The sequence below is a fragment of the Amborella trichopoda genome, chromosome 9, assembly GCF_054954075.1.
Source record: "Amborella trichopoda isolate Santa Cruz 75 chromosome 9, AtrichopodaSantaCruz75HAP2 v2.0, whole genome shotgun sequence".
NCBI classification, from domain to species: Eukaryota; Viridiplantae; Streptophyta; class Magnoliopsida; order Amborellales; family Amborellaceae; genus Amborella; species Amborella trichopoda.
Window position 1 is genome coordinate 46,818,317 of NC_142344.1, and position 144,179 is coordinate 46,962,495.

The following is a 144,179-nucleotide window of genomic DNA, read 5'->3' on the forward strand; positions in this document are numbered from 1 at the left end:
CTCCTCCTGGAAAGCTCACTCTAAGCTAAGAAGAGATATAAAATATCCAAATATCTTTTTCTGTGTTTAATAGCATGAATGGAGTAATAAGGAGCAGTACAGATATCAGAAGCAATGTTAAGAGGGCTCAAATCAACAGTGGTGTCTAGTTCAACAGGTCCACTTGGATAAACAGATAACAAGGAAGACCAGAAACAAGGGACAAGACCATGTCCCCATGTCAGATTACTCTTTGCCTAATAAGACTACATTCTGTGCATTACTACACGGACTATAGATCTTTGCGGCCATTAAGAGAAGGGCAAGGGTGGAAGGCTTTGGAAATTTGAATTTTGGATAGCTAAACAACACAACTAGTCTTGTTAAGTCCCTATAACCAATTTCTAGAGAGATTAGATTATCTATATTGCTTTCATTTAAAAACAAACAAAATTGATGAAGTGCAGTTGATATTAAAACAATGTCATATTCTTTTGTTCTTTTCCTTTTTATGCATGGGATGGTTCAGATCAAACAAACTCATACTAATCAAGGGGTCAGAACATAGTTTAGCCTTTCTCAGGTTAGAATATCACCAGGGCCAAAAGGATTTGGTTTCGGATCGAAATGGTCGGTCCGGTCAACTTGAGTTTGATGCAAAGTCTTCGTAGGGAAAACAACCATTACACATGGAAACCAAGAAGTTATCAATGCTTTTAGATATTGCTGGTGCAATACTGAAGATCCACTCTAAACCCACGCAACCCAATAAAATTTGGTCCTATAGCCACTGATGCATTTAAAAGAAAAAACATTATTAACAAACTTCTTTTTGATCCAAAACCATGCTTTTCTCTGAAAAAATTGACAAGTATGTGGCATTTTTAATAAGGGAAGGCCCTATTAATTTTCCCATTTTGTGACAAAAAGGAAATTTCAAAATTTCACAATTTGAAACATGGGAAGAAACTTACCTGTCTTTCACTGATTCTTTTTGCTTTCTCATCTTGCCACTCACGATAGAGGCAGAAGAGCTCAAGTAATACTTTAGGATCTAGAGTACCTGCAAAGTACATCATCACATTTAAAAAACAATAGATTCTAAGAACTACTAGGTATCAATTGAAAATAATAAATAAATAAAATATAAGAAAAATGTTGGAAAAAAAAGGAGTCTCTAAAAGATAAATTGACTTGGTGAGAGATATGTACGAGGGAGTGCTAACTAGTATAAGTACAACTAATGGAGAGACAAGTGAGTTGTTAGTGACAAACGGCTTACATCAGGAGTTAGCATTAAGCCCGTAGGTCCTTATTTTGGTCATGGACGAGTTAACTGGGCATCTATAGGACGAGATACCGTGATGCATGTTGTTCGCAGATGGCATCGTTTTGATTGACGAGACTCATGATAGTGTCAATGCAAAGTTAGAACATTGGAGGGATGCTCTAGAAACTAAAAGATTTTAAAATTGACCGGACTAAGATAGAATACATGAAATGCAAGTTTAGTAATAATGAGAATAGAAACGAGAAAGCAATTAAGATTGATGACTAAGAGATACCTAAAAAAGATTATTTTCAATATTTTAGGTTGATAACCCAAGGGAATTGAGAGATTGAGGAAGATGTTGTGCCTATAACTAGAGCTGGGTAGGTAAAATGGAGATGTGTAACTGAAGTTTTATGTGATCATAGTATACGAATGAAATTAAAGGGGAATTTGAATAGGACGGTTGTACGACTAACCATGCTTAATGGGACAGAATATTGGGGGGTCAAGAAACAACATGTCCATATGAGTGTAGTTGAGATGATGATGTTGACATGGATGAGTGGCAAGACAAAAAAGGATAGAATTTGGAATGAATACATATATGGGAACTTAAGGGTATCTCCAATAGGCGGCAATAAGATGAGGGAAAGTAGACTTAGGTGCCCTGGCCATGTGCAACGTAGGCCTAATAAAACACTGTTTAGGAGGGGTGATTTAGTTCAAGTGGATGACTCTGAAAGGGCAAAGGGATGGCCCAAAAGGGCAAGGATGGAAGTAGTGAGATGAGTTATAGTGACTTATGGTCTGATTGAGGGCAAGGGGATGGCCCAAAAGGGCAAGGATGGAAGTAGTGAGATGAGTTATAGTGACTTATGGTCTGATTGAGGGTATGGTCTGATTGAGGGTATGGCCATTGATTGAGGGCAAGGGGATGGCCCAAATAGTTGGGATAAGGCTTGGATGATGATGATGGTGATGATAAGAAAAATAAAATATTAATCACACTTGTCATAGCAATAAAAGTATTGTAGGCAAATGTTAGATATCAAATGAAAACAATAAATAAATAATAATAAATATATAAAAAAAATGAAATATCAATCATATTTGTCATGGTAGTGAAGTACTAGATCTTTCCTTCAATAAACATCTTTAATAACATAATATCAAGTGATCTTTTTTTCAGATAGAGGTAGAAGAGCTCAAGCATTACATTAGCATTTAGAGTACATGCAAAATACATCACCTTATTTTAAAACGACGTATTGAAGGCATTGCTAGTTATCAAATGAAAATAATAAATAAATAAAAATATATAAGAAAAATGAAATATTGACCGGATATCTCATGGCAGGAAAATTATAGCAGGCACTGTTTTAGGTATCAAATGAAAATAATAAATAAAGAAATAATAAAATGAAACTATAAGAAAAATGGAATTTTAATGATGTTTGTCATGGAGGTAAAGTATTAGGGCTTCTCTTTATTAACATAAAATTTTTAAAACATTAAATGACCTTTTATGTGACAGCAATTAAATGATTGTCATATTGAATTATAACTTTGGCTAAATAAAACGAGAACAAAACAAAACATATTTAACAGTTTGACTCTACTTACTTCCCATGTCTCCAAGGAGTGGCTAAATAAAACGAGAACAAAACAAAACATATTTAACAGTTTGACTCTACTTACTTCCCATGTCTCCAAGGAGCTATTCTGACGTTCTGTCCTAGAAAAACCAGGAGTGTGGGTTTTTCCTAGTTCATAGGTGTTTTGCAGAATTAGATAAGGAGGAATAATTTCATTTCTTGAAATTTTCACAAAGTTGTTTAGAAAGGCAATGGAAACCGTTAAAGTAACCTTAGAACTGAAGATGAGGGTCACAGACCCCCAATTTGGGGTTGATAGGGCTTGGGAAGACGCAAATACAGTTCTATACTTCTATTTTGCACTTTTATAGAATTCAATAAAGTCAACTGTTGATCAAATTTTCGTAAGGTCCAGTGTCATATAGGATTCAACATGATAATTCATAAATCAAGTTGATTAGACCAATTTCAACGGTCAATCAAGTCAATGACTATGCCCCAGTATGCTGCACATCATTAGGATGATTTGTTGCGTATCAGATAATCTCTAATCCAAAAATGGCCGAGGTTTCCACCATTCAAGAACATGATGTGTTGGTAAAAGTTCGCTTGCATCATGTAGAGGAATCATTAAGGTTCAGAATTAGTAGCGGTAACATAGAAAGCAATTGAATTTCAAGTCTTATGGATAATAAATTAGTAAGTCAATGCTTAAGATTGCAAGTAGCACCACGCAAAAGAGCATATTGGTCCTTTTTATTTCCACCATAAAGTGTAAACATCAAATTAGAGGCCTGGCAGAGTTCAGTCGGAAATGGATCACTCTATCGTCTCCTAGGAGACATGAATTTGCAATAGGAGCCCAGTAAAGCACCAAGGATTTAGACATAACCCCTTTAGTTTTGAACTTCAAAGCAAAGAAATTCCATGTAGCCATGTTACTTTATACCAGCAACTTGACAAGCCCCATATTAATAAGCAAATCTCAAAGTCAAGTACGAAAACACAAGAAAAAATTTGTTTTTCCGCAACCTGAGACTTTTTTCGCTACCAACCCACACAAGATAGCACATACGTCTACCATACTTTGGATACTCATCTTCCATCTGGTTGGAAGGGTTTTGTGGGACCAAGGAGTGAAACCATTCTTGACATGCTCCAGAATAAACCTGGTGGTTACTTCTTGATACAACCTTGCTACCTAGATCTATTCCAAGTTTGGGGAAAGGCTTCCACTTTTTTGTTTTTTTTTTGTGAGAATGCTAGTAAAGAGTGTTACAAGACATTGCACAACCCATGGATGGGGCGCTTCACAACCAAAACCCCTTACAGGGCCCAAAAACTGCTATACATCCAAAAAATCGACAGCTAAAAACGGTGAACCAAAAGGGGGGCCTTTAGTGCTCGAAAAAGTGCCCAAGAGTACCCTGAGGATTCTGTAGTGTGGCGCCCTCCTTAGCAAGGGAGTCTATTGTGCCATTTGTTCTTTTCAAGTGTGTCGCCAACGCACTTGCAAATCCCTAGTGACACCGAAGATCTCATCAAAAATGTGGTCCAGACACCAGACATTCTTGGAGTCCCTTCTACAATCACAGTGGGGCCCCAATCAGGGTTGAAATTGCATAACCCTTCAAGAAGGGCAACTGCCTCTGCAGTGTTGGAGTTGGTGTGACCTATGAAACAGGCGAAGGAGAAGAGGGTATCGCCATCCTTGTCTCTGAAAATGCCCCCAATACTTGATGCTACAAGATTGCCAAGGGAGCAACCATCAAAATTGGGCTTTGATTGCCCCGCTTCAAGTGGCCTCCATAGAGATGCCCGAGAAATGCAGTGAGTCCTGACATGTAAGAGGTTCTTTTGCCAACTGGTATGAAAGTTAGATATGGAGAAGCGTTGGAACGCAGTATTGCTTTTGGCCCAAAAAATGACATGGGATGTGACCTTCTCTTTAAAGGTTTCGATGGTAGCTCTCTTGCCGCAAAAGATCCTGCTATTTCTTTCCAACCATATGACCCAAAGGGTGGCTGCTACTGAGGCAAGAAGGATGCCCACTTCGACCAAGGTGGCGAGAGGCAAGTCCTAAAGAGGTGTGGGATTGAGTGTGAAGTCACCCACGACCAGCCAAATTGTCAGAGGAGTTCCCCCCAAAGGGTTCTTGCTGTCTTGCATTGGATGAAGAGGTGGGCAAACATGCCCTTGTTGCTCTTGCTGTTGTCCTATGGTTCTTTACTGACACCCCTTAATCTAAACTTTAGTTTTAAGAAGCATATTTTGCAGAAAACCAGTATGTAGAATAAGAAGAAACACAAATCGACCGTGTATTTAAGATGAGGTACTGTGGTGCATGTTGTTCGCAGATGACATAGTTTTCATTGATGAAACCCGAAACGGCATCAACACAAAGTTAGAACTTTGGAGAGAAGAATCCAAACATTTTAAAATTAGCCGGACTAAAGCAGAGTATATGGAGTGCAAGTTTAGTAATAATAAGAGCAGAGACGAGGAAGTAGTTAAGATTGACGGCCAAGAAGTACAAAAAAGACCGCACTTTCGATATCCTGGGTCGATAATCCAGAAAAATGGAGAGATCGATGAAGATGTTGCACACAGAATTAGAGCTGGGTGGGCGAAGTGGAGATGTGCAACTGAAATTTTATGTGAACGCCGCCTACCAATGAGTTCTATAGAACAACGGTGAGACCAGCTTTGCTCTATTGGGGCGGAATATTGAGCGGATAAAAAACAATATACCCATAGAATGAGTGTAGCAGAGATTGAGGATGTTGAAATGGATGAGTGGCAAGATAAGAATGGATAGCATTCGAAATGAATCTATCAAAGAGAATTTAGACGTCGCATCAATAGGCGATAAAATGAGAGAGATCAGACTTAAGTGGGCTGGCTATGTGTGGCTCCGACCAAGTACAACACCTGTTAGGAGGTGCAAGTTAGTTCAAGTGGAAAGATTGAAAAGGGCAAGAGGTAGGCTCAAAAGGAATAGTTGGATGTAGTCTCAAAAAATATGGGGACTTATGGCCTCACTGAAGGTATGGCCTTTAATAGAGCAGAATGGAGAACCAGGATTCATGTTGTCGATCCCAATTAATTAGGAAAGACTAAAATGATGATGATGATGAATTTACTATGCATGAAGGTCATCCAATGGTAGGCAGTTGTACGGGCATGTTGGTCTCCCATGGGCAACTATGGTCTCATCTCCTCTCAGAACTTGTATCCACATTTTGTTTTCTGGTTCACTAGCCAAAACCTCTGGTTGAGAGCCGTTGGTCTGTATATTCTTGACAAGTGACCCAGATAGGACGTGCCTTGTGATGATTCCACTAACAAAAAAATTTTTGACACAACAAGATTGAACCCAAGAAGAGCTTAATGCTTACAATATTAAAGAAGAAGCAGTGACTTAGTAACAAACTCCAGATGCTCTTGACTTCATGCCCTTCACTTCTGGTCATTGCTTTATGGATCAGGCTAGGTTGAAGAAATGAGTATAACCAACTAAAGAGAAATATTCTCTCAATTCAGGAATGCAGTCAACCCAAAATGGGATAAAAAGGTACTTCATCTCACTAAAGAAATTGCAAAAATAGAGGCATGTATGATCTCCTACTTCTGGTCAAGGCAGAGAATGGAACAGACAGATAAACAAAACCATCTATCCTATCATCAGATAATAAATATACTGAATATACCAACAAATCATTCACTTGATCCAAAATGTTAATCCTTTAGCTACGAAAAAAAGGTGCAGAACTAAAAACAAAGGGAATTAAAATACAAGTATTCAACCAATACAAGAAAAAAAATCTCACCGTATCTCGAAGCCGATTTTCGAACCAGAATGTCAGTCAAACTGCTCTCAGTTGGTGGGGCTTTCAGTATTGGAGTTGCCTTAACAAACCCATATGCAGTGAAAAATCAAAGTCAAGAAAGAACCCCACATCAACAAAAACAATCAATAGATAGATCAACAGATTAAATCCTAGAAACAAAAAAAAACCAAAATTAGAGCGAAAAAGAAAAAAAGAAGAAGAAGAAAAAACTCACTATTTTAAGTGATTTGAGCTTTAGAAGGAGGGGGTCCACGTCGTCCTTTCTTTCTGTGACTGTGGTGATACCATCTACAGGCTTGTGGTTGGGGAGGAGAAAAAACAAAGCAATAATAAGACACACAGGCATTTCTGCACAATGAATTGAGGAGAAAGAAAAAAAGTAAAAGGAAAATTGGGGTACCTGAGAGTCTAAATGTTTAGATTCACCGGAACCCATGTCTCTTTACTTCTGGACTCTATATCATCATCCTGTGCAACATGATCATCAAATCCATGCTTTAGGGGACCTGTAAATTCATACTTCAGATGAACAATCCGAGCGAGAGAGAGGGGAGCAGATTTATGAAAATCTTGGAAATTGACGGTCCAAACGCATTACAAGATGCATTATTTTCAAAACTTTGAAATCCAGTTTTTTCCTTGTCCATGCATCTTCGGGTCGAGATGATCAATTTGAGAATATTTGGCCATCAAAACGACCTGAATGTTTCTGAGGTACGCCCTAATTTAATTATTTAGAACCTCACACTTGTACGAGCTTTTTCTATATTTATTTGAGATTGTGTGTTATAAAATTATTTATCTTTGTTGAAAGGAGGTGTCATTTACACTTTGATATTAGATGTCAAATTGGGTAATTTGAGATTATTATTTTTTAAGATTGAGTTTACTCAAAGAGAAAATTTGTACAAGCGTGAACCTCTAAACAACTCAAAAATTTACTAGAAAAAGTTGTTTCAATGCTCAAAAATCTTCAACTTGATTACCTCGAATTTAATATTTATGGACATGAAAAAAAAAGATTTTCAATCTTAGAAATAGTACACTTTATAATGCATTTTCTAGGTCATTAATTTTCAAGAATTTTAAGTATTCATAAATTTACTCAATTTACACTATTTTTTAATTTTATAATTAGATATAAAAAAAATTCAAACTAGTACAAATATTTTCAATATTAAAACAACATCTTTCAACTCTATTTGAAAGTGTCTTACTTTGATTGTTCAGACCTTTAGGGCATCGGCCTTGTACAAACTACATCTTTACATTGTTTTTATAAATTTTTAAAATTATTTGAAAATTTAGTTATAAATGAAATCATAAAAATATAAACTGTAATTATTTTTAAATTTTATTTTTTAATTTTTATTAAAAAATTTAATTGAGAGAGATAGAGAGAGGTTTAGGAAGTTGTGCATTTTGAATAGACGGATGACTTGTTTAAGATTAACTTGGTTGATATTTAAGAGAGAGAGAGAGATCGAGTATACCGCTCCTGATGAGGTAAGAGAGTGAGAGGGAGAGGGAGAACGTACTCCATACATGTGGTAGAATCAAATTTTAGGAGATGGGATTTCCCCGGTAAACAATAAATTTGAGGAAGGAGTACTCCTAAAAGTCCAGGGGATCTAACTGCTGATTGTTTGGTTAGATCGGTACCGGCTACCAGTTTTGATTAGTTTTGTTTTGTTATCAATCAGTATTTTAAAAAAAATTTAAAAAAGATGCATATAAATTATCAAAAAGAATATAATTTGATTTGTAATGTATTTTTCAATATTTTTTAAATTATAGTAAAGATTAAATTTTGTTTTGGTCATTAATACTCACTTTTATATTTTCCTATCTTTTTAAAAAATTTAAAAAAATTACCTTTAGACACAAATCAATTCGTTAAAATCTATTTTTTTCATTAATTTTCAATGAATGTGTTTAGTTTTAATTTATATGCATTCATTTTTTAGTAGATTTTTTTTTATTTTTTTAAAATTTTTTCAACACTTTTTTTATTATGCAAGATTTGTCCAGTTAAACCGATTTAACTGTTCCAGTTCGATTTTACGAACACTGACTCCGACACATAGTTATGAGAATCGGACTGGACCGGCGGTCAGATAGTAAAATCCCCAACTGAATTATTCGCTAGTATGAAGAAGAAAGTCAAACTACGTATGAGAAATAACCTGTTAAAATCGCCATTGACCGATTAAACCGGTTTGATCAACCAAATTTTAGCATTTTTCTTGATCAACCTGTTCTAATCATTTGAAGTTTTCTTGTTGTTTTTGCTTAGATTTTTTGCTTTATTTGCATGTTTTTTTTTTTATTGCGTTGGAGTTTTTATTTCCAAATATTATACCCAAAAAATCTCAAGATTTTGCCCATGATTAAAGGGCAAGCTTTCTATGCTTCCTCTATAGCATAGAAGTTCTCTCATCCCCTTTATCCAACCGTCCATTCTGAATGGAGGGCTAAGATTATCCCTATCACAATGTCACGTCTCTACACAATGGTATTTTTAAATTTTTTTTCTATAAACTATTTTGATACAATATTTTGGACGTCCATTTTGCTATTAAACTCGCACTAGCAAAAAATATAAAAAATATATTTTCAATAAAATAAAATGATCAAAATACTCCTGAAAATTTCAATGGGTATTTTAGTCATTATACTTTATCGAAAAAATATTTTTGATATTTTTTATAAGCGCCTATCAATGAGAAGATATCATGTACCAAATTTCATATTCATACAATTTATATAAAAAAAAAACTAAAAATAAAATACTTTGAGACGTCAAATTTAAGATCAAACGGTGAGTGGCTCTCTTCATCAAAATTGGACAGTTGGATGGTAAAGGGAGGATAGAACTTCTATGTTGTAGGGGGAGCATAGAAACCTTTCCCATGATTAAAAGGGAAATTTCTCCCTTTTATTTTGTTTGTAATATTTCTATTTTATGAACACGTATAATTTGCTACCTTGGGAACATATTATACATTTACTCCCTGGGGGCAAAACGATTAGGATTTTTTTTTTCTATGCATTTAATTTGAAGTTTTGGGATCCATTTCATTATAACTAAGAGTATTATTTTAAAAAAAAACAAAAATTAAACTAAATTTGAGTTTATAAACATCTAGATTATTTCCTCCAAAAATTGAAGGTTTCAGGTGCAATCTTGGGATGTATCTTTTTAGGCACATGGAGAGCCAGAGTTCAATTTATTTATTTTTAGTTGTTTACCGGATTCTAGAAATTACATCCTAAATTTTAAAATTAAAAAGATATCTTGTGCAGGGAGAAATAATTAAAATAAAAAAAAGTAATAAAGGGTGAGAGAATATACCCTCTCTGATTCTGAAAGAGAATCCCCCAAAACATCTTTTCTAGGTCAACAAGCAAATCCACCCAAAAGATGATCAACTCTTTACTCAATTCCTCAATTCCTATTTGTTAGCTTTTACAATGAGAGACGTCTTCTCTTTAAATATATTTTAAAAAAAATAAATAAAACAACCCTTATCATTTTCTCTCTAACTCCCACATAAGTCTCTATTTCCATCTATATCTCTAAATCTCATGTTATCTTTTTTTTCGAAAAAAATAATAAAAGATAATTTCTACTTATCTTAAAAGATAAGCTATTTTCTAAACCATAAGATAGGCATTTGTGTCGGCACATGCCCCTACTAAAACTCACATACAAAAATCCTTCCACTTCATTTATACCAACGTAATTCTTATTAAAAAATAAACAAAAAATAATAACATTAAAAATTTTGACAAATCTCTTTCTGCATCAATATCTCTAGAATAAATTTTGCCCGAGAGTAAATAGATAGTATACTTCCGTAGCACCACGTGTCACACTCTCCCAATGTGGACATCCGTTTGTCTTCCCTCTATCTTTTATGTAAGTTCATATGAGTTCTGATATTACTATTGACAAATGATTTTTTAAAAATGGGCTGGGGCCTTATGAACAAAGGATAGGGGCTCAAATCCCCACTAACTTACCCTTTCACTTACCAAAAAAGAAAAGAGTTACTGGTCAATTATCTTTTACTTTATTATATGTTATTGAGCATTGATATAATAATTTGATGAATAATGGTGCCATAGGTTGGATAAATTTTGGCATAATAATAAATAATTTCTAGTTTTAATTAGCTTTTTATGATTTATTTTTAAAAAATTAGTCGGAAAGTCTAACCCCAGGTGGGAGCTATTTACATTCCACCAAGCCTTTTGTCGGTTTGAACACCGATTCGATCATGATGACATTGCTCCCACATAGGGTTAGCAAGTTTATGGTTGAAACAAGATTTTTTTTTATACAATATCCAGTTTATTGAAATCTGTTGAGAACTCCTAGTTTTTCAAAAGATATTAAAAAAATTGTATTTTTTATGGAGCCAATCAAAATATGTATTTTTAATTTTTCAAAAAAATTAAGTTTTAAAGAAAACTTCTTCCAAATTTAGTTAAAACTTCAATTCTCTTCTTGATTGATTATCTTTGACTTTCAAGTAAAAGATAAGTACATTAAAAGTGAGAGTAAAACAAAAAAATCCAGCAAAACTTCTCTTAAAAAAAGGGTATTAAAAAGAATACGAGTAATATATTCCAGAAAATAATCTATTAAAGAAATAATATATTTTAAAATAGGTAAAATTATAGGAAGGGTAACCAACAAAAGTTCTTCTTTTTCTTTAAATTCAAAGCGTCATTGTAAAGGGCATGGAAGAGATCCAGGGACAACCAAAGGTTCAGGCGGTTAGGAGTTCATATTGAGTTTCAAATATTTGAATTTGTTGAAGCATTTTATTGCTTTTTTTCTGCATACAAAAGTATGATTAATTTCACAATTTAAAATTTTTTGTAATTCCATTGGTGTATACAACACAACATTTTGGATAGATAATTATTTTTTTGCTTTTTTTTGTGTTTTTGTGCTTTTAATTAACTGCAATCTTGTATTAACGGTCTTTTATTGTTATTTTCTTCTAACAATAATCTTATACTTTGGGTTATTGTTCTTGTTATTTTTTAAAGTAGTTCTAGTATTTCATAATGTGTTGGGTTTATAAGGCCTTTAAAGGCCTTAAGAGAGATTGTATAAATATTTACATAAATGAATCATAAACTCAGTGGCAATGTGTTCTTTTTGTGGACCATACTAGACAAATGTAATTTGCCGATACTCGAACTTGGGTTGATGTGTTAGACCAGCCGAGTTGGAAAACTCAAGATACCTGGGCATAGAGATGAAACTAATGAGGGTTTAGTGGGTTAGCTCTTGATGAAGTCGGAGTATGCACGGATGAGAGCCGAGAGACTGTGTGACTTGTGTGTGATAAATAGTCTATAGAAACAGGACTAAAACATCATCGTTGTATCATCATACGCCATGTACATAGATAGTCGTACTGAGATAGTAATCCACCATTGAGGGTGAAGCGTTTACATGTGCGATAGATTACCCCTATACACCATAGAGTCATTATTGCATCATGGTCTGGTGGATCATGATTTGTTTCTAGGGGAGAACCTGAAATCCACATATTGGGATTACGTCCCCTAGCCCATTGATTGACTTTGCCAGTCCAATCATAAGCCCTTATAGTGGACTGTGGGTCATGGGAACCGCTAAGTCAGTTTGAGAAAGCTAGTGTGCATCGTGGTCCACAGTTAAATGTAGAATGCTCCTATGCGTTGATTAAATCCTAAACTTATTCATATCCGATTCCCATCAAAATTAATTTAATTTAATTAATTTTATGTTATTTGATTTTTAAGATATTTATTTTAATTTTTATGAATCTTCTGATATTTTAATTTTGTCATTTGGAATGATAAATAAAGAGAAATTCATTTCTACAGTTTAAAATAAACTAAGAGGTTTGAAAATTTCTAAAATCAATTTTTATTATATCTAAAATATGTGGAATCTTCCATAATTATTGGAGGCCCATTTAAATCACATGGGACAATTGGGTAGGGCCCATGAGTGATCACCAAAGGGTAGCATGCCCACCCATAGGGGATTGCCCTTTCTTGCCAAATATGGTGAGAGGCATCCCATGCTAGTTGGCTTTCCATTTTGTAGATAAGCCTACTTGCATTAAATAATGATAATATTGAGTTTTAGAATATCTTGTTAATGAAGATTATTTGATTTGAAAAATAAAAAATGAATATTTACTAATAGAGAAAGTAAATAGATAATTTCATTGTTTAAATTATTTGATGGGAATAGGTTTAGAAATGGGAGGATAAAGTTCTAACACCTCCATTAGCATATTCATGGTGGATCTAAGGTATTGATGACTAACATCTCTCACCCTATAAGTCGCTTTAGATCGACGGTTAAGATTTGTTCCTATGATTTTATGGCAAACCCTAATGCATGAAAAATCTATAAAATGGATTATTCTCCTCCCTTGTCTCTACACTTCTTACTTTCTCTCTTCTCTCTCTAAGATAGAATCTCTCTCTAGCCTCTCTAAGGGGCACGCCCCACATAAGTTACTCTTTCTCTCCAAGAAACTCAAGGGGCCACATCCCACCTTAGCCTACCTCTCTCTCTCACACACACACACAAACTATCCTAAAGGGGGCACACCCAAGCTAGGCTAGGTTAATCTTGAATCTCTGTCATGGGTTCTAAATCAAGCATGGTTTTGGTTATGTGATTTTGTAGGCAGCAAAGGGACCATCCCTAGCTACTAGTTTTCTCCCTCCTTTCTTGGTTTTTATCTCTCATAAAGATCAAGCTAAAGAGCTCGAATTAGGCCTAAGCATTGAGGCTTTAGGTGGGTGGTTCTAGATTGGGATCTATATGCATTGTTTTGGTTTTGTCATAAGTAGGAGAACTCAAGATACCGATCAAAGATCCCAAATACCACCGGAAGGAGGAGACTCGACATGGGGTGTACTAAGCCCAGTTGAGATAATCTCAAATACCATCTTTTGTTTCTTCCATATTTATTTATTATATCTTTTATTTCCAAGTAAATGTTGTGTCTTTTCTTTGCTATTCAAAGAAAGGTTTTGAATGGCTTCGCATTTTTTAAATCATATTATATATTTTTTATTTTATTTATTTGAGGTTATTATATTGTAAAAAGACTATTTGTAAGTGATCTAGACTGTGAAGAAAAGAAAATGAATTGAAAAAAAAAGCAAAAAAGTTATTATATACTATGGCTCGATCACACGTGTCCTTTCAATATGCTCACAGTAAATCGATCATATGTTTTATGTTGTGACAAAAAACAATAGCATTTCTGTTGAATTTATTGAAAATTTAGACACAATTGGTCGAGTGTTACCCCAATCATACTAAGTAACGATAAAAAATTATTGTTCTATAGTTGTAATGTATCCCTTAAACAACAGCATACCAAAATCTTATATTTTATCATCTTTGCATATCTAATTTATTTTCATCATTGTTTGTATAGCCAAATCCAAATATTCACGGTTTTTTTCAACATACCTAATTTTTTAGAATCCGCAGTTTTTACCTTCTTTTTTTTTCTTTTTTTTTTTCTTTTTTTTGAAAAAATTGCATAAAACTCTAAAAAATGGACTTTCTAATCTACCCCTAACTTTTCCTAGCAACTTCCCATATTTTTTAGCAAATATCTCCAATACTCTTTTTTTTTTAACAAAAATACCCTTCCCATACATAACAAATCATTTTCGGATCCCAATAAAAGGAAACGTGAGACCGCCCTTCAAAACGCCGAACCGCCCTTCAAAATGCTGGACCGCCCCTTCAAAACGCCATACCACTACTTCAAAACACCCTACTGCAACTTCAAAATGACGGATTGCTATTTCAAAACGCCGAACCGCCCCCTTCAAAACTCCGGACCGCCCCTTCAAGACGCTGGACCGCCCCTTGAAGACGCCGGACAGCCCTTTCAAAACGCCGGATTGCCCCCTTCAAAACGACGGACGGCCCCCTTCAAAACGACGGACGGCCCCCTTCAAAACGACAAACCACCACTGCAAAACTCCAGACTGCCCCTTCAAAACACCGTACCACCACTTCAAAAAGTCGGACTGCCACTTCAAAATGATGGATCGCTATTTTAAAAGGTCAGACTACCGGTCAGACTGCCCCTTTAAAATGACGGATCGCACGTCATACTGCTCATTTCTCCAATAGCATAATCCCCAGACTGCCACAATGAAATGCTGCACCGCCCATTCCAGCAAAATAATTTCTGGACCACCTCTTCCAACGCCGTACCGCCCTCTCGAGCAAAAGAGATTCCTTATGTAAATGAAGGGTATTTTCATTAAAAAAAAATGAACTTTTTGTATTAGGGGTATTTGCTAGGAAACATTGGTTTTTGGGGAAAGTTGTTCTAAAAAGTTCAATTGGGGGTAAATTGTTTAAAAAGTATTTTTTGAGTTTTTAGAACAAAACCGATTATTAGCGTTGTTTTAGTTTGCTCCCCGAGTTGCTAACTATGCTCACGTGGGTGTAAAAGAGAGTAACCAATATAATTTTTGGAAGCCTAAAAAAAAGGCAAATTTTCATACATTTGTGTAGGTTTGAACCCAAAAGGTAGGAAAGACATTTTAGGGGAGGACTTACAAGTGTACTGATTTTAGGAGATGATTTACAATAGAAATAAGAAACATTAGGAGCCCCCGTGGATGTGGATGTAGATGTGTGTGTATGTCTAAAAGAGAGACCCGCATATTCATTTTAGAAAAAAAATAGGCAAGATAAAATTTGGTAAAATTTAGAAAATAGAGAAATTCTAAGATATATTGTTTCTTCTTTAGAGAAGGAAATCTATTTACCTTAAGACACATCCTATATCATCATCATAGGGTATCCTGGTACAACATACCCTATGGACCCGGTTTCTATGCGGCCAAGCTAGCATATGTAGAAATACGGGCTCATTAATAAATCTAATTTTGAGATGGATTTTTTGACTTAATTTTTAAGGACATGTAATATCTAACATAGAGATCATGAATATGACTAAATAAATAAATTTTAAAAAATCAAAATAATAATTTTAATAAAAAAACATTTGGATTGTTAGTTTCCATTGTTTTTAGATGTAACACATACTTGCATCAATCTTTAAGATGGATGCTTTACACTTTTTTGACCTCATATATAGTTATGCGGTCCAGCCCGCATGAGACAATTTTCCATATATTTTCTAAATGTCTGCACTATCCTTTCTAAGAGTAGGGTTACTTTTTATTCTTGCAACATGTGTCCAGTATTTGAGTGCAACTAATAATTTAATATATAGACAATTTTTCATATATTTTCTAAATGTCTGCACTATCCTCTCTAAGAGTAGGGTTACTTTTTATTCTTGCAACATGTGTCCAGCATTTGAGTGTAACTAATAATGTAATATATAGATAAATGTAAAGGGTACAGTTTGTGTGGGGCAAGCTCTAAACAAACAAATTAGAGGCCACCTTCAAATAGTGTCGAGAAATGTGGTTTCAATACTGAAAATCGTTGACTAGCCTTAAAATATATTTTCATCTTTAATTATAGAATTTAAGCTTCAAAAATAGTGTAGATCAAGAAAATCTGTAAAAACTTGAATAATTTAAAAATTGATGGTCCAAAAATGCATTATAAGATGCACTATTTTCAAAACTTGAAATCCATTTTTTTCTCAAGTCCATGCATCTTGATATCGAGATGATCAATTGAAAGATATTTTGGCATCAAAACAACCCTTTCTAATGAAATTTTTGAGGTAGGCATTAATTTGATTGTTTAGAGCCTAGGCCCTATATATAAACTTTCTCCAAATGTAAATAGGGAAAAGTTTATAGAAGTGTGAAGCTCTAAACAATCAAATTAAAAGGCACACTTCAAAAATTTCGCTAAAAGAGGTTTTGATGCTCAAATATCCTCAAATTGATCATCTCGACTTGAAGATACATAGACAAGTGAAAAAAATGAATTTCAAGCTTTGAAAATAATGCATCTTATAATATATTTTTCGATTGTCAATTTTCAAGTTTTCATAGGTCTACTCGATCTACACTATTTTTGAAGCTTTAAATTTTATATTAAAGATAAAATCATATTTTAAAGTTATCACAAAAGATTTATAAAATCATATTTTAAAGTTATCACAAAAGATTTTTCATATTGAAACCACATTTCTAGACACTATTTGAAAGTGATTGTTTAGAGCCTCGGCCTTATACAAACCGCACCCAATAGAGAAATTCTAAGATATATCTTTTGTTCCTAAGATAAAGATATATGTTTACGTGCCCTAAATCCGCTCTACGAGGAGGTCTCTTTTTATTCTCGCAACATGTATCCACCCCCATAATTATAGATTAATAATGTAGGACATGGATAAATATAAATACTACGTACAGCACATACTTCTCGTTTTAATCCAGTCAACATTTAATAAAAAAAAAAAGGAAAATCAGTCAAATTTGAACTGTTTTGAGCGCCTTCCGTGCTATTACACCATGTTAAAGAACGGTGCCACAAAAGCTAAATTGCTGATTATACGATATTCAGAGCAGTATATAAGTCATGAAATCACATATATTTCAGAAACATTATAGGGAAGTGGATGGGCAAAGAAGTTCAATTTTATTCTAAATGGCACTCAAAAATTCCTCAACATCAGAAGCTAATAAGAAGAGAAATCAAAGTCCACACCTGAATATCAGGAAAAAGAACATAAATAAAGCCCTCAGAAAAGCCTAGCAGAGATCAGAACATATATTAATTAAACCACATAACTGACTAGACAAGACCCGGAAACAGTAACGTCCTTTCATATAATGTTCTGTACATCAAATCTTTTTGCCTCATGGAGTATTTAACCTGATCGGGTAAGTGTAAATGAGAGATGCCCAATATTCTGAACTTGTTGAGTTCAGCACTGCATTTCTACAGTTGTTGAGTTCAGCACTGCATTTCTACAGGTTCATAATATGGATCATCTTCGCCATTCAGCCTTCTCTGCAACATTCGCAAATAATTGGATGCGCATTAACTGTGTGCTCATGATAATTTGTACTCTATAGGAAAATCCAGTAGTTTTGTGAAATGTAATTTATTGCTATCTAAGTGAATTAGTGTTTTGGGTATTTGAGAGCAGCATAAGTTATCAACTGAAGCTCATTACAACTCCACAGATGCATCCAAGGAAATATTCTCAGGATTAAAGTTAGACAATGAGTTTTGTTTTTTTATTAGTATTTTTTCCATTTTTTATAGGCAAGCGCATCTCACCAGCTCGATTTCAAAAGAACGGCCTCACAGGATTGAAAGACCATCTTTTAATAAAATGAAAACCAGAAGGTTAGTGAGAAAATCAGATTGGACTGGGTTAGCACAAGCACTTCAATCATTTAGAAAGAGTAACCAGACACTTTATCCACAAGGAAAGAAAATGAAAGGTATAATTTCAGACAGATAACTAATGGTATGAAAAGCAGATTTCCATGGCTTCCAGTTGAGATAAAGCAAACAAAAGGAAGCTATTAAAAGACAGGAACAAATAGATTTGGAGAACTTGGTCTTAGGTTCAGGGTTTACGATTGGTTCACTTTATAACACTAAGGGATTTTACGGGTATAAATGAGGAAAATGTATTTTAGACTAAGAGTCAATTGTTTCAGGTCTAGGATTTATGGACCATGAGGAGAGATAAAGTTTAGGGTGCAGGTTTTTACCAGCAGTACCCTGTGACTTTCCCTTGGAGCCCGGTTGGGCCTGAGAGAGAGAACGCTGAATTCGAGGGGACCCTGAACTATTTGTCCTCCCACCTGAACCTGGCAAGGAGTGCCTTTTCACAGTATGGTAATTAGCTTTGTCTTGCACATCAGGGCTTGATTTCGGTGAACTTGTGAGTGCCTTTGCCCTGGCAGACTCAGTCGCCTGCATGTACCCAGGTACTGTAGGGCTACTCCTCAATTCATGCTCCACATTATCATGCTCAAGCTTTGTCGAACCAAAAGAGCTCCGCCTCCTCCCACTCTTTGTATCAGTCGGCTGATGGTCCACACTGTTTCTTGCATTTGAACCATTTGCGGCTTGGTTTACCGGTGACTTTTTGCCAACAAGTGACCTGCCCTTGTAAGTCCCTCTCCCACTGCTCTCCTTGCCACTATTCTGGCCCCTAGATGAGATTTGGCTCAATGGGGTGCCTAGGGATTCAGGTGCAGTGGCTGTGCTAATTGGAGATCCTTCAGGGGACGAATTGTATGAATTTTGAAGATCTGAAACTTGGGTGTTTATATTTGGTGTGAACTGATTCGTTTCTGAACCATCAAATTTGTCATCAATACCATCAATCTTCACTGGCTCAACCAACACGGTGGGGGCTGGCGAATTGGAGATTGAAGGTGGGTTGCTCGCTTCATTGTCCAAATTTTCGGATTTTGAAACAACCTCGGCATACCCATCATTGACACTCTTGGCATCTTCTAAAGCTTCCCAACCTTCTGTTTCATTCCTTGGAAGAGCCGGAGAAAGGGTAATTTGAGAACTGGATTCAAATGTTTCATTAGGAAGTATTGAAATATATGATGTGGAATCATCAGTTAGGGCAATATCAGTAGTGCTTTTGGTGTCAGAGCATGCCTGAGATGGTGGAGACTCAGGTCTCGAAGTGGATATGGTAGGGACTGGCTTCACAGAAGTTGGGGTTGAGCTGAGCTCTTCGAACTTCGACTGAACAGCTGCAAAGCTAGGGCTAGTGCTTCGCGTTCTCCTGGACATTGATACAAGTCTCTTGTTTTCGGTATCTAATGGTTCAGGAGCAGCCCTTTTCATGGTGCGCTTGGGGTTCTCAGGTTCTTCAGCCCTAGGCTTATCGGGAACAGAATCGAGCACAGAGGTCGAGGTTTCATCTGATTGAATTCCCATTTTGCATGCTAAGGAATCTCTGAGGGCCTTGCAAACCTGAACAGAATTCTCACTCTCTTCAATGAAACCCATGTTATTGAGCAGAGGAGCATCTTCTACCGGGAGGTCTGAGGTTTTATTCGAGACAACCACTGGATCCCTTGCTTGGTTCTCAGAAAATGTACTGGAATCAGCTGACTTGGCCTCAAGCTGCACTATGGAATTAACTGTTGGTTTTACCAAGGTCTCATGATTAGGCTTTGGAGCTTCAACCCCTGAACAGATTAGTCTTGGAGCTTCTGGTCCAGTATAATCTTGCTTAGAAGCTTTTTCATTAAGTTCTTGATTATGGCACGGCTTCTTTGACTGACCCAATTCTTGGGTGGATGCTGCCATCCATCTCTCCAACCAGTTCCAAGCAGAACTGGATCTTGAAGGATCACAATCAATGTGTATGGGTTTAGTTTTTGGTGCTGATTCCAGAAGCTGTTTTCACAAGAATAAGAGACTAATCAGAACATGTTAAGAGTTTCTCTAGTAAAATGAAAATAAAGAGAAGAACCAAAGAAGAGGATCATTGCTGAACCTGACGAGTAAATCCATTGCCAAACACCCCGTCAGCCGAACCAATTGCACCATTTCCTCCCAAGCCCCCCAGTCCCTCCTCCTGAATTACAAATGTCTTGGATCAGATGATGCAATCAATCAGTGTAACCAAGGAGTTCACTTCTCCTTTGCATGTTTGCTCATAGTGCACTAATGCATTTTGAAAACTTTTATGAGTGGCTAAAAGATGCTGCTTACCAGAATGCTACTGTGTTCAGATAAATTTTACACATTTGGGAAAATTTTCGTAGTAATTTAAGGTTTTAACTCATGCAAAAAAAAAAAAACATCTCCTAAACTGTCCAAGTAGGGTGGCAAGCCATGACTCTACGTGCGCACGGACATGCGTGTGTGTGAGAGAGAGTGACAGGGAGAAAGGGGGGGGGGGGGGGGGGGGCGGGGCGGTGGGTGGTTTAATCTTTCACAAGGGCATTGAAGGGCTACTCTGCTATACTTCGGACATAAGAAGAAAGGTACATCTTCATGACATGCTTTCATATATGTCCATAATCACTTCTACTCTTGATATTCTAGAAAACCAACTAGGCATTAGGTTTTTGAAATCCAAGGTAGGTATCCACCAAAACAGTTGGCTATGACAGTTGGAAACCAGTTGCAATTTTGTAGTTCATATACCAGACGCGGAAAACAGTATACATAATACTAACATATTTATAAAAATGTAAGTGCTTTGCATAAGCATTCTGCTGTAAATTTGTGAAGAAAGAAATATAAAAGGGACTTTATCCCATCAAAATAATTTCAAAGTAATTAGCATAAATGACAGTAAGAATAATTCTGTCTCAATGATTATAATAATAATCATAATAACAACAGCAGCAGCGGCAACAACAACTAAAAACATCAATATTTCTAATCATCATTTATTTATTTATTTATTTAACTTATTATTATTGTTTTTATTAAGGAAATTTATCAAAATACACCTAAAAGTTTAACTATTTAACATTTTACCCTAGGTTTAATCAAATTTCAAAACCCATTTTGACATGATATTTGATTGTTATTTGAAATTTGATCAAAATAATAACGGGCTATTTTGACATTAGATAAAAGAACTAGTATAAGATGTTAAATTGTACAAATTTCAAGTGTATTTTGATAAATTTCCATTATTTTATTATTATCATTATTGATACTATTATTTAATAGATTTACAAAAAGTCCCATTTTATTTTAAATAATCATCCTCAAAGCCTTTTTCCAACTAAAAATAAGCCCATATATTTCATAATTTACACTTAAGTCCCACCTTTTGCAAGAATATAACGTATTTTAACTTTATTTTTTCTATACATTGGTCAAGCTCAAATTTGGTATGTCAGTACTTCTCACCATCACGCATCTGTAAAAAACATTCAATAATAAAAAGACCAAAATACCCCCACAAGATGCAGAAATATTTTGGCCATTTAATTTCTGTCAAATGAAATTTTCGCAGTTATTACAAATAAATCATGGTGAGAAATATGCAGGCCCAAAATTTTGAGCTTAATCCAATATACAGAAAATAATATAGAAATTATAAAATAAAAATACACTACATGCTCTCAAAAAGTGGGACTTGAGTGTAAAAATATATGGAACTATCTATAAATTTGAAAATAAAATGGTATTCTTTTGTAAATATCGCTTTTATTATTGTTGTTGTTCCACCCTAATAAGTTTCAGGGTATCTACTTTCTTTTTCCCCCTAAACAGTACCGAGGAGTTCACTCTCACTACGTCATTCTTCCGCTTCTCCTCAAGCTTCATTTGAATAGCCACTCCTTCTTTTGACATGCGGACACGACGGGCCCGTACAAGTGCCTGCAATTTGATGATCGCCTGCACGCAACGGAGAGTTCCAGCAGCCTGTCTCCTTACCAAATGCCCACGAATGGCAGCTTGCAGCTTAACTACATTCTTTTGCTTCAAGAGCTCTCTTTGAGCCTGGAAAAAGAAGGTTTAAGAGATGAAAACTCAACCTAAAAGGGGCTAGAATAATAGATAGAAAACATCAATACCTGCATAATTCATGGACGCCCTACCAAAAACAAAATTTAAAAACAATCACGGACATGTCACGTTTTAAAAAGTGAATCCTTTAACCCAAATTACATATCTCAAAAAAAAAAAAAAAAAACAGACATTTACTCTTAAATTATAAATTGAGGGTAGAATAGCGACTTAAAATTAATGACCAGCTCAGACACTGTTACAAAATTTCAAGTTTCGGGAGCATCCACATGATTTATTCAGATGTAACCCACATCCTAAATTCATATTTTCCTAGAATAGAAAAAAGGCTAAAATGGTAGCATAAGAACATACCAAGTATCCTCTAATAGCTGCCTGGATGACTATGACTACAGATTCCAATGGGCTGCTGCTCTCAATAGTACCAATTTTCCCGTTACCATCAAAGCCATCTGCTGATTTCGGGATCACACTGGTTGGATTTTTCTCATCCACAATAGAAGGCTTAGGATTTGTCTCAATAGGAGGCTTTGGATTTGTCTCGGTGACAATAGGAGGCACATAGATCTTTTCAGAAACAGAGACTGTAACCTGCTCTGCAAATTCATGAGATGTGGATTCAAGGCTCTCCTTATTCCCAGCAGGTGGGGGAAGCTCTGAGATCACGGTATTACTGAGTACTCGATGCCTAGCAGACCTCTTCCTGAAACTCCAACCACTCTTGTCTGCCGAAGATTTTCCCTACATAGAGAAGAAAGTTAGAGGTTAGGAAAACAATCCCTAGACATATCACAAGAAGACCTTTTCTTCATTTGACATATGACACAAAAGCATAGCTCTAGAATAAAATCATGAAAAACGAAAAAATAATGTTTAAAACAAAAAAAAAAGAATCTCCACTACTTCCATATATTAGAAACAACAAAAATGCAATCTTATCGGAAAATAAGAAAAACGGAAATTTCCTCTAGGCAACTAATCCTTAAAGATAAATATGAGGCCCATAAGAGCTCTATTATGGCATCAGAGCTTGTCACTGAAGGTTTTATCTCTTTCTCAGTGCAATGCCACTATAGGTGCTTCTTATAGGATCATCTAAAGGAAAATTGTTTCATGCGGGCTGGACCGCATTTCTACATATGTGGTCAAGAAAGTGTAAAGCATCCATCTTAAAGATGGATGCCAGTAGGTGTTCCATCTAAAAACAATGGAAACTAACGGTCCAAATATTTTCTTACTAGAATTATTATTTCTAGTTTTAAAATTTATTTATTTATTCATATTCATGATCTCCATGTTAGAGATTACATGTCCTTAAAAATAAAGTCTTAAAATCCATCTCAAAAATAGATTTATTAAGAGGCCTGCATTTCTAGATATGCGGGCTTGGCCTCATAGAAACTGGGTCCATATCTAAAACTGGATTGTAAATTTTTTGGCTTTTGAGTTTCTTCCTCCCTCTTTTGTGATACAAAAGAAATGTACATATGTTTCATCAAGTGCAAACAGAAGCCAACATGGGCTCTGAACTAAAACCAAGCACAGAAAAAACAGAGGAGCAGAGAACAGGCCAAATAGCATCATGAAAGAGTTAAGGTGGAACTTATAATTAAAATAAACTATGCTTTGATCATGGTTATTTTGCTACAGCCAAATTCCCTAGAAAATGCATACTGGGCACATCCTCGAAAGACAACAAGAATCAAGAATAGGATGAGCCGGGAGATTCCAAACGACGAGAAGAAGAACTCCTAAATATCTCTGAAGAAAGCACAATATAAAATTTTGTTTTTGATGGAATGCACAAAAATAAATAGATGATCAACAGTTTCCTCTTCATTCTCATACACTAAGCAAAAAATGGAGAACTGGAAATTGTGTTTCCGCAAAGGCACCAAAGAGAACCATAATATCGATATGAACTGAAAGCCTCTGAAGACGAGCTTCGAATTTTTGGCCAAATAAGTGCCGGCGTCACAAAACATCACGGCGTCACTGGCTGGAGCGAAGTGGGTAAACCATAACATGTAAAGGACTAAACATTAAACTGCCAAATAGGCCCAACATATCAACTTTATTGCCATTCTAACAAAAGCATCTGCCTTCAAGGTGAAAAGGATGGAGATAGAGGCCCACCTTGACATAAAACTCACCAGCTTCTCCAAATATCTCCCAGAGATCCATTACAGAATAAACATTTAAGGTCGATAGAATATAAACTCCACCTCTGATAGTTGATGCAATCATGTGCAGTATAGAAACATCTAAAATTTGCCTCCCTCAAACAAAGACATTTTCACATGGAGAGATGATGAAATTGATAACATTTTTAGTCTAAAAGCAAGAACATTGGCAATAGCTTGATAAGCACTCAATTAGCATAAGAAAAAGAATCTCAAAAGCATTTCACGCCAGGTTAATAGATCTAAAACTTTTAATATCACCACTCCTTCCTCCTTGAGAATTTAAGAAAGATCAGTTAAGCCCCAAATTTGATCTACCCCATCAAACTCATAGAAGATGCATATCACGATTTGTTCAATGATACACCAAGAGTCTTCAAATGTACATGGAATCCATCACCCATCAGGTGCAAAAACAACTGACCACTTCCACCTCCTCGAATGACCCTCTCAACAGAGGCTGAAACCATGGTCGTAGTGGACATCCCCAGAATGGGTTATCCAGAGAGTGTGAAAGAAACCAACTATAGCATCAATTGCCACAACTTCAGGGTCATGTATTTTAACACTTTTGATGATATTGCTTGTACTCCTTCGCTATGAAAATACTATGGAGAAATCTATCCAATCTTGTCATAACATTGTCATCTTCTTCCGTTTTTTCTTTTCTTTTCTTTTTTCTAGTGGTAATCATCTGGATTGTTTTGCCAAGTGAAGTTTAGCTATAGGAAGGTCTAACACCAGATTGAGACTTTGACAATTTCACCATGTTGGTAGTAATAATGTTACCCCTTCGTTCTTCCATAAGAAAATATGATCACAATAAAATCCCCACCAATACATTGCAGTTCCAAGCTAAGTTCTGAGTGCCATCTACTTCTTACCAAACAATTTCCACTTCAGCCCATAAAATACAGACATAAACTAATGAAATTTGCCATTATAGGACTTAGACTAATCAAGACAGAATCACATCAAACATCAACTCATCCTACTTCATTGTACTTTGTCCATCCCATATCACAACAATACCCATGCCAAACACTGGAAGGATAGCCCAGCTACATCTCCTATCACATAAATTGTCCATAACAGCACTAGACAAAACAATATAAACCAAACACTTTTTCCATCTTATTTGGACTTTTAATGTTGTTCATAGCACAATTATCAAGACCAGAAGGGACTGGCAGGTCCAACTGGTTGAACTGCCAACGAGTGCCTTGGCCGGTCCGGACCAAATAAAAAACCAAGTTTAGTCAAATATAAGCAAAGGCAATTTTGACCGGTTTTGGCGAGTCGGACAGGCTGTTTTTTACTAATTGGGTAATATATTTCATGTTTTAAAACTATTATCTTACTTTTCTTTATTTTTTGAAAATTTTATTGAACCGACCTACTGTCAAAGAGGTTTTGACTTGACGAGACCCCTCAGACGGTCTAAACCTAATAACATTGGTTTATAGTATACTTCACTTTGTACTTTATTTTTAACAATCTTTTTATAATTTTTCAAATTTTTAGTCCTTTTTGGGCTTGTATGCTACTTGGGCGAGTTCATTCGGACTCCGCCAATTTACTTAACTCGGGCAGGACAAGAGTCCTGAGCCTGATCCTAGTAAATGAACCCTTATATAGCAACATATTTATACATTATTTGTTATTGATTTGGTAGCGAAATATAGAATTTTTACTGAGTTCCTTATGTACCCCGATTCTATACAATGAACTCGCTTCAGCAGGGTGCCAAAAGCAAGTAACTCTGCCAAGTCCGAAATGACTTAAGAAAGTCTTCAAACACTATACAAAAAGAACCAAAAAATATCTATGTTGATATGAGTTTCAAAAAAAAATTATCTATGTTGATATAGACACAATGTAAGTCAGAACAAACTCCAAAACCAACAAGTGACCAATATTTTGAATATTAATAAGATTATTGCATCCCACTCATAATCCTACAATTTAGCAGGATCACAGTTTATGGCAATTAGACAGATGAATACAAAGTTCAACCACCACGTATTTGTCAAATTCACATTATGAGATCAGTATTTGTCTGGGAAATTTGGCCAGAATTAAAATGTTAAATGACCCTTATTCTGCCCTAAAATGAATAAGACCAAACCCACCTTTACATTCCTCACAATTCCAAACAGTAATATAATACCTAAGAATGACTAATATAAAATACTACAAAACTTCAAAAAAAACAACATAAAAACCAGCACTTTCCTAAAAACATCACAAGCAATCAACAACCAAACAGCATTAATCCTTGAAAGCCAGAATTATCAGTTAGCAAATGAATTCAACAAAATTCAAATAAAACCCCCTTCCCTCAATCCCATGAATAATCCAAGAGAGAAAACCCCACATTTCTTCCCTCAATCCCATGAAGAATCAGGGTTTCTAATTCACACCATCCCAGAAATCAGACCAACGACACCAACGACATTCACTTCCATGCCTTAGCATCAAATTTTAGAAATTCACTCATAGCCCAAAAACAAGCAAAAACCCAACCTAAAAAACAAGGAAAAAACAAAAAAAGATACAGAAAATCAAACTGACCAAGCTCAGGCGAGTGCCCAATCCTAACATCCAAAAGTGCAGAACGAAAAAAAAGAAAAAAAAAACAAGATTATACTAAAAAGCAGGCAAAAATGGAACCTGGGTTCCTTTGATTTCTTCCTCTTCTGTTGAATAGTTGCCACAGCTGATGATCTTGAAGCAGGAGCTCCCCGGCTTCCCCATTTCTCTCTACTTTCTCTTCCCTGTAACCACAAAAACCAGAAACACCCCGACCCCCCTCTTTCACTCTAAGACAAATAAATCTCAATCTCTCACTCTGTCACTCTAGAGAAAAATCTCAAGCACCGTATCCGTCGCTCTAGACTGAATCAGCTCCCAAGCTCTCTCTAGACTAGAATCAATCCCTCTCTCTCTCTAGGCCAACACACGAAGCTCTTGCTCTCTCTCTAGGATGGCAGTGAATGAAGATCAAATCCACGGACCTCAAACCCCTCATTTCACTCAATTTAACCCCCAATCTCGGCGTCCGCCAGTCCTTCAGCGCCTTCCTCCTTTATAAAAGCCTCTCAGGTTTTGGTTCTAGTCAACAGTTTCTCTCTACACTCCTCTCTCTCTCTCTACACTCTCTCTCTATTTATTTTTTTTGTTTTTTTCACACTTTTTAAAAAATTTACTGCTTCGTTTTCCAACTTAGGTCACACTTATTCCCACACATACCTGTCCCACATGGCTTTCACTGTTGAATAATGAGGAATGGATAATTGCTATACCACAAAATGAAAAAAGGCAATTTCTTTATTAATTTAGAAAATTTATGTATGGACACTAAAATTTTAAAAAATACAGAAAAATCCTTATTTTAAAAAAAATTACACGGAAGGCCATTCTTCTTATGGGTCAGAAGTTGGTAACATGGACCTATTTTTAATATTTTTCAAACATAGAGGTTGGTATCATGGGACCTATTTTTAATATTTTTCAAACATAGGATCGGTCTTGTGTTTTAGGGCACTTGGAGACTGGTTCGATGTCCTATCTATCAAACCGCACATCCAACAGCTTTAAAATAGGCAACCCGATGTTGAAGAAATCGGATAGAGATGGAAATTCTTTTTAGTATGTGGTCCAAACTTCATACCAGTATAATTATGGCATAAGTTCCATACCGGTCTGATAATTAGGACATCGAACTCTTCTTTAAATGTTTAAAACACAAAACAAAACCCTACATTTGAGAAAAAAAAAAAAAAAAAAATCTAATGATGACAACATTGGGGCAAAATGAAAAAAAAAAAAAAAAAAACCATAGATAACCGACCCTTTATATAATTTTTGAAAAATTGTGGATCTTTATGTATTTTACGAATTATTTTTATATCCACACATAATTTTTTCAAATTAATTTGATAAAAAAAATGATATTTTAATTTAATAAATATCTCAAAATTTGGGGGTGTCCTGTTCAGGCAACAACGAGGGCTGTCTAGGATTCATGGAACAACACGCGTTGCCCTATAATGGCGCATCGTATATGACCATTTTGCCCTCTCTTTAGCATATGTGGAAGACAACTATTGGCTACAATGACTGGCGGAACCATTTTCATGAGTAGCCCTCTCCAAATTCGTATTTTTGTTGGGGTAGTTGCACCTTGCGATTTTGTTAATATCACAATAAGCAAAAATGCTTGCTGATAATGGTTTATTTAACCTTTATCTCACCTGTTGATGTATGACTTTAGGGCATCTACATCAGAGTTTGGGGGCCCACATCACATGGAATGTATTGCTCTCTCTGTCTACATGGTTGGTGAGGTGATGACAATGGCTTGACCATTATTCACCCATTCTAAGGTCATGCTTATGGGGCTGGCATCGGGCCGGGTCCAGCTGGACTTAGCCCAGACCTGAGTCGTATTAAGGTCTAGGATTTGGACTCGGATCCGATCTATTGAGTCAAAAAATTGGACCCATATTTATATTTGTCAAGTCTCGGGTCTACCCGTCGCATTTTAGGTCTAGTCGGAGCCACCTTATGACTATGAGGTTTTTTTTTTTTTTTTCCTTTTGTTTGTTACCATCTTATATCCATATTATTGGCAACAAGATCACAATCACCCGCTATTAGATTTCAAGCGATCTGATTTATCGTTTAATAGTTAAAAGATAACCACGAGTTTTTATTGTATATGATTATTAATACACCCCAATGAAAGCATAAAGTAAAGTATTTTATCTCCAACTGTTTACAGTATAGGTCGACCTGTCAGATTCAAAAATTAAACCCATACCTAGACCCGAAAGCAGATCTGCCCGTTAGGTCCTAGGTCTCGTTGGATCCATTCCCACTCCTACCTTCTTACTTTCCAAAAATAACTATCACCCCCCCTCGCCCTTTTCATTCCATCACCTCTCTCTTTCTCTATCGTATGCTTATTTCCTAAAATTGACCATCATGCCCACTCTTTTTCTTTTATGGTTATTTCCTAAAAATGACTGTCATGCCCACTCAATTTTACAATGTATCGTGGCTATGGGGTGGGCGGCCGGCCTTAAAAAAGTAAGGCCTAGGCCACAAACTGTAACCCATGGGCGGGCTAGGCTGGTGTCAGCCCGGTTCAGCATGGCCCGGCCCGCTTATCTTTTTATTTCTAATTTTTATTTTTCTTCATTTGTTTTTGGCCTAACCCAATGCGGCCATGACCTTGTAGGGTAGGTCCTGGCTGGGCCGGGCGTTGCCAATCTTATTACATAGTCAGCCCCATTTCAAAAACAATACTCATGCATCCTCACCTTTTGTTATCCATTAATTCATCATCAAATCTCTCTCTCGCACAGATGGTTCTTCTAAGCCGGCATGTCTTACATGACTTGGGTTATATACTAGCCTTGAAAAGATGTGTTATTTACAGCTGAGGCTAGGGTTTTTGGAAGTGGGTCCCGTAATCCCTCCTTTGTCTTGGAGTTGCTTATAGCCATTAAGAATCGTTTTGAACTTTTGATACTCAAGAGGCCCACACAGAGGGAGATGGGCCCAAAATTTTGTCTTGTTATCGGATGGCTCAGATTTACGTTAAACAAAGATAGCAAGCTCTAGAAGATCTCAACCATCCATTTTGAGAAATTTTTTAGCTAGACAAATCCCTCATCATTGAGCAGACGTGGCTTTTTAACTTTGAACGACAAACATATATATACAAAAATGTATGCAATGGATAACACACCAACGAGTTTGCATCTTCAAGAGAGTTCCTTTTCATCATGTTATCAAGTATAGTTCAGCTTTTAAGAGTGATAAAGAATTTTTCCTTGTTCAATGGATTGTGCCTCCTTTTACCATCACATCATTTACCTTACACATCTAAACACTCGAGTAAATGCAATCCCCAAGTGACATCTTATCCACTAATCCCCTTATTTTAGTCAGTACTCTCTCTCTCTCTCAATCCCCAAGTGACATCTCATCTATGGGTGGCAATGGGCGGGGCCAGCACTGGCCCTGGCCGGTCCCTATCCTTAGGTGTTGTCCCTCCCTATAAGGCGAGCTCAGGCCTAGTTTTGGCTCTACTAGGGCAAAAAATAAATGAAGCAAAAGTCTAAAAAAAATAAAAAAAAAGATCGGGCTAGGCCGAACCAGGCCAGCACTACTCTTGAGCCATAGTTTGTGACTGTAAGCCCTACTTTTATAGGGCTGGGCCAACCAAGCCGGACCAGGCTGCCCAGCCCATTGCCAGCCCTAATCTTATCCACTAACCCCCCTTGTTTTAGTTGGCGCACGCACACACTCTTTCTCTCTTGTGGGGCAACCGTTTTGGCTCATTGATGAGTTAGAATCATGCCCCTTGATGCCATCCCATCATACATAGACCGAATTAGACTTGAGAAGCAAGCATGGAGCCATCACCTTCAAAACCCCTTAACAACTTTACAGTGGAAAGGCCTTTCTTGCATTCTAAGGCGTGGATTCCAGAGAGAAATCCACCTTGTAAGAAATTTGTACACATACTTGGAAATGCCTGTTTTTCATGATTCAAGAGAGATGCCTTAGTTCTCATTGTCATTCCTTTCACAAAGCTGTAGGTATTTAAGCATTTCTAATATAGTAAATGTTAGAATATTTTCTGTGCTTAAGCAACTCTCTTATCAAGCATTTATTTAAGCATTTCTAAGATAATAATGCTACCAGTATCGAATAGAGCATGCAGAAAAAAAATTCATGAAAAATCTGCTCAGAATGATCGTACAAATTTTATGAAACCATGTGCTATGACTCGAATCCATAGTCAATCCCGAGGACTAATTAACTAGAAAGGGCATGAAAGAGAATGGTAGGACATGTGATTAATGTGTTTGGTGCAGGCGGTATTCAACCAATATCCTTCCTATTCCGAGTGCAAGATGCGATTGCAGTAGTCGGTCAAGTTAGCGAAGGCTTCGAAGGAAAAACATGAAAGCAATATAGAAGGAACAAATAGGAAAACCAAAAACATGAATCTTATCTTAGATCTTAAAACCTTGACCAATTCTCGTGTTAAGCAGCTATGTCATCGTCGGTGTGCATTTTACTAGACCGTGTTATAAAACTAAGTGCAAATTTAACAAATCTCTCTTCGTATATAATTTAGAAAGAATTATGTTGAAGTAGTGAACTAATCAAGGGGACACTTGATTAGCTCCTCATTTGTAAAATAAAAAGCTCGCTCCCTTGTGATAGTCTTTTACTTTATATGATGGAGTGTTGGGTGATCAAGAAACAACATAAACATAAAATGAATGTGGCAAAGATTAGAATGTTGAGATAGATAAGTGGTAAGATAAAAAAAATAGAATTTAAAATGAATTATTTGAGAAAACTTCAAAGCGGCTCCAATAGGCAACAAGATGAAAAAAAATAATCTTTAGTGGGTTGGCCATGTGCAATTCAAATTTAAAACTGCATCAATTAATAAATACAAATTGGTTCAAATAAAAGGCCCTGAAAGAGCAAAAAGCCCAAAAAAATATGGATATTAGTAAAAACAAATATTGAGACATATGGTCCTATTAAAGGTATAGCCCTTTGATAGAAGATAATGCGGGAATGGAATTCTTACAGCAAATCCAAATAGTTAGGATAAAGATCTGATCATGATGATAGTGAATTAACCAGTGGTTTAAAAAACGGATCGGTGGTTCGGATCGGTGGATCGACTATCCGGATCAAGAATCGGCCTATTCGGTCGGATTAAGCTGTAAAAAAATTATAAAAAAATTATTAAAATTTATTATAAATGTTGTTTTTTAAAAATCCAATAAGAAATCGAAGTACTATATCATTAATTTTTATTTTTTTCATCAATATGTGAATATTGAGATGTATGAACTTATTTTAACCATTAAATTACATCACACAAAATAAAAATCATAGAACTATCATGGATGAAGTATATAATCATACATGGACTACAATAAAGAATGATTTTTTATAAGAACATTTTAGTTTTTTTAACAGAAACCTTGGATTTTTTTACATGACATGTTTGTCGTATTAAATTTTTTTTTGTTTTTAACAAGAACCTTTTTTTGACAAAAAATACTCATTGTATTATTATTTTTTTGTAAGAACTTTTTTTTTTGACAATAGCTTTTTATTACTTTTGAATTTTTTGACAAAAGCCTTTTATTTTTTTGACAAAAAAAAAAAATTTGACAAAAAAAAATAATTGATAAGAACCTTTCATTTTTTTTTTATAAGAAACTTTTTATTTTATTGATAAGAAGAAAATTTGACAAAAAGCAAAATTGATAAAAAAAAAACCTTCCATTTTTTTTATAAGAAAAAAATTTGACAAAAAGTGAAACTGATAAAAAAACCTTTCATTTTTTTCTTAATGACAAAAATACTTGTTGTATTATTATTTTTTTTATAAGAACTTTTTTTTTTTAAAATAACTTTTTACTTTTTTTTATTTTTTGACAAAAAAAAAAATTGACAAGAAAAATAATTGATAAGAACCTTTCATTTTTTTTATAAGAAAATCTTTATTTTATTGATAAGAAAAAAATTTGACAAAATGCGAAATTGATAAAACCTTTCATTTTTTTGATAATAAAAAAATTAACAAAAAGCAAAATTGATAAAAAAAATCTTTCATTTTTTTTATAAGAAAAAAATTTGACTTCAAAAAAATAAAATTGACAAAAAAAATATTTATAAAACAAAAATTTGACCTCAAAAAAATAAAATTGAGAAGAAAAATAGTTGATAAGAGGAACCCCCTTTCATCCTAAGGAAAATCGAACCCACGCCCTCCACATGCAAAAAAAAAAGTTTTAACCAACAAACCACATGCTACTTAATAGTATTAAAAGCGTAAACAAAATATATAATATATTAATGTTTCAAGTTAATATCTTCACATTATCCCACATTGAAAAGGTAAAAAAAAGTTGTAGTTAACGAGGATAACGCGTGCGATGTGAAGAGAGTCACGTAACGAAATGTGTGGACCTTAAAGTTCATGTACTTTTTAAAATTTAAAAAAATGACCATTGAAAAATCGACAAGCCATGACATCATGAATCGAGAGAGTTATGACATCCCATGACGATTTACAACATAAAATTGCCGGTTCTTCTCTAGAACCAAGTGATTTCCAGTATTTCACTGAAACCGACATGGGGTCTGCCGATTCCCAAGTCGAATAGGACGAATCCGGTTCGACTCACCGACTTTTGAATCATTGGAATTAACAATAGACATATCAAATGAAAAGAATTCTAATTTCTAAGGATTTGTTATTTATGGAGAAAGATGTTTGTTAAACTTCTATTTATCATCAAAATTTATGTACAAATTGTCATAAATTTATGTACAAATTGTCATTGTCTCTCTAGTTCAAATTAAAATCTACAAAATCATTACAACAATATTCACACATCATTGATCACTTTAGGTTTAGGTGAAGTTCAAAATTAATAATCATGACAGCTTTATTTACATACCAAATGGAGAAAGTATTTTTAGCTTAGTGGCTAAAAAAGGATGGAATGTGAATGGCATCTGAATCCCACGTCAGATTGCATGCTTGGTGGAAAACCTCATTCTTTAGCCATTGCTTAGCAAGTAAACAAACTGTCACATTCCATAAACAATCCAGATTAATTGATATAAGCTGAAAAACATAAATGCATAGATTTTACGCCATTTAGCGCAAACAATGAGAATTTTTTGAACTAAAACATGAAGAACTCTGAGCCCTCCTAAGTTCAAATCCACCCAGTCCCAATTCCAATTAACTCTCATGGAACACAACCTGAGAAGCCAAATCAAACAAGACATAAATAACATCCAGGAAACAAAGAAAATTGCAACTAAATGACGATCATTTCCCAAAGTGCAAAATTGGGCCAACAAAGAACAAAGTTTGTGAGATTGGCCATCATTTTCTAGGCCTTCCTATTTTCCCTGTTTTTACCCGACCTTGGCCTCGCCCTGAGCTTCCCTTTGACTCCGTTGGGCTCTTACCGGCAGCCTTGCCCCTGCCTCGGCCTGATGCAGCTTTCACTTTTCGTCCCCTTTGTTTTTTCTTATCTGAGCCGTTTGCATCACCCTCTTCATTCTCTTCATTCTCTTCATTTTCTGATTTAGAGTCATCCATGAATTTCTTCCTCTTGGAATTTACAGCTTTCTTTTTAGCAGGTTTCTTAACATCTGGACCTTTGCTTTCCAGTTTATCTGCCCCCTCTGCAATCAACAATCATATTTCATCTTGAGGTTTCAGTTAAAGAAGTAAAAAATGAAGAGGGTCTCAAAGTTACCAGAAAACCATCATAGACAATTAAGATGGTTCCAATCCACATTTACATTTATAAGAACTTTCTTGAGATTTGAGTATGGTCTAATTTAGAAAAATAGAAGGATTCAGCAGGATGATCCATTTTAGCGACTCTCCAGAATGTCAAATTTGCTTAGGTAACATTTGTTCCATAAAACAGTTATCAGGTTTTAATTATTGAAAAGATTAGAAAGTTCAAGTTTTCAAAATCTAATCATTATTGCACTATTTTTTAACCAAAGAACAAATGGATATCATACAGAACAAAGATGCTTCTGTAAGTTCACTTACCCTCACTGAGGCACTCACCATCATAAACTGCAATCTGCAAGAAATAGATAATCAGAAACCGTTATGTTTAAATATTATAAGTTTAAATAGATTAAGAGGATAAACAATGATCTGAAGAATCTAGCACTGCCTGACACACATCGAGCCCTCTTTAAGCAGTTTAAGAACACTGACTTAGATCGGGATTCTGTATCATCCTGATCCAAGTTGAGTTGTTTAGACAAGGCCAATTCTCAAAAGACTCAGACCACATCCACCTGAGGCTCAGCCAACTGAGCATCAACCTGACACAGTCAACTCAGGCGAGTCCTTAGTCATGTTTGCAACAATATTATCCAGATTAAATAGGTCATCAATACGTTGAATCCACCGATTCAGTAGAGTGCCACAAGGCAAGCCAAGCATGGGCATGCTCAAGCTTGGCTTGCATGGGTCGAGGACTACCTTGTGCTTGGTTTGACTTGACTTGTCTACTCGAACAAGCCCATAAACATTCCAGGTCAAGACATAAGCAAGGCAAGCACAAGCACATGAACAGGGCAATACTCACCCATGAAAAAAATGAATAGCGCAGTACATAATGTGACTTTTTGAGTTTCCTATTTTAGAGGGTGTGTGCACATGCATACATACATATATATATAGGAAAAATATACTCAGTTCAAAAAAATTTCTCGAACTTTGTGAAATACCTCAAACCATCCAATTTGATACCTAATGAGTAGTAGCAATTGTGACCTCCTTGTAGTAAAGATAAATGGTCTCAAAGTATGCAATTATATATATATATATATATATATATATATATATATGAGTAAATCTTACAATAGCTGGATAGCTATAATGAATGGTAATATAGGTGGAATGAGAGCCGTCAGATCTTCATCATGTGGTTCAGAATGGGATTTGAAAAATAAAATAAAATTCAAGTACATGTGATTGTGGCCATCCAATATGTCATTGAATCTGGGCTGTTGGATACACTACTTCGTACATTAGCTGGCATATAAAAGTGAGATCCCACTCACACACACACACACATATTAAAGAAGCACAACTTGAGCTCAAGACAAGCCTGTCTAGCTTGACCGTGGCTTCTTTAGTAAAGAAGCTAGTGGGCTCAATTTGGCATGCCTTGTTGAGCCAAAAAATATTGTTCGAGCCTAGGTCATTACAGCCAAAACCTAGCTAGCTTGGCTTGTTGGCTCCCTAGTCCAGCCCAAATCGATCAAAGATGCCAGAAAAAATGAAGAAAGTAAAAGTAACACAAAAAAAAAAAAAAACCCAGTCAAAATCGATCTGAACTGGCCAGTTCGAACAATTGGGTTTAGACCAATTTTGACTAGTTGACCCGTTCAGCAATAAAACCAGACAATTTCAAGCCTGGTTCTTGACCTGACCAACCGGTCTAGTCTGGTTTTAATAACATTGATTTACAATTAAATAAGAAAAATCGAACCACCTTGTACATGGCAAGCAATTCCATTATTCCTAGAAAGTTCATATCACCATTTGTCTGCCCCCCAAATGACTATTCTACTATGCCTCCAATGGATGCATTTAATTTTTTATCCACGAGGAAAAATGAAACAAACAATATCTTTTTTCCATCACTACACATTGTTAATGTTAGTAGATAATATGGAAAATATCTCTATAGACCCCATTTTCAACTTTCATTTCTCCATTAACCTAAGGTTGCAAAACCTATCTTACTACATAGAAATTCACTCTATAATATCTCCTAACCCCCTCACCATATTTTATTCATTTTTTACTATTTTTTTTAACCCAAACAAATTTAAAAAAGACTGTTTTTTAAACCCCTCTCTCTCCTCACAGGATTCCTTTCTCTCTCCTCCGATCAACCTCCCAAACCCCTCTCTCTCTCTATCTCCCCCCTCACCAACTCGCCGGGAAACTACACTAACCCGGTCACCTGCTTGCCGGAAAACTACAAGAGGCGATGATGGGCAGGAAATGCCACCGGTTTCGATCTCTTGAGCCATTGTCTTGACCAACTTAGTGAGGGAAAGAACTGCCTCTAATTCGTTCCAAAAACCCATGTCTCCAATTATATCTGCAACTTCTCTAGCAAGAGGATCCTATGCGCAAAGAAGCTTAAAGGAGTCGTCCATTACAGCAAGTTGCAGAGCTCAAGCAATGGCTATGATGTCCTCTAAAGTGGGGCAAATCAGAGGGAAGTTTTCACCAGAAAACCCACTGGAAAAATGGTTTTCTGGCAAGACTCTGTTCAGCCCCACCTGATTAAGCTCCTGCAACTGCAACTTCTCGAAACAAAGGTAGTTGTTTGCCGAAATCCTTGATCAAGCTATTGGACCCTTGGAATTGGCAAGAAAGGTTCACTATCCAATGGTTTTCAAACTCCAAATTCCTCAAAGCCTTGGCTTTGAACCTATCGGCGACTATACCAACACATCTCTAAACAACTCCACCATTGCAAATTGCATTTACACTGTCCCAAAGTGTTTCCTCTGCAAAATTTGAAGGAACAGAGCCAGTAGTGAAAATTGCCTTTCTAAAAAGACTGGTTCCATAAGGGAGGTTAACTGGTGAACAGGGTTTCTCTTTCTATAGTGGTGAGAAGAGGTAGCAGTTGGGGCAGAGAGAGAAGATGGTGAGATGGGGTGAATGGTGGGAAGCTAGAGAGAGGTTTTGGGAGATTTGCAGTGACATTGGGGCAAGTTCCTCGCTTTAGGTGCTCGGAAGTTGTTCTCGAAGGGTTGGAAGCAGAGAAGAGAGTTGCAGAGAGAGCATCGAAGCTTTATAGCCTTGGGCGCACCAGTGTCCGGGTTTTGAACCAGGATGGGCTCGAGATGAACCCAATACCAAGCTTCCTTGCCTTTAATGGCCTTCAAGCGCACAGTCGTCAAGCCTTCATAGCGCTTGAGCACTTCTTTCGCAGAGACATCGTCTTCGAAACCAAGCGTGCTCGCCACAAGAGAGCATGTTTCTCACTCCTCCATGGCACTCTCTCTCACATAAGAGGACACAGCTCAAGCCCCAAGGTCGCCAGGAGCATTGTTCAACGTGAGGAGAGAGAGAGAGTTAGAAAAAAAGCGTCTTTTTTAATTTGTTTGGGTTAAAATATAAAGTAGATAAAATTATTTAGGGGGTTAGAAGATAGGTTTTGAAATTTTGGGTTTAAGAAGAAATGAAAGTTGAAAATAGGGTCAATGGAGATATTTTCCCTAGATAATATTCTTTCCAATAAGCTTTTGAAGATATCAGTGTGATTGCATTGAATAAGGGATTGAGCCTGAAATATTCCTTCGAAAAAGATATGGAGGCAAGAGGACGACCAAAAAGGCTTGTCAGCATGTGGAGGGTCTTTCAGCAGACAATCAATGATAATGGCTAGGAAAGTTTCCTAGAATTAACTGCTCATGCATGTAGATGGAACCCACTAAGCGCTACAGAGTTTGATCAAAAATGAGAGTAAGGGGTGGTCAGCAAACTTTGGAAGATTTCAACTAGGTATACATGGTTGGAATAGTCTCACTTGTTCTCCCCATTGAAGATTAAAAACCCATGTGGATGAGATAAGTGAAAACCCTCAAGCATGATCTCTTCTTCCTCTAGATATGCATGAAAAAGAAATGCACCCAGAGACCTGCAAACAAGTGATAGATCCAGTAGCCAAACAGGGGAGTGATGAAAAATGGCCTCAGGTTGGCACTGGTTGGGGAATAGAGTTATAATTTACAATTTTATAAATACTTTTTTTTTTTGGGTGAAACCCCTAAAACCAAAAGTGATGAGGAGTTGGGAGCTTATATGGCTCCACTCCATATAGACTTTATACTTACGGGCAATGGCGACTTAAGATGTCAAGTCTGGGGATTGGGACCCCCATAATCTTACAAATTCACTGAGAAACCAAGAGAATAAGTATTACAATTGAGCACTATTACTACCAAACAAATAAGACAAACCAAAGACGTAGAAGAAATATGTTGGAACGTTTCCTTGAAGAGTACTAACATGATCCCCGTACATTCAACCATACAAAAGTATGCATCTCTTTCCAGACAACACATCTAGTAGGCATCCAGTATTCTCCTCTCTAGTTTCTCCGTCTGTACAACAATTGGAGTTCTAGATTCAAAAAGCACAAACTTGAGTATAACAAATCCTTCCTTTTACCAAGTGAAAGCCCATCATGGTGGATTTAGATTTATTATATACCAGAATTCTGTAGATCATGCTTTTTGAATCTTCTATAATTAAAAACAGGCAATAACCTCCTACTTGGAACCATTTAATAAAGACAAACACAATATCATCTAAGTGATCATTAATAAAGAGTATGTGATATCTATGAAATGATTACCTGTTCAAGCCGATCATCAGCATTTTCTCTATCGACAATAATCATTGAGAAACCCATACCGCAAGCAGCACTACACATATAATTCCTGACTAATTAGTTTTAAGTCATAATAATCAGGGTGAATCATGGAACTTCTGGAGAGAAACCATAAAATGCATGATGTACCATAAACTCATACCTAATAACATGCATTCCCTCAAGGCTATCAACCTTTTTGGGGTTAGCAGAGGACCTATAGAGAAGACAGTAACAGTTTTTTAGTGAAAACATGGTATAACAAAAATAGAATACAAGCAAAAAATAAGTATATCTCCAAATGCGAAAACAAGCAATTTCAACTGATTGATACTGGAAATACATACTTCTGTCCATGCGGACCATAACCAAGCTCTCCATATTGAGCTTGGCCCCAACTTATACAAGAATCATCAGCACCAACAACATGATGAGCGAAACCTGAATCCATGCAACGTATATTCCATCCACTGATAACAAGCAAATAAAATCCAAATTATAAATCACGATGGCAAACAAAACCATACTAGCAACAGTGAATGGAGTAAGAGAACAAATAAATGATGTTCGCCAAATGTGAAACAGAGAAGGAAGAGCCAGTCCATTACATGCCAAACATATAGCCTAATAGAATAAGGGCAAGCTTTTTATGCTTCCCCTACAGCATAAACCTTATATAGTTCCCCTTATCCAACCGTCCATTCTGACTGGAGAGCTAAGATTTCCCCAATCACAATGTCACATCTCTACACTATTTTATTTTTCATTTTTTTTCTATAAACTATTTCGACACCAAATTTAGGACGTCCAATGCTCTATTCAACTTGCACTTGCAAAAGATATAAAAACAATATTTCCAATAAAATAAAATGACCAAAACACCCCTGAAAGTTTCAAGGGGTATTTTGGCCATTGTATTTTATCGGAAAACTATTTTTAATATTTTTTATATGTGCTCCCCAATGAGTAGATGGCACTACCAAATTTCATACTACAATTTGTATAAAAAAAACTAAAAATAAAATACTTTGAGACGTCGAATCTAAGATCAAACGGTGAGTGGCTCTCTTGATAAAAATTGGACGGCTGAATGATAGGGGAAGCATAGATCTTCTATGCTATAGGGGAAGTATAGAGACCTTTCCCATAGAATAAAAGTCATAGATAGTTAATCCATTTATATGCATATCACAGTCGACATAAATCACAACTCTTTTAAAAGGGTACGGAGAGCTGGAAGCATGACACACAGAAGACATGGTTGGATATGAATTCAGGAGAAAAGCAGCATAGGAGGTAAATTATAAGTCCCGAAATTACTAAACTAAAAAAAAAAAAAAAAACCACCCCTATGAGGTGCAAAAAAAAATACTAATTTGATGACAAAAAAAATTGAAAATGACACTAGAGACAATCTTCTGAAGACATTATAGTATTAAGAAGATACATGAAGTCTGAAAGTACTCAAAGAAACTTAAAAACAAATGTCTGCAAACATAACAGTCAGAAGGAAAGGACATAAATAAAAAAAACAAAAAGAACGAAGGAATTAACTATCAGAAGCAAACCAAAAAAAGAGACAAGAAGAAAAAAAAGAATACAGGTTCGACCCAAGCAACAGTGTTGTATAGCATAAACCATGTAAAGACTTTATGAAATAAAGAGGTTGAAGATAGAATTAGAAAAGCCCAAAATATAATAGGCCGAGACAACAAATTAAGGCTCCAAGAACTGAAGTTATTGAACTACCCCAAATCCAGGAGAGGCTTAGGATACATCCAATCGTCGCCCGTTGCCTTAATTTTACCCCATATATACAACTGCCCGCCACCTGGATTACATACCACAAAATGAATTCAGATATGAGCAAAGATGAACTGGTCAATGCCTATATATTTCCAAAGTTAAATGCAACAATGCAGCCATAGTATATATACACTTATAACATGATGTGACTCATACTTTCATTCCATTACTCACAAATTAAAAATGGCAATTGGTTAGCGCGAGTTGTCTGGAATAAGTAAAATAGTACTAGGGAATATTAGATACACATGATAATTCCAATTATTAATGTCAAATATAAAATCTAGAAATCAACAATCAACTTTAAGCCTAGAAACCATCACCAGAAAGAATCCAAAGATAACCGATGGCAGTACAAGCAGCACAATTCTCTATAGCAGTGGCATGACCCTCTATAAAGACCAGGAGAAGCAACTAATCCCAAAGGAGAATCATCAAGGAAAGGTATGCCTTAACCACCATACACAAAACCCCAAGAACCATCCAAACAATGAAAATAACTGCCCCAAGGCCCTCAATCTCGGCCAAAGATCATGCTCAATTCCTAAAAGGACCCATGTGACCACAACAGCAGCAGCATTAACAAGAAACAATGACAGTAGTAGTAAGGAGTAGTGGTGGTGATGGTACTGGTAGTGGTAGTAGTAGCACTGGTGGTAGTGGTGTAATAGTGGTAGTGGTAGTGGTAGTAGTAGCACTGGTGGTAGTGGTATAATAGTGGTAGTGGTAGTGGTAATGGTCATGGTAGTAGCCTAGTAGTAGTGGTGGTGGTAATGCTAAAGATCGTGTTGCTGCTGGTGGTGGTGGTGGTGGCAGTAGTGGTGGTGGTGGTGGTGGTGGTGGTAGTGGTGGTTGTTATCATCAACATCATCATTACTATTAGAAGAAGATGAAGAAGAAGAAGCCATTATGGGAAATGTATTAATCTTTCTTGCCATGATGATGTTTTCCTGCAACTTGTAGTGAGGAAGTAAATCACTATTGGCATACAAGCAAAAACCTCGAACTCATTTTATGTATAGTGGAGCTTAGATCCCTCCTAACCAAAACCTCAATCTCAACAACATGGAATCTTGCTCCCAGGCATCCTAGGATCTAGCTCCTTAACTTGTTGAATGCACGGACGTTAATTCGAACCCAGAGAGCTTCTACCTTATGGCAGTCGGCATTCCCCAAACCAACCCCACTCCCGCACCTGCTTCCACCCCTACTTCCAGTAACTATGGCCAGGTCCCGCTGGGTCAGGTACCGACCCCTCTGCACCTCTACCAGTTCAGTGGTCAGCCCGATTTTGACAACAATGGTTTAGCCACATGCAAAACAATAAGTCTATAGGACTACTATCTATTACAACATATCAAAAAACTTAACTATACAAATACATGATACAAATGAGTTTGCACAGTTCAATAATGTATATATCGTATTAGAATTTATTTGACAAAATAACCAATTGCAAATGATAAGTAAGAAACTAATGGAAAATCCAACTTTTTTGGACATGTCAAACCATTACCAGCAGTGCATGCTGAACTTTGAGAACCAGCTGAAACAATGGCATTAGGAGGCAAGACATTCTGCCTCTGGAAGGTCTCAACAAGACGTGGAATCCACTCATCCTTCTGCTCTCTATGTCCAAGCCTATCCAGTAAATGAGTATGAAACAATTAGGAATTGTGTCTAATGCAAATAAAATTAGGTAATCCAAATAAATTAGTTTTATTATTTTTTTAGATGGATTGTTTTTCTAGGATTGTGGGAGGTACTAAAGAGATTTTACGGAGGTTCATTTCTCAGGAAAGATAAACCTTTTGTTTGGCGTGAGTTGTTTTTTAGGAGGCTTATCTCTTTTATTAATGTAGGTGCATGGATTTATCATTTAGTGAGGGGAGAAAACATGGAGTAGATAATAATAGCTAGCTTTTTATAGTTATCTTTTAGTTAGGAGTTATCGTTTAGAAAGGATAACAAGAAGATGAGAGACATCAATTGTAAGGAGGATTTTTATCTTTATGTAATGATCAAAGAGAGAGATTTATAATGACATGGGAAGGAGGAGATAGGAAAATGTCGAAGAGAGTCTTTGGTAGGTTTTAATTTTATTATTCATTTTTAGCTTGTATTTAAAGCGAAAAGATCCTTTTGAAGAAACAGATTATTGGAGAATAAACAAAGGGTTTGTTCTTGTGAAAAGATCTTGGGGTGAACTCCCTTGCAGACCCAGAGAAGTATAATTCTCTCATCCCATATTTTATCCTTTATTTTTTCTAGATTATTTTTTTTCCTTCTATCAATTGGTATAAGAGCAAGTAAGACACATCAATCACAATGCCGCCAAAACCCACTTTGACGATCGAGGATGTATTGCTACAAATTATGGAGTTTGTAAAGCAACAAATTAAGGAGAGTATAAATCAGGCAATAGAAGGTATTCAATGAGACATAAACGTAATTAATTAGAAGTTGCAACGGTTCGAAGATACCATTCATCAAGGGGAGGAAGTTTGCAAACCACATAAATTGACGCCAAATTTCACCATAGAGACGAATCGAGTTCCACAATTAGCGTGGTGCGTCGATCCAAAACGTCAAAAGCAAATTTGCAGTCAAGATCCACATTTTCTACCACATAGATTGACGCCAAATTTCACAATAGAGACGAATCAAGTTATAGACTGACACAGGGTGCCGATCTAGAATGTTACAAACAAATTTCAAACAAATTTGCAAGCAAGATCCACATTTTATAAAGAGTCCATGCGATTTCAATATTTACAGTTAAACTCCCTGAATTTCATAGTAAGTTTAGTATAGAGGCTTTTATTGACAGGCTAAGTGTAGTTGAAATTTTTTTTTAGTAACAAGGTTTAAAAAATCGAATCGGTGACTTGATTCGGCCTCACCCATACCCATGTCAGATTGGACAATCGGCGGATCGGATTGGAGAATTGGCAGAATTGGTAATTTTTGTCTAAAAAAATCACTATAAATCTGTAAAAATAGTGTTCTTTTAGTTTCTAAACGTAATTAGGAGTGATGCATTATGTACTTTCATTACTTTGTAAAAATAAGTGAATACTGAGATGTTTTTGTTCTATCGAGATATCTGTATAATTATTAATTATAATATTGCATCAACATAATTTAAAGATATTAAAAAATATTTCCATATTACAAGATTAAAAATAATAATTTCCCATATAAAGTGAAATTAGAATCATATCAAAGTATTAAATATTTATTAATTCGCTTTATTCATCCAAAATTATGACAACCTAACTAACTATAATATTTATATAATGAAATTGAAATTGTTAACTTGTATATTATAATTATTTTATTATACAAATAAGATCAAATCTAAAATGTCTTATTACATCATCTAATTTAAAAAAAAAGCATATTTACAAATATAAAAACATAATCCATTACATAATTTATAATGTAAATAAATTAATAAATAAAAATACAAGATTTGGTTATTAATGTATCATTATTAATTATAATATTACAACAAAGGTGATAAAAAATTTATTAGAAAATGCTTCCATAGCATATGATTAAAAATAAAAATACAACCCCCAATAAAATTTAATGTTAAGATATTTTAAAAAAAAAAAGAAAAATAAAGATTAAAATTCAAAAAAAAAAAAACTATCGGCAACATGCACATTAGCAACAAAAAAAAAGGTACTAAAACCTATCGAAAAAACCATTTTATTAATAAATAACAAAACCTTTTATGTGGCAGTTTTTTAATTTAGCATGTTAATTAATTCATTTAATTAAAAAATATATTGACGAGACTCATTTAATATGACACACTAGGGTTCATAAATTAAATGGCATGCTAAGGCTTCAATGTCACGTTAAAGGTATATCATATGATGCTCATTTAAGATTCACGTGCAATGATTTACCATATAACTGCATGCTCATTTAAGATGCACGTTGAGGTTTATCTCATTTAGGATCAATGCTAATTTAATATGGTTGACTGGCCTGCTCAAATAAAGGGACAAAAGTAGTCCCACATCGAAAATATTGGACATGTTATGCTAGTAGAAAATGAAGGCTACCAGATTACTCAGTGTAAGCTTATTGTGTGGAAGAGCCAGTATTGATGGAGCCGCACACGTGATTAAATGCATTTTTTTAATAAGAACCAATGATGTGTCCGAATCATGACATCATAAGAGTCATGACATCATCAAGCCGGTTCCTTATAGCAAATCATGCAGATCCCGTTTTATTAACGGATCCAAAATAGTGTCACTGATACTCGATCCGGATCGGGTCGGTGATTTTTTAAACATTGTTTAGTATAGTGATTTGTCAGATGAGTGTAAGGTTAAACTTGTCACAACCAAGCTCCGTACATGATGTGGCTTGGTGGGAGCAAATTGAACAAGCCCAAGTTCATGGTGGAAAGGCAAAAATTATTGATTGGCGAAAGATGAAAAAGAAATTGAGAGAAGATTTTCTTCATTTGGATCACGAGCAAATTTTCTTTCAAGATCTCCAAAATCTACAGATTGAAAAGAAAGTGGAGGATTATACTAGAGAATTTTGTAGACTAGTAGCTCGAAAGAACCTCCAAGAGACTAAAGGACAAAAGGTTGCTTGATATGTAAATGCGCTTCAACCTACCATTAGAGATGTCTTTCCACATCGGCCATAGACCTGAAGTGAAGCTCTTCAAATTTCTCTACGTGTAGAGACCAAATTCCAATAGAGCTCTAATAAGCCCTTTCTCACCCAAAAGGAGGTTTCGCACCAACGGCTATTTAATGGAAATAAAGGGATACCTCGAAGATTACTTGCTTTCGATACACTGAAACTGGACACCGTGCATATAAATGCCCAAAAAAGAAGACAGAGGTACATTTGGCTAAAGAAGTGGATAAAGTTCAAGAAGAAGATCAAGTTACAAAAATAATCCTACACGGTGATGAACGGGATACTCTTTGAATCCATTTTGAATTTTCAAGCTCGAGGTTGAGCTTCTCCCACCCCGGAGAATGATGCAAATAAAATTAGGAAATTTAAAAAATATATAGTTTTATTATTATTTGAGATGGGTTACTTAAAGGATTGTGGGATTTGCTAAAGAGATCTTCGAGAGTTTCTTTTTTTTAGGAAAGATAAATCTTTTGTTTGGTGTGAGTTGCTGTTTTAAGGAGGCTTATTTTTTGCATTAACATGGGTACAAGGGTTTATTTTTTTTACTGAGGGGACAAAACATGGAATAGATAATAGTAGTTATATTTTTATAGCTATCTTTTATTTAGGACTTATCTTTTGGAAAGGCTAACAAAAAAATGAGAGGAATCAATTGTAAGGAGGGTTTTTATCTTTTACATAATGGTCAGAGAGAGATAATAACATGAAAGGTGGAGATAAAAAACAACCTGGGAGAGAGCCTTTGGTGGGGTTTTTTTTTTTAATTTATTTTTAGATTGTATTCAAAGGGAAGAAGTCCCTTTTGAAGAAACAAATTATTGCAGAACAAAGAAAGAGTTCGATCTTGTGAAAATATCTTTACGTGGACTCCCTTGCGGACACAAAGACAGGGTATAATTCTCTCATCCCTTATTTTATCTTTTATTTTTTCTGAATTATTTTTTTTCACTCATCAGTGTCTAACAGTAAGCTATTGGTTAAAAGGTTCAAGTACTTGGCACACACAAACTCATCTCATTAAACTAGCTTGATAGAGCCACAGCAACCAAATGACAATGTAAAATGTGCCTTCCAATACCTTCCATATCCACCAAACCCCCACCTGAAATAATGCAACACAATAGAAGGGAAAACTCTATTCAGGCCAAACAACTTCTCAGATAAATGTAACAAAGCATGGGTAGTTCAGCTGCAAGACTTGAACTTGAGAAGTACTGTCTTGATTAACGACACCTTAGCAAATCAAGCCAAAGCACAAATCCTTTTCCAAAAAATAGCACTAATAGCCAAATTTTGAGGTCCAAAATGGTGTCCTAAGTATAAAAAAGGGATCAGGTCTGGAGCAAAAGTTGGAAATCACATGGAAAAAAAACATTTCGAGTCCAGCAATTATAATGATGATGATTACAAACACTCGTTTAAATAATATAGATGGCCGCGAGCCAAATACTAAAAAGCAGTTGATGGAAGTTACAAAAATACAGGCAACAAAGGAAAAAACCCGCAACATTTAGTAAGATCCCATAAATTTTGTGAAGTCCATTTAACTTCAAAAACGATTCACAAAAAGCAGAAAACTTGGTAAGTAACTAGAAGCAAAAAGCCCACTATAGAAATTCTACAGATGCAAATTCATGGCTACAGTTCCCACAAAAGCACATAAATTACAAGCAATAAACATGATATCTTAAGAGAGGTAAAGTGAAGGTTAGGGTGACATACGTGTAAAGAAAACCATTCGAATCTGCTGCAACTGGATACATGTGACACAAAATCCACAACAGTAGGGCATCAATGGCAAACTCATGTGAGAGTCCATATTCAGGATTTCTAATCAAATAATTAGAAAGCATGGGAAAGAGACGAGATCCAAATAAGAAAAATGTAATCATGCTGAAAAGAACAGCTTCAAAATCAACTTAACCTGTGTGGTTTGTTCCACAAGCAACTTTAACAATAGTTTTCTCAGCAAGTGAAGCAATTGCACGTGGACGAGGTTGGGCCTCATAAGCTAGCCTAACAGAACTATCTCTGGCATTGTACTGCAAGTCCATGGAATATCTACTTCAAGGATTCCAAAAAAACATCCAGTAACGGGGACTGCAATACCAGAAATCTAAAAATATGTGCTGATCATGCATACCTCATGGTCAGTTCCATGCCCAAGTTGACCGTATATTGGGAGACCAGCAGTTCTATAAACCGCAAAACAACTCATCTCAGATTAGCTCAAGTCAATAACCAATCAATAGAAGTATCATAATGACTGGACATTTTAGCATTTTAAACCAAAGAAACAAGAATAAGAGAATGATAAATCTGAAAACATACAATATTGATGATCCTTCGAGTGAAGATAGCCAAACAGTAAAATCACCCCCACAGACAGCATCTGACACTTGAGGCACAAGGCAACGGACTGGAGACGTCTCGATTTCTAAAGAAGTAACAAAATAAAACTACTAGATTAGAGATGGACAATTAACAATGAATTCATAAGCCAGCCATGAACAATGAGATGCATTGGCAGATGCACTGGCAGAATGAACAAATTGAGTAAAATATAGAGTAGAACATAACTGACGCAACCGCATGATATATTTACTCTTTTCCATATTCAGCTGACTCGATGATTAACAACACAATTGAGATAGAAAATTACGAATAAAGGCAGTTAGGAAATGGCAAAATACAGACTTCAAAAATAGTACAACTACATTCTGCAGCGCTAAGAATTTTTTAAGACCATCCTGTGTAAACTATTCAAGAGAGAGAAAAATGCACAAGTAAAAGTGAGGAGAAGAGATGACTGCAATGGATTGTCCAATGTTCTTTAGGATTTGGACATCCACATTTTTTATATACAACATGTCCAATAAAGAATTACAAGTATGCCCTACATTTTTTATATACATGTACAATAAAGAATTACAAGCATGCCCTATGTTAGTACATACATATTGGACATGTGAATAACATACCAATATGAACATGTTCTTACAAGTGTAATTGCTTATCATGCCATATCTTGAATACACTCTTCAGCCACACACCGACAACAATCATGAACAGCTTGTCTTTTAGAACCTTATATCTCTACTTGGTCAGCCCTTTTGTAAACATTTACCAACCTGTTCACTGGTCCCAACAAATTTTGTAAATATTTCTGTCTTCACTTTTCTATCTTACAGAGTGTGGATCCATTTAAGTGTTCGTTCCATGAAGCACTGTATTCATGAAAATAACTATGGCACATTGATTATCACTATATAAAAGCTATTGCGTAATTCAAGACTGACAACCACGGCAAGACTCCTTATACATGTGACTTGAGAAGTGACCCAAGTTATGTGGGAAGTCACAGCTGCCTAGGGGTGAGAATTGACCTGATCCGGATTCAAAATGGGGATTTCGAACCCTATTCGGATCCGGGTATGGACCCAAAATTTGGATCCGAAATCCGGATCCTGACCCAAAAGTCAGGTCCGAATTGAAATCCCGATCGGATCCAAGTGCAAGTGTATCTGATCTGGATCCGACCCAAATCCAAATCCACATCCATATCCAAAACGGTTTTTTTACTAATAAATTTTTATTTTATATATACAATTTTTTTAAGTAGCAGTATATAGAGTAATCCATATCCATATCCGATATATACGATTGAGATCTAGGATCTGGTTCGGACCCAAATCCAACACGAATCCAACGTACACTATTTAGATCCGAATCTGATGTATACTTGTGAGTATAATATACCTTGTCATTGATGTATTCCAAGGAATAGCCAGTGCCCTACATGACTGGACATACATAAATCAAGACTTAAGTATGCTCTCTCTCTTGTATATAATATATATGGTCGGCTCCATGAATCCTAATCCTCCATTCTTCACGGATCATGCCCACAGTAAGACCAAAAGTCACCATATTTTTTTTACTACTTATATCCATGTCCTTTTGGGTCTTCCCCTTGCCCTTTTAGGGCTTCCACTTGAACCAAATCACACCTCCTCACCGGCGCTGCATTAGGTCCATGTTGCTCATGAACAACCCACCTAAGTCTACTTTCCTTCATCTTATCACCCATTGAAGCCTCACTTAAATATATATATATATATATATATATATATATATATATATATATATATATATATATATATATATGAGACATTTATAACAAATAGAAAGAAATAGCTATGACAAAACATGAGTAGGCATCTATGACAAAGACAAGGTCATCTATCATGCTTCTCTGATCTGCAAGATTTAATATAAAATCCAGAAAAATAAATGTTAAAAGGAAGAGTAAATACATGACTGAACCATGTATTTACACACACACACACACATAAGAGAAAGCATATGGGCCTGTATGTGTAAGCGAGAAGTCTCACATCGAACACTTGCAGGCGACCATCTTCTTTTTCTTATATGTAAAATGGGAGCATATGGGTCCATGTATGTGTCGTGTATGTGTGAGAGAGAGAGGCCCCACATCGAACACTTGTTGGGCCATCTTCTTTTTCTTCTTCTTCTTCTTCTTCTCATATGTAGAGAGAGAGCATGTGAGCATGTGAACAACACAGAAGGGCTTTAAGCCCTTCACGATTTTTATAAGACTTGAATATTTTTTTATTTTTTAAGGCTGCTTTCGCTTGATTTTTTTTTTTTCCTTTTTTGGGTGGCACTTGGTGCAAAGGGGTTTGGGGGGATAGAATGCCCTCCCAAAACCCTATCCCCCCTTTTTCGGGGGAAATAAGAACTTTTCGGCCCCGGTCCAGAGCCTTTTCCTGCCCTTGACCAAGTTGTACCCAATGTTAAAAAAGGCAGAAGAGGCCACCTAAGTGAGCTCCCAAACACAAAGGCGACCTTAACGAAAGGGGTTGGGGTGGGGGCTATATGTTGTGTTGTGTGTGTGTGTTTTGTGAATGTGTGTGTGTGCATGCCCACATCTATGTGTACATGGTCTCGCATAAAATTCTTAAAGATCATCCTATTTTTTCTTACTTTTCTTTTTGACTTGTATTTGTGAGAGAGAGGTCTCGAACACTTGGAGGATACGGAGAGAGAGAGAGAGAGAGAGACTATGAGAGAGAGGAACCTCGCATCAAAGACTTGGAGGTCATCTTCTTCTATTTCTTCTTCTTACATGTAAAGCGAGAGCATATGGGTCCATGTGTATCTTTGTGTGTGTGTGAGAGAGAGAGAGAGAGAGACAGGCTGCGCATCGAACATTTGGAGTCCATCTCGTCTTCTTCTCATATGTAGAGAGAGCACGTGTTCTCAAAAGAAAGACAGAGAGAGAGAGAGAAGGGCAATACCAGGCCTTATTTTTATTTGGATAAATTTGAACTTTTCTTTTATTATTTATTTAAGGAATGGCACTATGTGGGAGCCCGCCTTGACTGCCTAGGCATGCCTGCCCACCGCCTACACTACGCCTAGGCAGTTTGTCGACCAGGCCGCCTAAGTGACAAGGCGGCCAAATTTTCGTTCATTGGTCGTATCGAGATGTCGCCTAGGCAGCCGAATTGAGATGACCACCCACCTAGGTGACGCCACCTTAGCAATGTTACACAAACACTTCTATTCTTTCTTATCGCGTGTCAACACAGGTTTGACACTCCATCCGTATGTGTCATGTGCTTTGCTTCAAAGACACTCCGTGTTGCCACATACATCAAATGTGTCAGATCTATGGACACGAGGTATTGCCTTTTTTTTTTTGTATTAGATGAAAGGTCTCATCTTTGGTGGAGTTCAATCCCACATATTTTGATAAGGATCTAAAAGTTTCACCGTCCCACCAAATACAACTACGTTAATATGAGGACTGAGGAGATATATATTATTTTGTTGGGTGAAAAGTGTAAACTGCATTTATTACTCGTGCCACTTGACAATGCATTTATTAGTTTTGGTCATGGTACTTGCCAACGCATTTATTAGTTGCAAGCTCAACGGGAATGCATTAGGTTATTGTACATTGATTAAATAGAAAAACAAAAAGTTTATACAAGGTTACAACTTTGTACTATAGAGGTAAGGTGCACCTCAAAAATCCTATAGAAGAGTGTTCTTGGAAAACCCTCAAATTGAATTGATCATCTCGACCTCGAGATGTATGGACATGAAGAAAAATAAGAACTCCAAGTCCAATAATAGTGCATATTGTAAAACGTTATCTAGACCAATGTACCAAAGGTAAATTGGTCTCATAATATACTTTTCATATATATATATATATATATATATAGGGGTTGTCTACAAAGACACCATTTATCTTTTGTACATGGAGGTCACAATGATTTCCACTCATTAGATGTCAAATTGGATGGCTTGGAGTGAGTCACAAAATCCGAGAATTTTTTTTTTTAGAATTTGGTGTCTATTCAATGACACTCTTATAACCACTCATTTTAAAATCTAAGGGACAGAAATGATTGTGACATCCATGTGCAAAAAACAAATGGTCTCTTCGTAGACAATCCCATATATATATATATATATATATATATATATATATATATATATATATATATATGGAAAAAGTTAATATAAGCTTTTTTTTTGGGTAAGTAAAAAGTGCTAAGTCATTGGGGATTTGGGCCCCTACCCTTTGGTAATATAAGGTTGCAGCCTTAAAATGTAGAAATAAATATGCACCTTAAGAATAGATCATAAAACGTAGTTTGGATGTGGTATTTGATCATCTCGGTATCGAAATGTATGAATATGAAAAGAAATAGAGATTTCGAGTCCACGAAATAGTGTATCCTGCAACACATTATCTAGACCGTCTATTTTCAAGATTTTTATGTGTTTATAGATCTACTTGATTTCAACCATTTTCAACGTTTAAAATTTTATAATTACAGATGAAAATAGATTCTCAAGCCAATCTAAACAATTTTGATATCAAAAATACATTTATGATAAAATTTAGATGTGCGCCTTAATTGGATTGTTTAAGGTTGCAACCTTATGCATATATATGGGAAAGGATGGCGTGAGCCCACTAGCTCATAGACCAGTGTGAGCCCAACGGCCCAGATTGAATATGGGCTGATTCAATGATCACGATTACATTTCATACTGTAACTTTGAAATTTTTTATACATCCAAATCACTTGAAAATTTGAGTGTATATTCTTTAAAATAGGAGAATCCAACAAAAATATCAAAAACTATTTTTAAAAAAATAAATTGACCAAAATACCCCTGAAACTTTCTAGGGGTATTTTGGTCAATTAATATTTTCAAATTATTTTTATAATATTTTTAGTAGGTGCGCCTTGAAGAAAAGAATGGTTGTCTAAAATTTCATGCGATTTGGATTTGTAAAAAAAAAATTCAAATTCAAATACAAAATACAGTCGCGTCTATCAGATCGACCCAAATTCAATCTAAGCCGTTGGGCTCACACTCTTCGAAGAGCTAGTGGACTCACACCAGCCTTTCCCTATCTTATATATATATATATATATATATATATATATATATGTATAGTGAGTCACTGCTATACGCGCATACACAAATGGCCAAGATTGAATCTAGGCCATTCTGTGGCCGATCTGATGCTCATGGATGTTCGATACTGTTTAAATTTTAATTTTTTTCTACAAATCCAAATCACTTGAATTTTAGGCATATGTTCTTCTCATCAAGGTGCACCTAATAAAAATATATAAAAAATAATAATTTTCAAAAAAAATGATCAAAATACTGCCCGAAACTTTTTGAGGGTATTTTGGTCAATTTAGTTTATGTAAAAATAAATTTGACATTTTTTGTAGATTCGCCTATATTTGAAGAACATGCGCCTAAAATTTCAAGTGATTTGGATTTGTAGAAAAAAATTAAAATTCAAACATTATCAAACATCCGTGATCCTCAGATCAGCTCAAATCCAATCTGAACCGTGGGCGTTTACTGTAGCAGTACGCACCTGGGCACACAACATCTTTTTCCAAAGGTGAATTTGAAAATAAATCTTTATTGGTTCTACCTCATTTTTTTTATAAAGAGAATGAATCTTTTTATCAAAGGATTAGAACAAAATCGATCCGGATCTCCTACATGAATGGTTTGGAAGATCCAAAAATAGTGGTACTCGCTAGCCACAACATAATGAAGGAAATCAATCAATATAGATTGATCTGAAATCTGATTCAAATTCAATATAGCACCTACGGGTACATAAGAAATGTATCGAAGAGATTATTTTTAATGAATAGATCTAATCGCAACTTCAAATATGGAATTCAAAGGGATCTAATAGGAAATGATACTCTGAATCATATAACTATAATAAAATATATGATCAACTAACATTTATCGAATTTGAAAAAGAGCCAGAAGAAGAAATGGGTTGATCCTCTTATTTCTTGAGATCCATGAATCAAGATCCCAATGCATATAGACACAAATGGTCCAATGGGAGCAAGAATATATATATATATATATATATATATATATATATATATATATATATATATATATATATATATATATATATATATATATATATATATATATATAAAGTTATTTTGGAACATACCATACTAATAGTGAACCTAGATCTTAGTACTCCAAACTTTTGACATCAAATGCCCTTACAAATGTAAAATATTGCATTAAAAATGTCTTACTTGATAATTTTCAGGACATTTTTGTTATTCTAAATTATATTAAAAGTCCAATCATCATTCAAAAAGTCAAATGAATCTTTTTTAATTTGAAATTAAGTTTTGGAGGGGTTTTTTAAAGACCAAAATACCCTTTCCAAATTATATGAAATATTTACGGTCAGAAGTCATTTTTGACCATGCAAGGGTAATTTATGATTAAAAAAAAAATAGAGTACTAAATTCTAAGTTCACCATTAGTATGGTGTGATCTAGAATAACCAATAATATATATATGTCTTATATTTTTAAAATTATATATAGATTATAATTATGGCTTATATTTTAAAATTTAAATTCGTGTTATGCTAGATTCAAACTTGCAACATAATAGATATAGGAATTATAAATGATTCAACCACCACAATGTGGAAAATGTTCAACATATATTATACAAAATACTATTTTCGCATAAAATAATGGTTATTTTAATTTGTTTGTAAATAATAAATTTGTATTTCTAACTTCTATATCTTTATAATAAATTTGTATTTCTAACTTCTATATCTTTATAATAAATTTGCATCCAACAAACATAAAGTAATGGAATAGTGGTATCTCTTCCATCATGTTGAATGAGCAAGGAGTGATCCACTAGACTTCTCTAAAATCCCTACTACCTTATCACCTTACAAAAACTATTGAACAAACTTGTGACATCTGTTTTAACCCATATCACACGATTTAATTCGCACACAACTGAGTTTTGATCTCTTTCACTATATCCCATTGGCTGCTCCTTGTATACTTCTTTAAGGCGCCCGTGGAGAAACATATCCTAACATCCATCTGGAACATCTCTTACACATGAACTAGTGAAAGAGAGAACGTAATTTTAATAGTGCCCATTTCCAACAAGGGACTGAATGTTTCATCTTAACCTAGTTCATATTCTTGATTCAATCCCTTTGCAAATCACCTTGCTTTGAATAATTCAATTGAACCATCCTCCTTATACTTTACTTTTTACACCCCCACAATATTCTTTCCTTTGGGCCTTAGGACTAACATCTACGATTGACATCTATGGAATGCTTGGATATCTTCAATTATTCATTACCAATCTCAAATTATTCACTAAAGTTTCAAATGAAACTGGATCTTTTAGAATTTCTATCAAGAAAGTTTGACGTTTAATAGGAAGAGAGTCGTACCTTCCCGACCTTTCCATTGGATGCCTAGTGCAGTCTAATCGCCTGATTTCATTTTCATCTCCTATATCGATGGATTGCAAGGGGTTGCACTCTTAATTTGATTTCTCTAAGGTGCAAAGAGATATATCAGTTTCTTTCTCAATAGTGTCTACTTCATGCAAATTTCTATGCACAGTTTTGTCATCTATGAGCTGCTCCCTTTCTTTTCTTCTTTGGTAGACTATCAATTTTGTGCCACGCCCTTCATGTTTTGTCATCTATGGGTTGCTCCCTCTATTTTCTTCTTCTTCATGTAAAAGTTCAAATCACATTTCTTGACATTAATGAATGAAGTAAAATCAATTTTAGGGTTTTGGGTAGAGACACAAGCGTCTTCTTCTTGAATTTCAGGAGGCTTAGGAAGAGAATACATTTGATTTTCGTTGAAGGTCACATGCCGTGAGAACAGCATTCTTTTGGTACTTGTAAAACAACATTGATTTCCTTTGTTATATATAGCCGATGAACACACATTTCAGCTTTTGGCATCAACTTGACCCTTTGACATCCATCCACATGAAGATAACAATAGCATTCAAAAACTTGTAGCATTATGTCTTCTGAAGAATAGAGTATGGTGCCTTACCACTAGCGTTCACAAAGGGCAATCGAGTAATAACATCACTGCCTCACTCCACTCAAAGTTGGGAACTCCACTGGCATGCATCATACATAGAGTTGCCTCCCTTTTGTGTTTCTCCTTTCTTTCTGCCAAACCATTTCGTTGTGGCATATGAGAAGAAGCACTGCACAATTCCATTGTTGGACAAGAAGTTTCTGAATTTACTAGATAATGTACTCACCTCGTCCATCACTTCGGAACTGAGCAATGCGGCATTTAAATTATGACATAATAACAAAAAGGAATTTAATAAAGACACCAAATACATCAAATTTTTGTTTTAGAAAAAGATCCATGTGAACCTCCTGTAATCATCAATGAGAAGGACATAGTATTAGGAACTGGGCTTGGGAATGAGTTGCTAGCAACTGACATTTAGTAGTGCTACATCTCAAGTTCCATGCCTACCACTGAACTACCCACCAAAAAAAAAACAAAACGTAGTATTTAGAATGAAAAGAATGGTGTCTAATGGAGCAATGCTATCCTAATGCATGCACATAACCTCCAATGTGGCCAATAAATTAAAACATAATATTAAATAATAAAATTATAAAAAAAATGCATAAAAAACAAAAATGTGTGATTTATGAGTAGCAGACATCATAAAGAATGACACAATTTGTTCTATAATCTATAAAAATCTAAATGTCTACAATAATTAACATGCAAACGTAATAACTTACCTCATTCACTAAATTAAATATAAAAAAAACTAAACCCAGGATGCCAAATTGTCACGACATACATCTGATGACAAAAAGTACTTCAAAGTTTACAATTACAAATACATATTATATAAACAACCAAGCTGCAAAGTTTAAGCTCCAAATAGGCAAAGACCAAAAGTTTACGACATATAACAAAAAAGATAATCAACTCTCAAGTCTCCCAAGTTTCAGCTCTAAACTTTAAATCAGACAAGACATACGAAGACTCATGTGCATGTGCATCTCCCACGTCTGAAGCCAAGTATGTAAAGGCAGCATCATCACACTACATTGAAAAATTCGGAAGCAAACGCCTAGGTGGCCAGGGGACCTGGCCGCCTAGACTGCTGACGGCGCATAGAAAACTACACAGCCAAACAGAAATTAAGGGGGTTTAGGCCTTAGATTGGATCCTGAAACCTCCCAAATGAACCATATATATATATATATATATATATATATATATATATATCAATTTCAAGGGTTTTGTGTGTTGATGTGTTATGCTATTTCAAATGTCATATGCCCATATCAAAAAAAAGAGAACTCACGAAATAGTATCCATTTGGTTTGAGGTTAATGGTTTTTTCCTCAAATTGGGCTTCCCAATCGAAAAAGAATTCCAAAAAACTCGAACCAAAACCTACTCTTGAATAGGGGAGAAAATCCAAAGCCAAACATTTAAAAAAAAATCACAAAAACAAAACACAAAAGGGAAAGAAAACAAATCATTGCCCATTTTAGACAAAAAAATAACCAAACCCTAATTCAAATATTGCAATACACTAACCTACAAGAATCAAATCCATACTAGCTCAAATCAGTGACATTTGGTTGCCAAAAGTCCTCTTTTGCAACTACAAAAGTAACATGCAGATTAACTTGCGATTTTGCAAGCAATAAAAAACTTCAAAAATTTTCTTCATTTTCAAAAAATTCTCAAAAACACAAATTTTTAGGTGTTTTCCTTCTTTATGTGTGTGGGTGAGGGGGGGTTTGTCAATTTTGCCCTTGGCCAAGGGGCTTTTGTCTGCTTTCAGCCAAGAGCATTGAGGCAGGTGGGCGGGGCCCCAAATTTAAATTAATATGATACGTAAATTACTGCCAAATAGATTTCTATTTTCTCCAACATAGATTTTAAAATTTTGAAAACAAAGCAAATAAAGACTTACATGCTCAAATGCGCTCAACACTCACATGTTGGGCTCAACACTCAAATAGTGAGATGTTATGATGTCGACCACTCAAATGCATACTATTTTAGATATTTATTAACTACAAGTATACCATTATACAAGTAAAACAAAATAAAGAAGAAAAAATAAAAATTGAACACAGTTCAGTTACTTGGTTGGGCAGTATCCCTGTTCGAAATAGCAATGTCTCGACCAAAGTTTTCCAATGCACAACTAAACTTGATTAACTTATTTCTTTGGATCTCATATTGCATAGCTAGGTTAATGATCAACCTCACTAGTATAGAACCCTCCATTTATTATAAAATCCGATTCAATGGATGGGTGCTTAAAGTGAAGAAATTTACTCAAAAGGAATCAGGGGCATGAAGAGGCTAGTAAAATTGTTTATCCCATCTCCTATCCACAATTTGAACTATAGACTTGTATTTGGTTTTATCATTCCTCAAAACAATGTAGAACATTTCTTTGCCCCAACCATCATCTCATGCATGTAGCACATGGCAGGCTTTGCTTCACCATCAACCAATCGAAGCACTTTCACCAAAGGGCAGGAAACATTCAATGCATAGTAGAAATGGATCCAAAAAGATGCATTAAACAATAGTTGCTCTGATGTTTCCCCACATGATACTTTGACCACTTACTTGTGTTCCACTTTCTAAGGTGAACCTGGTCCTTAGAGCATATGTTTTGCTTGCATAGGCTTTGAAGAGTAAGAATAGATATGGCAAATCTAATTATGGCAAATCTAATCACTCATGCTCTCACTATCTCTCTTCACTGCAAACTCCCTCAACATGCTTACGACTAGGATATGTCTATAGATGAAACCAGTAACAAACTTAGCATTTGGAATTGCCCCTTTAACCTAGGATGTTTCCCTTATGTTATCAAGCATGACATCAAGAGAGTGAGCTCCACAAGGAGTCCAAAACATACATCTCCTCTTCGAAGTCAAAAGCTTGTCAACTGCAAAATGGTGACACAAATGTCGGTAACAATTTGTACCACATGCTCTTCCCCTACAAACTCTACAATATCATCCATCAACACACACAAGTTGCATCATGTGACTTGGTGGATGCATCAATAGACTTCATAAAAGAAAAAAGAGAAAGTTGCTAAGGGACAATTGACCCAAAATTAATAAATGCCTAAGAGCTTCCATCAGACCAACCATCACTCATGAGGGTCATCCCATACTTCTCCCATCCTCTTCTCTCAAAACTCAAGATTTTCTTCACTTAATTTGCAGCATCCATCAAAAGGGGCATTGTGAGCTCATGTAAGGTGTGGGGTTTCAGCCATGGGCAAAATTTACCAAATTGCCTCGACCATAACGTTGGAGCTACCAAAGCACACTACATTGAAAAGAATATCCACTTGGTAAAAACCACTTAGCAATATATCTATAAGCCCTACTATTCTCTTCTTTCTTGTATCTATATCCAAGTGTGGTTTCTTTTCTATTTTTCCTCATTTCCTCAACCACAACCTTGGGGTTAGGGGTGCAAAAGCAACCATTGGCCCCTTAGGGAGAGGTCCTTTCCCCCCCCAACATCAGCACCAGTATTATAACTCTCTCTTATAAACCTATTCACGCTTCCAACTCCCGATGGATCTTCTTTATCGTCATCAAATACTTGAACTTTATCAATCAATTCATTTTGTCTAATTTTTTTCTGTTTCATTTTATTTTTTTGGCTATTCAGATATGCCCTAATCTCCCCTCTAATAGACTAATAGTTAAAATAAACAACTTCAACATGTAAGAAATCAAAAAGTATAAGAGAAATACAGATCTAGGATGGGAGAGAAAGTTAGAGAGAGAGAGAGAGAATCACGCAAGGAGGAAGAGAGAAGAGTAGGGCCATAGTGGTGTCTCAATCAATGTTTTGGAAATCGACTTGGCCAAAGTACTCGAGCCTTCGCAGAACTAAGTAACTCTACTGAGTCCACTTGAATTTGGCCAAGCTACATACAACACAAAATACTGAAAAAAGGGTGAAAGAAATTAAAGAAAAAGTTCAAATAAGAAAAAAACTAAAAGAGGTAATAGGAACTATTAGAAGACTAAAAAGATAAAAAAAATCTATAAAAGATGGGTTATTGAATATTTTGATTTAGAATTTGAACATTTCAAAAAAAAAATTTAAAAAAGGGAAAAATATGAATGTTCCTAAATCATCTTAAAAACCATCAAAACTATTAGAAAAAACTTAATTCTAACTAATATAGTGGAGTTTCGCTTTCTTTGTGGTTTTATTATTTTATATTTTTTAAGAGGTTTATATGGGTGGGGAGAGTGGTCATGGAACTCGCCCCTATTCAGCCTCACCCACAAGGTGAGTTACAGGACTTGGGCGAGTTACGGAATGTTGGTCTCAATGACCCCCATGCCCCACTCATATAACAGTATAAAGTACAAAACTACCCCTTTAGTAAGGGCAAGGTTCAAAAAGGCGGATACGGCCGCTTAGGCAGATGCGACCGCCTAGGCAGTCATTGGTTTGAGCCACCTAGGTAGGCGCCCAGACACAAAGGCAGATGGGTTGGGCAAAGGGCGCAGATCCTTGCAAGGGATTGGGGTGGTGGCAACATGTGTGTGTATGTGTTTAGTTTTTGTGTGTGTGTGTGTGCAAGTGTGCATATGTGTGAAGCCTCGCATGAAATTCTTGAAGATTCTCCTTTCTTTTTTTTCTTTTGGATTCGTATTTTTGAGAGAGAGGTCTTGAACACTTGGAGGATGTTCTTTTTCTTCTTCTAATATGTCGATCGAGAGAGAAAGAGTTTGTGACAGAGAGGGACCTCACGTTGAACACTTGGAGGTCATCTTCTTCGTTTTCTTCTTCTTACATCAAGGGTCCATATCTATCTTTATGTGTGAGAGAGATAGAGAGAGGGAGTATATCAAACAATTGGAGTCTATCTTCTTCTTCTCCTCGGATGTAGAGAGAGCACATACATCCGAGAGAGAGAGAGAGAAGGGCAATACACATGCCTAATTTTTATTTGGATTTATTTTTTTAAGGGGTAGTATTAGGTAGGTGCCCATAACTGCCTTGAGCCCGCCTAAGCACTTGCCTTAGTCATGCCCACCCAAACCCCAACACCTTGGCGGATTGAGAAAATGGCTGCCTAGGTGGCAAGGAGGCCAAATTTTCATTCATTGAGTAAGGAAAAGAAAAATAAGTCCTCAAGGACTTGAATACACGAAGATATAAATTTGTATCAAATTATTCACAACACTCCCCTCAAGCTGGTGCATAGATATATGCCATGCCCAGCTTGCTTAAAATCATTTGCAGTCGTGGTTTCCCCACAGCTTTGATAAGAATGTCTGCAAGGTGGTCTTCTATTTTAACATATGATAGATGAATTCCCTGGGTAGCAACCCTTCCTAGAATAAAATGTTGATCAGCTTCTATATGCTTGGCACTATCATGCTAAACTGAATTATGAGCAGTGTTTCAAAAAGTGCTAGGCGGCACCTAGACAGTCTGGGAGTGGTGGTGTCCAGGCCACCCAACGCCCAAACCTTGAGCGGCCTAATAGATTTTTTTTTTTTTTTTTGGTTAGTTTTCTTGCTCTAAAATAGCCTCTAATGGGTTTTAGATTTCAAATGAACCTAAAACCCACAATTTTGCCCCTTTGTATTAAAAAATGACCCAAAAATATCCTTAAGGATAATCTTCAAGAACATTGTGTGTGTGCATTTTCGTCCTTGGGAGGGCACCTAGGCGGGTTTAGGCAGGCACCTAGGCGGGTTCCCGAACGCCTAGACGGACACCCAAGGATATCCGCCTAGTTTGGCAGCCTAAGCCTAGGCGATGGGCCCAAGCCTTTTGGACTGCCTAGGCAGCCGCCTAAATGCTAGGTGGTCCGCTTTTTAAAACTATGATTATGAGCTATATTGATCACTGCCTTCTTGTCACAATACAAGGACATTGATTGTTGCAAGGAAAAACCAAGTTCTTGTAAAAGGATATTTAGCCAGAGCAATTCATATGCACCACGAGCCATGGATCTATACTCAACTTCTGCACTTGATCATGCTATAACCTAACTGCTTTTTACTCCTCGAAGTTACAAGGTTCCCTCCAACAATACCCTGATGTCTATCTTCGGTCCATAACATAACCAACGTAGTTTGCATCTGTATAGGTTCCAAACCATAAGTGCCCAAAACTAGCAAATAGCAATCCTCTCCTTGGTAATGATTTTAGATACCTGAGCACTCTAGCAACATCCTCAAGGTGTCTAGTTTGTGAAGAATGAATAAATTAACTAATCAAGGTCAAAGCATATGAAACACCTGGCATCTAAGTGAAAGATATATTAGTTGACCCACTAAATTTTTAAACATACCCACACCTAAGTGAAAGATATATTAGTCGACCCACTAATTTTTAAACATACCCCCATCCTTGAGAGCTTCACCCTTATGATCATCAAGCTTGTAATTTTGTTCTACAAGTATGTCAGCTGGCTTAGCCCTAAGCTTTCCAGTTTCCTTATGGAGATCCAGTATATACTTGCTTTGAAAGGTGAAAATTCCCCTTTTCGACTTGACTACTTCACTTCCAAGAGAGAACTTCAGCGGACCTAGATCTTTGATTTCAAATTCTCTCACCAGAAAACCCTTAAGTAGCTGAACTTCCTTAAGACACTTACCAGTTACCACAATGTCATCAACATATACAATTAGGACTGTGGTGTTGGTCTTGGTTCGTTTGATAAATACCAAATTACACCACAAATTACATATGTTGCAAATAACAAATAAAACAACTACAAACATGTTTTAGAAGTGTGCAACTGCTTATCATGTCATATCCTGAATAACATGAATGCTTCCTCAAAGCAAGGGAGTATACAACCATCAAAGAGATTTACCATAACGAAAAACATAACTTTCCAACATTAAGATATGCAACCCGAACCTGAGATTCCAAACCAAGGCAAACTCCAAATAGATATAACCGTCAATCAACAATCGAAATGTTAGTATCCTTCCTAAAGAAATCAAGAACATTGAACAATTTGGGAAGCATTTAAAGAAAAAAATTTGTAGAAATATCACAATGCCTTCTAAGATTGACAGAAATCTACAGTATGGACATTAATCAACTAGGTTCAACATCAAGAAGACAAAAATTCATGAGTCTCAATCATGTCTCAGGTTATGATCATTCGCAACTCATAAAAAGTCAAATCAGGAGCGCTTCTCATCAGGACTCGAGGAATCGGTGCTCAATAAAACTGATACGTTCCATTTATTAATATTAAAAACCTGAGCGAGTGAAGCGGTAAGTTGAAGTGGATCAAGATTGGGATATTGGTTGAGCGGTTAGGTATGCAATCTCAAGGTTTTTGTCGATTAGCGATTACACAGCGGACCAGCCATTGTGGAAAGTGCTTACAGATGGGAGCACAAAGTGAAACCTAAGGGAAACACAGGAAGTTGCGCCAGTCATGTCAATCATCCAAATTAAAAAGTTATCGAACCACACAGATATAGAATTCTATAGATAAACGTACAAAACTATTCCAGTTCACTGATAACATTTCATGCTAATATAATTAATGCACTAGAAAATTCTGAGATGGTTATTGGAAGAATTTCTGGGAAGCAATTAATATGAATTATCAAATTATTGAGGTCTTTAAGCAAACTTCACTTTCAAACTCAGAGACATGTTTAAATAGCGGACATCAATAAGATCGATCAGGTATGGAAGCTTGCTGCCAACAGGATTAGCCCCACACCTTGCTATAGATAGAATCAAAGTACAAAAGTAAGATTGAAAGATTACTTTCCAAAAAACACAGCCATATATGTTCGGAGTAACCCGATGGCCTATGGTTTGGCAGGACAAAAAGAAGATAGGGGGATGGGCAGCTAGCCATGGGAAAATGTTCAAGGACGAATATTTGGGAGGTCAAAGCAAATACGGAAAAATAACTTTAGAAGATCAAAAAGAGCAGAACCAAAATACTTTACCAGAATAGGAGAGCATAAGAATTTACCCTTTTAAACTATCGTATGTAGACAGAAAGAATTGCTTATTCTAAGTGAGGACAAGAGACATAAGGTGAGAGTCACAGAGAATCAAGATTTTGTGCATAAAGAACTCACTGTCTAGAGTGAGGTTAATTGTGTTGAAGACACAAAGACTGAACTTAATCCACACCATTGCTTATTCTAAGAGGAGCAATCACAAATGTAGTATTTAGGCTAGTGAGGTACAGAACAAGGAGGTAACAGAAGTTCCAAAAATGCGTGCAGAATTTTATCAGGCATAGATTAGGTAAAGGATTGTAAGAGGCCAATTTTGTATAGCATTCTCAAGATGGAACGCACGAGTTTTAAAGAGGAAATGCAGACAATCACAGTTTGCCTGTACTATATTGACTTCATTTCTGTAATCCAATGAGCATGAGCATACACATTTGAACTATAATGCCACACTAGCTGGAGAAAAATAACCTGATAGTATTCTGACAATGCAGGAAGAACAAATCCCCGCATGGAAGTTTAACTTTCCAAATGACCACTCCAGCAGGTTGTAGCCACTCAATAACAATATTCATGACATGCTTATAGGAATTCAGTAGCCAAGGAACACCTAAACTACCTTTTATTTTTATTTTTTTTCTGAAAAAGGACGATTTGTCATCTTCCTAAAACCAAAATCTTCCACGATAAGTGTTTTCATAACATAGAAAATTACACAAAAGCAAATTAAGCACAAACCGAGAGCTCTATCGGCTAAGAAATCATGCAAATAAACAGCAGATGTCTGCAAGAAAGAAAGATCTCGGAAGAACAAGCAGAAAAAGAGTTTCATCAGACCTCATTGGCCCAATTGTCGGCTTACCATTCCTCGCAGAACCCGAACCCAGCTGACCATGCTTGTTTTCACCAAATGCAAAGGAATGTCCATCACTTGTAACAACAAGAGTATGATTCCTACCAGCTCCAGCCTTAACAATTTTATGCCTGCGTCCAACAAATATTGATCAATACATGCTTGTGTGCATACAAACAGACAACACACTCACATATATATCATTATGCATCCTAAACAACCTGCCACCGAGCTGTCCTTGCCAGATGCCTTCCCAAAGGACACATGACCAAAATAATTCATTGACAAAGTTCCCATCTCAAGGAAACATAATTTGAAGTTCAGGAAAAAATCATAAAACAATCAGTATGAAAATGTACCATATGAAATTCTTTTAAGATTTTATTTGTGAAGATACACTTTTGAGATGTGGTCACTACAATGATTTTAATTTGAGAAAGTATACTAAGATTCATATGACTATCAAAAATAGATTGCAGCAAGTGTCTATAACAATCAAATTAATAGATGGGCCGTTGGGTGAGGTCTATTAGGGTGGGTCTCAGTCTATTCAGCACCTGCTTCAGGACTCACTCTCAGGCAAATCCATAAGATGGAGTTACAAAATGATTTAGATCAAGCAGAAGAAACTTGGATAAAAACTGCAGAAATACAAGGTCTTGCAGCAAAACAGTTGACATATACAGTAAACCTAGGTTAAAATTCAACAATGTAGCCAGAAAACGATAATGGAAGAGATATTGGGAATTGATTTTCTCAATTACTAGCTGAGCTATCATATCCTAGACCAAATTACACATGTAATGGGAGCAAGAGGGATACACTTGTGAAAGGAGATGAATCCACTAGCATCATGGTGGGCTTATTCCACACCTTAAAGATTAGTAAGTTTGAGTTGCCTTAAAAAGGTTCAACATAAAAATGTTACATAGAATTGGCACTATATGGAGCAAAGGCAAATGAAATTCACAGTGAAGGATGCCAGTAGAGCGTGGGAAAAAACGCATACCATTAGGATTTTGAATTACATACCAAGATATTGAATTGCATGAGAAATTGCATATCATATAGGCTTATCAGAAGTTAATCGGACTGCTTATTCCTCATTTTTATGTATACTATTTCCGAACCATTCTTATGCATGCTTATGGGTGATCCAAAGGCGCTCTCTCCTGGAGCTAATGGAATTTTATTCATTCTAGCATAATGTTTGTAAGTCAATTATTGGTATGACAATTGCAGTATCTCCGGCGTCAAAGGTTATGAAAGCTTTTCCTAAAAGTTCATATTTGAAGGCTATGTTGACAAACAAAGAATATTATTGCTATTGATAAAGTAGTCAAAAGATTGAGAGCAAATGCGATGTGTCAATTTTCTGAGAGCTTCACAATATATTTAGAGGAGGGAGTTCAGATCTCCATACATCTACCCAACTCCAAGTGACAATGATTTTTCCCCATGTAAAGTTAAACCTCCAAGGCTTGGAGTTCTATTTCCTCTCCAATCTCCAACTGCTGCCATCCAGAAACTATTTCCTGCTGGACAAAGCTTCTTAAAGGACAAGCATAATTTTATAAAATACACTGCAATCAACAAATAGTGAACCAGTCCCAAACAAGTAAGCACTGCAACTACCACCTTGACTCGCTTGTATGACCATATATGAAGCTCACACAAGATGTAGAGAAGACTAATTGGGTAAAAGAAGGGGTATTTCTATTAAGCAATACAATCAATCTTCTTTCTTTTCTTTTCTTTTTTTTTTCTTCGTGTTTTTTTTTTTTGAGACTTCAATGCAATCAATCCTATTATAATAGTTTTCTTGGCAACTTTTCTTGTAGTAGGCATCATCATCACCATGTGAGCATTTTTCCAAATATTTGGGGTTGGCTACACAAATCATGTTCTGTCATTCCCCTCTATCAAGGGACTTACCCTCAATCAAACTATAAGTCACCATATCACTTCTCACTACCTCCATCCATTTCCTTTTGGGCCTTCCCCTTGCCCTTCTAGGACCTTCCACTTGAACAAAATCAGCAAAGGCCTTTGATGTTCTTAATTTAAAATGTCCATCTTGGGGAATATAGTACCAATTTAAGAGACACAATCAGTTTCAATTTTCCAATTCGGTTTTATGACAGGGAGGTTAACAATTGAAGTTATTTTACTATTTAAGCAATTGATTAAGAAGTTCAGAGCAAAGGGAAAAGACCTCCACATAATCTTTATTGATCTAGAGAAAACTTATGATAGAGTACCTCAATATTTAATTTCGTGAGTACTGAAAAAAAAAGGAGTCTCCAAATACTATATCAAGTTGGTGAGAGATATGTACGAGGAGTGCTAATTAGTGTGCGAACAACTAGTGGAGAAACGAGTAAGTTTTCAATGACAATAGGCCTAAATCCAAGGTTGAGCTCATATCGCTTTGTTTTAGTTTTGGGATGAGGTATCATGGTGTATGTTGTTCACAAACGGCATAATTTTGATTGATGACCCTAAACGGCGTCAACACAAAGTTAGGGATGCTCTAGAATCTAAAGGCTTCAAAAATTAGCAAGACTAAGGTAAACTGTATGGAATACAATTTTGCAAATAATAGGAATAGAGACAAGGAAGTAGGTAAAATTGACGTCCAAGAAATACCAAAAAAAGTGCATTTTCGATATTTTGGGTCGATAATCTAAAAAAATAGAAAGATTGAAGAAGATATCGCACATAGTATTACAGTTGGGTTCGCAAAGTAGAGATGTGCAACCGGAGTTTTTGTAATCGCCGCATACCAATGAAGTTGAAAGGGAAGTCCTATGGAACAATTATAAGACTAGTTTTGCTTTACGAGATAGAATGTTGGATGGTCAAGAAACAACATACCCATCCGATAAGTGTCGCTAAGATGAGGATGTTGAAATGGATAAGTGGCAAGACAAGAAAGGATAGAATTCGAAATGAATATATTTGGCAAAACTTAGGTGTGACTCCAATTGACGATAAAATGAGAGAAAATAGACTTAGGTGAGCTGTCATATGCAACACAGACCACATGTTAGGATGTGCAAGTTGGTTCAAAGAAGACATAAAAAGGGCAAAGGGGTAGGCCTCAAAGAACATAGTTGGAAGTAATGAGAAAAGATATGAAGACTTATGATCTCATTGAGGGTATGGCCCTTGATAGAGCATATGGTGGACCAAGATTCGTGTGGCCGACCCCAAATAGTTAAAAAAAATCTTTGACGATGATGATGATGATGAATCAATTTCAATTTTCAAAAAGAAAAAGAAAAAAAAAAAAAGTTGTAGAGTTTATCCCTATCGTCATCAGTTTCTCTCTCTACCCCCCTTCTTTTCCCTCCTCTGATTTCTTCTTCCCACTTCCTTCTCGTTTCCCCCTACCACGCTGTCTTCGCCAACCTCATGCTCTGTAACCTCTCTTCGTCCTCTTTCAATTCCCTCGATCCTTTTGTCTTTTCTCACCCATGTTTATATTTGTTCTCTTCTCTCCCATAACATCTACTCCTTTTCTTTCTTACTCTCTTTCTCCCCTTCTCACTTTTAATTTCCCTCTATCATTCTGTCTCCCCCTACCCAAATTTATACTACTCTTTTCTCTCCCAAAATTCTACTCCTTTTCTTCTTCCTTACTCTCTTTCTCCCCCAATCACTCTCTACCTTATTTATTGAAGGCCGTTCACTCTTCTCTTCTCACACTCTTCTCTTTTCTTTTTGGCCCTCCCTGCTTTCTCCCACCATTCTGGTTCGACACCATGCCCCTCTCATGCTCCCCCTACAGTGGTCCCTGGGGCAGTGCTCCGCCTCGATGGCAGGGGTGTTCTTACTGGCCCTTGGCAGACGGGTTGTTATGGGCAATTCGCGCACAGATCTCCCTTTGGCCCCTAGTAGAGAGATGCGAAAGGCCACCTAGCAGAAATTTTTGGTGACAGAATCCTTCTTTGTCAGGTCATCACTTGGCAGCAGAGCTTTACTACTGCCCTCTCAGTTTTTGGGCCCAACGACTATCCTATGCTCATTTCTTAACGACTCTTAAACCCAGCGGATTTTCTTTGTGGATTTTATATTGAGATTACTCTCCTTTCTTGCAGTATTTTTTAGTTTCAGATGTTCATGTATATGTATTTTTTTCATCTTTTTTTGCTTCTCCTCTACCCTCTCTCTTGTTCTCTGAGCACCCATCTTGTGGGCTGCCATTTTTTACCACTTTAGTGGAGCACCCCTTTTGGGGGCTGCCAATTTTTTACCACCTCGGTGGATATGTAACTACTGTTATTTATACACAAGTCAAACAGTTTCAAAAAAAAGAAAACTATAGCCTTCCATTCTATACCTACAACTTGACCAATGTAAATTATATTCAACACATTTGGCAAACTTGCATTATAATCACAAGTTAACAACTAGCTAGCCTTTTGCCAAGCATAACTCATATCATCTATTAATAATATGAAGATGACAAGATGGCAAACTATTTAAGCAACAACAAAAGGACAAGCATAATAAACATTAATACAGCAGATGCACCATTTAAGTTATTTCATGGAGCCATATAAACTCACTTCAATAATTCAGACACAACTGTTGGTCTATCACGTCGTACAGTGTCCCCATGCCCCAGTTGTCCTTTCTGTAAAATCAGGTTTGCAAGTTTACACTTCACAGAAAAAATGTCAGTTGAGTTAGGAGATAACAATAAAAATGATGATACCTTATTCCGCCCCCAAGTGTAGCAACGACCATCAACATCCAAAGCAACACAATGGCACGAAGCTGCACAATAAGCCGCACCATGAGCTATATAAAACAATTCAAGAAAGAAAGAGAAAATGTAATAACAAATGTTTGCCATATTTTTTCTATTTCTAAAAAGACCAAATCACTGAACCAAATGTAGAGCCAGGTTTTTTTCTTGAGAGTAAGTTAACTTTATAAATTAGGAAAATTACATACTATTTAAGAAAGATAGAGGCAGCTCACAACCTGGGTGCTCAGAGTATACAGCAAGAGGAGATGAGGGGAGAATAAATAGCTTGGAAGATAGGGGGAAGGAAACTGGAGGAAGGGGGGGGGAAGGGATAAAGTAAACCAATTGTAAGAAAAACTAAAGCAATACAAGAGTAAAAGAACAACTAAAAATAAACCTAAAACCACCCTATTAAAATGAAATCTAGATAAACCCTCAATCAATAAGCATAAATCAAATTCATTGACAAATCCTTCCCATGCAAATACATCAATGCCAAATAAATTACTCAACATCAACTGAAGCCATGAAAATCAGGTGACCAATATAAAAGGCCAAATATTGAGGCAATCAACAATTGTTGCACGAACACATACAAATCACAACTTCGAGTTTAACAAAGAAATGGCAAGGTTCAAAAAAAGGTTCATAAATATGTGGTAAACAAATGTATAAATCTCCAGTCTTAGCATCACTATTTTTGTTCTTTTTTTATTGTTGAGGGGAGTGGGAGCATAGTTATGGAGAGCTCTATAGGCAATCGGTGGTCCTGCTCCAAAGCCTTGATTTGACAGTTGTAGTGTAGGAATTTGGAAAGAAGGCCATCACCTGGGATCGATCCTACGGACCAACGCCATGAGGGACAGTGATCCTATTAGCCATAAGACTCTGATACTCCTCCTGTTGGATCTAGATCCCATGAATCACGAGATTAAGATCCTGAACGTCTAGAATCTCATACCCACCTATGGTGGTGAGTTCGCAACATTCCATAACATGGTGAAGGTTGCAAGCCACTAATCATTACTTTGCAAGCAATTTTTTATTCTAAATCTAATAACTACAAGAGTTGTTTATGACGATGATGATATTTTAGAGAGAAGTGAACTCAGGATGAGAGTCTATTCAGCTAGAATATAATGTAAACAATCCAATGAATAGAAAAACTGAAGTAGCTTGTATTAGATAAAAAAGGGGGGACACAAAGTTCTAGGCAAGGATATCAATTTATTCTGCAATAGTCAAATTCCCACATGTCAATAGACAACGGTGCTAGTTATAAGCTACCCTACACCTGACTTGCTTTACTTTCACTACTGACCTCTTCTCTTTGCTTACTTCCTTTCCATGAACTGCCGGAAGCAGCTGTCTCGGTTTCTATCACATCGCAGAATAGCCAAATACCATGTGACACACAAGAACAAGCATCACCACTTATTATAAAAAGAGGCAAATAGAAAAGATGATACAATCTTCTTCTTTTTTTGATAATTCGTAGGTGATCAAAGGAATTGTCAAATATAAAGATGAATAGAGTCACTAACTCGCTATAGTATAGTAGTTTGTGTGCACGCGTAAGAGTAATGTTTTGTGTTTGTAAAATATTTCTGTGTCTCTTGTATTCATTGTTTTGATACGAAAACATAGATATGTTGTCAATGTTTCATGAGCACCATTCAAAGACTATAGGAGTATAATGATAAATTTCAACTCCCATTCTTCTCATGGATCTACAATTTCAATTTTTTATTTGTATGGGACTCTCTTGCTATGATAATCCAATTGCATGTGTTTATAACATTAGAAAATAATATATGTGTGTGTGTATGTGTGTACATGTGTTTATGTATTCTAGGAGCGCTCCAAATTATTCTAGTGAAACACAATGACTTTTCTTCAAGTGCTAAACAGAACGGGCATCACTTCAATATCATTTCAAATGCCAAACGCTAATACCACAGTTCCGTTCAATTAATCCTTCATTTAAATGGAATAAGTACTCACAAACCTATTAAACCCCAACATCGAAGAACTAAATTAAAATCCAGAAGCCAAGCTCCCTGGAACTGTCTTGAGTCAACAAACCACTAGAACTTGACAGGGAGGTCTAAACATGAGCAGAAGTGACACAAAAGTTTCCCCATGAATGTCATCATAAGCAATGTGTCCTCAGGATATAGCTAATTTGTGGATGAACCTTTTAGTGAACATTATAAATGTCAATAAAGGGAACTTTGTAAGTGGCTGGGAAAATTGCACTGTTAAACACTCAACATGTGCAAAGGGCATCTTCACAAAGCTCCTGGTGATCCATCCATCAACCCATCCAAACAACCTAGATCCAAAAATGGCTACCTCAATCAAGATCAAAGGAGGCACTCAAATTTGAGGGATCCAAGAAAGATAATGTAAGGGCACTCAAATATGAAGGACCCAAGAAAGTAAAGAAAGAGGCACCATCCCTTCCCTAGGCCAGCATACGCATCGTGTCATGCATAGAAACATCCTAGTGGAAAATTGGTGCTCATTCTGTCATGCAGTGTTGGAGTTTGGACTGTCTCGCAGTTAGAGTCCAGTATAGAGGTCAGTGGCAGGACCTTATAGAAGTTGAGAAGTGAAAGGGACAACATATAAAGAGAGTGTAGAATTTGAAGTGAGTTTCCCGAGAGAGAAACCATGAGAATCAAGGAGAGTTCTTCAGCACAACGCTAAGTGGTTAGTGGTGAGCCTTCTAAACATAGGATTGAAGTATATTTGAAATGATTAGACCTTCAAAGTCCATATGCATAGTGGGCTCTTGTAATTTGTGTTCATATACTTAAGTACCTTTACCAAATTTTATCAAACCAATGGCTACAGTGTCAATACTTTATAATCCCTAATTTTTAATAATTTAAACAAAATTGTGAAAACAAAATGGAGATATATGTTATTAGGATTTTTCTTCTAAGTTGTTACTTTTTTCTTCTCTACTCCACGTAAATTTTATGGCACAAGAAACACATTCAGCATTCTGTGCTCTCTTAATGTCACTAAGAGCCTTTTTCATGGGCGTAGAATGGGTGACAATGGTGCATTTAGATTTCACTGAAGGAATCAAAAATCAGATAATGAAAGTGTGATTAGCCTTCTGTGCTGGTTCCATGTTACACTTTAAGCACTTTATTCAACATGTGGTGATCAAAGGAGGGGTTCTCAATATCAAAACTTATTTGGTTTGCGTTACAAGTCCAAGCATGCCCACCCGCCAAAAGTTGACAAACCTCTCTTCTACAAATGCAGCTGAACATTGGTTAAAATGTTTTTATCAAAAAAAGAACATTGGTTAAAATGCTTTCACAACTCCAAAACTAAAGCAAAGAAAACAGCATAAGTCAACACAAAAATGCATTATCAACCACTAACAGTTCTGCAATAAACAGCGACCAGTGTTTATATCCACTAATCCAATCCACGAAACACTTTTCCGAAAAAAATAGACAAAACATCCCCACAAGTTTCAGTAACTACTAATTCCAATACATGAAACACACCAAGAAAAATGGTAAGAAACAATCGGCAGAAACATTTCAAACTACTAATGCGAATCCAGGAAAACAAAAATGGACGAGTAATCTCATCAACCATATCACACACGAAAAAACAAATGCAGACAAATATATTAACGAAACAAAGCAAATCAAAAGAACAAACAATAACAGTTGAATCATAGTACCGCATCCTGAAGCCACAAAGCTAATATTGACCCCAAGAAGCGACCTGAGCCTTGTGGGCGAAACCAGATTCGCAGAAGCATCAGTAACCTTTTGACCAAGTGTATCCCAGCTGCTTCCTCCCCAGAAGAGAAGCTCCCCACCTTTAACAATTTCTTCACCTTTCTTCTCTCCCTCTGGTGAACCCGCCATTGAAGCCGGAAAAGAACAAGCGGCGAGGGGCCCGATTCCAGCGGCCGCTGCGTGTGCCCTAGCTCGGAGAATAGGCAAAACGAGACCTTTGCAGAGAGAGAGATTAGAGGGATTTGAAATGGTGGTTTTTTTGTTAAATAGATTAGGGGTGAGAATGATCAGAAATTTGTGACGCAATTTTTTTTAGTGAGAGAGAGGCGGGATTTCGGGAAAAGTGTGCCAAATATTTGATTGTCCTGCAAATTACTATTTTGCCGGTGCACGTTGCTCTCTCTCTCTCCTACACTTTTTCCCGCGACTTTGGTTTTACGTTGAAAATAGGGCGGGACTACAAATAAAGGAAAAGGAGGGAAACTATCATTACATTGGTCAAACCATTCGAGAGAGATTTAAAAGTTTCACTTGAGGGGTCCCATCGACCACATTTTCCGTGATAATGATTATCTAGATATTATTATTTTATTCAGGTACCTCTTTGAAATACTTTCACAATAGTTTTACAGGTGAGGTTTATAAGGCACCTCCTATAGAAAAAAAAACGGCACACCTCTAAAGTTTGCTCCGTGATGTACTTCCGGTGTACGGGGTTGAAAATATTTGTTCATCCTAATTTATAAAATTTGAAATTAAAAAAAAAAAAAGTACAAAATGAGCAAATCTATAAAAAATGCAGTTTGCATTCAATGCATCCATAGGTGTAGAGGTAAGATGCGCCTTCAAATTTTATCATAGTATATAATTTCCATGTAAAATGTTCTTAAGATTATCTCAAAATCTATTTATATATCCAATCATAAAATTTTAAATTTCAAAAATGGTTAAAATCAAGCAGATCTATAAACATATAAAAATCTTGAAAATAGATGGTGTAGATAATATGTTGTAAAACGCACTATTTCTGAGATTTAAAATCTTTTCATTTTTCATAGTCATGCCTCTTGATGTCGAGATGATCAATCAAAAGGTTATTCAACATAAAACTACCTTTTTCGATGGATTTTTGAGGGGCATTCATAGTTCTACATTATAAGGTAGCATCCTTATATAAACTTTTTTCATCTATAAATACTTGAAAATCAACGATTTAAATAACTTGTTACAAGATATGCTACTTTTAGGATTTGATATTTTTTTTTTTCTTTGTATTCACACATCTCTAAGTCAATATGATCAATTGGAGGGTTCTTTAATGTTGAAACATTCTCTTCTAAAATATTTTTGAGATGTACCTTACTTCAATAGTACAAGGTTCAACCTTATATAAATTTTTTCCTCACGAAATACGCTTCAAAATACTCTTGTTGGGAGTTTGAATATTGAGTAAACACATAGGAGGATTAGAGTAATTGAGCACATGGCACCAATGTTATCAAATTCGCTTCGCTTCGGTCGAAAGGATCAAAGCCTTTGGATTTTAGTCCTAAACTGAAGCGAAGAGAAGCTTAGTGGTGCTGCTTTGGTTAGATTCGGGCCACTACGATTAGTTTCAAGTCTGCTTTAGGTATGCTTCGGGGCTCTGCTTCCGCTAGTAAATAAATAGCTATATAAAAGATTTTTTATATTAATTTTTTTATTATTTATATATATTATATATATAAATATATAATTTATTTATTATTAAAATTTTAAAAAAATGTCTGTAGTATTTCCCCAAATCGACCAATTACTTTATTTTTCTCACTCCAAAGCGAATGTTACAACATTGCATGGCAACGGTTGAGCCAACTTGTTATGAATTTCAAACTTGAAATATGAGATTTTAATGCAAATATCGCGTGTTGTGTGTTTGGATATGGAACAAGCAGACGTAATTCGATCGTTTGGGGCCATTTAAATATATTCAAATAACGTATATCATGGGTTCCAACTCGAACAATACATTTTAATAAAGGGTGCGGTTTGTATAGAGCCGAGGCTCTAAACAATCAAAAAAAATTTGTAGTAGCCTTAAAATATATTTTCGTTTTTAATTATAAAATTTAAAACTTCAAAAATAGTGTATATCGAGCAGATCTATAAAAACTTGAAAATCTTGAAAATTGACTGTCAAAAAATGCTTTTACAATATGCACTATTTCCAAAACTTGAAATCCATTTTTTTCTCGTGTCCATGAATTTTGATGTCGAGATGATCAATTTAATGATATTTGGGCATCAATAGAACCCCTTGCAGTGAAATTTTTGATGTAGGCTTTAATTTGATTGTGTAGAGCCCAGGCTCTATATAAACTATTCCCGTGTCCATGTAGAAATGAGTTATGCTCTTAAAAATCTATTTTTGAAATGGATTTTTGGATTTAATTTTTCAGGACATATAATCTCGAACATGGATATCATGATTATGAATAAATAAATAAATTTTGAAAATACAAAGAATAATTCTATTAAGAAGGACATTTGGACCATTAGTTTCAATTGTTTTTAGATGGACCACTTATTTACATCCATCTTTAAGATGGATACTTTATACCTTACAACTGCATATTGTAGAAATGCAGTCCCGCATGCATAAAATAATTTTCCTATAACAAATAAGGTTAGTTGTGTTATTTGGTTCAAGTGACTTTAGTGGGTCAAGTCACTAAAACAACTATGTATGTTCAATCTCAAAGTCGTTAAAGAGGAATTTTGAGTATTTTGTAATAAAACAGTTGATGACACTCGAATGAAGAATTCTCTTTAAAATAGGGAAAGTATATGATGAGACCATTTTACTTTTTGTACAAGATGGTCACATTTAATCTTGACCATTAGATGTGAAGTTGGGTGGCTGCATTTATTTAATTAACCAAGTTCAAAGTTAAAAACAAAAATTCTCGAACTTTATGATATATCAAAGCTATCAGATTTCACATTGGATGGTTATAAAGGTAAACGGTCTCATTGTATACAATACTTTTTACTATAAGTACCTTTGTAAATTGATTGATTTGACCTCTAGTTTTCGAGGTGGTTCGACGTTTTGAATAATTTCTCCGATATGACAAATTGGTTTATAGAGCCCTAAAATACTCTTCTATTACTAGCTAGCATTTATCCCAGATAGGGCTGAACATACCTTAGATCACCTATAAAATTATCTCCACCATAATGTGGATTTTAGAGTTCAAAATAAATAATAAATATAGCAGATTTATGTAAGGAAAAAAAGTTTATATAAGGTTGCAACCTTAAAATGTAGAATTATTGATGCACCTCAAAATCCATCGGAAAAAGTTGTTTTAATGTTGAAAAACCTTCTAATTGATCATCTCAACCACAAGATGTATGAATATGAAAAAAAAAAAAGATTTTGAGTCCCATAAATAGTCCATCTTGCAACACATTATCTAGACCGTCTATTTTCAAGATTTTCATATGTTTATAGATCTATTACCATTTATGGAGTTCAAAAATTTATAATTAAATATGGAAATAGATTTTGAGATAATCCTAAGAATATTTTACGAGGTGCAGCTTAATTGGATTGTTTAAGGGTGCAACCTTATAGAAACCACACCCATTATGTAAACATGAAGTGGACCGTTAAAAAAAAAAGCAAAAAAATCAAAACAAAACGGTACAAGTACATAATGAACAATTTCCAGGACTTCAAATCTTCCTCTCTTTTTTTTTAATCCATGATCATGGAGTGAAGTAGATGGATCTACAAACTTCTATGTGCCTGATCTGGTTTTCCTACCCATCACCTCACCTATTTTTATTATATTTTATCACCTCAAAATCCTTTTTCTTCATCTCTTTCTCCTTCTTTTCTTCTTCTTCTTTTTTTTTTTTTTTTTTTAATTTTATTTATTTATTTTTAATGTTAACAAGATTTCATGGAGATGGTGAAAGTTACAGCTAGAAAATTACAAAAAAGAAAAGAGCAAATGTAGAAGAGGACAAACACAAAATAAGTTACAATTAGCTTCATTGCCTCTAGAAGTCTAACAGCTTCACCATTCCTTTCCTTATTGATACAGACAAGGATCATATCGCATCGTATTAATATAAACAAGGATCGTATCACGTCCAAAGAGAGCATATAAAATCTCATCCATAATATGGCTCCAGGTCCATGGCATAAAGTCAGTGGCTTGATACTATTTAATGACATTTACCGAGTCTCCTACCACAATCATTTTTGTGTGATGGTGAACACCGTGCTTTAAAGCCCACAAGGTAGAGCCATTACCATCTCTGGGCAGTCCACCATACCCAGCCACCTGATCTTCATTTCTCACATTGCCATCAAAGTTCAGTTTAAACCAATGGATTAGTGGAGATTTCCATAGTGAATATCTTACTATGCTCTCCTTTGTACTGAAAAACAAGTCTTTGAAATTGTTAACAAAAATCCCTCAGACACATATTTAGGCTTGCGCCCAATTGATGATGAAGGAGGTAATAGCAAATAGGAGTTACTTCTTTACCATCAAAAGATTTACAGTTTCTTTCTTTCCAAAGATCACCAAACAATGTGGTAACCATGGTCCACCAAAGGGGTGATGCCATGGGTTGTGAAAGGAGGGACCACCCTTGTTCAAATAGTTGCTGAGTTGCTTGAGGCAAAACCAAGCTCCACAATGATTTCTGCATGACCCACTCCCAAAATCGTCTAAACAGAGGGCAGTGTATGAATAGATGGTTGTTAGTTTCCGCATCGCTTAGAGTAAACCAATATTTGTAGTTGCCAGTGCCCCTTTTCCCAAGCTATTCAATAGAAGGAGTTCAACCAGCCAGATAAAGGTTTTCACTCTGTGAGGTATCTTATATGACCACACCTTGCTTACTTACTGTATTGTTGGTATGCAAATGTCTGTCTTGTGACCTGAGCATAAGAGACTTGAGTATAAAAACAATTCCTGGGTCTAATTTCCACACCAATCTATTTTATTTTATGGGATAGGAGAAAAACTCGTACAATTCGCCCATCAAGGGAGTAAAATTGCTGTTCTTTTACTCGATCCACTCTTCAAACATTGAATCTTGAATCTTATGTCCCAAACAACTTGATCTGCCTCCTCATTTATGATGGTTGTAATAGAGCATTTTTTATGTGTTGAGCGCTTGAATAGTATTGTATTTTTTAAAGGAATATTATCCAATTGGAGGACCATAATCTAGTTCTATTCCCATTACCAACCACCACTCTGCTATATGCTAGAAATAGGAATCTAGCTAATTCAATCCTTTTCCAAATCAATGAGGGAGATCTTTTTATAGGTAGCCTTTTGGTAATTGTGCTTCATTGACTACTTGCAGTCTTAGCTAATTCTCCACCACCACTTGGTTAATAGTGCTTCATTGACTACTCGCAGCCTCTAAATGCTCAATCCTCCCATTGGTGGAGACATACTACATTCCATCGGACAAACTTAAATTTATTGTTCTCTTGTGAGCCACTGTATAGAAAGTTCCTCATCATAACTTCAAGTTGTTTCACTAGGTAGGGGCTTTGAACAAAGAGTAGTAGAAAACATGTAGGTTGGAAAGGGTGGTTTTGATAAACGGGTAGGTTGGATAGGGTGGCTTTGATAGAGATATCGACTTTTCCAGTAGTCCAATACGTATCGGAACCCTTGGACTATTGGATCCCAAGAAGAGAAAGGCAACCTACGATTTGTGATAGGGATACCTAGGTATGTTGCCAACAAAGTGTTAGTACCACATTCCATCCATTTTGCCCATCTAGTGATATCTTCATCGACGCAATTGATGCCTATTTGTTTTATGTTGTGTATATTAATTCTTGCTCTGGAGGTAAGTTAATAGCATTTAAGGAAAGGGAAAGGTTTCTATACTTCCCTACAGCATAAAAGATCTGTGCTTCCCCTACCATCTAGCCGTCCAATTTTGATCAAGAGAGTCACTCACCGTTTGATCTTAGATCTGACATCTCAAAGTATTATATTTTTATTTTATTTTATATAAATTGTATGAATATAAAATTTGGTACGTGCCATCTTGTCATTGGGGCGCACCTATAAAAAATATTAAAAAAATAAATATTTGATAAAATATGATGACCAAAATACCCCTTGAATTTTTCAAGGGTATTTTGGTCATTTTATTTTATTGAAAATATTTTTTTTATATTTTTTCTCTAGTACAAGTTTAATAGAAGATTGGAGGTACAAAATTTTGGTACCAAACTAGTTTATAGAAAAAAATTAAAAATAAAATAGTGTAGAGATGTGACATTGTGATTGAGACAATCTTAGCCTTCCATTCAAAATGGACGGTTGGATAAGGGGAAGTATATTAGTTTTATGCTGTAGGGGAAGCATAAGGAAAATCCATAGATTCGGTACTTTAGTGCTACCTCAATAAACTTTAATGCTACCTTAATAAAAAGCAAAGTATCATCTGCATATTGTAAGTAAGAGATGGTTGGGCCATTTGAAGAGATTCATAGACCCGATATGAGGCCATTGTGTGTTGCACCTTAAAGTATTTGACTGGATGATTCTACCACTAGAGTGCATAAAAATAGAGAAACAGGATCACCTTGTATTCCTACTATGGGTAGGAGACCCCCTCCCTAGTGAATTACCAAAAAAACAAAAACAATAGCAAGCTATTTGTTATCAATGTGCTTAAATAGAGTATATCTCAAAGACGTATTTTCACTTCAAAATTTAGAGTTTAATAATCTCAACCATGATCTAAATTTGAATATTTATTTTTCAAAGGGTATAAATATATATATTTTTAATTCCTTTCTTCACCATCCATTTTAACTTTTAGTGGATATAACATTTTTTGAAGTCCATCTTGGAGATAGATATTAGATAGACAAGGGACCGCAAGGCAATAGGCAAGGCGGCTGACTCACCAAAACCGTGTCCTCAATTCTAAATTTTCAATAGGTAAGGATGGGTTAGCAAAAGGTTGACAAAAGGAACCCTTTGGTATGACGAGAGCCACGCAAGCACTAGGATCAGTTTCTTGGGCAAAGTTCATTTATTTCTTATGCTATCATGCATATTGCATAAGAAGCCACCAAACGCCACTAGGCTTCAAATGCCAAAGTTAACGCTGGTAATGGGCCGGGTCAATCAGGGCCTTAATTCAGCCCAACCATGATTGGGCTGAATTTTTATAAATCGGCTTGATTTTAACCATTTTTGGAGTTTAAAATTGTATAATTAGATATGAAAATAGATTTTCAGATAATCCTAATAATTTTTTACACCAAAACTACATGACAAAATTTGGAGGTGCGCCTTAATTGGATTGTTTAAAGTTGCAACCTTATAGAAACCACACCCTTTTTGTTTTCTTATCTTGAGATAAATCAAAATATAGAATATCCATGAGTTCAAAAAAATGATTAGCAAATCTCACATTTGATCATTTTTTGACAGAAAAATAAGAAAATGATCTCCTTCCATGGACGTCAAATGTATCGTTCAGTTTACCAATCAACCCTCCTAATCTTGAATAAGCTCCTCAATCCACGTTTCCATAAATGTATATTTGCAATAGTGTAAGATACAATTTATTGAATCACAAGCTTAACATAATTTAACTTCCACAAAAGTAAATCAGATTAGAAATTATAGCTCTTGGCCAGCCAACAGTCTTGGTGCTGATAAAGTTTTCTATTCCTCCAAGTAGGGCTTGTTCTCGAAGGTCGTATCAGAAGAATTGAGATTCTGCAACAGTTTGGAACACAACAATTAATGGAATTTGTTTTGGTGAGGCCACAATCTTGCCCCCTGCATGCGCACCGTCCATCATCTGCACCATCCATTTTAAAAGGGACGGTGAACATTGTGGGTTCATGATTATTCCATTCATAAAGGCAATTTGTTGCTGATATAAATTTTAAAGAGAAATAAGAATCTGGGCTTCTTTTAGAAGAAAAGGGGATCTTTGAAATTTTTTAGAAAGGAAAACTATGAAAAAGAAGAAGAAGGGTCATATTTTCCTCATACATTTTTACATCTTACATTTTCTATAAATGTATAGCTTCTCAGATTGCACAATAATATTCAATCTTACATATAAAAGTTATTTTTCCATAACAAAGAGTACAATTCAGAATAATTAAAAATCCAGTGACACTAAAAAATGTAACAAATTTTCAAAAAGAATCTCAATATATTTCATTGCACATATTCTAAAAGAAAAGATATTATTAGTAAAAGGATCGAGAGTGAAGTACCTGAGGAACACACAGCAACTGATGGTTGAGTTCAACAACCAAGCTTCAAAGCTCACCCATTTTCAGCTCGGTCATAGGCATTTGATTTATGCTTTGGGGTAAATGTAAAGCCAGCAGGTACTGGACCAAGCAACATCTCGGATATCCGAATCTACAATAAAAAAAAATCAGGCCATGTTTGGCTGGGCACTATTTCCCGCATACAAGACCATATGCCACAGTATACTCACTACCAACTCCATAAAGAACAAAAAAGAAGAAAAGAACAAAAGAAAAAAACTTCCTAATTATGAGAGAGAGAAAGAGAGAGGGTTCAGTACCCAGTCAGCAGCAGAATCAGAGGCCATTAGGGTTTCGAGGTTGTCTCGACCAAAAAAGCTCGGGGGCCGCCAATTTAGTCGTTGAGGCATGATATCCAAGAGCCCGACAGGTATGTATCGGTATGTGTAACTAAGCCATTCCAACAAGAAATGACGGGTTGTTTCCACACCTGCAGAAAACGATCAAATTTTCTGTTTTCCCTATGCGAACTCACATGCAGATGTAATTAATCTCACAGTACGACCATGCAAAAAAACGACTACTTGCTCTCAGCAAGAAGGAAATGTTTTGCTTTCACTAATCTAATGAGAAGAGATGCACTAGAATAATGGACAATCAATAATAAACACCCACAAGTTTCTATTTGCTTTTAATACAGATCTCCAAACTTTAGCCAGGATACTCTACTCATTATCTAAATATCTATAACTCAAAACTAAGAAGCAACATCTATACAAAATAATAAAGCAAATGTTCCGGTAGTTCCAGTTCTTTTTCATAAGCACCATCTTTTCTGTCCATAACATTATTTTCTTGATGATGGGAAAGATTTCATTAGGCCTTGAAGAGGAAGAAGGAAAATAGAAGTCCAGAATGCGAAACAAAACATCAAAACAAAGATGAGCAGCCCCTCTTATGAATCAGGTCCTAGCCAAACCCAGCTTTTCTGAGTGGCTGTTGTTACTCCCAGCGAAGTTAGGCTTCAATTGTCAAGAGGTCATCCATCTACAAAGAGCAGAACTAATATCCAGACAACAGAAACCCAACAGTTATGTAACCTGGACAGACATGTCCATGGTCTTTGCCAAGCGTTGATACAGGGTGAATAAGACATACAACATAAGGATGTGTCATGTCAGAATGGCCAATTTTTCGGTTGGCATTTCTGATGGTAATATCTGTGTCAGACATTGACACATGTCCATGTCTTTGTAACATAAACCAAAAATCTTCTCACCCTGGCCATTGTTCAACTAGAGCCCCGCCCCTGTAATTTGCCACTTCATCATCCCAAGATTTCTGTGAGGCTAAACTCTCCAAAGACATAGAAGGACAGAAATATCCAAAGCAGAGATGCAGAGAGAAGGTCACCATTATCAGCTAATTTTTTAAATAAGATGAGAAAGAAGTCATCATCAGCTAATTTTTTTTGGTGCTTTTCACTAAGTGCAACAGGATGGACAAGCATTGAGTTGAGATCACACATACAAGAAGAGAGAAGGAAGGCAATTTTTACATGATGTTGATAGACAGACATAAGCTCATTATAAGCAGAGAAAGAACATGATGATGTAAGGGGCTACAAGTAAAGAACTACATATGCATAGCCTAAATAAGTAGGGGCTACAAGTAAAGAGCTACACATGCCTAGCCTAAATAAGTACGGACCACCCAAACACAGGTGAGAGAGAGAATAGGGATGACAGCAGTTATATGATACAACTAAACTGAATATGATAACATGGACTTAAGTTTCTCATGCGCAAAATATCAACCCCGATCTAAACACTTGGCAAGTCATTCTAACTGCATACTGGTGAAGTCTTTAGGTGACTCAATGGACCGTGAGTACATAACAATGGACACAATTTTGTAACTTGTTCTAATCATGGTGGACTTTGGGCTCAATGGTCCTAGAAATAAGGTTCAACAGACTTCTGGGAATATATCATACACGCAGGAGTTTCAGAAAGACAAACAGCCACAAACTTCCACATCAATCAGTCCTGGTCCACAAGCCTCTTGGGATATATACTATATATCTGCTTCTTTGTTATTCACTTGTCCATGAATAACAACCAAAGAAGGTATATATAATATACTAGTCAATGGCGCATGCTTTGCAAGAGGCTTTACTTTACTAAACGTATAATAATCTTTCAATATTTAATAAAATATTACATTTTATTTTTAACTAATTTATGCCGTGATAAAACCAATGAAATATTTCAACTTTTCTTAGAACTGTCATTTTTATAACATCTAATATATGATAAGATTTTTAAATTTTAAATTACAATCATTATTTGTTTTAAACTGATGCCAATTTGAAATAATAGAAATGAAATTTTAGGAAAGAATTTAGTCGCACTCATCCTATTGAGAGTCTAGGAATTAGTTGGATTAGACAGAGAGAGAATTTTCTGACTGTGCTTAGAGATAAGAGATTGAGAATAGGATGTGAAGAGAGAGATGATACAGGAATTCTGCACTTATGCATTGTTTCAAAGAGATCTTCAGAAAAATTGGAGGGAAAAGGAGCCATAGAGACAGATTCACAATTCACACTACTATCTTAGTGATAAAGATCTCTCTCTCTCTCTTTTTAAAAAAAAAATAGATATCATGAAGGTTCCCACTTCACAGTTCATGAAGAAAGCGAGTACACAGACAGCATAGATAGCATATAGCCTAGAGAAAGAAAAGCAGTGTAGACACTTCATAGTTCATGAAGAATCTGTTTAAGGCATACAAATTACAAAATTAATTTGAAGCATCAAGGTACACCTCCATAATATGGACCAATATCAGACTTCAAGGGATCTTTCATATTGTGTTTGTGAGCTTGGTATACATATTACTCAACAAACAAGTTAAGGTGAGAGACCTTTAATGTCAGAGCCCCAATGTTGGAGGCCAAAGTGTACATAATCTTGCAGAATGTCCAATCGTTCACCAGAACTAATGTCCCAATGTCTCTGTTCCTTGATTTCTGTAAATATCCATGGCTGCAAATGTAAAGTTTATTAATAACTCGACAAAAGGAAGGCGGCAGGAAATATTGCAAGAACAAGCCAAAGAGTGGACATTCAAAAAGTAACGGACCCAAAGGAGACATTAAAAGCAGAAACGTAGCACAAACATACCAAGAGGGAAGTTGCGACTTCAGGAAGCGCGCACACACACACACACATACACACACACAGATTTTCTACAGTTAACAACCCCTAAAATAGCATAGGTTAATGTTAGAACCACTTGTGAGTGCTATTTTTACGAATACCCTTTCCATAAAAGCTGTGAAAGACAAAATAAAAGGGTATTTTAGTTTTTTTGTATGAATAATGAAAAAAGTGGAATTAATTCTTGGGAAAAAAGGACCCTTTCTCTCTTTGCATCAACCACGTCTATCTCTCTCATCGGCAAATCTATCCCCCCCTCTCTCCTTCTCATCCACATATCTTCTCACTGTTGAGCTTCCCTTCCCTGCTCTGTCCCATCTCTCTCTACTAAACCATAAATATCTCTCGTCATCTCTCTATAGATCCATCCAATTCGTCTCTTTTCATCTCTTTACTCATACTAACAATCTCTCTCTCTCTCTCTCTCTCTAGACACACGCACACGCACAGGCACATGAAGACACGCACACACACACACACACACACACACACATATAAACCCTGAGTTTGCTTCTGTCCATCTCCATACTTGTTATGTCCAAAACATTTCAAGCACAATCAGATGAAACAATCCCATTGATCAACATTTTGGAAGCAAGAAGAGAATTTGATTACGGTGGAGGGCCAAGCCTATTCTAATCCAAGGCATCTCAATGGCTAATTTTCCCTTTAATAAAACCACATGCTGCCTCCATTTCCCACACAGCCACCGCTGTGTGTAATACTCTCCAAGTCTCTATATGAGAAAATAATTCCAACGAGAAGAAAAGTTTAGGAAGCTTCTTCAAACCACAAAAAATACTTTGGATTCGCAAAAATAGGTATAGCTAAAAGATTGAAGGCTTATGGAAATGTTCTTTTAACTTTGGGGGTTATTTTTCAACCCCCATAATCTATTTAAACCTTTTTAGGGGTCAAAATTACCACCTTCACGATTTTGAGCATCTTTAAAAATCGAAAAGAAGCCCACGCCCCTGGATGCCCAGGTCTAGGCGTGCCGCATAGAGGTCTCTTGGGCGCGTAGGCGGCCGTTTTTTAGAACATTGTGTGATTGATAGAGATGAGTGGATGAGAGAGAGAGAGAGAGAGAGAGAGAGGCGCGGGGGGGAGTTGAGTAATAAAAACATATAGGATAGCTATCAGAGAGAGATGGACATCAGAGGCATGAGGAAAAGAGAGAGAGAGGGTCATGAAAAGGAGAGAAAATGTGGTGGATGAGAGAGAACAAGATACCCAGAGAGAGATGAGGTGGATGCGAGAGAAGGAAAAAAGCCTTTTTACCTTGGGAGGGAAGAGACATGGCAATGAGAGAAGCACCCGAGAATGTGGGTGACTTTTTTACTTTTTTTCACTTTGTGTCAAAAGACTATATTCCCGTTTCATTTTAGTTTACAAAATAGCTATGCAAGGGCATTGATGGTAAAAAGAACATTCACAAGTGGTTCCATATATATATATATAGGAAAACTTTTAAAAACGCCTATAAGAGAAATTGAATAGTGTTTTGGCCCGCCACAGCTATGCCCGTGGCGGTTTTGCCTTAAAAACCACCATGGATCTATGGGAGCTGTGGTGGTTTCCCCTTTTTTTTGAGTGAAAAATAGTGCCACGGACATTCTATGTCCGTTGTGATCTTTTAATCCATGCCGTCCAAAAAACTCGGACGGCGCCGAGCCTATGGGTGAGAAAACACTGTTCATTTCACTAATAGGCGTTGCGTAGTGGCTTCCATATATATATATATATATATATATATATATATATATATATATATATATATATATAAAAGGAAAAAGCTTGGATGAGCCCACTAGCTCAAAGGAAACAATGACCCCAACGGCCCAGATTGAATCTGGGCTGATCTGACGATCACGGATGTCTGATAGTGTTTGAATTTTAATTTTTTCTATAAATCCAAATTACTTAAAATTTTACGCGTGTGTTCTTCTCATCAAGTAGCACCTAATCAAAATATAAAAAAAAAATAATTCGTGAAAAAAATTGACCAAAATACCCTCGGAACTTTTTGGGGGTATTTTGGTCAATTTATTTCATGTAAAATATTTTTTTGATCTTTTTTGAAGATTCACCTATTTTTTATGTACACACGCTCCAAATTTCAAGTGATTTGGATTCGTAGAAAAAAAATTAAAATTCAATCACTACCAGACATCCGTGATCGTCAGATCGGCCCAGATTCAATCTGGGCTATTGGACTCATTTTTTCCTGTGAGCCAGTGGGCTCACCCTAGCATCTTCCTATATATAATAACAATAAAGAAAACCAAAGAGAATACAAGAGGCTCAATATATAAAGAACTAAAGAGGACCTTAATTAGTGCTCCTCGAGCAATCATGCCAGTAGAAAGTTCAGGGCAGTCGAGCAGGTGCGCATTCCAGTCAGTGTAGGAAAATATATCTCCATTTCCCAGTACTTGCAAACCATCCTGAGCCTTCCTTGCACACTGGTATATATAATCCCAATCAGCAAGCTTGCTATACCGCTGTTGCCTTGATCGCCCATGTATTGTTAATGCATTGGCTCCCCATTTCCCAATATCTGCAATTAGGGAATCAATGCGGTTTCTCCCTTCCAAATAACCCGTACGCACCTAGGAGAAGTAAAACTAAAACAAGTTTTAAAACAAAATCACCATAATAAACAAGGCATATGCACTATCTATCCCTTCAGAGCAGATTTTCTGTGTGTTTATTACAGAAGAGCATCTGAGAACAATCATAAAGAAATAAAAATAATCACATGTTCAAAGCATCAAAGCCTACATGAGATAGACCAATATACAAGACCGCTGAAAATGCAATTTATAAGTTTCTAGTACATACCCCAACTATGACCTCTTTGATTTGGATTCTTATTAAGTTCAAACATTTTCGCCTAGAGTCCCATATATCAATAAGGACTATGAAGAAAGCATTGGAGTTATTCATGTCAATAGCTGTTGAAAACTAAGGCCATATCAAGTTACAACTCAAAAATATTCTAGGGGACATTAAGCTGAGACCAATATCAAATTTCCAGAGTAAGTGTGATTCTTAGGCACCCAGATGAGGAGATACAACAAAAAATTAGCACATCAAAGATCAAGGTTGTTGCAGTTGTCATTCAAAGGCAAATATCAAAGGGATTATATGTTATAAGCTCACCGCCAGTTCGGTGAAATCCTGAATACATTCAGGGGGGGGGGGGGGGGGGGGGGGGGGGGGGGGAAGGTGGGGGAGGGGAGGGCGGGATGTATAACAAAGGTCCTCAAGTGGAAGCAACACAGCATTAGGAGTATATCAACATAAAAGAAGATAGCGATTGGTAGGAAAAATAGTGGTGACAAGGTAGTTGACACCAATACCACAATCAGGTAAATGACAATTTAGAAGATATGTATCCGAAATTTATCATACACAGTAAATACCTTAACAGTAATGGTTTTGTCGACAGTGCCGGAAGCTGCTTCAATAATATTTTTCATCTTCATGGGCTTAGTGAGAAGAGAAGACCCTGCACCCTTGTTGACAACAATGTCAATTGGGCATCCCATATTAATGTCAATAAAATCAACTGTGCATTCCCGATCAACAAGCTCAATGGTGCGTGCTACAGTATCTGGATATGCTCCACAAAGTTGTACACCAAAGAGATCTTCAGATGAGTGGCGTCTCAACAAAGCCCATTCTGAGGCTTGTCCCTGTAAAATTCCATGTTCAAATTAGGGAAATGTTAAGCAAAACTTCAGAGACAAAGTTTGGCATATATATGGAGAAAGCACCTTCTAGTAAACAGATATATGGATGAAGTACCACAGCTCAAGCAAACATAGAAAATTATTGATAAGATGAAGTTTAGCATCTCTCAAGATGATTCAACTTGCCGAAAGGACTGCCAAAGACAGGAAAAAGTTCTTTGCTTAGATATCAGGTATCAAGGCTTGGTGGTTGATTCCAACCTCAACTTTATTCAAAATGAGATCTATGAAGGGGATTCCTGCATGTATTCTTGCTTAGATCAATCATACATATTTGGCAAACAGGACAATAAATAGCCTGAGTTGATTTTTATCTTTCCTAAAGAAGTAACTTAAACACTATTCAAGTTTTGTACTAGAATTGCATGGTCCCTGTCGAAACAAAACATAAAGGAAAGAAACTAATGACCCTAACTATCAGGAAGGTTACAAGTAACCTGTAAAAGATTGGTACACATAGCCATTTCGCCACATGTGATATCTGCTCCCAAGTTCTTGCAAACCCTTCTGAAAGGAAGATTTCCAACAGTGGTGAGCGGCGCGAGATACAACTTCCCTTTAAAATCAATAAGTTTCTTTTCCCGAGCATTTACTTTCAGATCTGCATCGACCTCTAGCACACGGGAATCCTCACTCCTCAAGACGTTTTCATTTTCAGATTTGGTGATGGTCTGTTCTTCATTTGTTTCTGGTAACATATGATCTGCTAAAGATATGAGTCATTAAGTCAACAGAAAAAAACCATGTAAGACACGGGGGGAAAAACAATCGTAACAGACTGAATAACACCTACATCCAAATAAAGGCATGCATGTGACCAAAGCATTGAGAAGAGTCTAACCATTATGCATTTGTCCAGAGCAGGGAGTGTCATCAATGGGAATTTTTGACTTCTTCAAAGGTTGAGTATCCTCAGTTTTGATGGCATCATCCTCCATTTGTGGGCTTGAGAAGCAGCTAATGTCATTACAAGACGGACGCATTATTGCACAATTATCCTGCTTTTCCTGGTCATTTGATCTATTCGCCATGTCCTCTTGGTCTTCAGCTCCATTTTCATCTGTTTTTCTTACCTTCGCATTTCCCTTTATCTGCAAATTCAGCATCATAACACCCCATCACAGTAATGCGACAACTTCTGATCCCATTATAAACCTCAATGGAAGCCATAGGCAATGGTTTTCACAAAAAACGAACAAAATAAAATGCATGCAAGAAGTACGAAATTTCAATTTCAATGACTAAGATTATATATATATATATATATATAGAAAAATCTGGGAGTAGCCCACTTGCTCATATAAACATATGAGCCCAATGGTCCAGATTGAATCTGGACCAATCTGATGATCACAGATGTCCGGTAGTGTTTGAATTTTTTTTTTTTTTTTTACAAACCTAAATCACTTGAAATTTTAGACGTGTGTTTATCAAAAATAGGTGAATCTTCAAAAAATATCAAAAAAGTATTTTACATGAAATAAATTAACCAAAATACCCTTGAAAAGTTTCAAGGGGGTATTTTGGTCCCATTGTTTTTTTTAGAATAAATTTTTTATATATTTTTATTAGGTGCACCGTGATGAGAAGAACACATACCTAAAATTTCAAGTGATTTGGATTTATAGAAAATAAAATAAAATTCAAGCACTACCGGACATCCATGATATTCAGATTGGCCCATATTCAATCTGGATCGTTGGGCTTATATGTTCATATGAGCTAGTGAGCCAATCCCAGCTTTTTCCTATATATATATATATATATATATATATATATATATATATCATTATCATCATCATCATCATCCGAACCTTATCCCAACTATTTGGGGTCGGCTACATAAATTCTATTATGCCATTCTGCTCTATCAAGAGCCATACTTACAATAAGAATTTTTCTACAAGCAAATAAGTGTTTCTGGAAAATGTTTCAGATACAATCAGTCTTACAAACTTAATGGAACAAATACAAAATTCAAATATGCAGATATCAATATGATTATCGAATGTAAACTGCAGTAGCGGACCATAGCCCCCTTTACGGCACATCATAGAAAAGAAGTAAAAATAAGGAAAATAAACATATAGGCAGAAGAACATGGAAGGAGAATGGCTATCACTTTAAATGCAAGAGCTTACCATAAACCCAAGATTTTTGAGCTGAGCATCCGCTCTAGTGAAATTCACTTTATTCTTCTTCCAAAGGAGCTTTTGCAATTCTTTACTCAGTCCATTCATTTCAGAGAGTTTGTTTCGATCTGCCTTTTTTTCAGCTGAAATGCCATGTTTATGTGTACCAGAAAACCTACATGCCATCCCATAAGGGCATGGCTCCTCAACACACATAAACGGGCATGTTCCTGGAAGGTCTTCTGGCTTCTGCAAGTTAAGAAAGTTGCAGTAATTTGAGATGATGATACCGAAATAAACATTATACAAGAGGTTAAGGGGAACACCAATTAGGTGGAACCCATAACAAATTAAGTAACCAAGGAGGTTCACTTTTAATCACACCTGAGCTAGAAATGCATCCAAGTCGTGGCTGAAACGGCAATTGCCACCATAGGAGCATGCTTTAATATTTCCAACCCTTGCAACTTCAGGACAAACATGCAGTACTGATTTCTGTTTCTGAAAGGTATATAATTATTCAAACAGTTAGATCTCAGAGTAAAACGATCAGTATATCGAGAATGTCAATCCAAGCTTCAGTGTAATCTGCATAGAGTGTAAACAGCCTGCCAGCATGCCCAGCAAATTTTTTATGATTAAGGAAAAATAGTTCCGATGTACAATGCCGAAAACAAGACAGAAAATAGACATCCAAGGGAAAATTACTCCCAAGCGTACAAATTGCAGAAAACAAAACGTAACGTATACACCTAAAAAGAATGCCAAACTTGACAATTGGTATCTGTTCTTCAATTTTGATCAATTTCTCTGATCAGAGCAAAACTAACTGTTTATCCCTCTTCATTCAGGAGCCAAAAATGAATACATCAAATCATATAGAAATTTTTTTTTTCTTGGGAAAATCATATAGAATATTGAATCTGTACAATAACCAATCTGGCGCCAAAGATTGGAATTATCCAAGAATATCAAACCCAAGGCTGTAGCCGAATCACTGGACTGTTGGGCAATTCATGATCTAGACAGGTCTGCATCTTATGAATGAGCATGTTGAATTTGGGCAAAACATGAATCATTAAAATTTCTAATTCAACTAAATGTTGGGTAAAAGGATGATGGATGCACAGATATGAAGGAAAAGGTTCCTCCACCATTAAGACGTAAATGTTGGAATCAAGAAGAACTGATCGCCATTTGTTTTCTGTACACCCACTAACACAGAGAATCTGGAGTACTAAACATATGCTGTAAATATACGCGCGGATGGCAATTCTGCTACACTTTTGGTAGTTTATAAAGGGACAATAAGTTTAAGCAAAAGGAGACAACTTGGTATGGATGTACTAAATGATTCTTAATTATTCTGAGCCATTCCCCATAATCACTGAGAATGAGAAAACACCACTAATTGATTTCCTTCTCTCGTTTTTTTTAAGTCTGAATTAACACTCGCTATAAAAAACTTGATTTTATTTCTTTTCTGTTTTTGAATAAGCTTGCTTTATTTTCATTATATAAAAAAATGATTTTTTTATAGCAATGCTCCATAGTCTATCAATGCTGCAGTCAAAACATGAAAGCCATAAGATCATGCGTCAGTTTAAATATTTGAATAGATAATATCAAATTAACAATAAACGTAGGTGCAATCATGTGCAGATGAATGGAAAAAAGATAAAACGAGAGGATGTCAAAGAATCAATTCATAACCTCCCGTCTCTCTCGCTTGAGCTGCCTCTTTGACTTCTTCTCTGTAAGCAACAAGCCAGAGTTGCAGAGCTTTTCGGAAGCTTTCACGTTGGAACATGGCCTTGAAAGAGGAGCAGGAAGAATGTACTCCTTCTTCACAGGAGCCACAGATTTAGCAACCAATTCCTCCGGACTTAGAAGCTCGTTGGGTTTACTCGAGACCTGAGCTTCTGCTTCGACATTACTGGAGATAGCTTCTTCCAAAGCATCTATTGCTCCTCCATCTCCTCCTGAAAATGGAACAGATTCTTTCAAAGCCTCTATTGCTCCTCCATCTCCTCCTGATAATGGAACAGCGCCATCCATAACGGGATATTCTCTGTAATTTAAGCCAATGGAGATTTTTCTAGGGTTTCCGTTTTCTCCATGAGTTACAGCAGGAGCTTTTCCTAGGGTTTTGGGTTTTGTTCGCTGAATGCAGGTTAATTTCAGGCAGTGAGCACGGGAAAAAAAGTTTAATGTAATCCACGGAACTACGGGAAAATCATAATCCATGGTAGGTAGGCCCGGCTATGCAAGTCGTTCTAATTTCTAAGCAAGGTTAAAAAAAGAAAAATTTAGGAAAAATGTCCCTTTGAATTGTCGTTATTACAGAAGTTCTCCTGTGAATTTGAATAATTTATTTATTTTAGTTTTAATTCTTTTTTCCATACTGCCCCTATTTTAGACTTCTAAAATCTCAAGTTCGCTCGAATCTCGAACTTGGGATTGGGATTTTTGTATAAAGGTAAGCTTTCTATACAGCTCCTATTGTGTAAAATTTATATATTTTTTCCTATCCAACCAGTCATTTTGAATGAACTGGCTACGATGGTTTCAATGACAATGTCATGCCTCTACACTATTTTATTTATAAATTTTTTCTACAAAATATTTTGACACCGAAATTTGGACATCCACTCATCACTGGTAAAAAATATCTAAAAAATATTTCTAATAAAATAAAATGATCAAAATGCGCCTGAAAGTTTCAGTAATATTTTTATAATTGTATTCTATCCAAAATATTTTTTTTGGGTGCGCCTCATTAAGATAATGGCACGGATCAAATTTCATATTTATATATTTTATAGAAAAAATACTAAAACTAAAATGCTCTGAGGCGCCGGATCTAGATCAAATGGTTAGTGCCTCACTTGATCTATATTGAACGGCTTGATGGGAGGAAGAATATATCTTCCATATAGTAAGAGAAGTATAGAAGGGCAAGCTTTCTATGCTTCCCCTACAACATAAAATTTATACGCTTTCCTTTATCCAACCGACCATTTTGAATGGAGGGCTAAGATTTTCCGAATCACAAAGTCATTTCTTTACATTATTTTATTTTTAAGTTTTTTTTACAAACTATTTTAACATCAAATTTTGTACGTCCAATCCTCTATTAAACTCGCACTAGCGAAAAATATAAAAAAATATTTTCAATAATATAAAATGATCAAAATACCCTTGAAAGTTTCAAGCGGTATTTTCGTCATTATATTTTATCGAAAATTTATTTTTAATATTTTTTATAAGTGCGTGCCACTGAGAAGACACATACCAAATTTCATACTCATACAATTTTTATAAAAAAACTAAAAATAAAATACTTTAAGACGGTGGATCTAAGATCAAACAGTGAGTGGCTCTCTTGATCAAAATTGAACGGCTGGATGCTAAGGGAAACATATATCTTCTATGCTGTAGGGGAAGTATAGAAACATTTTCCAGTAAATAAACCTTTCTTTTTTTTACAATATGAAGTTTAGAGAACTTTAGATTTTCAAAATTGGAAATATTTTTAAACCTTCGAACCACTTAAGAAGAGATCCAAGTATGTTTATTGCAAATGTTAAACTTCACCACTTCACGATCTAAAGTAGAGGCAATGTCATTGTTTTTTCAAAAAAAAGAAAAAAGAAAGGGTACGAGAATGTAAAAAAAATTGAGATTTCTTAAATATTGGAACTTTAGAAGAATATGCACGTAAATTACTTATAACAAAACGACCCCTGCATGAGAAAACAACAGCTGATACATCAATAATCAATCCAAACAACCACAATTTGTAGGGCCTGTTTGATTTGGCCACTAATGGTTTAAATTCTAGTCTTTTAACACAGTGGGGCAGAAACCATCTTGCATTGTATTTAACTATGACCATTTTTTAGCTCTAATTGTGTAAATAATGCTGCATATAAGTTCTTAAATCTATTTAACTTCATCAGAAGAACTATTTTGACTATGTTTATATTTTAATAAAAATGTGTAATGTGTAATGTGAGAAGTATTAACACATAAATTTAAACTCAAGTTAATATATGTTGGGTTTGGTGATAGTTAAATCACCATACCCATAATTTCTTCTAAAGATTAAGGTATTATGAGAAATAGAAAATTGATTTTCTTGAGAAGCAAGAAAGTGATATATTTATAAGAGAGTGAAAAAGGATATGATACCTATCTTTTAAGGGTCACCCCTTTGGGGGTCATGGGAATGGATCTCCAATATGGAGATGTATCTTCAAGAGAGAGAGACATGGCTTCTGAGAGAAAGGATGTATTCCCATGAGTTTTAAGTAGTTAACTTCCACTTCTAGAGAGAGAAAATCTCTATGTTGCTCTCGAAGTTATCTTTTCAATAGCGGTATTGCGGTGGGAAAGAGAATGTTGATTGATGGTGTTGCTCAGTTGGGAGAACGGGTTTAGAAGGGAAGATCGGTGATAGTCTTTTACCGATGTTTAGAGATAGGTATTATCTCTTGTAACCAGCGTTTTAAAAAACATCGAGTCGAACCGGACTCGCCCCGGTTCGACTCGGAATTCGCGAAAAGGAACCGGATCGGTTGAAAAATCGGAAATCGTCCGGTTCTAGAGAGAACCGGACGATTCCGCACAGTGACTCGCCGATTCACTGTACGGAATCGGAGAGTCCAAACAGTGAATCGGTGAGTCCGTACGGTTTTTTTTTTTTTTTTTTTTTTTTTTTTTTTTTTTTTTTTTTTTTTTTGTAATCCATGATAGATTTTTTTGTAATACTTGATCGATTTTTTTGTAATCCATGATCGAATTGTTTTTGTTTTTTTGTAATCCATGATCGAATTTTTTGGTTTCTTGTAACCCATAATAGAATTTTTTGTAATCCATGATCGAAATGTTTGTTTTCTTTTCTTGTAATCCATGATCGCTTTTTTTGTTTTTTTGTTTTTTTTTGTAACCCATGATAGAATTTTTTGTAATCCATGATCGAATGTTTTGTAATACATGATCGAAATGTTTGTTTTTTTTTTGTAATCCATGATCGAAATGTTTGTTTTTTTTTTTGTAATCCATGATTGAATTTTTTGTTTTTTGCTTTTTTTGTAACCCATGATAGAGTTTTTTGTAATCCATAATTGAATTTTTTGTAATCCATGATCGAACTGTTTTTTTCTTTTTTCGTAATCCACGATTGAATTTTTTGTTTTTTTTTGTAATCCATGATCGAATTTTATGTAATCCATGATCGAATTTTATGTAATCCATGATCGAATTTTATGTAATCCATGATTGAATTTTTTGAAAATTTGTGATTTTTTTTTTTTAATCCATGATCGAATTTTTTTTTGTAATCCATGATAGAATTTTTTTGAAAATTTGTGATTTTTTTTTTAATCCATGATCGATTTTTTTGAAAATTTGTTATTTTTTTTTTTTAATCCATATTATTCAAAGAGAAAATGAGAAAGATGATGATTCTGAGGCCACCCTATCCTAGCCATATTATTCACATATCGAGTCCCAACAGCAACAGTGTAGGGATGAGCACGAAATACTGTAAATTAAATGCTGAATGGCGGTTCATGCAGGGAAAGAACATATCAATATTCGTATATTCATTCAAAAACATGAAAATTCTTAATGGAGTACCCTCATTTTTTATTGAATTCCTAAAAAACAATATTTATAATGAATTTTAATAATTTTTTCGAATTTTTTTTAAGTTTTATTCTGACCGATTCACCCGATTCCCGATCTGAATCGCCGATTCGCCGATCCGGATCGGTTTTTTGGAAGCCCGATCAGGGTCACCGATCCGTTTTTTAAACCATTGCTTGTAACTCAAAACTGTAATTTTCATTGTGATAGTGAATTTCTAGTTGTCGAGGTCGTGGATATAGGCCTATGGGGTGAACCACATAAATCGTGTGTTGTTGTGGTGTGCTTCTTATGTTTGCTTTATTTCTTGCACTCGATTTATAATTGTATTCATCTACTTCGTATTTAACCAATCATGTACACGATTTTGGGTGGGATCCCGGTGTTTGGGATTCCCGATTCTGCAAGCTAAGGGGTTTACGAGATCCCTACAGTATATATGTATAAAAAAAGAAGACTTAATGTGCTCTTAAAAATTGGAGTACAAACATAAAATATTAAATATTAAAAATATTTTTAAATTTCTAAAAAAGCAAAAAATATTTGTGTAAATTTCCGTAGTCATGATGCTTCTTCTTTGTGATGCCAAATTGCCCTAAAAGTCATGAGGGACCACGGTCTATGCTATGCAATGGGTGCTATGAAACCCCAGCCTCTATTTGTTTTGACCCAAGCCCAATTCTTTATGCAATGGCACGATTAAAAACTGCCATTTCTATAAAAGCTAGAAAATTTCATGCTTGATTTTTAAGTGGTATCCCATTGGTGAAATTGGATGATTCTAAAGAAATTAACGAAAATGTTCTATATAGTTAGTGGAATTAAAAGGTAGTATTAAAATTTTCATCACACTTTGGGGTCCCTTTTTTGTCTATCTTTCTTTGAAATAATTGGTACTTCGAGTAGTTGGGAGCATAAGTCCAAGGTTTCACATGTATTTCAAAATCAACTGCCCGCCATCTTAATCACGGCCAGTCCAAACTCCAAAGCACGTGCTATTCATTGGTGTGATCAATCAAAATTGCAATATTGCATACTATCTTCCAAGTCTCTTATTATAAATTAGAGCAGAATACCTTTTAATAATAAAACTCATGCTTAAAACAGAAAACTATTATAATGCTTATTTTTATTGATTTTATAAAGAAAGAGGAAGACAAATAATTCAAAATTTTTAATCATCACCAACGCAAAAAAAAAATCGTATTTATTAAAACTCCAACATGTAATGATAAATTATCTTACAATTCTTTATTTTATTATAGATAAAATTATGTATATATCTATTATTTTTAGTGTTATTATGGAAATACCACAAAGTTTCCGGTATTATATCCATGCCCATTTTTTCCCCTTCATAACAATTTTTTTTTAAAAAATGATGGAATTGCCTTTTTTGGTTTTTCAATAACCGAATAATTCAAATTATTGGATTTTGGAGAACCAAATTAATTAGATTTTCGGTATTTCAATAACAAAAAATATGAAACTTTTAGATACATTCGTAGGATTAAGATGTCAGAAGTGAAAGAAACTTTGAAAATGATGATGATAGGAAAGACTTTAGGACTAGATGGTATCCTGATAGAGGTTTGAAAGTGCATGGGGAAGATTGGTATTGACTGACTAACGAAGTTATTCAACAAAGTGTTGAGAACAAGGAAAATGACAAAATAATGGAGGAAAAGTATTGTGGTACATATTTACAAGAACAAATGAAACATACATAATTGTACAAACTATCGAGAGATCAAGCTTATGAGCCATACTATGAAGCTTTCAGATAAAGTGATTGAGCAACAACTAAGGCATAAAATTAATGTATCTGAAAACCAATTTGATTTTATGCTAGGAAGGTCATCAACCGAGGCTATTTTCCAACTTAAGCAACTGATTGATAAGTTTAGGGCAAAGGAAAAAGACCTCCACATAGTATTTATTCATCTAGAAAAAGCTTATAATAGAATACCTTGAGATGTGCTTTGGCAGATGTTGGAAAAGAAATGAGTCTCTAGACACTACACCGACTTGGTGAGAGATATGTATGATGGAGCGCTAACTAGCGTACGAACAACTAATGGAGAGATGTGTGAGTTTTCAATGACAATAGGTCTACATCAAGGGTCAGCATTGAGCTTATATCTCTTTGTCTTAGTTATGAATGACTTAACTATGCACCTACAGGATGAGGTACCGTGGTGCATGTTGTTTGTAAATAACATAGTTGATGAGACCCGAAATAGTGTCAACACAAAATTAGAACATTGGAGGGATGCTCTAGAACCCAAAGGTTTTAAAATAAGCCGGATTAAGACAAAATATATGGAATTCAAGTTTAGTAATAATAGGAGTAGAGACGAGGAAATAGTTCAGTTTGAAATACATGAAGTACAAAATAGACCACACCTTCTATATTTTGGATTAATAATCTAAGAAAATGGAGAGATTAAAGAAGATGTCACACACAGAATTAGAACTGTGTGGCAAAGTGAAGATGTACAATTGGAATTTTATGTAATCACCACAGACCAATGAAGCTGAATGGTAAATTCTATAAGATAGATGTGAAACCAGCTTTGCTCTATGGGGCAGAATGTTGGGTAGACAGAAAACAATATACTTATTATATGAGTATATTGTTTATACTCATAGACATACTTTGACAAAAGAATATACTCATTCATACTTTGAAAAAAGAAGATAATCTCATATTAGATCTAATAGAAAAAATTTCTGACCTTGATGAAAAACGAGAGGTAATTACTCAGTTTATCAATCTTGCTAAAACAAAATCAAAACTTGTTCCAGTAGTCAAAAGTCCAGATGAATATAATTTTTCTGATTTAATGAAACGAATAAGTCAGCATGAAGCCTATAAAAAAGAACCAACCATTGCTGATCTCAAGTAAGAAGTAAATATTGTAAAAACAAAAGTTGCTTAATTAAAAAATCGAATACAAATTCTAGAACTCCAAAATGAAACCCCAGGAATAGATACTGATACAGATTCTATTGAATTTGACTACCTAATCAGAACATCTCATCCACAACATAGAGAAACATCAACAAGTAAATATGTAAATGTTTTAAATAAAGTCATTACACAAAAATGATTTATCTTAGTAACAATAGTCATAAGTGATGAATATGAATTTCAATATTTAGCATTAGTCGATTCAGGGGCAGATCTCAACTGTCTCAATGAAGGATTAGTTCCTACCAAATATTTTGATAAAACAACCCAAATCTTGAATACTGCGGATGGAAGCAGATTGTTTATTAAATATAAACTCTCAAATGCTAAAATTTGCAATGAAAGCCATTGCTTCCTAACTACTTTTATAATGGTTAAAGGACTCAGCCAAGCTGTAATCCTTGGAGTACCTTTTCTCACCCTTTTATATCCAATGAAAATTACTCAATCAGGAATTGAAACAAGTGTTCATGACACTCATATTAAATTCGATTTTCTTGATAAACCAAAAATCAAAGAGATCAATACAGTTAAAAATCATATCAAACAAAAAGAGGATTTTCTAGGATCATTATAACTTGAAATCAAACATAAGGTTGTTACTGAAAAACTCAAAACGAAAGATATGATACAAAAAATACAACAACTTAAAAGTATTATTGAACAAGAAATATGCCATGAATTACCAACTGCTTTCTGGAATAGGAAACAGCATATTGTCGGATTGCCATATGAACCCGATTTTAATGAAACAAAAATCCCAACAAAAGCTCGTCTTATTCAAATGAATATTGAATTACTTCAAACATGTCATATGGAAATCAAAGATCTCCTTCAAAAGAAACTTATCCGTCCAAGCCTATCTCCATGGAGCTGCTCTGCTTTTTATGTCAATAAAAACGCTGAACAGGAACGAGGAGTCCCACGATTAGTCATCAACTATAAACCTCTCAATAAGGTCTTACAATGGATAAGATATCATATTCCCAACAAAAAAGATTTATTGGATCGATTAGTACATGCTTTTATCTTTTCAAAATTTGATTTAAAATCGGGATTCTAGCAGATTCAGATAAAAGAATAAGACAAATATAAAACTGCTTTTAATGTACCATTCGGACAATATGAATGGAATGTAATGCCTTTTGGTCTTAAAAATGCTCAATCTGAATTTCAGAAAATTATGAACGATGTCTTCAATCCTTATTATAAATTTATGATTGTTTATATAGATGATGTACTGGTCTATTCTGATTCTTTAGATGAACATTTCAAACATCTTTATACTTTTATCAATACTATCAAACATGCTGGTTTAATTATTTATGCTAAAAAACTTAATTTATTCCAAACCAAAATCTGATTTTTAGGACAAAAAATTAACCAAGGTACAATTATCCCCATTGATAGATCAATTTTATTTGTTGATAAATTCCCTGATAAAATTGTAGACAAAACCGAATTGCAACGATTTCTAGGATGTCTTAATTATTTTAGTAATTTCTATCAAAATCTTGCCATAGAAGCCAAACCTTTATATGATAGGTTAAAAAAGAATCCTCCACCATGGACTGAGATCCATACTTTGACTGTTCAACGACTTAAGTAAAAAGCCAAAGAACATCTCTTGCAGATCTTTGCCACTTCAAATCCAGAACCAACTACATCCGAAAAGACAGTCCAGTCAGGAAATCCACTGTTAGAATATTTTAGCCAAAATCCAAATACATGACCCAACAGATGTGACATGCTGAAACCCCACCATAAAGCAAATAAAGATTCCCCTTATCCTTTGACATGACCCATAAAGATTCCCTGTTCTTCCATGTTCCTTCATCCAGCCCCGCAGATGCCATCCTACAGTAAAAAGATTCCATATAAGGTCACAATCAAAGCCACGTGTCCTCTTCTTATTTCTTTTACTCTCGCAAAAACGAAGCCAACTCCCTCACTCCCGCATGTATGAAGCCAAAAGATTCGCCACCGACGCACGACCGCCCTCTTCTCCTACCACGTGTCCCCTATCGGTTACCCTCTTCACCACGACACTTCTCTCAGCCACCCATCCTATGTCAGTTATCTCCTCCCTCACTACGGCACCACTCTCAGCCACGCATCCCACGACAACTATCTTCTCCCTCACGACACTCTCTTCAGCAACATCCTTTCCTTCATCTCGAAGGCACGTCACCTCTCTTTATACCTATAAATACCCCTTCTCGCCTTATTGCAAAGCAGACTTCGCAAAGATTACAAAAAAAGCATCTGGAGCAAGTTCAGCATAGTCACGCATAGTTTTTCTTCTTTCTCTTCTACTTTGTTTTCTTCTATTTTCTGTAGACAGTAGGTTTATTCTCTTCAGTCGTCTGTACATCAAGTCGGTAATCTCTTACTACTTTTAAATGTGTGATTGTAATATTTCCTCTCTACCTTCTTACTATCCCTCCGAGTGGAAACACTTTGCCAGTTTATGTATATGTAAACAGTAAGTTATACTGTTTCTTTCTCAATCTGATGCAGTTGAAATTTTTATTTACTTTTAAAATTCGCAATCTTACTCATACTTCGTGGATTGTTCTTGATATATCTTGGATTTCTGCTTTAATTCTCATATGTGCTTTTATTTATTATGTTCCAATCTTACAACAATTGATCGTTTATAACTCTGTTCTTTTTACATTTTTAAGATAAATGTTAGAAGGTTCATTAGGGTAGATCTTGGCACAAAATTGGTATCAAAGCCAAGGTTCATTAGGGTAGATCTGAGCACAAAATTTATACCAATTTTGTGCTCAGATCTACCCTAATGAACCTTCTAACATTTATCTTAAAAATGTAAAAAGAACAGAGTTATAAACGATCAATTGTTGTAAGATTGAAACATAATAAAGAAAAGTACACATGAAAATTAAATCAGAAATCCAATATATATCAAGAACAATCCATGAAGTATGAATATTAGAAGTAGGAATAGGACATTTACATATGTCATCATCATTTTCGGAACTACTGGATGTATTTGACCAATAAAGGTCTTCATCATGGATATTACCAAGAAAAGATGTATTATTACTGGATGAAGTAGTATCTGAATCTGAACTAGATGGAGAATCGTAGATTTGGATAATATCATATATTTTATTTCTTATTTTTTCATCTAAGATTACAACAGCAATTTTCTTTTTGACTTTACATTGGCTTTTGTAATGGCCAACTTTTCCACATTTATAACAGACAAGTAATTTTTTATCCTTTCTTTGGGATGATTTATGAGAAGCAAATCTTTTTGTAAATTTCTTTTTCTTTTTAGAAACATTTGGAGGTTTATCTTGCTTTTGTTTTGATTTAAATTTATGTTTGCGTTTATGGAATTTATGTATATTATTATGGGGTTTATTTTTATCAATGTGATAACCAAACTGTTCACAGAAATCTCTTAATTCCTTTTTACCATTTTTATTTTCTTTATCGATTTATTTCTTTAATTTCATATTTGTGCATAAGGCTAAGCCTTCCGCACATATTTCGGCCAATAATTCTCCTAAGCTGTATTGGGAATAGGTGATTGTACCTCCATGCTTATTTTTCAAGCGTTCTTTCACTTTTTCAACAAATAAATTAGGTAAGCCGGCTACGAATTTTTCTTTCCAATGATCTAAATGACTATCTTCTCGTATAAGTAATCGAGAAAAGAAAACGTCTTTATACCATTTATAATGGGATAATGTAGGACATCTAAGGTTTGATAAAAGATCAGCAGATCTTGCTGCTAAGATAGCAGTATTGCCTATAAAATGTAGGGCGATGGTTTATATTAAAGTATTAACAGCATCACTTTCAGTGTACAACACATCTTGGTTGTGTTCATTCTTTGCTGTCCAATTTCGGGTATTTGTCAAAATCTGTTGTTTAGTTTGATCATTGAGGTGGAAATCCCACCATCCTCTAAGCCAACCAGTAAATCCGGATACAATGGCTTTTGCTATTTCTTGGTCATGGCTTCTAGCCATCTTACATGCTGATGCGTACATTGTCATATGTCGCATAGTATCTAGTATATGGTGATCTGAAATTCCATCAATACTCCAATTGCTGATGGTCCTACCAGCATAAGTTGATGTATGGCTAACTAGATCTTCTTCTAATTGTATATCAACAGGAGTTGGTCTCTTATTGCTATAATTGATTCGATAAATATTGTCTGAAGAAATATTATGTTTTGTGAATGCCTTTTGCATATTTGACAGAGTATTTTTAATTTGAGGTTCAGGGTCTTCTTCTTGAAGAGCCATATTATCATGGACGGGAATTTTAGCTTTTCCTCTGTCTTCTGAAGTAGCTCCAGGACTTGTTTCAATAATTGTTCTATTGGGTTCTTTGAGTTCTAATTTGGATAATTTGGATATTAACTGATCCATGAGAGTTTTATTATCATCTCCTATAAAGAATTTGTCTTTATTTATTTCAGGAGGAGGTTTAAAGAGAATTTTCTTTGGTTCATTTTGTCGTGTGGGAGTTAACAAATTCTCGATTCTAACCGTTTGTTTTCCAAGAGTTTGAAGGTAAAGGTTTGTATAATTATTTTGTTCAATTATATGGGGAAGTAATTCAATACGGGACATATTTGCATTATTTAATTTATAAGGAGTAGCTACAGTTTCATAAAGAACCATTTGGTTTTGAGAGGTTGATTCTTCATCCTCATTGTCAGTTTCTGTGGGAGTTTTTGATGGTGCTCCCTTGATTTTGAGGCTTTTCTCAGGAGGATGGATTGAATTAATCGGTTTTCCCTCTGTTGTATTAAATATAATATATTGAGATTCAAGTGTTTGAAGATGAAATTCTGGTATAGGAATAGAATATTGATGTAAAATGCCTTTTAACCATGTGAAGAAACAAGTACTTTTGTTTCCTTGTTTTCAGAATTTGTAATATTTTTTATGAAATAAAAATATTAATTTTGGTTCAAATGTATCAAGATACCATTTTCTTATATCTGCATTTTAAACAGATAAATAGTCATTTTCGATATATTGATTATCAAATTGTTCTTTAAGTTGTAAGACTTGAAGAAAGTCAGATTCTTCAGGTTCTTGTTGAGCTTGTTTATATTATGGAATAATAATATTATCTGGTGTTCTTCTTAATAGTTAGAACATACCAAAGGTTCCAATATCTGATGTTTCAAAACAAATATTTGCCCGTTGGCAAGCGATATTATCCGCTTTTGATTTTTCTATTGAACATCTTCCCGGCTTTGCTAATTCGTTACCTGACTTTCTTACCCGTGAATTTTTGCAGGAGGGGCCGTATTTTGCCAGCACTACCTGAACCAGATAGTATTCCTTATGGTTTACAGTTATTTTTGCACAATACTCATATTAATATGAATACATCTCAAGGTAACACTCATAGCAAACAAAAAATGGACTTGGTACCCTGTCCCATATCTGGGCCTCTTATGCCCAGTTCTTCTTTACCAATAACACCCATGTCACCCATGCGATCAACAAATGTACCAGAATATTTCATCCAGACTCCTCCTCAAAGTCCAATACAAACCCCTCGTCCGGCATTTACTCCAGCTGCCTACCCAAATAGACCAACTTCCTCCGCTTCGAAGTCAGTGTATGTTGAAACCGCATTTCTGGCTGATATACCCATATGCGACAAGCATATAAACATTGACCCAAATAAATTAGCTCCCTTATATCTCACTAATCACTTGAACCCTACTAATGGAGCCAAGACTCGTGAATGGTATGAGGCTGTACTCATGGAAACTGGTTCAGTATCCATCGTACATTTCTATTAAGGTAATACTAAACATATGTATATTCTAAATTATAAATTAAAAAATTATTATCTTATGAAGATTGGGGTAATAACCCTATGCAACGTAAAAAGTTAGCCAATCCTGAATTCCAATAAAAATATTATAAGTATGCTGAGTATATTGAGGCCTGGCATAAGGTCTTTGCATATCAAAATCCAAATAATACTCATTATTGGTATGTCCAGTTTAAATTCCCTATCTTGGAACGTTTCTCTAGCTGGTTCCGTCATTGGTTCCTCATATGGGGATCACATACTCAAATATTACCAGATGAATTTCAAGCCTTTCAAGAAAAATTTGCCATTCATAATACATGCACTCCCCAAGATGACTATCACCTATACTTTATGGCTATCTATCAAATCTCATGGATTCTAAAATGGGATTACTCCCTTTCTGAAAATAATACCAATAATTTTGAATATGTCCCTCGCCTTGGTAAAACCATCAAAATCAAATGGTGGGATATTTACAGTATTAAACCCTCCTCTTTGACACTCAAACGAATACCTCCTCCATTTGACATAATTCACCCACAAGAAAATAATATTATCAGCCTTCCCACATTTTCTGCATATCTTAAAAAAATGAGACTATGCCATCCAAATGCCACTCTCAAAGAGCTAGAAGAACATCTCTTGCAGATCTTTGCCACTTCAAATCCAGGACCAACTACATCCGAAAAAACAATCCAGTCAGGAAATCCACTGTTAGAATATTTCAGCCAAAATCCAAATACATGACCCGACAGATGTGACATGCTGAAACCCCAGCATAAAAAGAATAAAGATTCCCCTTATCCTTTGACATGACCCATAAAGATTCCCTGTTCCTGCCTTTTCCTTCATCCGGCCCCGCAGATGCCACCCTACAGTAAAAAGATTCCATATAAAGTCACAATCAAAGCCACGTGTCCTCTTCTTATTTCTTTTACTCTCGCAAAAACGAAGCCAACTCCCTCATTCCCGCACGTATGAAGCCAAAAGATTCGCCACCGACGCACGGCCGCCCTCTTCTCCTACCACGTGTCCCTTATCGGTTACCCTCTTCACCATGACACTTCTCTCAGCCACCCGTCCTATGTCAGTTATCTCCTCCCTCACTACGGCACCGCTCTCAGCCACGCATCCCACCACAGCTATCTTCTCCCTCACGGCACTCTCTTCAGCCACATCCTTTCCTTCATCTCGAAGGCACGTCGCCTCTCTTTATACCTATAAATACCCCTTCTCGCCTCATTGCAAAGCAGACTTCGCAAGGACTACAAAGAAAGCATCTGGAGCAAGTTCAGCATAGTGACACATAGTTTCATACTTTCTCCCTTTTCTTCTCTCTCTTCTACTTTCTTTTTTCTATTTTCTGTAGACAGTAGGTTTATTCTCTTCAACCGTCTGTACATCAAGTCGGTAACCTCTTACTACTTTTAAATGTGTGATTGTAATATTTCCTCTCTACTTTCTTACTATCCCTCCGAGTGGAAACACTTTGCCAGTTTATGTATATGTAAACAGTAAGTTATACTGTTTCTTTCTCAATCTGATGCAGTTCAAATTTGTATTTACTTTTAAAATTTGCAATCTTACTCATACTTCGTAGATTGCTTTTGATATATCTTGGATTTTTGCTTTAATTCTCATATGTGCTTTTATTTATTATGTTTCAATCTTACAACAATTGATCGTTTATAACTCTGTTCTTTTTACATTTTTACTTTAATATATACCATCGCCCTACAACACATCTTGGTTGTGTTCATTCTTTGCTGTCCAATTTCGGGTATTTGTCAAAATCTATTGTTTTGTTTGATCATTGAGGTGGAAATCCCACCATCCTCTAAGCCAACCAGTAAATCCGGATACAATGGCTTTTATTATTTCTTGGTCAAGGCTTCCAGCCATCTTACATGCTGATGCGTACATTGTCATATGTCGCATAGTATCTAGTATTTGGGAATAGGTGATTGTACCTCTATGCTTATTTTTCAAGCGTTCTTTCACTTACCAATTTTGTGCCCAGATCTACCCTAATGAACCTTCTAACATTTATCTTAAAAATGTAAAAAGAACAGAGTTATAAACGATCAATTGTTGTAAGATTGAAACATAATAAATAAAAGCACATACGAGAATTGAAGCAGAAATCCAAGATATATCATGAACAATCCACAAAGTATGAGTAAGATTGCGAATTTTAAAAGTAAATACAAATTTCAACTGCATTAGATTGAGAAAGAAACAGTATAACTTACTGTTTACATATACATAAATTGGCAAAGTGTTTCCACTCGTAGGGATAGTCAGAAGGTAGAGAGGAAATATTACAATCACACATTTAAAAGTAGTAAGAGGTTACCGACTTGATGTACAGACGACTGAAGAGAATAAACCTACTGTCTACAGAAAATAGAAGAAAGCAAAGTAGAAGAGAGAGAAGAAAAGGGAGAAAGTATGAAACTATGTGCCACTATGCTGAACTTGCTCCAGGTGCTTTCTTTGTAGTCCTTGCGAAGTCTGCTTTGCAATGAGGCGAGAAGGGGTATTTATAGGTATAAAGAGAGGTGACGTGCCTTCGAGATGAAGGAAAGGATGTGGCTGAAGAGAGTGCCGTGAGGGAGAAGATAGCTGTGGTGGGATGCGTGGCTGAGAGCGGTGCCGTAGTGAGGGAGGAGATAACTGACATAGGACGGGTAGCTGACAGAAGTGCCGTGGTGAAGAGGGTAACCGATAGGGGACACGTGGTAGGAGAAGAGGGCGGCCGTGCGTCGGTGGCGAATCTTTTGGCTTCATACGTGCGGGAGTGAGGGAGTTGGCTTCGTTTTTGCGAGAGTAAAAGAAATAAGAAGAGGACACGTGGCTTTGATTGTGACCTTATATGGAATCTTTTTACTGTAGGATGGCATCTGAGGGGCCGGATGAAGGAAAAGGGAAGAACAGGGAATCTTTATGGGTCATGTCAAAGGATAAGGGGAATCTTTATTTGCTTTATGGTGGGGTTCAGCATGTCACATCTGTTGGGTCATGTATTTGGATTTTGGCTGAAATCTTCTAGCAGTGGATTTCCTGACTGGACTGTCTTTTCGGATGTAGTTGGTTCTGGATTTGAAGTGGCAAAGATCTGCAAGAGATGTTCTTCTAGCTCTTCGAGAGTGGCATTTGGATGGGATAGTCTCATTTTTTTAAGATATGCAGAAAATGTGGGAAGGCTAACAATATTATTTTTTTGGGGGTGACTTATGTCAAATGGAGGAGGTATTCGTTTGAGTGTCAAAGAGGAGGGTTTAATACTGTAAATATCCCACAATTTGATTTTGATGGTTTTACCAAGGCGAGGGACATATTCAAAATTATTGGTATTATTTTCAGAAAGGGAGTAATCCCATTTTAGAATCCATGGGATTTGATAGATAGCCATAAAGTATAGGTGATAGTCATCTTGGGGAGTGCATGTATTATGAATGGTAATTTTTTCTTGAAAGACTTGAAATTCATCTGGTAATATTTGAGTATGTGATCCCCATATGAGGAACCAATAACGGAACCAGCTAGAGAATCGTTCCAAGATAGGGAATTTAAACTGGACATACCAAGAATGAGTATTATTTGGATTTTGATATGCAAAGACTTTATGCCAGGCCTCAATATACTCAGCATACTTATAATATTTGTATTGGAATTCAGGATTGGCTAACTTTTTGCCTTGCAAAGGGTTATTACCCCAATCTTCATAAGATAATAATTTTTTAATTTGTAATTTAGAATATGTATATAGTTTAGTATTACCTTGATAGAAATGTACGATGGATACTGAACCAGTTTCCATGAGTACAGCCTCATATATATATATATATATATATATATATATATATATATATATATATATATATATATATATATATATATATATATATCTCCTCTATTCTACCACTCATCCTCTCGCAATTTCTCTCTCTCTATAGCTTTCGAATTTGAATGGATTTGTTCTCTATCTGACGACGAGTATGACTATCTGGGGTTCCTTCTCTAATTGAATTTTAACTATATTCGATTGGTACATTTCTTACGGTTGCTCTATTTTAATATCTTTTTTATTAAGTACTATAGAATTAATGCAACCTTTTGTGTTTCTATTGATAGTATTATTTGTCTTATAAAGGAATATTTTTTGGGTAAATAATTGATATATTTTTAATATTAGACTAATCTACTAGTGCACAATATAACTCAGTCTTGCCTTCTGGGCAAGGCCAACTCATCAGATCTTGTATGTAAAACTCATATTTTATGATCCCTCAACGAATGTTTATGTTTAGTTATGTATTAAACATATCCCACATTTTTTTATGATTTATTTTATTTATTCTCTGTAATTTGAATGTTGATATTCATCTAATACAACAATATCGACAATGGTTACCAATGGAGTGCAACTAGTATTTCTATATGGAGGGTCTTTTGAGAAGAACCCAAATGACGAACATCTTTTTTACAGAGGGGAAAAATTGAAGGTTACCAAGTACCATGGATTCCTTGGAGCAACTAAAAAGTTATTTTAGCAACTTGACATCGTATGATCCAAGCAAGTTGACTATTATGTATCACAATATGAGTCTATCCAGTGGCCTTGAATTGATTGACATAAGTGATGATATAGATGTATCTTATATCTTGGAAAGAGAGTATTTGAATATCGGTGTGGTTTCTATGAGGTTGCAACCTTAAACAATCCAATTAAGGTGCACCTTAAAATTTTATTATAACATGTAATTTTGTTGTAAAAATACTTCGTATTATCTGAAAATCTATTTTCATACCTAATTAGAAAATTTTAAATTCCAAAAATGGTTAAAACCAAGTAGATCTATAAATATATGAAAATCTTGAAAATGGACGGTCTAGATAATGTGTTGCAAGATGCACTATTTTCGGGACTCAAAAACTTTTTTTTTTATATTCATGCATCTTGTTGTCGAGATATCGATTAGAGGGTTTTCTCAACATTAAAACAACATTTCTGATAGATTTTTGAGGTGCATATGTGATTCTACATTTTAAGGTCGCAACCTTATATAAACTTTTCCCATTGAATATTGTTGTATACATTACATCTATAATGGAGCCAGAGCAGAGATCAAGGGAATTCCGAACAATAGAATAAAATCTTTGGATAATAAGGAAAATACAAAAAATTTCAAGTGCAATTGGATTCAATTAAATACTAGAAAGAATTGATGTAAGTAAAATTAAATGAAAATAAACATAACGAAGAAATAATTTTGGATTGGTTTTGGTCTTTTCTTTTTTCTCACTCATACACAGGCACACACTCTCTATATCTTGGATTGGGTTTTCCTTTTTCACTCTCCCACACACACACTCTCTATATCTTGGATTGGGTTTTCCTTTTTCACTCTCCCACACACACTCTCTCATTTGGATTGGGTTTTTTTATTTCACTCACACGCACTCTCTTTGGACTGGGTTCTTTCTTTTTCATTCACTCTCTCTCGCATATGAATATCGGTCTCTCTCTCTTTCTTGCATTGTTTTTTATTTTTCATTCATTGTGCCTCTCTATTGAATTACATATTAACTTGATATTAATTTTTTTGGCACATGTTTGACTTCCACAGGTGTTTTAGAATTTTTCTTCCCACCATTTACTGAAGCCTTTAAGGCAATTACTGGTTTTCTTTTTTCACTTGACTGCGCCTTAAGGCAATCACTGGTTTTCTTTGTTCACTTGACTGCTAAGTTCCCCTTGGTTGTATCCTCTATGTACATGTTTTCGGGTTGGTTTACATGTTTGCTACCGAATGGTGGTGTTTCTAATGCTTTGAAGATAGTGGGAGTTCTCATGGTGGGTCTTACTTTTCAAAAAACGAAAAGAAAAATAGGGAAAAGTAAAGAAGAAAGAATAAGAATGGAAGAGCTCGTCTTACTCATCAAAAAGTAAAAAAGGAAAAAAAACCACGTAAGAGCTGGTTCTTTTGGCTGAGCATGGATCTTGTTATGTGCAAGAAGAGAGATGTATACAAATGGGTTAGGGTTCTCGTTTATTTGTGGCTTTTTAGGGTTTTGGTTTCGTGACTGTTGTATGTTTTGAGACTGTATAGTTCCAAACTTTTGTTCATGGCTTCTTGACTCTCTATGGTTCTAACCTTTGTTATCTGTACGTGGGCTTTGGCTTTTTCTTCTTAAAAAAAAAGTTTTGCATAAGTATATCTTATCTTGGTATTAGAAAATACTATTTTGGTCAATCAAACTGGGCAAAGGCCCTTATCAAGTGGTTTAAAAAACGGATCATCTGGATCAGTGAATCGGTAATCCGGATCGTAAATCGGCCAAATTGATCGGATTAAATCTTAATAAAAATTCAAAAAAACTATTAAATTTTATTATAAATGTTGCTTTTTAGGAATTCAATAAGAAATCGGAGTACTACATTATTAACTTTCATTTTTTTTATTAATATTTGAATATTGAGATGTTCTTTGCCTGTATGAACTTAATTTAACCATTAAATTATATCATACAAAAAAAAATCATAAAATTATCATAGAAAAAGTATATAATCATACATGGACTACAATAAAGAATGGTTAAATTGATGATAAATGACCACCAAAATCTCGAATCGACGAAGAACCCTAATCTGTTAAAAAAAAAAAATCCAAATTATTACAACTTTAATAGAGTTTTTTATGTTTTATTTGAGTAAGTAAATTTAAATTTTTTTGGTGAAAGATACAGATGGTGAGCACCCTATTATTATTTTTAATATTTTTTTCTTTTTTATCATATAATTTAATTACCACCATCGAGCGTATACCGTCGGGTACACCATCGCGGCTTTTACGTTTAAAGTCAAACGTTCATTAATACCTCACGTGTTAGTAAAAAACAAAGGTGTATTACATGATAATTATCACATTATTAAACTGCTTTTAAGCGGAGGTTTTAATAATGTAATTATCACATTATACAGTGTTTTAATCATTCCCACAAGTAAACGTTTGGGTGGGAATAATAGAAGGGGAGGTGATAACGGTTGCGTGACTTGCGTGGTGGGAATAATAGACGGGGAGGTGATAACGGTTGCGTGACTTGCGTGGTGGGAATAATAGAAGGGGAGGTGATAACGGTTGCGTGACTTGCGTGTCGAACATTAAAAAATCTAGAGTGACATTGCCGCCATGGTAAGTGCGGTTCGGCAGTGGAACACGTTGGAGTCACAGAGTTCCGGCACTGTATAAGCGTGGTCCGGCAATACATGTTCTGGAGTCACAGCGTTCCAATAGTTGTCAAGGGCGGTCCGACTATAGAACTTCTAAGTCATTGGGCTTCGGCAGTTGCAAAGAGCGATTCGGCAGTACTCATTTTCGGTCCAACAAGGCGATGTTGCGCTCCGACAATGTGCTACTGGGGCCCGAAAGTCAATGTCAAATCTGGCCAAATTGATTTTTGTGTATGGTGGCATTTCCATCTAAACGAATGAAAGTTTGTTTTGGAAAAAAAAGTGAGAGCAAACGTTATGTTGGGGGTAAGTTGTATATAAAATATAGTCTTGGGGTTTTTTTGTAATTTTCCCAATTAATTAAACTCGAGAGGTCAGATAGAAATAGAAAGCTCCTAAACAAGGTTTTTAAAAATAGATTGCTGATTTAGATCACCCATCGGCGTTTCCGATCCGATCTGGGGGATCAACGATCGGAATAGCAGAGAACTAGCCATCAAAAAATTAAAAAAAATAGAAAAAAAGAAGGGTTGGTTCTAACTAGTTCTCCGACATGATAAGTGTTGAGTTTATGTGATTTTTAAAGGCTTTATGAGAGCTTCTATAAACATTTTATATAGTAAAACATAAACTCAGTGGGAGTGAGGTCCTCTTGTGGAGCATATTAAGCAAATGAGATTTGTCGATACTCGGACTAGGCTCGACGTGCTAAGCCAATTGAGTTTGAAAAAATCCAAGATACCTAGGCCTAGGGATTTACCGAGAATGGTTAGTGGGTTAGCCCTTGATGAGGTTGTAGTATGCCCGGATAAGAGCCGATAGACTGAATCCAAGATACCTGAAGGGTTTAGTGGGTTAGCCCTTGATGAGGTCGAAGTATGCTCAGATAAGAACCGACGGACTGTGTAGCCCATGTATGTGATGAATAGCCTTTAGAGACAAGGCTAAAAATGAATAGCCTTTAGAGACAAGGCTAAAAACCTCATCATTATATCATCACACGGTATGTGATGAATAGCCTTTAGAGTCATTGTTGCATCATGGTCTGGAGGACCATGATTTTTTGTCTCTAGGGGAAAACCTGAAATCCATAAATTGGGATTGCGTCTCCTAGTCTATTTGGTTGACTTTAGTGGTTCAATCATGAGCCCCGGCAGTGCATTATGGGTCATGAGAACTGCTGTGTCAATTTGAGAAAGTTAAGTGGATCGTAGTCCGTAGTTGAAGGTGGAGTGCTAAATTTCTAAATCTAACGGATCCGATTCCCACCAAATCTGATTAGTTTTAATTAATTTTATAATATATAATTTTTAAAATGTTTATTTGAATTTTTGTAAATCTTATGATATTTTATTTTAGTCATTTGGATTTACAAATTAAGAAAAATTAATTGTCAATGCTTTAAATAAATTATAAGATTTAAAAATTATGAATATAAAATAAAAAAGTGCGGTTTGTATAGAGCCGAGGTTCTAAACAATCAAATTTGAGCACATCTTCAAATATTGTCGAAAAATATAGTTTCAATGCCATAAAGTTTTATGATAGCCTTAACTTATATTTTCATCTTTAGTTATAAAATTTAAAGTTTAAAAAATAGTGTAGATCAATCAGATCTATGAAAACTTGAAAATCTTAAAACTTGACGGTTGAAAAATGCATTACAAGATGCCCTATTTCCAAAACTTGAAATTCATTTTATTCTCATGTTCATGAATCTTAATGTCGAGATGATCAATTTAATGATAATCAAGTATCAAAACGACCTATTCTAATGAATGTTTTGAAGTTGGCTCTAATTTGATTGTTTAGAACTTAGGCTCTATATAAACTTTTCCCAAAATAAAATATTTTCTAAAATTATATGGGACATTCCATAAATATGGGGGTCCAATTTAAAACATGTGAGATTGGGTGGGGCTAGGGTTTCACGTCCCACCCATAAAGACTAACTTGTTCTCCAAGTTTGGGTGGGGCCAAGGTTGCACGTCCCACCTATAACGACTAACTTGTTCTCCAAGATTGGGTGATAGTTATCGCCTTATTTGTTTGATTTTATTTTGGGTATAGCTAACTTGCATAATAAGATTAAATATTTGAATTGTTTGGTAAATCTTTGAATTAAAATTGCTCGATCCAAAAAATAATGATTAGATATATTAAAATAAAAAGTAAGATATATACTTTATTTATTTAAATATTTGATGGGAATAGATATAAAAAAAGAAGATTAAGCTCTAACTCATATCTATGAATCTTAATAGTGGATCAAAAAGATCGATCGCTCAAATCTCTCACCCCACAAGTTTTTCTAAGTCGACGGTTAAGATTTCACCCAACGAATTGAAACAAACCCCAAGGTATAAAAAATCTATAAAAAGAGACTATTCCATTACATAAAATCTCTACACCTATTCTATCTTCTCTTTATAATAGTTTATCTCCGTCTTTTTTATAAGGGTTTATCTCTCTCTCAAAGATCTCTCTATAGGTGACATGCCCCACCTAGAGCTTCAAGATCTCTCTCAAGTTTTTCTCTCCCTCAAAGATCTCCCTATAGAAAGCATACCCCACCTAAAGCTTTAAGATCTCTCTCAAGTTTTTCTAAATTCAAGATCTCTCTCTAAGTTTTTCTAATAAGTTCAAGATCTCTCTCTTTCCAAGGGTTTATCTCTCTCTCAAAGATCTCTTTACAAACGGCATGCTCCACCTAGAGCGTCAAGATCTCTCTCAAATTTTTTTAATAAGCTGAAGATCTCTCTCAAGTTTTTCTAAAGAGGGCACGCCTTAACCAAAATCTCTCTCTAACCAAAAAAAAGCATGCCCAAATATCTCTCTCAAGCCAAGAGAGTATGCCCAAATCATCTCTCTCTCGTTTCTAAGTGATACAGCCAAGTTAAAATTAAACTTGTGGTAGTTTGATTTTTGAGCAGCAAAGGGATGATCCCATTGCTCGTAGATCTCTCCCTCTCTCTTTAATTTAGCTCCCTCTCTCTCCAAAGATCAAACCAAAAAAACACGAACAAGACTAAGATATCAAGGCATTAGATAGTTAGTTCTAGATCGAGATCCATATGCCGCTAAGAGAGTTTTGCTATAAATAAAAGAATCAAAATACCGATCATAAATCCCAAGCACCATTAAAAAGAAAAATATCTAAATCTTTATTTGTGATTTATTCTTCTCTTCTCATAATGCAATAAGTCTTGTTTTGATTGTTGAATAAAGAATTGCATTTGAAGAGGTAACAATTGATAACCGGTTTTTATTTGTTTGGTTGCTTGTAATAAGACATTGTAAGTAATTTTTGCCGGTATAGAAAAATAATTCAATATATACATAGTGCTTACTCACATAATCCAACTTTCAATAAGAACTAGGTAAAACCAACTATTTCATGGGTTTCCCTTAGACCTGAAAATTTCAAATCTAGATTGGACGATTCCAATCTTGATCAGCAATTTTTAAAACCTTGCTCCGAGATAATCACGAGCTTAATTTCATAATCATCAAGGGCAAAGGCTTTTCACTATAATCATCAATCTTTATAGTGCATATCCTAGTTTAATTAGAGTTTTTCGATTGCAATAAAAACGACCTCAGATCATCCACATCCAATAATTTCACAGATAAAGAATAGCAAGGCCCACTTCTCGACATCTACATTAATTGTGATACAAATACTCAATTTAATTTTGAAATCTACAATAACACCAATTTGCTCATTTAATCAAAGAGAGAGATTTACCTCCTAAAAAAATAAAAAAAGTTTTGGATAAAGAAATGAACATGAGTTCCACTTCACTGGTTTCTTAACTTCCTGGTTCAAAAGAGCGACATTCAACTTTTCCATGACATGAAATGAGAAAACGTTCAGGATCAACTAAATAATATATGCATTTCCCATACGCTCATAAATAAATAAAATAAAGGAAAATATGATAGGCTCCATCAAAATGTATCACTGGCCGAGAAATAGTTTTATCAATTCAGCAAAAGCAAACAGAATCCATTAAATCCGGTTCAACAAAAGTAATGTACCTTATTTACATTTACTCATGAAATGGAACACAAAACGAGCCACAATCATATGCTTAGACATCCCATCAAAATATACCGATAACAACTGCAACAAAAATAAGTAAATACATTCCAGTAGAATTTTAGATGCGGGTTTGATAATGGCTTAGAACTCTATTTTAAGTTTAAAAAATCTTACAACTTTGGAGCAACTATTGGTTGCCTTCTCTATGATTTCCACTGTGTTTCTGGTTGTTTTGCTGCTGCAGCTGATAAACAGAGAGCTGAGATGGCTGTTGAGGCATCTGAAACATTTGGGATTTCATAGCCAAGTTGTTGGCTTGGCCCTCGGATAGCTGTGCAGTGGCCAATTTTAAGCGCTGAACCTCCTCTGTCAAGGCCTCATTCAGCGCTAAACAAAAAAGGAAGAGATAAAATAAACAACTAGTTCAATAATATATATCAGATAAATAGGTTGTGGGTTGTGGGTTGTGGGAAAATTATACAGAGAGTCGACTCCAGTGTTTATATCACAACAATTACTAAGAAAGGAGCCTTTCATTTGTCAAAGAGGCATAAAGCTGCATATGCATGTTAAAAACAGGAATGGAAAAGTTATAACCACAGTTTTTTTTTTCATTATTTTGATCAATCTATATTACTAAATGAACACTAATACCTTTTCATTCTGTGCAATGTCCATAACCACAGATGAAATGTCAAAATTATGTTCACTTTGTTGCAATATATTAGCAATTGAAATTTGGTGCTATTAAGAAATTGATGGCGCTCAAAATTATGTGAGATAATATATTGAAATATGGGTGCTATTAAGAAACAGATGGTGTTCAATATTCTGTGAGATAGCAAAGACCCTCGTACAAAGTAACTGCTTGAAAGACAATGGAATTGTGTTCACAATCCCCAAATGGTAGTACAAGGACACTAAATTCTTGTCTTCTACTCTTTCTTTTCTAAAGAGGGAAGTTGTCGATAACATCAGATTCCTGGTGTGTTAGGCACATATTAGGGATCAAACTGGCATTTGGGTCAAGCGCCATTATAAAAGCACAAAAAGGGAATCTGTTTTGTTCTGAAATCCGAATAGCAGAAAACAGAATTAAGAAGTAAAACTTGGGGCTCTGATTCCGTAACCTAATGGTTAGGAACTTCTAGCTTTGCACCAAGGGCACAGGTTTGAATCCCAAGCTTGTCCATTAAGAAGAAGAACAACAACAATTAGACGAATTGAGAAGCAAACTCTGCTATTACATAACCCATCTAACAACCAATTTTACACATGAAACATAAAATTGTTAATATCCACTTGTACCTATAAGAAGAAAAAGACAAAAACACAGCTCATTCCAAGAACCACATCAAGGAATGACCATGGCAACTAACAACGATTTTTCTTGAGTTTTTTGAGATATCTCTCACTTCTACTTCATTCCGACATGTGTAACGAGAAATGAACATAACAGCAGATACTTTCCAATGATGTAGTGCTACTTGATGATTTATTAGTGAAAGAAATTTAGTTTAAACTAATAAACTCTTTGTTACCTATAAAAAAAAAGAGAACAATATAGCAAATCCATGAAAATTATAGAATATAGACTATGCTCGAACTTGAAGGAAATCAGAGAGAAGCTAATTCATCAAAAAGATTAAGTGGATGGAACTAAAGGAACTTGAGATGCAATACGAGATGAGCAGACCTCATTTGCATAATGGATATATTAATGGCACTTGAATTTATTCAAGATTTAGTGCTACAAAGCTATATCAACTTTCTATCAATGGCTTATCATGGTTTTATTCTTCACAAAGAAAATAAGCAAGGAAAACTTTGGCACATACTCCAGAATATGTCAGCGAGTCTGGGGATTTCAAACACATTGGAGAAACGTGCAGTACTCCACTAGTTTGTAAATTTTATTCCACTTTTGGAAAACTTGGCCAGGTCAACTTGGACTCGAGTCGATCAAGCTCAGTAGTGCAACCCCCCACTTGGGTAGGGGAGTACTATTCCCTACCCAGGTGAGTTAGTGTAGTAACTAGTCTGACGTTGAAGAAACTTGGAGGATTTCTCACAGGCTTGCTATGTCTATCAAAAACTCGCCAAATACAACAATTTATCCACATTGGGAAAGGAGGGATACTGGGGGGGGAGAGGGATAAAATTTTAAGGACTTCGGAAATAAAAAATTTTGATCTAGTGTTTGGCCACACTCGTGATTTTTTTGCAACCATAGCTTAATCTCGGTTGAAATTTGTTACCCAAGCTTATTTTTAAGTTGCTCATTGAATCATAGGCTTACTTATCAGAAAACCCACAAAAGACCTCGGATTCACGAGATTTTGAAAATCAGAATATTATTCAACCAAGAATTTTAATTATTTTTTAAATATTCAAAAACAATGTAAGCCAACAAAATCAATATTTTTTTTATCATTATCCATTTATCTATATGTTTTTATGATCTCTTATTTTCCTAATTTTTCTATATTTTTCCGATTTTAGAAAGTTTCATTGGGCCCATCGCAAATTCTGGAGTGAGTGACTTTGCTAACACCGTCGCTCCATCAAGAAATAAAAATTTCAGACGTTAGCAGAGTACAAGGTTCGGATACCACACATGTATAAAAATTCACATCGAATACTTCAATGAGGTTGCTTTGGTTAAAAAAGAAAGAAAGAAACATTAGGATAACAAACAGTAAAATATGCCATAGGATATGCATTATGGGCATCATGAGCACTTTCCAATCAAACTTTACATGGAAACATATTGATGAGATCAGGAAATGCTTAATGCAACTTATTAACAACTTTGATCAAATAAATTCTAGTACCGCAATGTTCAGTAACACTTTTCCACAAAAAGCGACTTATAAAACATGAATTGCAACCTGTCGAGTAGCCAGATTGTCAACCATCAAATGAAAAGAAAAAAAAAGATAGTAAAATACAGATTCCACTAATCTGGCTAGGAATATCTAATTCATACAAGAGACCACAAAATCGAAATGGCAAGTTGTCCAACTCCAGTGCGCGATATATAATGGAGTTGAAAATCAATGAAAAAGCAGGTAAAGGGCAGCCATTACCATCTTTTAGTTGGGCTTGTTGCTCCATAGCTTGGAGACGAAACTTTAGCTCATTGTTTTGATTGGTTAGTCCAGCTGAATCCCTCTGTTTGTCAAAAAAGGGGGAGAAAATGATAAGTTCATTGACTGTTACCACATAAACATAATTGATTTAAGGGTTTTAGGTATCGACCTGTAACAGAGCCAATAACATAAATAGTGTTGCCTATTGCAACATAAGTAGAATTAACTGGGGTTTTGGTATCATACCTGTAACAGAGTCAACTGTGCAGATAGTGTTGTGGCTTCAGTTTGCAGAGTCTGAACCTTGTGCTCCAGTTCTGAAATGTAACGCATTTTTCGTTCCTTAGAACGAGCAGCAGACTGCCGATTGGCTAATATCCTGGTTATCAACATAACAAAATGGGGCAGACTTAGAAAACAGAAGCACCACAATGAAATATATTTACAATTGTAACAACATATTTGAATCTAGATTGCTATCAGTTATTACATGCTTTAAAATTAGACCATTACCTCTATTTCCCAAAATAAACAAAATTCTCTTTCACAATTTCTCTCTTCTAGTCTTAAAATCACCAAAAATTCCTGTGTATAACTGAATATATCATATCACACCAATGACCTAGATATCCTAATTTTTCTTGAAATGATCAAGAATGAGGTTGATTTTCATATATGAAAAAAATTCTTTTTTGGGTTGTCATCATTATTTCGTGGATTTATTCTCAACAAAATGACAACTTTCAACTTCAAAATATATAAGTAAACTTGGTCATGAATTTCAGGAAAAACAAACCTTTTGGCTCGCTTGGGGTCAGTCAATGCAATCTCTGCAAGCTTCTCGTTGGCCATGATCTTTTTCAACTCTGCTCCACTAAACTCCCCATTCCCAAACTCCAAGCTGAAAGTAGCAGACCCATCCATGGAATTGCTGTGAGAGTGTCGAGCCAATCCAGTGGTAGGCCCTGGGGATGGCGGCAACTTCAGGTCCTCTCCGAAACTTTGCATCTTTCCCATAAAGCTATCCATTGATACACTTCTTGAGTGATGGGACGCCCCAAAATTACCCCTGTTGCCCTCTCCTTTTGCTTCTTTCTTCTCTGTCGAAGAATTAGAATTCCTCCTCTGTGTACTACTACTCTCTGCCTCATCACTACTGCTCAGATTACCATTATCCTTAGTGCCATTCGCCTTAGTCCTACTTGCTCCACTCTCAAAATCCTCATTACTTTCAATGCATTGTTTTTCGCCAGGCCCCAAATTAAACCCATCAACTTGGTCTAAATTCATATATGCCGAGAACAAATCTTCAGCCACATCACCCTCTGATTTCCTCTCTCCCATGCCCTCCAACTGACCATCACTTGCCCGATCCCAATCTGCCTCTCTCTTCACCAATTGCCCAAGCTTTCCTGGTTGATCTCCAAAACCCACTCCAAGGCTCTCTTTCCCTTGAATCCCACTTGAAGAGAACCCCAATGAACTAGACGAAGAAAATCCAAATGGGATTTCACTATGAGATCGCCTGTGCAATTTCCTAGGAGTGAAACTCTCACCAATTCTCAAAGAATTGGGTCTTGGAAAAGGAGAAGGTGGGTTTCGAGAACTTGTACAATTAGGGGGTCCTGTGTCGCGATCTTCCATTGAGACATCTGTTGAAACTGGATCAGAAGTAGAAGAGGAGTCTCGATATGGCGAGGGGCTAAGAGGAGGAAGCGAGTCTAGAGAAAAGAATGCAGGTTGAGATAAGGATCTAGAGTGAGAAGGAGAAGAGTGAGTGTTTCCAAAATGGGGGCTGGGGCTTTGTGAATTGGTGGTGGGTTGAGCAGGAGAACGAGAGGAATATGGTGAAGCAGGTGGAATATGGGGGTGAGAAGGGGGAATACCAATTCGCTTGTTCTCTGAACTATAATTTGGAGAGAAATTACGGAGAGGAGCGCGCATTTGAGAAGTGTTTAGTTGGGGAATCTCTAGTTTCTCAGGGTTTTGGAATTTAGGGATGGAAGATGAAGAAGTTGCAAAAGAAGATTGCAGTCGCTGCATCAGATCATTCCTTGTATCTTCTGATTCTTCCATTTCTATCACAAATTGAAACCAAAAGACAACAAATTTTTAAATTTAGATAAAATTAACCAGACAATTCCCTATAACTCTGTTCACAAATGCATGCCCTAGAAATACATTCACAAACAATGCTCACTCCATCAAATCAAAGCACACTCAAAAAGATCAAAGTTCCCTTTACCCTCAACATCAAGTTCACACTCTCCAAAGCCGTCACACCGTAAATGCCATTACTGTTCTGAGCTAAATTTCCATCATTCTCAAATCTCTAAATTTTCATAACTCTAAATCTCCACAACATTAACCAAAACATGCACTATAAAAAAATAAACTCTCCATCCATAATAAAACCCTATTTTCTCTAAAACTAAGAAGATCCTTATAAAAAAAAATGATAATTTTCACATACCTGACCTCATTTCCTAACTAATCAAGCAATGCTGAGACCTTCGCTAAAATCACCGCTAAAACCTCCGTTAAATATGGCGGAAAACATACAACTTTGTCATGGATTCTGACCATTAAAACTCGCCAAAATGCAACTTTTTCAACCAAGAAAAATACCAGTTTTCATTGTTCTTGTATATTAAAGCAGCGAGTGCTACGAAACCGTGTCTGAGATCTTGATATATCCAAATTTCGCGTTAATTTCGGTGCGGTTTCATTTGTATTTGAGTTTGAATTTAGGCCGAGTTTCATTCCGACCGCATGCCCTTTTAGGGGAAATCCAAGATTCAATAGTGGGAGTGTACAATTAATTCCCAAAAATTTCCCTAGCAAATGAACAATCCCCATGTATACATTTCACGCCTTGCCTTTTAATGTGGGGTTAGCACCCCTAATTAAATTGGGTTAATCTATTTAAATTTCTTATTTACGTGCGGTTTGGGTAGGGTGTCAACTTTAAACAATCCAAATAAGACTTGTCTCTAAACTTGTTGAAAGATTTAGTTTTAGCGTAAAATTTTTCAATAATGACCTAAAAATTTATTTTCACATCTATAAAAGTAAAAAAAATTGATACGGATCGAGTAGATATATTAACACTATTTAAAATAAAAAAAAACGGACGGACTAGATAATATGTTATAAAATATATAATTTTTAGAACTTGAAATTCTTTTTTTCTTGTGCATCTATAAATCTTAAGGTCAAGATGATCAATTGGAGGGTTTTTCAGTATCACAACAACTTGTTTTAATAATTTTTTGAAGCATGGCTTACTTCTATAATATAAGGTTGACACTCTATACAAATCACTCTATATAAACTTGTTCTTTCTTATTTAATCTATACAATTTTAGTTATATGTAAAATTATTTTAAATTTTTTGAGATATTGAAGTGTTGGATTGATCATAACTTAAGTGCATGGATAAGCGGATGGATTGTATGTAAAATGAGCGGTAACATATGCATTGCGAAGCTCTAATTCATAAAGTTTTGTATTATAAAGTATTATTTTGTTTTATTTTTAACTATTGTATTTCAAGATAAAACAATTTAATATTCTTGAACTTTATGACACACAAGCTATCAGATTTCATATCAAATAGTTATAAATAATTGTGACCTCATTGTACCAACACTTAAATGATCCCACTATATACAATCCCATTTACTATCCTATGGTGAAATCCCTTGATTTCTTGTATTTTAGAAAGCCAAAGTCCTTATTACAATTTGACATGGAAAACTATAATAGATGCAATAAACCGACCAGTTATTAACAATTGTACAACCAGCCAGCCTATTGGATTGTGAACCATTTGATTTATAAGATCTTGCTCTCCATGTCCATTGGCCAAGAGCTAGAGACAAATAAAACCTAATTGTGTTCAACCTAAGGGTATAGTTTCAAGGAAAAATTTTATATAAGGATGCAACTTTATAATGCAGAACTTCGTATGCACCTCAAAAATCCATCGAAAAGTAATTTTATTGTTGAAAAACCCTTTGATTGATCATCTTGACATCGAGATGTATGGCCATGAAAAACAAAAATATTTTAAGCCTCAGAAATAATGCATTTTACAACATATTAACTACGCCATCCATTTTTAAGATTTTCATATGTTTATAGACCTACTTGATTTTAACCATTTTTTAGATTTAAAATTTTATAATTAAATATAAACATAGATTTTGAGATAATCCTAAGAACATGTTATATCAAGATTATATGCCATGATAAAATTTGAAGGTGCACCTTACATCTACAGCTACGGATGCATCCGTATGCCAACTGCACCCTAGTTTCAATAACATAGTTCATACCAATCACAAATAAACACAATTATCACTAACAATGTTAATATAGATAACAGTAAAGGTGCACATTGAAAATCCTGTCAAAAAATGTTGCCTTAGTGATGGAAAATTTGTTGCCTTAAAAATTTATTTCTATTCTTCATCATCAAATTTGAAACTCTAAACATATTGTAGAAGTGGTAGATCTGCGCATGACGGCTTTCATGCTAGCCATTGCTTCTTGCTTAGCGCTTGAAATGGATAGTCTCAGCACACAAAAAATATTATTTTTAGCGTTTGAAATCAATTTCTATTCCATATCCATAATTTTTGGTTTTTTGGGTGAATCAAAGGGTGTTAGGGCCCTAACCATTTTGTTGAAAATCATGTCGCTGATATCAAAAGACTACTTTGAAGGTTTTTTTTTTTTTGGGCAATTATTAGTTTGAAGGTTCTCAGCACCAGTACTACATTCTTAGCTTACTTTTTAGGGTGTAGCTATACCTTTTTATTGTAAAGCCTAAGCCTTATATAATATTTTATCCTTAAATTAATGAATAATATGGAAATCCTATAGAAATTTGTCTTTTAACACCAAGTTTCTAATACTAGAGACCATTAGCCATAAAAATGATGATTTTAAATATTTTTAAAAGGAAAACATTAAAATGTAGAATTAAGGTGCACCTCTAAAATCTTTTGAAAAAAGTTATTTTGATGTTGGAAAAACATTTAATTGATCATCTCCACATAGAGATGTATAGATATGAAGAAAAACATATATTTTAAGTTTTAAAAATAGTACATCTTGCAACACAACCATCCATTTTCAAGATTTTCATGCTTTTATAGATCCATCTAATTTGAATCATTTTTTAAATTTAAAATGGTATAATTATAAATAAAATTAGATTCTTACATCATCCTAAGAATTTTTACACCAAAACAACATCTCTTGAAAAAATTTGGGGAAGCACCTTAATTTGATAATTAAGGTTGCAATCTAACACAAACCACACCTTTTTTTTTATTAGAGTTAATTACATATGGACCCTATATAAGTAGGGAAAATACTATATGCTTTCTTTATATACGAATATTACATTAAAAATCGATCAATGTGACTTTTTTTTTTTTTGACGAAATTACCTATCGGTCCGAGGATGCATTTTCGAACCCCATTTTTTTTTCAAAACTAAAGTTGAGGTCAGAGGATGAAATTCTCAAACTTGTTTTTTTTTTTTTTTTCAAAACTTAAGTTACGGTTCGAGGTTGTTGCGGGCCGAGAATTTTAACTCGGATTGAAAGTTAAGTTTTGGAAAAATAAAAAAAATAAAAAAAATAGAGGTCCGAAGATAGTATCCTCATATTGAGGGGTAATTTTATTATAAAAAAAAAATCATGTTGACCGATATTGATTGTAATTTTTAGGTATAAATGGAGCAACTCATATTTTTCTAACTTATTTAAGGTCTGTACCTAAATAACTCTTTTTATTACAATAATTTTAAAGTTTTTTTTTTTGACAATGTTAAATACATATAACATAGCAGAAATTAAAGCATCAGATTACAATAATTCCAAAGATTTACACTTTGTTTCTCTGTGCCCTTGCCGTCAAGAATGAATGTTATTCAAAGGCACATTATGGTATTACAAATATAACGATGGTAAATTCGGACAAGTCCCCATTATTTTGACCCTCTTTACTCTGTGTTTTGTCGGCAGGTGGTGTCAACGTCAAGTAATGGCACCGTCCCCTCGTGCATTTAACCGTCGATTTAATGGCGATCCACATGCCCGTTAAGTCCTCCCCTCGTTATTTCCTCGTCCCTCTATTTTCAAATCACAAAACACAACATTTTCCATAAATCAACGGCGATCCCTAGGCCAACGCCGTCAATCGTCACAGTCATGCCACGTGTGATTTCCCACACATTTAACGCCTTGTGATTCCCGCTTCGGGAAAGGACTTGGATACCACCCTTTGACTGTAGGCTGGCTGATGTGGCAGACCTTTTGGGCCCATCACGAGGTTTTGCCACGTGGTATGACACTTATGTACAAGTGGACAAGAAGTTCATTGGTGCGCGTGGACTTGGATGAAGGAGGAGTGGCTCGTGATAATGGGGACTTTTGGGGAAAGGGGGACCCACTTTCATGAAACGGGTTGTCTTCCTTATCGCCGCTATTTAAGGATCTTCTCCCTTTTCCTCTTCAAGTTCTTGAATTGAATGCCCCTCTCTAATGGCTGTTTGATAACCAGAAAGTAATTGTTTTTGAAAATGGAAAGTTTATCTTTTGTTGGAAACAAAAAAAGTTACCGTAAAAAGTTATGAGTTTCTGTCTTTAACGACCTGCTCGAATGTTAAAAAAGTTTTAGATTTTTTAAGTTTTTGCGTTTGATACCCTGCTGGAATATTATACAATGAAGAATAGTGAAGCAGACATGATAGGCAAAGAAGAACCAGGGCAAATTAATCTTTTGATATCAGCAGTGATCTAACAATAAAGGTTAGAATATTTGCCTTCAAGATTTAGAATAGAAAATTGCATAAATCAATGCAGTAGCAAATAATTGTAGAGCTAGCCATTAAATCTTGAACAGAATTCATTCTATGCAAGAAGCCAAGTAATAATAAAGAAAAGTAATAAACTAAATGGGACTGCTAAGAAGTCAAGTAATCCAAAAATTTCTATGATATGTACATGCTAATTAAAATTGAGTATTAGTATGCATAAATACAGTCATAGACAATTTAAGTGTTGACACAAATGTCCATGACGTCTCACATGATTTAGCCTACAACTGTGGGTTGGAGGAATCCTATGTTTTGTTATAATTATCCATAATTATATATATTCTCGAACGTTAATATAGATGAGTTGGATGAATATCCCTAAGAGATTGGAGAAAGATGAACGTTAGCCCTTCTTCTCCGTATAAAAATGAGAAGCCAGAGAGAGGAAGATACAAAAAAAAAAGAAAAAGAAAATAAGAAGGGTACATAGCTGCATTTGTAAACATATAGCTTTTCATCTCTCTTTCTCTAAAACGTAAAAAGGTTCATAATTTAAAATCTGGGCTCTACAATCTTCAGCCTCGCGGCGACCCTCCTCTTTGATCTCGGGTTTAGTCTCATATGCACAATCAATGTTTTACTAACACTGGTATCGGAGAGATCCAGGTTGCATCTTCCTTCTTTTTTTTTCCTAAATTATTTTTAATGATAGAGCTTATGTGATTTGTTACGATCTATGCCCATTTTATTTTTTTTAATGATCATTTGTTTGTGGTTCTCACCGACTCAAGGGTGTATTTTCACCATTAAGGCCAGTATATCACCTGTTGCTATCTTATTTTGTTCACAGTTTTAATTAAAGGATAAGTATCATGCCCTCCCTTTTGTATTAATCATTCCAAATCACCTCTATCCCAACTGCATACTCTTATCAACATCTCACATAGGATCCCCTCTATTCCTGTGACTTTCAATCGATACACATAGAGCCTAAATCTCTGTGTCTTAGGGTTTTATGATAGAAGGGGAGAAGATAACAACAATTGTAATATAGACTTTCAAATGATACATATAGAGCCTAACTCTCTGTGTCTCAAGGTTTTACGATAGGAGGGGAGAAGATAACGACAATAGTAATATAAAGGGAGGCATGTTGCCATTTTTTTTCTTACTGCAATCACCCAATTTTTTTTATCTTCATGATCAACCAAGTATTGGTGTATAGGTAGTTTGCCATTTTTTTTTTTTTACGAAGCCTTCCAAATTTTTTTGCTCTCATCGTCCAAGAATTGGGGGGGTGCAAGATATAGGTATTGTATTAATTTAACTCATATATATATATATATATATATATATATATATATATATATATATATATATATATATATATATATATATCATGTGTTCCCTGTACAATAAACAAAGTGGATCATTGTTTCTTATTTTACACATTCTTAGGAGCTAAAATCTATTAGGTAAACTTTCTACTATATTGATCATCTCTCTCTATTTTGATACGAAAGGGCTGCTCCTCCCTCTCTCTCTCTCATTTTTTTTCTCACGAAAAGCCCACAAATATTATTGGGTTATTTTTTTTGGTGGACAATTTGGCGGGTATTGATTTTATTCTGCCACCTATTTACTTCTCTAATTTTTATACTGCTGATATTGCTCAGAAGCCCAACTTTAGGCATTACTATTTTCTTTTAATATAAAGGTTCATGCTTTCTTGACATTGGAATATATTTAGTAATACTTTTGTTGAGATTGCTTTTTTATATTGTTGATATTGCTCATGCACCCCAAATAAATAATATAAGGGGGAATTTTATATTATCTTTGATAAGTGTAGTACTTACTTGTAGATAGGGAGATTGTCTATTTCATTTTTTTTTTAACTTAGAAAGTTTTAGGTTGCTCACTCAATACTTAGCAAATATCTAGTAGAATTGTAATGGCTGAACTTTTTAAAGTTGAAAAATTGAATGGAAACAATTTTGAGAGGTGGAAGAGGAAGATGAAATATCTCATCATCCAATATATAATCATATATGTACTAAAAGATGATCCACCAGTAGTTGTTGATAAACCGACTAAAGAAGAAAGGAAAGAGTTGAAATTTTTTTTAGAAGATGACATCATAGCAAAAACATCTATGTTAACTTTTATGTAAGATGACATTATTAATGTTTTCGAGCATCATGAAACATCTAAGAAAATGCTGGAGGCAATAAAAATAAAATAAGACTGAACCTCTGAAACACACCTCAAATTGCTATTAGGGCAATATAACTCATTTAAAATGGAGGGAAATAATGTAGTGGAACATGTAAATAAGATGCTTGTTATGACTAAGGACTTAGCCGTTGCTGGGAATGAAGTCCCCGTGCGCATGCAAGTTTCCATAATCTTAAATAGCCTTTCACGTTCATGGAGGATGGTAACAATTGCACTTAGGTTGAATGCAAAATCTCTTACATTAGGGAACCTACCTATGTAACTAGTCTTAGAGCAAGGGCACATGAACAAAGATAAAAGGAGTGAATTCATGCTTACTCAAGAACCTCCATAATCTAGCCAACCCAAGCTTAACAACCAAAACATTCAAGGGAAGTTTAAAAAGAGGAACAATAAGTTAAAAAACAGATGACCTAAGCCCTACAACTAAGAAACTAAACAAGGACCACTAAAATGCTCCTTATGTGGTAAGCCAGGTTACTTCAAGAACCGTTGCCCACATAATAGAAACTCGTAAAATCCAAAAAATAGCAGAAATGGAAGCAAGATGCATAAAGTTGTTTATGTAGTTTATGAGTGCCTGATGTAGACCACGATATCAAATGAAGGTAGGTAGATTCATGCGCTAATTGACATATCGCAAGTTCAAAAGGCCTCTTCGAAGACTTCAAAGAAACAAATGCTGGGGAGAAACGCATCTACATGGGGAACAACACCTATTCCAATGTATTAGGTGTAGGAACTTGTAGGTTGTTTGTAGGGGCAATCGATCTTGTATTAACTTATGTATATTTTGTTTCTTGTATGAGACGAAATATTGTATCTATCCCTTTGCTCATTAGAAAGGGCTTTGAAGTTTGCTTTCGATCAATGAAAGTATTAATAGGAAAGCGTTGACAAATTTATGCTTGGGGATACTTGGTTGATGACCACAACGTGTTCATTATTCATGTAAATGAGAAAGATGATAATAAAATTTCAACTTATTATGGTTATATTGATTGTGTAATGGTTGTTGATGCATATACTTGACATCTTAGGCTTGGCCACATAGGAAAAAGCAAAATAAATAGGCTAATAAAGAAATGTCTTATTCCAAATCTAAATAATGTGAAATTTCCAACTTGTCAGCACCGCTTGTTAGGAAAATTGACTAGAAAATTATTCAATAAAGGGGAGAGAGCTAATGATATTGAATATGGTTCATTCAAACATTTGTGGGCCCCTTAATATTAAAACTCGTAGAGGGATGCCATACTTCATCACTTTTATTGACGATTTTTCTAGGTTTGGATATACTTATTTAATCCATCATAAATCAGAAGCTTTAAAAAAATTTAAATTATATAAAAATAAAGTACAAAACCAATAGGGTAGGAGCATCAAAGTTCTTAGAACTGATAGGGGATGTGAATACACATCCGAAGTTTTCAATACTTATTGCCAAGAATATAATATTAAAAGGCATACCATTATGCCTTATACGCCATAGCAAAATAAAATAGATGAAAGACGTAATAGAGCTTCTTTAGAAATAACAAGATCCATGCTGATTCATGCTAGTCTACTCAAGACCTTTTGGGGAGAAGCAATATGTACATCTATGTATATTCTTAATAGGGTTCCAACTAAGGCACTAAATTATACACTTTATGAATTGTGAACAGGTAGAAAACTTAATCTAACCAACTTAAAAAAGTGGGGGTCAACTGCGCATATCCTAATTCCATATCAGTATAGAAATAAGTTAGAAAACAAAACTATAGTTTGTAATTTTATAAGATACCCCGAAGGTTCAAAGGGATATTGATTTTATCATAAAGATAAGGAACTTGTTGAAAGCAGAGATGCTGAGTTCTTAGAAGATTTTATTGAAGAGAACGTACATCTAGTGGATAATGACAATCCACTTAATATCATAAAATATACATGTAGTGGATAACGATAATCCACTTAATATCATAAATGACTTTTAACTACTACTTATAGTGGATATAGATAACCCTGATCAGCATGATGACGTTGAAGTACCCACACACCCAATGTTAAGTGATCAAAAGAGGTCTAGAGCTCATCTATCATACCTTGATGATTTTTATGTCTATATGAGTGAGAAGATTGACAAATTTATTGACCTAGATGAAATCCATGATCCTTTTAACCTTAATGATGCTATGAAGTTACAAGAATAACTAAAGGTCATGAGAGAAAAATTAGATTCTATTGAGAAAAATAAAGTTTGGGATCTATGTGATTTATCATCAGATAGAAAACCTATAGGTTCTAAATAGGTATTTAAAAAGAAGTTAAAATTTGATCGATCAATTGATAAATTTAAAGTTAGGTTAGTAGCAAAGGGTTTTACCCAAAGAAAGATAGTCGACTATATCGACACTTATTCCTCAGTTGCAACGTTTATATCCATTAGAATAATTTTGGCAATCGTTACATATTATGACATAGAACTTTACCAAATGGATGTAAATACTGCATTCTTGAATGATGAACAAAAAGAAACCATGTACATGAAGCAACCTGAAGGTTTCATAATTAAAGGCTAAAAAAATAAAGTATACAAATTAAATAAGTATTTACATGGTTTAAAATAATATTCAAGACAATGGTACTTAACATTTCATGATGTCATCTTACATAGAGAATTTGAAAGAAATAGATTGAACCATTGTGTGTATGCCTTGAAGAGTGGGAGTAAATTCACAATACTCTCATTATATATAGATAATATCTTAATAGCTAGAAATGACTTAGAAATGATTGATAAAACTATGTCATGGCTTTTTTCTTGGTTTGAGATGAAATATATGTGAGAATCATCTTATATCCTATGTATAAAAATAATTAGAGATAGAAAATAAAAAATGTTGTGCTTGATCCAAAAGAGATATCTTGACTCTGCTCTCAAAAGATTTCAAATGGAAAATTATAAACCATTGTCTATTCCTGTTAAAAAGAGAGTAAAGATTTCTAGGAAGGATTGCCAAGTGGAAGGACAAGAAAACCCAAACGTTCCCTATGCACAAGCTATTGGTAGCTTGGTATATGCAGTAAGATGTACAAGACTAGATTTGAACTATGTCGTAGGACTTGTTAGTAGATATCAAAGTAATGTAGACATAACTCATTAGAAAACAATAAAAAGAATTCTAAGATACATTAAGGGAACAAAGCAGCTAAAATTGTGTTTTCATGTAAATAAGCTTGAAGTTATATGATATTCAGATTTTAGATTTTATTGGGGATAAGAACGATTGTAAATCCACTTCAGGGCACGTTTTCCTCTTTGGAAGGACAACTGTTTCTTGATCTAGCAAGGAATAAGGGTGTGTAGCTAGATCACACAAGAAGTAGAATACATTGCATGTAGCAGTGCATGTACTTTCACTGTCTAGATAAAGCGAGTCATAGATGACTTGAAGCTGCAAATAATTGATGGATCGATCTAAATATTTTGTAATAATCAAGCTGCAATTAAATTAATTCAAAATGAAGCAAATAGCTCCAAAAGAAGACATATAGATGTCCAATACCAATACATTTAGGATGTAGTTGAGAAATGTAAGTAACTGTTAGTTACTTGCTAACATAAGATATGATCGCTCATCCATTAACAAAGCGTCTAAGTGTTGAACTACTGTCTAAGCGCACTAGTTTAATGAGACTTAAAAATGTTTAAGTCAGTCAGTTTTCATGAGTGACATATCTGTATTAGCATGAAAATCATCATGATGGACATTTGTTATGAGAGACATATCTATGAAAGCGTGAGAAAAACCTCATAACAAGATATTTTTTTAAAGGTTATACTCAAAAGTGGGAGTATGCATGTGATTTATTATTATGCTCGGTCGTCATAATGTGAGATGTTGATACGTATGACCATGACGCCTCACAGGATTTAGTCGACAATTATGGGTTTCGAGGAATACCATGTTTTATTATAATTATCCATAAGTATTTTTACTCTCCAACGTTCCTATGGTCCAATGTTTATATGGATGAGTTAGATAAATATCCCTGAGATCTGGGAAGACTTTTTCTCAGAGACTCGTTGGAGAAAGATGAACGTTAGTCATTATTCTCCCTATAAAAATGGGAAGCTAAAAGAGAGGAAGATACATAAAAAAAAAAAAAAAGAGGGTACAAAGCTTCTTCTGTAAACATATAGCTTTTATTCACTCTCTATAAAAGATAAAGGGGTTCTTAATCTAAAATCAGGGCTCTACGATCACCAGCCTCATGACAACTCTCCTCTCTAATGTCAGGTTTGATCTCATCCGCGCCATCGATTTTTTACTAACGTTAAGGAGAAAGTCATTGAGGAAATTATTGTGAGACAACATCATCAAATGAGAGGAGCATGTCTCAGCTCCCAAGGTTGAAAATGGGGCATAATTCACCCATCATTAAGCTAGATTATGGCATATAGAGTTTTTTTCTATAATTCGTACTTTTGGTGATTTACAACTGGCTATAACATTGATTTAGGGTTTACACTAGGCAACATGTCAACATATCGATGATGATTACTAGATGCTATTAAACAAAGCAATTTCTTGTACTGCCTTCTTGAGGACTGTTTGCAGTATCACTATCAGTCAATAACTCAATTAATCTGTATTGCATTCCCAGTAAGTTCCACGCGCAGCAACAAAATCAACTCAATGATGGCAGAATGAACAACAATATGAACAAGACGTTCAATAAGCTTATTACAATCAGGAACCGAGAAAATTCATAAAAAAAAAAAAAAAAAAAAAAAAAAACAAGAGAATGCCAATCTAAAAAAAAAAAAATCAAATAGTAACATAACTATTGGGTTACCCTTAGCTCTAGAAATGCTTAGACATCATGTTTCCTGCCAATGTATTTATGACAATGCCATCTTAAGCAAGTAGTTCATTTCTCATATAATTTCCCATATACATTCTCAATCTGGCAAACACACAATAACATTGTGCAATACTTCCAATACAATGGTCAATAATCCACAAGCTCAGCTCGCTGGAGAATTTACCAAGTATTATTATTATTATTATTTTTCTTTTGAATTGGGTTCTCCTCTTCTTTTATGTTTCACAAGTATAAGGAAATCCCAAATTCCACATAAACCGAACAAGAATAGAGAACAAAAAATTTGAGCAATCTTAAGCAACAATATGAATCCCAAAATCTCAGAGAAAAAAAGCAAAAAATGAATCCATCTCTGAAGATTCAGAAAGTGAAATATTCATGGAGTCAAAAAATGAACAAAAATACCTAAGAAGCAAGTGATTGAAATGAGCTTCTAATTGTTCTATGAAATCAAGAGCAGAAGCTTCTTCATGCCCACTTCCCACAAGCCTGTCAAAGAATTCCAAAAAACCAGAAAACCATAAGGCCTTATAAAAACCTAGCTTTTGCTAAGTGTTTTTGTCCCTCTATAGCTAGGTGATTTAGCAAGTTTTCATTGAATTTTGTAAATTCAGGTTTTGGACGCCATGGAAGAGGTTAAGAACAAGTAAGTGATCTTTAAGAACTTCATCATTGGATTGCTCAAAGAGATGGACATGGAATTGAGGACTTCGAAGCTTAAGCTGAAAGTTGCAGAGGGTTCCAGAGCTTTGATTGTGAAGAATTTGTACCTCTCTTGGAGAGGGTTCCAGAGCCTTGGTGAGATCCTAACTGAGCTTCAGAGAGGTTGAGGTATGAAGGTGAGAGGCAGGTAGAGCCTTGGAGCCTAGTTGAGTTGCAGAGGTTGAAGTGCGAAGAAGAGAGGCGGGTAGTGTGAAGAAATTTTTTTTAGGGTGAAACTTTTTTATCGGGCGAACGCCAATTACAAACTTTTTTTTTTAAGTTTTGTAGTTTTCCACGGAAATTTTTTTACATGTAAAAGAGGGAAGAGCTACAGTACAAAGAAGTTCGTTAAAAATCTTACTTATTTTTTATCAAACACAAAAGATGAATAACAATAAGGAAGTTCCAACTTCTAGTAAGTAACTTCCTGTTATCAAACACGTCCTCTAAGTTAGATGTGTCTTTGTTTTAGATAGATTAGTGGGTAACAATGATTCAAAAAATAGATCTGTGACTCGGATCGGGCATTGCAAAAATTGGTATGAGTCGGTAAATCAGCAGTCTAGGTCGTTGTTTTATTGTGTAGAAAAATAGTGAACTGGTGAGAAAATATGTGCAAAAATAGTGAACTGCCCAAAAACTGGTCTGGATCGGTGAATCGGCATTTTACTATAGCAAAACGGTATAATAAAAACATCAGTTTACGCTGGTCACCTCGATAAACTGAGGTACCCTACCCGCCAAGGAACAACTGGTACACGACGTAGATGAGCGTCGACAAAAGGCTCCTCAGCAAACCATCTAGAACAAACAAATAAGGAAATCATTCCGACAAACCAAAGACACCCAAAGAAGGCTAAGTTAGCCATGACTTTGGACCTGCTATGTAACAACTTGTTAGCAGTGGGTAGGGGTTATACCCAAGGAATAACTAGTGCACGACGCAGACGAGCACCGACCAAAGGCTCTTTTGTTGTTTATCGAAGATAAAGAAACCCAGACCAAATGGGAACAATTCCCTTTGACACGGCACTCAATTGCTAGATGGGCCTTATTCTGACTGATGAGGTCCATGCAAAATCCCCAGCTTCAGAATCACAAACAGTTCACACGAGAGTGAGGACTTCGAAAAGATCCCTAAAAAAAGTCTCTTCTCCCCCTAAAAGTCTCCACAGATGGACTTGCGAACAATGCATCTCTAAGTCTGAGTATCCTAGTTGCACCATTGCGTGAATCTCCTCGACATTCACGTGGTCTTGTGGCTAAGAAGAAAAAAGTAATAAAGTCAAAGGAAATTTTTCAAATGTTGTCCTTCTAGCTTCTCTCAAAGCACAACATTCGGCGGGGCAAGCTCTTTGAATGCATTTTTTAGCACCTTGGTCCTTGATACAGAATAAAGAGGAAGAAGGTCAATAAAGCCTACAAAACAGTGGAAATTTTGATAGTCTCAAAATTTTTCCAGAATTGATTAAGATTTTCATTAGCATTCCAAAAGGCCACTTACCAAGTTTTATCGTGATCACACATGTCTAAGGCAGTGAAAACAAAGAAACAATTTCGGAAAAATGGCCTCTTGCACTCGAAAATAGACCCTGTAACTAGAACTATATTTTAGTGCGTTAAATTGCTGTGGGACCATCACCATTGGATCCGACACGATTGAAAACTTGTTTGGGTCAAGTTTCGGCTTTATCGGGCACTCCAGAACAAAGTTATGAGTAAAATACTGAAAAGGGGTATGCCACACATTATTCCTGTGTGGCCACCCTGCATCAAACCACCATTAAAGGTGGCTGTTTTTATAGTCACGGGTAGTAAATTTCGTGGCCTATATCTCACTTTATCCGAGTCGGATCACGCTCAAATTTTGTGAGCGTGTTCGTCTCGTCAAGACAAGCGTTTCGATATGTGGTATACCCCGTGATGACGCCCGAGCAGGGAGAAAAACTAGCGAGAAATTGCTGATCCGTGAAGAAAGTTGCAAAAAATTCAACAGCAGCGCGCCTCACTTCGGCGGCCAAATCGTGACCCTTGCATACTCGATTGACACAAAATCAATTGCATTATGTGCGTAAGGTCCGAGGCCATCTCTGGTCCGAACCCCGTGTACGATGAATGTTGGATTTCACACACAGAGGCATCGAAGCTGCAGTAAATTCCAACCGTCGGATTTCAAGATTCCGGCCAAAAACTCAAGACGACAAAATCTTCATCCGGACATGAAATCTAGCTACGTTTGTTGCAACGTGATCATGACGGCATGATCAGTGTGATTCAACGAAGAAACTAAAGAAAAACATCAAGAAGAGCACACAATCGATTCAAAGTTTTTAAGATTCAAGCAAATTTCAAGTGTCATGTTCGTAGTTTAAAAAACATGATTCATGGCTCAAAGTTAGTATCAAATCGATTGCCATACCTTGTTCTACAAGAAAATAATAATTTTTCGATCAAATGGGCATCTGATCAACCCCAGATTAGTCATAGAAGATCACGCAAGTTCTCGGGCAGCAGTAGTAACCGTTCTAGAATTCCACACATTGTTAGGTAGGGGCAAAACAATCTTTTTGCACCCATTTTTAGAATTTCTTTTAATTCAATTAAATTGTAATTATCTTTAATTTGAGGTAGTTTTTGGGCGTCCACCCATGTTTGGGGCTAATTCTATATAAACATGCAAAGCTAAATTATAAAGGACCTTTCGGTTCAACCTTCGACCATTGAATAAAATTTCAATTTCCTTTTTAAGTTTGTGGGTGTGTCTTGAAGAGAGAGATAGGAGAGAGAAGAAAATGATCGGTACCCCTCAGTAAAGTCCATGCCCACATATGTAGAAATGCGGGCCTATTAATAAATCTATTTTTGAGATGGATTTTGGACTTAATTTTTGAGGACATGTAATATCTAACATGGAGGTCATGAATATGAATAAATAAATAAATTTAAAAAACTAGAAATAATAATTCCAGTAAGAAAATATTTGGAACATTAATTTCCATTGGTTTTAGATAGAACACATACTTGCATCCATCTTTAAGATGAATGCTTTACACTTTTTGGACCGCATATGTAGTTATGCGGTCCATCCTGCATTAAACAATTTTCCTTTTATTATATAGCAAATCACTAGTTCTATTCTAGACCATGACGATTTCTTATATATTGACATAATTGATACGCGGCGGCTGATTCTTGGGTGGGACCGAACGATTCCATACCGACCTGACGATTTTTAAATCATTGATAGGGAATATAGTCCCCTCGTTTTAGACATAATTAGTAATTTTTGAATTTGTCAATTGGAATGGAAACCAGACCGGTTGATGGTGTTACCACCACAACCTCGAACCCATTTTTAACGTTCATGTCTCTAGATTTTGTTGGTCTTCCCTTTTCTCTCTTTTGTCTTTTTCTTTCTTGCTTCTTTGAATTTCTCGATTTCCATTTGATGAGCGGCATCTCAAGGGACTTACCATGGACAATGAGTCGTTATATCAGTTTGTTCCCTATACGTCTTTTTCTCTCCCTCTTGTCTGCTCTCTCTCATTTTCTCTTGACTGTCTTCCTGAAATGGAAAATGAGTGCGAACAGGTTCACCGTGCCGCCTGACCCTACTATCATCCCAAGGGAGGAGAATCGAGAAAACGAGAGAATTAGGTTAGGCCAGTGTTCGATTACGGGTCTGAGTCAACTTGGACTCACCCGAGTAACTCGAGCACCCGTCGAGAGGATTTCGAGTCGGGTATCCAATTTGGAGATTTAAAGAAAATTTTCAAAAAGTTTAAAAATTTTAAAATTAGAAAATCTATTTGTAACATGTTTATTTATGTGTTCTATTGTTGTAGCAAAGATTAGAAAGTATTTTGACCATGAATACTTATTTTCATATTTTTCATATTTTTTTTATTATTTAAAAAATACTCATGATCATAATTTGATTTTTTAAATTTATTTAATCTTATTTTAAATATTTATTTCTTATTTTTTGTATTTTTTTGTATTTTTAAGCACTTTTTTGCTTCTACACTGCTTAGCCAACTCGAACTGAGTTACTCGGACTCGGGTGGAGTACTTGGCTCCGGCATGGCTGAGTATTCAGCCCGAGTTGTTCATTCGAAATCTGGGTTAGGCGAAACATTTAGAGAGGGAGGGAGGGGGAAGGGTGTTGGAAGAATTGGTTTCTTAAAAATATGAGAATATAATATCCTACCGAGATAATAGAACAACCAAAGAAATTGGATTCATGATCATGAATTACATCTATCTTACATAGATAATGACAATTTTTGGTTCCTAAAAGTTCTTGATGAACTTGCTGGACAGATTGGTTGAAACAAATCTAACTTGTTCCATGGTTAGGGTAAAAGGAAGTCATAAAATAATAATAATAATAAATAAAGTAAAATGGACTTATGTGTATTAAAAAATATGACCAATCAGGGTATTTTTTCAAAAATTTCAATAATGGTATAAAAGCCAATATTAGTGTATATGAAATCCTATGTGGTTAACACGAGGCAATGCCGTATACTTAGATCCAATATTTTGAGCTTTAAGGATGCAGCACTAGAGGGAAAAACCAATTGTTGTATGTGGATCATACTATTCCTTGTGAAAATTATTTTTCTAATATCTTTTACCAAAATGTGGGAATGTTTGGATGACATCTTATTACATGAGTCATTAGTAGTCTAATGACAAGTTTAGCTTTCAACATAGCATTAACAGTTTCATGATAGCTTGTTTATTAATTCCAATAAGTTGTCTTTAAGGGAATTAATGCAGGATTTACACTTGGATCTCGAATCCCATAGACTAGAGTTTCAGACATATATATTCTTTACAAAAAGAGGTTAACCCCTCAATTACATAGAATAGAGAATAAAAAGAAAAAAAGAAAGAGAAATATGCAAGGAGTGTCTCATTTACCAAAGGAACTCTTGATTTCTTATCATCGAATGATTCAATTTATAGGATTTGGTATGGAACATTAAGTCCCTCGTGTGATTTAAGGACAAATCATGGTAAGATTATTTACAACAAAATTTGAGAGAGTTTATGATAGAGAGACTCTCTCTGATCAGAGCTCCAAACTAGTTAAACTATGAAAATTAGTAGAGAAAGTTGGGATCGATCGAATTACAATCTGAAGAAGAGAAGCTTGAACTCGACAGATTAGTTTCTTCCTGGCAGCACCCGCTGATTTTCTACGCCAAAAAACTTCTAAAACCGTTGTAAATGGATCAAAAGATAAACTAAAAATAAAGAGAGAAAAACAAAAATAACTTACCTACGGTCAGTTGGCTCGAGAAGTTTGAAACCTGCAATTAGGGCCCTTATCAGGATCGTGGGTTGTTTGTGCCATTGCTTCTTTTTTTTTCACACTAGAAATTAGCTGAAATTTGACTTAGAAATGTTCAATTTTGTTGTTGACTTTTCTAGGGTTTAATGACCTAGATCTAGGGTTAGGGTTTATGCTTCTAGATTTATCCATCGTGTTTATCTCAAAATTTCCATCAAATCTTGTCAAAAGAGATAGACGACATGGTTCATGTCTTTTGGGGTCATTTTTAGTTGGACGACACGATTCGTGTTGTCTAGAGTTTTCCTAGACGACACAAATAGTGTTGTCTGGAACTCGATGGAATTTACACTAAACAAATTTGTCCAGGCCAATCCCTTTCAAATCACAGATCGGATTTAGGTTATTCTTCGACCGTTGGAAAGATCTTGTTATTATATTTAATTTAGAATCAAAATTTTCCCAATTTGGATAAAGTTTGATGGGTCTATAGGGGTAGGACTATTGGGTGTCGATTCTAGGTCTTGGGGTGTCAGATCGGTGTTCGAAGTTTTTTTTTTTATATATTTATTAAATTTAGGGCTATCTAGGATAACTATTTGGGTGTAATTTTGGGTCTTAAGTCGACAAAGGTGACTAGGGTCTACAAGGTTGCTGTGGTCCCCAAGGCTTACTAGGCTATTTTAGTCCCTAGGGTTCTTTAGGCTATTTTATGCTTTAAACGAGTTAAAATATAGGTCAATAGAAAGTAGTGGGGTCTGTCAAACTATAGTTCCAAAAGCAACTAGATCGGGAGAGATCAGGGTTGTTTAAGAACCGTCGAAAGATCCGGCTTAAGATTGCACGAAATTCTATAAAAAATTCCCAAAGCTAAAAATAAATGAAAATAAATTAAATTAACTAGAAACTAAAAGAAAATAAAACAAAAGAAAAAATTTACCTAGTCTGGCTGATTGGCTCGGCACACTTGAAGACCTGGAGTTGGTGACCATATCAGGACTGTGAGTTGTTTATGCTTTTGCCTTCTCTGTTATCATTGAACATGATTGAAATTGATCTTTTATGATGATTGAAGTTTTGAAAAGCTTGAATTTATAGGGTTTGATAGCTTAAATCTAGGGTTAGGGTTTAAGCTTCTAGATTTATAGGATTTTAAAGCTTAGGCTTAGAATATGGATTTAGCATTTATGATTTTTCTAAACTATGGTTTTCTAGATTAGGTTCTAGAAAAGTAAGGTTTTGGCTTTCTAAACGATAAGTAAAATTAGGGTTTCCAAGGGAGGCTTGTTGTTTTTTAATAAACCGGATTAGACCCCTTATATAGGTTCAAAAGTAGGTTTCTACACGGGCTGTATCCTTATCTACTATGTTTATCTCGAAAATGCGGTTAAATCCGATCAAAGTCAGTGGATGCCACATCCTGGAGAGTTTTGAGGCTGTTGGGGTACAAACGTCGTACTCCCAGACATCTATGTAGCAAAACCTGTGCTAAAAAAGGTTTGGACGCCACACCCCGTGACATTTCATGCTTTTATGGATGATTCACCTCGTGGCATATGGACTTGGATGCAATTTTTGCCAAACAAAATTTTTTGGGTAATATATTTCTAATCATAAATTGGATTCAGGCGAACATTGGAATGTTAGAAATCTCTTGGTTTAATCTTTAATTTAGAAGTAAATTTAGCCCAATTTTAAGGCTTAGGGTTAGGACTTTCAGGTATCAGTTTCAAGTTTCGGGGTGTTGGATTGGTGTCCTGATTGATTTTTTATGTTTATAAGACTCAATGATATATAGGATGACTTGGGGCTCGGATAAGTCTAAAACTTGATTTTCGGTATGAAAACATGACTAGGCCCTGCTAAGTTATAGTGGTCCCTAAGGCTTAGGAATTTAGGAAAATTTATCTAATTTCAAAATTGGGTGCCTATGTCCATAAACAACATTCATCATTGAAAAATATTGTGGAACCAAGGTTTAAAACAACAAATACGTGACCCGGATCCACCATGAAAAAAAAGTTGGGTTGGATCTGTTGATTGGCAATCCTGATTAGAGAATGGGCCAAATCCGCCGTTTTCAGCTTAAAAAAATTTCAAAAAAATAGTATTTTTCGAGTTTCGAAAGAAATTTGGAGATATTACATTGCAAAAATACATTAATATTAAGACGTCGGTTCCCAATCTGGATGTCACCATTCAATATTTTAAGGTTCTCAAACTCTAAAATTCTTATCGAAGAAGCAACGAAAGAGACAACAAGCCCTCGCCACCAGCCCCAGTCCCAGTGGCCAACACCCCCAGCGATTGCCTTCAAGTCGCCAGTCTAGCCTTTGACTTCAGCACCATTCGTGTTTGGAGATATGTAGAGTTTTGAATGTTTAGAGATGATAGAATAGTGCGACTTTGGATCATTAATTTTGGTAGGGTAGCAGCATCCAAAGGCCAGATCTACCTTTCCGGGGATCCAATCACTTTCAAGCCAGATCTAGCAACAAGCAAGCTACATCCAGCTTTTTTAAGGAAAAATCTAGCCATTAGCCTGCCGATCCAACTACCTGCAGTCATCTTGTGACCAGTGAGCCTAACCCTGTTTGCTTCCCCTTCTTCCCTCTCTCTTGTCCTCCCTCTGTTCTTTTTGTGTTTTGTTTTTAGCTTTTTCCATATCTCTCTTAGTTATTCTCTTTTTTCCTTATTCGTTTTGGTCCTCTCTCTTTTTCCTTTCTCCTCTCCCTCAGCCTCTCTCCTCCTTTAGGTCTTAGGTGTTTTTTGTTTATTTTTTCCCTCTTAGCATTTTTGGACTTCTTTTAGCTCCATATCCCCGGTTTTTCTTAGTTGGCCTCCTCTTCCTTTTCCTCTAAAGAGAGAGAGGCTCGGGAGGAGGAGGGGGGGGGGGTCTCCTCCTCCTGCCCGCTCTCTCATCCTTTTGTGTGCTCTTTCGGCACCTCTTTCCACCCCTTTCACCTTCCATCCTATGTCTCAACCCACCCTCCGCTTTCGTCCGTGACTTATTCCAGCGCTTTATGTCTTCACCCTCTTCCCAGAATTTCAAATCTTCATGCTTGAATTAACGCATAAAACATGATACCTTCCTTGGGGGTCAACCACCTTGTTGGTCCTTGAGGTTTCCTCGAGTGTTTGGAGGTCCATTGTATCTTGCCCGACGCTAACGCCGTAGATAAGGGATGGTCAATTTCCTAACCTTGGTGAACCCACCCTGTCTATTGAGGCATTGTTTGGATAGTTTATTGAGTTTGGTCTCCTCTTTCATTGCGTCTTAGTTTTCTTCTCAGTTCTTTCGTAGCGCTATTCTCCAGGTCCTTTTCTCTTTGGTTTTTCTACTCTTCTACCGCTTTCTTACCCCTTTTTAAGCCGGGTTTTTTGGCCGCTGGTTGTGCCCTAACCCCCACAGCTGTGCTACCAAGTTTCGATCGATTTCCTTATGGCCACCGCTAATCCTGTATAGGTTGGCGCTTTCTTCCAATCTCAGCTTGTGAGGTTATTGATAGATGGGATGTTCAATATTGAGGGTTATGATATGTGGTTTGGTTTGACTGGGATGCGGGGAAGACTATCACTTGTGGAAGATAGTTGGGTTATCGAGTTTGCTATTGATTTTGGGTCCTTAGTTGTTGAGTGTTTTATGTGTCTTGTCAGTTTAGGATGGTTCTCTTTTAGGGAGTGGAGAGCTTAGTCTCCTTATTTCGTCATCCCTTCTTTCTATTGTAATCTTGAGCCATGTTCTTTATATTAATGAAAGTAGACGATGTCATTCAAAAAAAAAAAAAAAAAATTTGCAACAAAAGGCAAAAATCTACTTTTTGTGTGTGGGGCTAGCTAATTAATAAAGTAAGAGCTTGAAATTAGAAAATTTGAAATGTGGGATGGGCCCTCTACCACCCACTTTATATTTTACAAATTTCAAAGCAAAGGAGTTTAAAAATAATGAAAAAAGTTTAAAAAACATGGGAATTGGTTGAGCCATCCGGTTCATTGGGCTAAACTGGCTGGATTAGAAGGTCTCTCAAAGAACCAGTTAGAACCGGCTGTCTCATGGGAGGAACCGAGTGGTTCTCGCTATTTTGCAAGGACTGGTTTGTCCCCCACGGATCCAGAAAGGCTAGACGTTGCATTCAACACACTTTTTGGGCCAGGAAAGGCGTGGTTTCAATTCTGAAGGACCGAAAGAAATATATGTTAGGTCAACAGATCATGATAATAAGAGGAGGTAACAACCTGCACAAGCTACGAATTCGCTAGGTTTTTGAGAGAACATGCAGACATGGGAAATGATTTTGGTACAATACTAAC

The 144,179-nt window shown here is 35.5% G+C and overlaps 5 protein-coding genes across 38 annotated transcripts in view; all 5 read right to left on the reverse strand.

Annotated features, from left to right (window-relative positions):
* The window catches only part of LOC18442708 (uncharacterized), an 8,262-nt gene extending 774 nt beyond the window's left edge, over positions 1 to 7,488 (reverse strand). The window contains exons 1-7 of one of the 8 annotated variants that reach the window (XR_016040492.1): positions 7,297 to 7,474; positions 7,099 to 7,204; positions 6,913 to 6,993; positions 6,678 to 6,756; positions 954 to 1,042; positions 576 to 642; positions 1 to 6 (exon numbers count right to left, since the gene is read on the reverse strand). The exon at positions 1 to 6 is cut by the window's left edge and continues 106 nt beyond it. Coding sequence is in view for 4 of the 8 variants with exons in the window: in XM_088846402.1 (XP_088702528.1) it covers positions 1 to 6; positions 954 to 1,042; positions 6,678 to 6,756; positions 6,913 to 6,993; positions 7,099 to 7,134 (291 nt within the window). In the remaining 4 variants the exon portion in view is untranslated. Of the gene's footprint in view, positions 7 to 575; positions 770 to 953; positions 1,043 to 6,677; positions 6,757 to 6,912; positions 6,994 to 7,098 lie in introns of all 8 variants that reach the window. The other 7 variants (XR_016040494.1, XR_016040491.1, XR_016040493.1 and 4 more) reach the window with 7 other exon arrangements.
* Positions 7,489 to 17,315: 9,827 nt separating this feature from the next.
* On the reverse strand, positions 17,316 to 27,451 carry IQD32 (IQ-domain 32). 2 transcript variants are annotated; one of them, XM_088846405.1, is made up of 6 exons: positions 27,042 to 27,451; positions 22,540 to 22,926; positions 21,949 to 22,158; positions 20,186 to 20,266; positions 18,426 to 20,085; positions 17,316 to 17,709 (listed from the first exon to the last, which is right to left on the reverse strand). In XM_088846405.1, the coding sequence occupies exons 1-6, from the start codon at positions 27,123 to 27,125 to the stop codon at positions 17,687 to 17,689; spliced, it is 2,445 nt and encodes an 814-aa protein (XP_088702531.1). In that variant the 5' UTR covers positions 27,126 to 27,451; the 3' UTR covers positions 17,316 to 17,686. The 2 variants fall into 2 exon arrangements, with proteins under 2 accessions (XP_088702531.1, XP_088702530.1); XM_088846404.1 differs by having other exon boundaries at positions 21,931 to 22,158.
* A 6,247-nt stretch (positions 27,452 to 33,698) lies between these two features.
* LOC18442711 (Regulator of chromosome condensation (RCC1) family protein) lies at positions 33,699 to 74,017 on the reverse strand. Of its 6 annotated transcripts, none has more exons than XM_088846406.1 (17): positions 73,629 to 74,017; positions 69,878 to 69,939; positions 69,729 to 69,796; positions 65,164 to 65,285; positions 48,200 to 48,305; positions 48,012 to 48,063; positions 47,793 to 47,910; positions 47,591 to 47,621; positions 46,947 to 46,970; positions 42,702 to 42,826; positions 41,129 to 41,210; positions 39,727 to 39,849; positions 39,543 to 39,596; positions 39,365 to 39,434; positions 35,011 to 35,044; positions 34,365 to 34,628; positions 33,699 to 34,016 (listed from the first exon to the last, which is right to left on the reverse strand). In XM_088846406.1, the coding sequence occupies exons 1-17, from the start codon at positions 73,816 to 73,818 to the stop codon at positions 33,910 to 33,912; spliced, it is 1,632 nt and encodes a 543-aa protein (XP_088702532.1). In that variant the 5' UTR covers positions 73,819 to 74,017; the 3' UTR covers positions 33,699 to 33,909. The 6 variants fall into 6 exon arrangements, with proteins under 6 accessions (XP_088702532.1, XP_088702536.1, XP_088702533.1 ...); XM_088846410.1 differs by having other exon boundaries at positions 47,793 to 47,929; XM_088846409.1 differs by lacking the exon at positions 33,699 to 34,016 and adding an exon at positions 34,025 to 34,197.
* Positions 74,018 to 81,219: 7,202 nt separating this feature from the next.
* LOC18442714 (FMN-linked oxidoreductases superfamily protein) lies at positions 81,220 to 93,429 on the reverse strand. Of its 20 annotated transcripts, none has more exons than XM_088846428.1 (12): positions 92,801 to 93,429; positions 91,472 to 91,588; positions 91,097 to 91,336; positions 89,797 to 90,046; positions 89,393 to 89,658; positions 88,980 to 89,089; positions 88,626 to 88,898; positions 87,528 to 87,809; positions 84,903 to 85,023; positions 82,294 to 82,463; positions 81,974 to 82,124; positions 81,220 to 81,461 (listed from the first exon to the last, which is right to left on the reverse strand). In XM_088846428.1, exons 1-6 carry the CDS (start codon positions 93,332 to 93,334, stop codon positions 89,063 to 89,065), a joined length of 1,434 nt encoding a protein of 477 aa, XP_088702554.1. In that variant the 5' UTR covers positions 93,335 to 93,429; the 3' UTR covers positions 81,220 to 81,461; positions 81,974 to 82,124; positions 82,294 to 82,463; positions 84,903 to 85,023; positions 87,528 to 87,809; positions 88,626 to 88,898; positions 88,980 to 89,062. The 20 variants fall into 20 exon arrangements, with proteins under 20 accessions (XP_088702554.1, XP_088702553.1, XP_088702551.1 ...); XM_088846427.1 differs by having other exon boundaries at positions 81,220 to 81,546; XM_088846425.1 differs by having other exon boundaries at positions 89,393 to 89,661.
* Positions 93,430 to 116,747: 23,318 nt separating this feature from the next.
* Positions 116,748 to 122,579, reverse strand: LOC18442715 (Basic-leucine zipper (bZIP) transcription factor family protein). Of its 2 annotated transcripts, none has more exons than XM_011628168.3 (5): positions 122,398 to 122,579; positions 120,716 to 121,997; positions 120,166 to 120,298; positions 119,917 to 120,001; positions 116,748 to 117,214 (listed from the first exon to the last, which is right to left on the reverse strand). In XM_011628168.3, exons 2-5 carry the CDS (start codon positions 121,993 to 121,995, stop codon positions 117,015 to 117,017), a joined length of 1,698 nt encoding a protein of 565 aa, XP_011626470.2. In that variant the 5' UTR covers positions 121,996 to 121,997; positions 122,398 to 122,579; the 3' UTR covers positions 116,748 to 117,014. The 2 variants fall into 2 exon arrangements, with proteins under 2 accessions (XP_011626470.2, XP_006852991.2); XM_006852929.4 differs by having other exon boundaries at positions 122,393 to 122,579.
* Between the last annotated feature and the right edge of the window lie 21,600 nt (positions 122,580 to 144,179).

Bases quoted from the DNA above. Each gene is read 5' to 3' on its own strand.
- IQD32 (XM_088846404.1), bottom strand. From the start codon at position 27,125: ATGGGGAAGCCGGGGAGCTCCTGCTTCAAGATCATCAGCTGTGGCAAC. The intron at 22,927-27,041 runs GTTCCATTTTTG...TTCTCTATGTAG, and splicing joins AAGAAATCAAAGGAACCCAG to GGAAAATCTTCGGCAGACAA. The intron at 20,267-21,930 runs GTACTGTTTAGG...TTTGTAATTCAG, and splicing joins TAGTGAGAGTGAACTCCTCG to GAGGAGGGACTGGGGGGCTT.
- LOC18442711 (XM_088846406.1), bottom strand. From the start codon at position 73,818: ATGGCGGGTTCACCAGAGGGAGAGAAGAAAGGTGAAGAAATTGTTAAA. The intron at 69,797-69,877 runs GTATCATCATTT...CTGATTTTACAG, and splicing joins ACACTTGGGGGCGGAATAAG to AAAGGACAACTGGGGCATGG. The intron at 47,622-47,792 runs GTTAAGTTGATT...ACATGTATCCAG, and splicing joins TTGTGGAACAAACCACACAG to TTGCAGCAGATTCGAATGGT.
- LOC18442714 (XM_088846412.1), bottom strand. From the start codon at position 93,334: ATGGATTATGATTTTCCCGTAGTTCCGTGGATTACATTAAACTTTTTT. The intron at 91,589-92,800 runs GTTATGAATTGA...TATACCTTTCAG, and splicing joins TCAAGCGAGAGAGACGGGAG to AAACAGAAATCAGTACTGCA. The intron at 85,024-87,527 runs GTCCTCTTTAGT...TTACATTTGCAG, and splicing joins CTCGAGGAGCACTAATTAAG to CCATGGATATTTACAGAAAT.
- LOC18442715 (XM_006852929.4), bottom strand. The intron at 120,299-120,715 runs GTTTGTTTTTCC...GTTGATAACCAG, and splicing joins GACCCCAAGCGAGCCAAAAG to GATATTAGCCAATCGGCAGT. The intron at 117,215-119,916 runs GTAATGGCTGCC...TTTTTTGTTTAG, and splicing joins ACAAGCCCAACTAAAAGATG to CGCTGAATGAGGCCTTGACA.